The sequence below is a fragment of the Strongylocentrotus purpuratus genome, unplaced genomic scaffold (assembly GCF_000002235.5).
Source record: "Strongylocentrotus purpuratus isolate Spur 01 unplaced genomic scaffold, Spur_5.0 spur5_scaffold_3, whole genome shotgun sequence".
NCBI classification, from domain to species: domain Eukaryota; kingdom Metazoa; phylum Echinodermata; class Echinoidea; order Camarodonta; family Strongylocentrotidae; genus Strongylocentrotus; species Strongylocentrotus purpuratus.
Window position 1 is genome coordinate 14,088,451 of NW_022145609.1, and position 144,179 is coordinate 14,232,629.

General features: G+C 37.3%; 3 protein-coding genes across 3 annotated transcripts; all 3 read right to left on the reverse strand.

Moving 5' to 3' along the window:
- Positions 1-39,301: 39,301 nt before the first annotated feature.
- Positions 39,302-102,664, reverse strand: LOC578144 (deleted in malignant brain tumors 1 protein-like). Its single transcript, XM_030995759.1, has 22 exons — positions 102,298-102,664; positions 88,636-88,836; positions 87,328-87,546; positions 86,549-86,857; positions 85,965-86,114; positions 67,157-67,459; positions 66,467-66,766; positions 65,426-65,734; positions 63,992-64,321; positions 63,088-63,417; positions 59,076-59,294; positions 58,320-58,628; positions 47,736-48,026; positions 46,876-47,205; positions 46,099-46,431; positions 45,091-45,423; positions 44,502-44,831; positions 42,832-43,161; positions 41,361-41,678; positions 40,785-40,883; positions 39,916-40,014; positions 39,302-39,594 (listed from the first exon to the last, which is right to left on the reverse strand). Exons 1-22 carry the CDS (start codon positions 102,662-102,664, stop codon positions 39,302-39,304), a joined length of 6,102 nt encoding a protein of 2,033 aa, XP_030851619.1.
- A 32,593-nt stretch (positions 102,665-135,257) lies between these two features.
- On the reverse strand, positions 135,258-141,869 carry LOC115928453 (deleted in malignant brain tumors 1 protein-like). The gene is made up of 5 exons (XM_030995633.1): positions 140,381-141,869; positions 139,739-140,068; positions 138,280-138,609; positions 136,835-137,152; positions 135,258-136,345 (listed from the first exon to the last, which is right to left on the reverse strand). Exons 1-5 carry the CDS (start codon positions 140,568-140,570, stop codon positions 135,960-135,962), a joined length of 1,554 nt encoding a protein of 517 aa, XP_030851493.1. The 5' UTR covers positions 140,571-141,869; the 3' UTR covers positions 135,258-135,959.
- Positions 141,870-142,099: 230 nt separating this feature from the next.
- On the reverse strand, positions 142,100-143,357 carry LOC115928907 (deleted in malignant brain tumors 1 protein-like). The gene is made up of 2 exons (XM_030996979.1): positions 142,992-143,357; positions 142,100-142,728 (listed from the first exon to the last, which is right to left on the reverse strand). Exons 1-2 carry the CDS (start codon positions 143,299-143,301, stop codon positions 142,352-142,354), a joined length of 687 nt encoding a protein of 228 aa, XP_030852839.1. The 5' UTR covers positions 143,302-143,357; the 3' UTR covers positions 142,100-142,351.
- Positions 143,358-144,179: the final 822 nt, after the last annotated feature.

Here is a 144,179-nt window from a genome sequence, read left to right on the forward strand (position 1 = left end):
GTAGGTATTTTTGTATCCCCACTTTTCCGGGGTATATGAACATGTCCGTGCAGAAATGCCATATCCCTTGATTTCACCCCTACTTTACCTAATGTCGGACTACACCCATATGCATTGTCCTCAAAATTAATAAAAGGAATAACAGAAAAGACCCTTATGGCAAATCATGCATTTAATTGCTTTTTGTTAAAATGTAAACGTGTGTTGCACTTCTTCCCCCTAACATTCCTAACTTGAATAAACATAATTCGAATACGAATGACACGTGTTTATTTGAATGATAAAAATGACGCCTAGTGACGATTAATTAATTTTGAATGCCAGTTGAGCAGTTTCTAAATTAAATGACAGATCTATGAAACCCTTCGACCAAAATTCTAAATTGAATAGCATGTATGGTCACCTTTTTTAAGGTCACCCATTAGCATTATTTTGTTTTTTTAAATAAAAGAAAAAAAGAAAACAAACAAAATAACCAAGGGGGGGGGGGGTCCTCCAAAATACACACGTTAAAAACAAAAGGAGGGGGGGGGGTTAACCCCCCCTCCCCTGCGTACGCCTGTAAGTGTGGGTGTGTGAGGGTGTGTGTTTAAATATGATGATGATAATCAGGTCTTATTTACCCCGGGTAGCAACATCAGTATCAATACTGCTCTTGCTGCGGGCCCTGCAATTGTTTTTACCCTTCCATTGTCACGTATCCATTTGAACCTGGGTGGAGAGTGGCAAATGTGGATTAATTTCTTACCAAATGAGGTTAGTGCCGGGCTGGGTTTCGAACCCTTAACCCTTATGGCTTGAGAGTTGAGAGAATTAACCGCCATACCAAAGTACCTCCACAAAGCGGGGGGGGGGGGGGGGGGGGGGGGGTTAATGCCATCTCCGGCCTCCTTATTTATTGTCATCGTACGCTGCTGGCGTGTAAGTCCTGTCTTAAGTACTACTGCATTTTCAAAGTTTTCATATCTGCATGCATAACGACTATGTTTCTAACAGAAACATGGCTCCTTATAAATGCGTGAATCATTATCATTGTCTCATCATTTCATCCCATCCAAAAAGTTATTTTCACCTCACCCCTCCACTTCACTATCATGAGCTCTGCCATTCGAATCATAACCTGAACCTAAACACGTACTGGAGGACAGAAAGTGCATTATAGGAAAGCAAATAATAAGCGAATATCTTTCTTGACTTCCAACTGTGTTATGTCACGATCCGTATGTCTCGCAATTCGAGATCATTACCCCCTTCGGCACCTGTTAGCTGCAGGTTGTTGGTACGCGCACTGAACCCACACACATCCACAACACTCAAAACGCCGCTATCTATTTCCACAGAACGTGCTGGTGATTGGCTGTCAAATTACTGTCTGGATCTTTCGCGCCTCAGCTTACGCAGACGGTCGACGCTGTGGTACTGTTTTATTAACCTTGCGGCGTAAGAATATTTGAGCATATTGACGAACTGGCTTATGTGATCAATTCCATAAATCAGGACGAGAGGGCGAACCATCATCATCATACATTCATTCTCTACGTGGCTAACTATACTATCCGTGATTTTGCCGAGCAAATTTTGATTGATCGGTTATTCACCGGAGAGAGAGCGATCAATGCCCTTGTTTGGATTAATTCACGCTTCATCTTTTTAGCCTCTTGGATTTGGGATTTGGATTCTAGGACACAGTCACTTTTGGGAATACATCCAGCCTTTCCTTGGATCTATATAACTTGGAATTTTACACTCACAGTTTGTTCTTTACCTTGGATTTTTAAATTCTTGTTGGAATGTCGGTTGTACCGCAGCGACGCGAGAGGCGCCATGGCACTGCCCAGACCCCGATCCCCCCGGGGAAGGAGGAAGGCGGATTTGGCCTGGACGTTTGGCAGCCCCGTGAGAAGGTAGGACATTAATTACGCTTCTATTTCAATCTCATGCTGCGCACTTGTCTGTAACACTGATTGATTTTACATCTCCTAATGTACCCGTTTACTCAACAGATGTTACAATATTGATATTCATGTATTCATGTTAATGATTCATGGTCAAACGTGTCGTGGTCCCGGGGTCGTGGTACCACCTGAAGCGGAAACAATTATTTAGACCCTAATTAGAATTATCACGACATATTTAGGCAGGTGCATTTTTCGAATATTTTTGCAACGATGAATCAAGAAGTTGTGATCCACAGATGGACGTCATTTGTATCGATTTACCAAGCTTCTGTGCAAGTGAATACGGACTGAATTTCTTTAAATCTATTTTAGTAAGTCATGTTCAATATGCATTCGAGTCGACGTGGTTAGCGCGTCACCTGTAGACCTAAATAGTGGCGAAACATTTCATTCAGCTGGCCCTAAACTTGAAATACTGATCTTCCCTCATCATCGCAATATTGCGTTCCCGATGTTGCTGGTGCAAGGTCAGACACACATATGTCAATTTTTTAATTTGTAAAGAACAACTTATATTTAGAGAGGATGCATATACTTTTAAACACAATATTTGAATCTGGCCTATAGACTAGCTGGGCCCACATTCACCTTACTAATACTAGGTTAGTTGTCAACTTATCCCTAGAAGACGACTTATATCCCTATAGATAGCTACTATGGAGTGGCAAACTACCTGAGCTGTTTGGGAACTAGCCATTGATTGCCTTCTGGTGGAGTAGACGTAGGTTGAATAAATGCCAGCGCTGGCAGTCTTTAATGTCCAGTTACCAACTTAGTTGTCAACTAAATTTATATTCGTCACCTTGCTAAAAAAACTTGCCAGCTAGTATTAAATCTCTTCAAGTTCTATGAAATTCAGACCACTTTTGTCCCTCTGACAATCGGTGATGAAATGACTAACTTGCTACTAAAGTGATTTGAAACAGATAAACGGCGCTTACAAGTGCTGTGGATCAATATGTAAATGTTCTCTACGTCAGCTCTATATTTTGGGAGCAATTTAGTCGCCAAGCAACTTTTAGTCGGGTTATATGAATATCATTTGATATAGTTGACAACTAACAATTTAGTTGCCAACTATTATAGGCTTTATCAAAAGGACATAGTTACAAACTAAATCTGATCAAGGTTTTCAGAGTACCTACTTGTGTCTACCTGACAACTATACAGAGTCTTTTAGTTGCCAAAATGGTCTAAAAAAAGGTTTCATGAATATAGACCCTGATTACTAATGTATTTCAACTTATGCTTGTTTGTCTCCCAACACCCCTGGTTACCGACTATTCAATTCACCTGATATACATAATGGCATATCTATGGTTGGAATTCACTTTGCCCATATTAGTTGTTGCTATGTCAGGCGAATCTCCGGAAAAAATTAGTTTTCAAGAAAATCTTTTCTCCAAGAAGTACGCACAAATTGTGCAAACAGGTCTATTCTGGAGGATTATGAGCCATTCGCACGTGATCTGACTAGTCACGTGATCTTACCTAGATGTGAAATCACTTTGCCTTAGTCTAGAATTAAAGGATTGCGCTGATATCTACCTTCTTGGACTTGTCAAACTCAACTTCTGAAATGTCTAAGGAACGTTTTTATGACGTAAATCGAAGTTTATTTATCTTACTCTGTCCCCTTTCTTGAAGGACAAACATTTCTTTATCATGTTTGCTGTCAGTTAATGAGCAGTATAGGCCTTATCAGCAAAGAAGAAGAGGGCCAGGGTATTTTTGGAGAAATGGAATTGGTATTTTCGTTCTAACGTGGACGATTTACATGTATCTATCCAATTTGAAACGAAATGGTAGAAGTGAATATAATGTTTTATTCAGAATGCTCAATAGAGGCCTGTTTTCCTATTTATTCATCAATAAATCGTGATGTTGTCCTCATGTCCACCCTTACACCCTCAGTGACGATTTTTCTGATTTTATGAGATCTTTAAATAGTCCTGAACACTTTTTGTGCTAATGTTAATTGATCGATCTCATGTGAAAATCACTGCCTTCATAAACCACCTATTTTCATATTTGGGTCTATTGAGGCGCTAACGGGCCGATGAGTCATGATGCGAATGAGAGAGCGACTCTGCTGCATGTAAAGAGACCATTAACATGATTGAAGGTAACTACTAACATTTAATGGGACCACATCAAACAAACGCATGCATAATGTCGTTATTTCCTCTCGATAAGAAATCGAATGTGTACCGCACATGATTGTAGGTCAATTTTCTATTTTAGATAGCGTGGATGCAGTGACGTAGATTGCTCTTGAAAAAAAAAAATCATGGTTTTATATCATATATGAGTGTTCATAGTTTCTTTTGGTAATAAACATATAAGATATACCTTATATCTATTGGTGTAATTTTATTTTCTCTACACCCTGCATTTTACAACCCCCAAGTTAAAGCAACATCGCAAGAATTAGAAGAAAAAACTACAATTAAGAGGCTGGTGTAAGAAACACTTAAGCATGACTGTTCCTAATTTCTCGGTGTGCTTAAGATGATTTGCAAATACAAAATAGGTATATCATCTAGTCGCTGAATGTATTTAATGTAGGCACAAAAACCAAAAGAAACATGGATTGATCACAGTTCATTCTTTTATCTATATCACTGTCTATCTCCATGCATAATAATTATGTAATAGTCATTACAACTTTGTTTTAGATACAGTAAATGATACGATTAACTGACACGCTAACGCACTTTGAAAACGTCTAACCCAGACATGTAAGCCTAATTACTTACATCTTTTCTCACGTGGAATGAAAACTTATCGTAGGGCCACTCATCGCTCTGTGAAACAGTACTCTTGGCTGAGACAGGTTGGTGTATACCTTATGAAAACGAGCCCCTCTGCGCCTCGCACCTTAGTCTCTGAGATTTACAAAGTGCAATAGGGTAGTATGTGACGTAGACAGAACAAACCCGTCTGTTTAGAGGAGTATTTGAAAACAAATTTTGTATTTTGACGAAGAGGGATTTGGTGAAGCCAGACGTCGTCTCAGCAGAACAAATCCCCAAACGAATTAGATTGCCTTTTCGGTCGATATATGAGCACAAGTGTGTGTAAGTTTCATTATTTTACGCGACACCTGTGATAACTTACGAGATTTGAGAAAATTTAATTTAGGCCTACTGAAGTCAAGTATGAATTCAGTAGTAATGATATCTCATTATTTCTTATCTAATATCTTCATCTCACCCCTTCATCTCGACATATCCTATACATCAGTGAATTAACCCCCCCCCCAAAAAAAAAAAAAGTGCCGTTGAATCGTTAATCTGGCTACATCTTGCGATGATTCTCATTTGTATCTGATTTCAGATCATCCGAGCTTGTTATGATTTCCCAAAACAATCTCAATCATTGGAAAATATGTCATAGCACGCTGAGAAATTTAACTCCGAATTGATGGCTTCTCGGTTTAAACAGAATGATGATTATGTCCTTGGTGGGAACGGTACTCATAATAGCCAGACACAATAACTATGATTGTGTGCAATCACGTGCAGTTTCAAAAAGAGCAAGGAATAAGACTGCGAGAATAACGGAGAAGATTAGGAAGAAGAGAGTTACTGAAAGATGGCGAAGCAGGGAGAGAGAGAGAGAGGGGGGGGGGGGGAGGGGGGGGGGGGGGGGGGGGGGGAGGGTAGAACAAGAGGGATTTTTTTTGAGAGTCTGGGGAGCAAGATAGAGTGGGGAAAATAAAGTTAACGTAATGTTGATCCCTTCAATACAGATTAATTGTTATTTTAATGAAGAGGACTCCTTATTCTATTCACAGCCTGTTGCTTCAATGGACGATTGGGATCGTGAAAGACGTTCCCCGCAATTCTTATACTTTATTACTTGCCCTAAGTTTGTCCCCAACACATGTATTGTGACGTCATATAGATCGACATCACATCGGCTATACCAGGCAGGTACATGAACGGATACAGGCATATATGAAAATGTTGCAAACTATGTGTCAATATCACATACAATTTCCAGTAGGTCTTGGATAGTATAGTGCTAGGTCAATGCGGATAACACTCAATCACGAATGGAAAATGTGATGTTATGTACCACTCTGAATACAAGGGGACATCACCCAGTATACTGCGATTGTAAAATCAAGCCTTATGATACTTTGTCCCTCTTTATGATTAATAGTAATTATATTAGCAATGTAAGAGAATGTACCTTTCTTCAAGATACAGACAGGCAGTTTTTAGAAAAATACTTGGTTGTGAATAATCCAGCAAATATGCTATAAGGATGCCTTCCACCCTATACTGATTGCTCATCAAAAGTATCAAATAGCACATCGTCCCATATTCTCCGAAAAAGAGTAACTTCTCTGATTGAAAGCAATCGGTTATTATGATGACGCACCAAGGGATAGCACGTCACGACATGCAACTCTTTCAACACTATTGCTCAATAAGCATCCGCGGACTCGACTGCAATGTAGTCCTTTAACCTTGTTAAAAGAGGTTGTGTATGGCCGTTGCACACTGGGCGACACTAGGAACTTTTAGATTTTAGTCCACTATGTCGACGTGCAAATCCAAAAGTCCCTATTGCCTTAAAAGGACGCCACACGTAGCAGTCCACTATGTCGACGTGCAAATCTAAAAGTCCCTACTCACTAACGTAGGACTGCGTCAACGATTTGTGCGGTCTTTGACGCTTCATATAAGATAGTGATATCGTACAGAAAGTAAACACAGAATGCAAACATTACGTTGCATTACCGAACCTCATACCCCAATGTGGGTGACATGAGAATGAATTGTCATTGTCATTGTGATCGTGATTTTTGTCGTATTCAGCCAATTTTCCTCACAGGTTTGATCAGCGCATGTAATAAAAATGACGTAGCATGCACGAGAGTGGTTATCTAATGTACACGAGGCGTTATTTAGATTGCATTATGACTGGACTACTTTCACCAATTAAAATTGGTGAAGGCAGTTAGCCCACACGGCAGTAATTGAACGCAATGTTCACTCTGTTCAATTTGCAATCACTGTCTTGTTTTGTTAACAATCGTGTGACGATTTTACTCTCGCATGGCGCATGAAAAACCGGCGCCAATCGCTGACACCGTCCTATACGTCACGCAAACGAAGACTCGTGTGGAACGGCATAACTCTACATGTTCAATTACACTTGACTGTGATGTGCTCCTTTAAGAGCGGCTTATCCAAGATATAACCTTTATTGTGCTTAATATGGAGAACACTATCGCAACAACTGACAAAACAGACAAAAAGTATATACCAGGCAAAAATCGAAACGCAGACAAACGTAAATAAAGAAGACCGACAGTTGAAAAATAGCTAACAGGTGTTTGTTCATACTACAGATAATACGTCTACATCTTACTCTGATCTGAATTGCTCCTTTTCCAGCTGCTGCACCCCCTGTTCCTCATTAGCCCTCCCGGGAAACCCTCCCGAGACTTACCCCTACACGGCTCCTCGCGCGCTCTTGTCAGGTTTCATAACAGCGAGGCCGCATTTTTCAATATCCACTCCGGAGTTGATACAGCATATACATTTACGCGGATGAGAGCGAAAAGGAGGAAAGCTTAGCGAGTAAAGAGACTCGTAAATGCCTCGCTGCCTCTCGCTGATTTTTTTTTTCGAGTAAAAATATACAGTGACATGACTTGATCCCATTCGTACGTCACATTAAATCAAGTCGGTGTTTACGAAATCGAATGTTAAGTTAGATGTTCAGAGATCATTTGGATGTGGTTTTTTAAAGAAAGGAAGTCATCCCCTAATTTCATGAATGATTTATGTAGTGTATACAACTAGGAGCAGACATAATAATAAGAGAGAAAAAGGAGCGTGATTGGCATATTTTAAAGGTCTGCTGCATAATTTTTGCAACTCTGAATTGTTGTAGATATACGTGTATTATAGCCTTTACCAAAACACATAATTCTAATTCATTGAGTTATAACGCGGCATTAATAAATCGGAGAGCAATTATAATGACTATTCGCCATTTACCCATCGGGGTAATAGGGATAGTTCAATTAAAATCAATCAAAATTAAGGTCGTCATTTTAATAGATAAAGTAAGATTTAAATTCTTACAATATGGGGAGTTCCTCAAGATCATGACAGCTGGACTTAATTGTTTGGCTGCACGACAGTGAGCACGATTTATCTTATTTGTTATCTGTAATTATCTAGAAAAAGGTTTCTTGCATGATCATTTTGCAACTCTGAATTGTTGTAGATATACGTGTATTATAACCTTTACCAAAACACATAATTCTAATTCATTGAGTTATAACGCGGCATTAATAAATCGGAGAGCAATTATAATGACTATTCGCCATTTACCCATCGGGGTAATAGGGATAGTTCAATTAAAATCAATCAAAATTAAGGTCGTCATTTTAATAGATAAAGTAAGATTTAAATTCTTACAATATGGGGAGTTCCTCAAGATCATGACAGCTGGACTTAATTGTTTGGCTGCACGACAGTGAGCACGATTTATCTTATTTGTTATCTGTAATTATCTAGAAAAAGGTTTCTTGCATGATCAAAATAATGGCTGGATGTTTTTATTAGTATCGATAGTCTTATCGTGATTTAAACGCAATTCACATTGTTGATTTAGGATGCAAAGCCCTTAGGTTCATAGAGAGTCTATGTTCCATTCAGGTACCCCAGTGTTAGAATCCCCATACCGTCAACTTAAATAAATTAATCCTTAATTTCAGGGTTATTCAAGTTTTTCAATAATCATATATCACAATATCTAGGTACATCGTTTTTTAAAGTATTTTGTTAAGTTGCAAGACATAAAAAATAAAAATATAGGTTGACACACTCTTCCAGCATGTCAAGAGCAAGTAACCTGATTGGAGAGTTTCAAGAAATCAACTCAAAGGTTTTTTCAGCACCCTGTTGTACAAACTTTAGACAAAGCCTGTTCAGATTACGTAACATGCCATCGCAATATATCCGTTCATTGTAAAGGGGGGAGTTTTTGTCTTTTTCGAGGTAGTAATGTATTTTTAATTTAATTTTTTTATTTGACAGACTATGATATTTCATTTACAAGCATTTATCTATTTTGGTTACTTCAACAGAGCGTTTTTGAAGAAAAAAATGAACATGAAATAAGTATTTTATCATTATTATTATTACTATTATTATTTTTAAACGAAAAAGGACATTTTTGAAAGAGTTGTTTTGTTTAGCAATAGTATTTGATGTTAATTAAGAATCACACTTTTGAATTGTATTTTGATTATTCTGAATGTGATGTCAAGTCAGTATGACGTGAATTGCATGATTTTGATTATATGTTATGCCTCTGGTATTAAACATCCTATAAATATTAATAAAAATATTAAAAAATGCGACGCCCGGGAGTATTGAAATTGCTTTATGTCGATTTCGAAGGTCTCTGCGGTCGTGTTAAGTATGTGACATCGTCTCTGCCGTAAATCCTCGGAAGAGTCGCCTCTCTTTAAATTTGCTCTTCCTGTAATCCTGCCGATGTATTACACTTTAAAGAAAGGAGAGGCGAGGTAAATTGAATCTATGAAATCGAACGCACCAGACTTCACTCTCTCGTTACAGTCTCATTTTCTCCAACGTGTCAGGCGTTTGTCTTAATTAGTTGGAACCATGTACTGACACGTCATCCCTCTATCAGTGTCTGTTTACCTCCTCCACCCCGCCCCCATCCATTCTTATCTCAGTATATCATCTTCCTCTACCTTCTCGTCGGTCTCCCCGACTATGTAACTTTATAGTAACTGTTCGTTTTCTTACCCCATCTCAAATTGCAGGTTTGTAGGAAGAGGAGAAAATATCCTCGAGGACTTTCCACTCATTAAGGTAGTCGAGAGAGTAGGAGGGGTGAGGGATAAGTGGGGGGGGGGGGGTGGAGGTGATTATCTCTCTCACAATGATATTATAGCCCGCCATTGAGGGATTGGGATCATTTTGTTCTAAAAATAGTTAAGTTTTGCTTCTTCGATCGTCTCATTCGATTTTCGTTTCATTCGTTCGATGTATACCTATATCTTAATTATTGATGCTACATGTGTGATCCTTAGTATTTGTTTTATCACTTCGCAGATCATGTATTGCTATGATGTGTTGATTTTGTTTTAAATCACACTTCATTCTAACATTATTCTCCCTGCATATTGACTTTTTTTTGTCTAACTTAACACGAGCGATCCGAGTCCTCCAATCGAACGTAAATTTACTGACAAGCTCCCACCTCTTAAGTACACAGATGCGATCAATTCGAATCCATTTAACTCTGAAGATGGAACGCTGGGAGTGATTTAAAATGGAGTGAATCTATAGTACTTCTCATGATTTATAAATGAAGTCGCATTTCCTCCAAATGATGGTCTCATGCGCTGTTGGTATTAAGGGCAATTCCACGGTAACGGAAGGACACTCAGACAAGATTTTTGAACTTCAGGTTCATACTAAAAGAAATGTTTTATTAGTATGTATTAAACTATGGGGAACAAAATGTGTTTCAGTCAAGTGGAAAGCTTCATCAACTTCACAAAGTTTGGATAAACACTAATTAACTGGAAAAACCATGTCCATTTTTATGTCCTTCCGTTACCGAGATAATTAATATGCACATTCTTAAACTACTTAACTATAATGACAATTTTTTGGGGGAGAATTAAAGGCACTTATATAGGTATTATATCTGTACTATTTCACATCTTATACTAATAAAACAGTTCTTTTAGTATGAACCTGAAGTTCAAAAATCTTGTCTGAGTGTCCTTCCGTTACCGTGGAATTGCCCTTAATCACTGCATCACTACTTGGTCTATGAATTCGTTTAACACATGTTGTCAGAGCCCACCCCCATCTCCTTTCCGTATACTTCAAACACCAAAGATGATCATTAGCACTGTTGTTTGCTTTACATTGAGATGTTTAATTGTCGGTCCTATACTGCACGCAACATGGTAATCATTATTTCAGTCCACACACTACCACGTGAATGTCTTCAAATTCAGTGGCTCTTCTTTCCTAGGAAGGAGTGTTAAAGCTTAATTCACAATTCCCGTGATAGGTTACTGTATTCAAATGTGATATACATTAACTTCTATGTAGGACAAGCCTCATACGAGCTTTATGATTACCTGAACTTAGGGTGTTGTCTGTCCCATGCACGGAGAATGTGGTACATTAAAACAACTTTTAATGTTTCTATATTAAGTATAATATGAATTAAACCAACAACAACATTCATTTTTGGATAGTGATGCGTTTCCCCAACTGACTACCGGAATGTCTAGTTGGCTCTGTACAAAAGGGGTTATTCAAATAACCCATGTATGTTGCTAATTTCTTTTATCAGGCTTTTTCTTTCAGCTTCGAATGGGGTTGAGTGATGTGTACATAATATTTCTATGAATAACCGGCATAATGGATTCAGAATAGTTTAACGCCCGCATGAGAAGAGTTGCGATGCATGGATTTATTCTAAACAATAATTGTTGCAAGAGATAATAATTCTTGGGTTTCCATGGTCTCTACGCAGTCATTAGCAATTTTGGAGGACCCTGCCTACGTTGTAATTATTACGGTGCATAATCTATTGTAAATAGAGTCGTACTGAAATTTCACTTCAGCATCGAAATTGGGTGAATGACAAGAAAACGGTTCTATGAATAACGAGTATCGTCTGCTGAAAGTCAAAATGACGTCATCTTAAATCCTACCTTAATTGACAACCACTCTAAAAAAAAAAAGCAGAAAATCAGAGAAGCAAATTGGTGAAAGCTTGAACAAAATAAAATCCCTTAAATTATTGATCAACTAGCGTGCGTTCAGTAATGGAATGGAAATAGGATAACATATCATGGCTTCGAGTCGAGACAATTTAAGATGGAGTAGGTGGCAGAGTTAATGAGGTATTTAATTGCAATCCAAGCTAATGGTTGCATGACAGCAACACGTAGGAATAAGCCTGTTCCAAAAAATACCGTATGCCCTTTCTCGTCCTACATTGGAAATGATATTTGTATTTATTTGCAAAAGTCGCTGACATCATCGACATCGAAATATTGAGGGCGCTTATGAATGGGTGTGCCTGCCTTTGGATGGGGGGGGGGGGGGGGTAGGGGTTCTGGAATAGTAGGCCTTCACGCATAATCAGGAAATTAAAATTAGGCCACTTGATCATTAGTTTTCATCACTTTTTCCTTCATGTACACAGGACTTCTCTCATTTCAAATCACAAGCTGTTTATGACTCGCAAGCCTACAACCATAGTCATTGAGTTCCCCTACTCGACGCCACTTCAGTCACCCACATATGAAAACAACTAGATTTTTAATAAAGCATTGCATGCGATCGGATGAAACTAGGCACCATTTCCTTGAGTGTCATTTTTTAGCAAACAAGATTAAGTTCAAAAGGCACCCTAATTACATCTGGGGTAAAAGTTTGTCGATAACTTCAGCTAATTATCTTTCGCGGATCCATCACCCTGCACTAAAAACATGCTCTGTCTCGGTAGGTAAGTCGACATTTGGCCTAAAGCTAGTCGATAATTTGAGTAGGGGAGAAACCCTAGAACCTTAAAAGGCGCCCATGGCTTGGCGGGGAAATTTCTCTGTAGAAATCCGATAATAATGTTTCCCCATACAGAACATTATTGAAGAGACAAACATATTTTACTCGCGGACATGTGTCACCTAAAGCATGCTTTCTACATGAATATTATTAAAGGGAACATGTTATGTCAAGTTATGTTTCATATGGTAGTTAATCTCTGTTGACTTTGGAATGTGCAGTTTTAGTTCTGATAACATCAACACAATTTAGGTTAATGGATTTGTATAGGTATATAAATGGACATGATATCGTCAAACTAATGTTGCGTTATAACCAAGATGACGCTACGGATGAGCATGAAATATGTTTTGAGGGTGATGAAGGATTGCCACATGTTTACAACATGAGGGCAGAATATTGCCATCTGTCTTAGTAAACTCTTTTTATGTCAAGCAAAATAGAGCAAACGGTTATTATATTTAGATTGTGAAGAATTCGCGACGATTATTATACATGTACTTCCAATATAATGAAATAAATTAGTAAATGTCCAAAGTAACAATAATAGTAGTAATAGTAATAATATAGTTCTAATACAATTGTATATAATATGATATAGCATTACTATTGTTATTATTATCGTCATTAATATATAGTCAATGTTATATGGGAATCGATTTCAACGATAGGTGTGAAAAAAGACAACAGGTGTCTTTGGCACAAATGAACGCACTCAAACAAATCGGTAACATGGTTATAGGTTTAAAGACCTTTAATCTTATTAATGGCTATATTCCCGAAAGAAGAAGGGCCGCTCCCAACCCAGGTTAATTCTCTTCGGAGCGTCTTTAACTGTCTTAATCTGACGTTTCTTGATTAAATCGTGGGAGGATAAACCATTGCCCTTCAGGCCACACACATGCAGTCATCATATTTCAGGTAACTATTCCCAACTCCGAATCCGGGCAACGACTTTGTATGGACTTCGCTGCAATACATGATGCAAATTAACGGGAAACCTCCATCATGTATTTGCTGTTAAAAAAAAAAGAACAAGCAAGAAGAGTCACTCGGGTTGTTTGTTGGTTGTTTACGACACGAGTAACGCGAGCCGAGGTCAGCAGAGTTTATGCAAGATAGGGAGACGAGGAGTGATTCTAGAGTAGGCTGAAGCCGTTTGCACGACACCAAGCGATGTCCCACGTGGCGCCAAAATTACGTGACATAAATTCGTGCTCTTCGTCTGCTTCTGACCCCACGCACACCTCCAGTTGAAGGGCAATACAACCTGTGTACTTACTTCATTTGTATGAAAGCAGAAAAACAATCCAACATACCATAGACAAAGACCATTATTATGTCTTTTTACACACTCCTACAAAATATGTGAATAGTGAAGTTAAGCTAATAGTTTAGAAATACACTTTTTATGAAGAACAGGAATATATCAGAGAAACAGGCTAGCGAAAGTTTAAAATTAATCGAAGCAATATATATGAAATATAACTACAACTGTGCAAATATCAAATTAGCAATTTGTTAATTGGATTGTGACGTAGTTACGGACAATTGTCCCGTTTGTCGTGTACAAAAGTATTTTGTTTTCCTGTTTTGCTCTCTGGTGCCTTTTCCCTTGGGGCACTTCTCAAAACATACTAAGGACATACAACATTATAGGTCCACTAAGAGACTCTATGAATCATACTTTGTTGTTGTCGTTGTTGTCATTGTGTGTGTTGAAACAGTGGGAAAGTTGGCCGGCACTACGACACAGTGAAATCATTAATTCAGCAATTTTGAAGTGCTCATACGTACATATACAGTGATGACAAATTATACAAAATCATGCATTTCCTTTTCTTTGTCATTTGAACTGTCACCAGTCTTCTGTGCTTTTTGACCTTCCTTGGTGGTCTGTTAAGGTTGGATTGTCCTTTAAACACAGAAAGCAATTGAAGATTTCACGTACCCCCGAGAACTTACACGAAGAAGTTCTTTCAATAGAGGTCAACTATCTGGTCCTCCTTCCCAGAGTTTCCTCATGACCCCTTTCTAAAAAGATACGAAAAGAACGATGGGAAACTGAACAACACATTATCCAATCTAAATCAATATCCAATCAAAAAGCCTTGTTCGTCTAACGTTATCTGATCGGGACCTTCAATATTTTCGTAGCTCAGGGGAGGCAGAGAAAAATATAACAGTTTACAGACTCTCAAGCCAGACGGAAACCGTGAATACGCCTGTTGAATAATTATTGACTCAAGTCTAGAGTTCGGTTCTCGAATGTTTTTGCTAATTACTCCAATCCAAGGGAATTTTTTTCGGTAGTTGGAGAGGGTGGAAAAACTGCGCTAATAGTGCTTGGTAAAATTAAGAAAACTTGTATTGCTTAAAATTGCCTACATACATGTAACATATGTTTATGAATATTACTTCGCTAAAACTATATTTATGTTTCACCTAAAAATTTAAATGTACTACAAGAGAGAGTCAGAGAGAGAGGAGTTTTGATCATTCAATATAATTGTGTTCCACACTCTTTTGTCATTTGTTCATTTTCCGGTATATTATAAAATTAGACCTCTCCGATACAAGGTCCCAATGTGACCGAGAATTTTTTTTACATGAGCAAATGTTAATCAACTTCCTTGGGCTTGAACGATATTTTGATGAAAATGTCGTTCCTGTAATCATTTCTCATAGTTATCACTGAAAAGACTGTTATGTGCTTTTTTGGGAGTAAGAACTTTGTTGGGGAACGGGAGGGGGAGGGTAAACCGCCCCTCTTGCGCCCCTAAAAATATGCTCGTGCACTTATCTACAGTAGATATAAAGTAATTCCGTGCATATCTATGTCACCAAGTCACGTGTATTTCCAACCCTTAATCACCTCTATCCGCGGGCCTCCGGAGCTTATGTCTGAATCGGTCTATTGACCTTCAGAAATCGACTTCTTATTTAAAACCCATCTCTGTATATTAACCATGTATGCCTACCTATCTGTCTACGGTATACAGTGTACCTCGCAGAATTGAGTATTCTTTCTCATACCTCGGTCACACCAGAGAGACCGACACCTTGCAGATCAACAGAAAACCGAACGAAATATTACATTACCCCGAATGGCCAAGAATCGGTCTGTTTAAAATTGGTTTGGCGGTGTGACTGGGGTATCATCTGCAGTCACACTCAAAGACTGACACTAGACCGACAGCAGACCGACACCACAGTGACACTAGACTGACACCAGACCGACACTAGACCGACACCAGATCGACACCAGATCGACACCAAAATGACACCAGACTGACACCATACCGACAACAGACTGACACAAGACGGAACAACGCCTGAACACCTCTCCATAGGCTAATGCTAAATACAGTTCATGTCGAATCAGGCATTATTATGAGAAGTTATCGGCGTCTTTTGAGACACATTATCTCCCGTTTGTTCTTTTCCTTGTCATAATCGTCATCGTTATCGTGATGATGATTTGCTTCGTTTCTTTCTCTTTTCTGCCCCCTCTTCGCCCTGGTGTCAACCACAATGACCCGCATTCACCGTATACACCTACCTAGGCTTGATCTTACCCCCCTCTCTCTCTGTCTGTCTCTGTCTTTCTCTGTCTGTCTTTTTCTTTCTCTGTCTTTCTCATACTCTCCCTCATACTCCCTCTCTCTGTATGTCTTTGTTTCTCTCTCTTTCTTTCACAGCATGATTTTTATCTCTGTCACCCTTTTTCTATTTCTAAGTTCTTCTTAATGTGCTGACTCGGTCTTTAAGAGCCTCTCTTCTGTCTCTGCTTCTCTCCTTCTGTTGCTATCTCACCCCCTCTCCGCTCTCCATTCCTCTCCAAACCTGAGTTTCTGGGCAATCATTTAAGGTCCTTCTTTTCAATTTCGATCTGCATGTTTGATTAATGTGCCTCTCTGTCTGTAATGCGCCACTGATGTCCGCCGTCGACCAACTGAAACGCCACAATCCTAAGGATCCTACCCCCAGACGTGGGCGCATCATATCTGATGAATGATACTGAGGCCGAAGGCACATTAAAGATAAAGCCGATTTCTGATCATGTGAGTGCACTGCGAAATATAATGTCTAGAAGCAATGGAAAAAGGTTGATAAAAATATAGTATATACTATATATATACCCAAACGTCGTGTTTTCGGACAGGTGATTTTAAACAATGATTTAAAGAAGTTACCAAGCGATATTTCATAAACCTATCTAGACTTTTGTTGGTTAATATTATCAAGAGCCCATACGATGGTTACTGCTATTTTGATTTGATGCATACTTTTTGTTTAATCGAAAGGCAAAGAAGCAGGCATAGTTTTTTAAGCGTCAGGACACACAACACCCATCATAAAGTGATGTTTTGGGATCATTAAAATGATAAGAAATTTACACATTTGCTAAGAAGCTAGTAAAATGTAGGCCCCTGACCTAACAAAAAACACTTGTCGTAAACATTTGATTTAACCAAGCAAATATAGAAAAATAGTAGAATGAAACAACCAACAACGTGATATATGTACACTTTGGTTTAGCCTTGGTATAATACCTTAGTTACACCTCTAAACCGGCTACAAACCGGCTCCAAACTCCCGGGCACTAACTATTCGGATAATGCCTTTTCGAGCGGTCAAATATTGGTCTGCGGTCGATTATTTTGGTGTGACTTGCGTATTTTACACCGCCAAACCAACTGCTAATATTGACCGAGTCTCAACCGTTCGTGGTATTATATATTTCGTTCGGTATTGATGCTCATCTGGTGTCGATTTTGTTTGACGGTGTGACTGGTATGATACATCAGTCACACCGCAGAACCTACTCCACACCTACTGATTTTATAGTTCGATGGTAAAACATTTTATTTGGTTCGGACTGTTGTCGGTCTCGTTGGTGTGACCGGAGTATGGTGATGATGTGAAGAAATAGGAAGACGGATAGTGAGATGCCTAGAAGCGGCAGGGTCACGAGCAGTCATAATGTTAATGTGTAAAGTGAGAAATGGATGGCGTATTAATAGCATTGATTAATACACTGTTTATTATTTGAAGTCAGTATAGAATCAATACCGGCGTCCAAGACTAAACACTGAATTAATCAATGATTTGAAAAATGAATATAAATAATACTATTATCGAGGAAGCAAGACTGGTCAAGTCACAACAAAAACCTAATATTGAATAAGTAAATATCACGAGATGTAAAACACTATACTACAAATCGATTAGAATTACGTTTTTTAAAGGTAAAGACCAGTATTGGAAATGGCCCAATTTCAAAAAATGAAATGGAAGCTCTCATTACCAATCATGTGAAAGAATATGTTTTGACTAATACATGATGATAAAAAATTTGCCGGGAAACCGCCTACTAATTCATATATTTGGTAAATTTGTTTCTCTCATGGTCTGTGAGAGATATAGGGTAGTCTCATATACATCTTTCTGTGTATAGTGCTTGTAACTTTACGAAGAATGGGCCAAATTTCTTATCATTTTGATGATTTCAGAACCTTGCAGATGCTAGATGCTAGATGATCAACCTTTTCTGATCAATTCCACAACGTTTCTTTCACAATGCAATCGCATGACCATAACTGGTCTTTACCTTTAAGCATGCACTTGATACACTATAGTGATCCTTTCATTACGCGAATAGCTGTTTTCTAAAATTTCATGCAGTACAAACCCAAACCTCTTTTATGTTTTTCTACATAATATTCTAGTCTTGCCTATGAAAATTGCCTATCTAAAATGTAAGAAAATTAGAAAAACAAAGTTGTTATGGGTGTACGCCCCTAACTGCCTGATCATTTGTTTTGACTTTTCTGTGCTTTGTGTAATTTCTCCTTATGTCTTGTGGTCGATTAAAAAAAAAAAAAAAAAATAGGCAGTGATCGATATTTTAAAATTTTCGAAAAGTCATCATCATTTAGAACCTGACTAAACTCAGGAAGTTAGCATACAGTAGAATGATTTATGGTCGTCCAGTACGATGAGACGAGCTGTCAGACAACCATTAAATCATCAATTAGAGGAAGAGGATATCATCTTATGCGGAAGAAAATCTCCATCTTAATCACGATACGAATACAGGAAAGAAGAGCGCTAGTCAGTTTTTCTAATAATTTGATATGCACGAAATTGCATGGAGGCATTAAAAACACGCCACCACCACATCCACCACCACCAACAACAACAACAACAATGATGATGATGATATTAATAAATGGGTTCTTATATATACAGCGCTTATGTCTGTCAGACTTGTCAGTCCTAGCGCTCTACCCTACTTTAGCGTCGCTGCCAATATGGTGCTCTAGCATTTTTAGGAATTATTTACTGCCAGGTACCCATTTACCTCATTTTGGTCTAGTCGTGATGATGATAGGGATGATAATATTAACATTAATAACGATTATATTAGTAATTATGATAATAACAACGATTGTGATACTGATAATAATACATAATTATAATTTTATTTTTAGTAATATAATGAAAATTATTTTTGCTGTCATTTATTATTGTTATAATTGCTTCATATCGCTGTAAAGTTATCGGGTATCGAAATTTTACAATATCATGCAGAAAAAGATTAATAAAAATAAACCATCACATTAGAAATAAACCATAAAGTGTGTTCATATCTACTGAAGACAAATTCAGGTTTTTCTGTAATAATACATTAAAAATAACTTACATTAGGTTAAGTTTAATATCCAGTGTTCCCCATGACAAAAACCTCTTAATTTCTCCCGATCAACAACATTGCTTGGTCATGTAATCGTAATTGATACCCAATGACATCAGAAGGCGAAAATGAGGTGTATTTTTATGAGAGCGGAAATACTTAAATCAAGTCACTTCTATCAAGTTTATAGTCCCTTATTTGACCCAGGATTAGATTCTCTTCAGCGAAGTTTGATTACAAAAAACACCCCAAAGCATTTTCATTATTATCAACACACACACACACACACACACACGCACGCACACAAACGCGCGTGCGCACGCATCGGTATTATGCTATAAGTAATTGCAAATAGATTGACGGACAGCTTCAAAGCAACACTTTGTGAGAGCCTCAACAGTTTATGTGAAATATCGAGGGGAAAAATGCCATTACATTCAGAACTATTTATAAACCAATAAATTGTGAAAAGCCGCCAAGCGAGAAATAATTGGGTTCTTTGATTTTAAAGAAGGGGAACACAGCTGCCACTATTACACCGCAACTTCCAAATGCTTACATCAATTAGTGGTACAGCGCGCGATTCCGCTCATGGGAGTGAGACTGGGGAGAGGGCGAGGGGGGGGGGAGGGGTGGGGTGGAGAAGGCACTGAAACGATGGAGGGGGTGGGAGTTTCTTTATTACTAGAAAAATAAGTGCAACTTTACAAGGCCATTGATAAGGGGCACCGGATGCGGGAGGTGGTCTCTGTCGTCTATGTTTCTCGTCCTTTTTCCCCTCCCCCCACCCCTTCCCATTTCCTTCCTCTCTTTCCCGCTCCCCTTCTTTTAAAAATTCGCTAGAGGTGGGCATACCCCCGTGACCCCGTGTCACTACACCACCGCTTCTATCAGCCGCCTCCTTTAGTGTTAATGCGTGTGTTTGTGGTTTTCAATCAGTAAGTGCATTTCCTTGAAAGTGCACTGGTTTACAGTCTACAGTACAAGGCTTTGAGAGTGAAAATACTTTGTAGACGAGAATTTTCCATCGGTACTGAGACTTGTAGAAGAGAGATCTTAAGAAATCCATATATTTATATTTAAAAAAAAATCGGGGAAAATCATTGAGACATTTTATCCAAATAATCACTTTTCTATAAATCATATCTTGTAATCACACCAGCATTGTGGTTTAACGGCAAGAACATAAACAACGACATCAACAAATGTCAAAACTGAATCATAGGGTGGGTGGAAGGAACAAAAGCAAATTTTTCCAGAAAATAATACAAAGGATAATTAATTTGATCCCGGGTGTTCTATCCGTTCATGTGGATGCCTTAGTTAATTAAAGAAGTAAATAAACAAGTAAATACATGCACTAGTCAGTGTGGAAGTGTAGAAATATAGTGGTTAATTCAATTGACCCTCAATCCTAGGGTTGAGGGTTAAAGGTTTGAATCTCAGCCCGACACCAATGTCGTTTGACAAGACGATAATCTACTTGCGATTTTCCACCCAGGGGTTAATGGGTACCAGGCAATTGCTGGGAGTATCAATAATTGCAGGGCCCTAAAAAACAGCTTTGATACTAATAGGCTTTCCTTTGTAGACCAAATTATTATTATCATTATTATTATCATTATATTTGTAATTATTATCATCATCTATTATTATTAATATTGCTGTGATTGTTATTATTAGTGTTATCATTATTTTAAAGAGTGAATTACGAACGCGTAATACATCTGACATGCCACCTAATGGCCCCTCGCCACATCACCAAATTTTACCGGGGACCGATTTACTGGTTTATGCATCTCTGTGGAATACCCAACTCAACTTTCTGCTCATCAAGTGTCTCTCTACGATAACAAGAAGGATGTCCAGTTCCATCCTTGAGGCCATCAAAAAGCAAATGGGCATATGGAAGAAGCGCTCCAGGTTTTCTAAAAAAAATGATGGTAGCGACCGCTATTAACCGTACGTCAATGTTATCTTTTCAACATGATAATAGTCCTCGCTTTATTTTCGAGAAAGTATTCTAGCTTATTCATGATATTGACTTGAAATGTCATTTGAACCGAAATAAATGAAAGTGACTGGAGTATTATAAAATAGGTTTAGATTTTAAATATGGTATATCAGGAAAGATGACGTTAAAATATAAAACATTACAAACTTGAAGAGAATTAAGTAGGAAGTATTATGAAATAAGTTTTGTTTTTAAATATGGTATATTAGGAAAGATGACGTTAGATATATAAAACATTACCAAATTGAAGAGAATAAAAGCTTCAATTTTTAAATGTCTGTATCCCTATTACGCCAGGGAACAATTTGCTGATTGACCTACTTGTATCTACTTGGAATGTACACTATTCACCTGCTTGCTCATTAGTATCTCCTCATGATAATAAGAAGACTGTCTAGACGCATCCTTGAGGCAATCTTTAAACAGATGGCTTAAAACCACAATTTCAAGCTCTTAAAGACCAAAAACATGGCCAAATCGTCCTACGTGAATACATTAAATTCCCTGAGCAAGATAACCTTCATAATGGGATAACCTGCGTCTGTATGATCTATTTTGCTTCTTTCTTTGCCGATGTACACAATGATCTAACACTTTGTCTTGTTGCATAAAATGATACATATTTTGTCTGGAAAGACATTTAGCTTTTTGTGTGTGGGTGAATTTCCATGTAGTGGTCTTCGGACAGGACAAAGTGGTTCTATTCTCTTAAAAACTCTTTGAACACAGTAAAACGTAATCTTGAATTAATTTTTTTTTGCTCAACCTCCACAAACCAAGTTTTCCAAAAAAAGGTTTGTCTCGGTCATGCCCTCAGATGATGTTAAGGTGAATAATTAAGCAATAATGTACTGATGTTTTGGTGAAATTGAATATGCAATGTAGTTAAAGCAAGGGGGAGAGAGAGAGAGAGAGAAAGATAGGGGTGGTAAGAGAGAAAGGGAGGTAGATTTAGAGAGCAAGAAGGAGACGAAGGGGAAGAGAAACAGAGAGCGAGAAATCTAGAGGGGGGATAGAGAGAGAAACAGAGATAAAATAGAGCGCCGTGGGGGGGGGGGGGGGGGGGAGCTTGAGCTTGGTTGTATCATCACACGTCCTATACTGTGAGGGAACTTATTCATTTTGCACCCTGCATGTGAAGAAAGGTGTTTGATTTATAGAATGGCATAAATACAGCAGGTGAACATCATCATCAGATGTTGGAAGTGATAATTTATAGAATCATCGTCGGGTGTCTTGTGTGACTGGAAGAAGTGTGTGTCTTGCATAATATATAGATTTGCTTGAGATAACAGTTGATGAACACCCAAAGAAGGTCGTTCCTGCCATTGGCAATACAAGCTCTTCCGACATTCTTCCTGGCAATGCTCTCTATTTGCAGTTGCCTTCTGATTTTAGTCGCTGGTTATATTTTACAATATCATTCTGTAGGATAAAGCTGGCATTATGGACGCGTAGTGTTTGGCATCGATGCATTCATTGCTTAAATGTTAACATTCATTAATTAAGATAGTCGTCTGTCTAGATTTTTAGTGCATTATTTCGCATGATGTAGTCCATTGAATATATTTAGAAAATTTCAACGACATTCTAGAATTAGTTTGTAAAAGATAGGAAATATCCACGAGAAACTAAACATAGTCCATTTAAGATATAAAATGTCAAAGACGCACTGTATATTCGGATGGCACAAATTTCGAGCCTATTATGCCTGTATTTTTCTTTTTTCGGTGCATTTGATCGGGCTGCCAAACTCCCCTGATAAAGCTTAATATTTGTCTTAATGGAAAGGAATGGATCCCTAAAAGCTATAATGGTTATGGACCTGGAGGCATGAAACTTTGATTTATACCTTGGCTAGGGACAGTGAATACAGTCAAGCATTTTTGTTAAGGCCATCCAATGGAATTTATATCACTGTAGACAGGCGGCCTTTCTAGACAGGTTCCTCAACACACATTGCCTTCTAGAGGGGCAGGGAGACAATATGGATGACCACTACAGACAGATGACCTCTAAACAGAAGTAGGTGGAAGGTCACTGTTTGCCCGGATGTAATTACTGTATACTCTGAAATATGACCAGAGGAGGGGGGGGGGGGGGGATTTTTTCCCTTCAGAAAATGTGTATGAGTTAAGTAGATAGCACCTTCAGTGGTGGGTTGGGGGGGGGGGTGGTCATTATAAAGAGGAATCACGATATTGCTTGTTTTTAATCAATTCCTCGTCTAGAATTATTCATAAGCCGGATGCTTAACACTACCACTGACCCATCGTCACGCTCGCTCTGTGGTATCGGTGTACCCGTATACTCAGCTCCTAGTGCTCGAGACTTCACCGACGTGTTCGTCGCCTTTAGACCTTTCAGATTACATCACCAGCGTTGCTGGAAACCAGTCGTTGACTACCCGCAAGAAGGCCTTCACTGTCACTCACAATAAAAAGCACGAACGGTCTCCTAGCGACCTTCTTGCACCATTCTTGCGGAAAGCTGACGCATTCCTATTGGGGGAATGACTCCATTGTTTCTGCCTTTTGGCTAGTGTTATAAACCCTACATTCATCTCGTTTTGTGAAGCATCTGTATAAAAGCATGTTAAAGAACCTATATTCCTAATATTTTGACTTTGGAATGTTCATCATTTTTGCTGCGGGTTAGAAGACTGGCAGGTTTGCTCTGGGCTTTGTACATGTACATAATAGTATTAGTTTTGTTTCGTAAATCAAGTTTTCGCTGTCCGTACGAATACTACACCGCTTTACTTGACAGTAGAAATATTTTGGATCGAATATGGACAGCAACATTTCTGAATTTTGGTTAGTTAGTGTTCTAATGTGTGACATCACACCATAACACCATACAGTAATAAAGTATTGACACAGAATTGAAAACAATAACAACAACATTAACAAAAAAGAAATACCACCACCACAACCAACAACAGCAACTGCTATTACTTGTAGAAGTTGTAGTAGTATAGTAGAACTTTTACTACTCCTATTGCTGCAGCCAGCTGCTACTAATGCTACTACCACCACCATCATCTTTAATACTATTACTACTGCTACTAATCCAAGACTCTTTTGTATATGATTTGGAAAGAAGAAGAGTGTCGAACGCAACTTTATGCTCATAAAACAAGCTGATAAATGAACGGAATCTAATTGTAGAACCTTAGTCAAACACAATTGACTCCGGCAACTGACAACATATCGACCGTTAAAGAGAAGAGACAGTTTATTGACTCGACAGAACACCACTTTTTTCAATCAGTTGTCAGGAACGTGTTGACAATTAGTCAAAGTCGTGTTGACTCAGCCACTCCTACAAGAGGCGATTCTGGGATGTAACGTTTCAATTTACCAATCTAAGTGGATCATAGAAAATGTGGGCCATTGATAATTATCTCTGCCGTAGGTTCATGGTACAACCTTTAATGGCTTGTTCAGATACGGTGCGGTAAACCGCCGCCAAAAATAGCTACCGCGTTTTCATTACGTGTAAATAAAAAGGAATTGCGCGCAATAGAGGTACTGCGCGTATTCACTGAACTTTGTGTTATTAGCTAGACACAGAAATTAAATGTATTACACTTGCGTCGTCATAAAAACAAGACATGGACATGCCGCAGCATTATTATCTGAACGGACCTTAAAGCAGGCACATCTGTTTTCCTATTGTTCCTAGGTTGTAGGGGACGTGCCCTCTAGAAGCCGCTTTAATGTTTTCATCATTGGCAGGCACTAGCCAAAGTTCAGCTTGAGGTAGATAAACTTCTAAACAGTGAAATAGAACATCATGAAAATATAACGAAGCAAACAATGACCTGTTGAGAAGGAGGATGGAACACAATTGCCAAGACTTTCGATAAATCACGGCAATGTCACTCACTACTCTTGTTCATCATCCTTTGAAATGTGCGAACATTAAATTTTAGTTCGTTATGATTTTTGGGGGATATAATAGGTATAGAATTTGCCCTAGATTCGATTTTTCAAAAGTACTTGGCATGTTATCGTGTTTGGAATCAGGGAGACTGCCTGAGAGAAAGTTAGAAAAGGATGAGGAGGAGGAGAGAGAGAGAGAGAGCGTGGCCATATGGTTTCATGCCCTGTCAATAGTGTGCACAATTTACAGTCATCCACGGAATAATGTCACATCAGTGAGAAATCGTTCATGATTATTCATGGTGTGGTAATCAAATCAATCGGGTTGTATACGTCACGAGTCGGTAACCAAGCTTGAAGATGACTTTTGGTGAAATTGGACTACAATTTTTTCTTATTTTGACTACGTTTAGGTCGCTCCCTTTCCACCAAATTGCAAATAACATTTCAAATTAATTGGATTCTATGTTGTGCAGAATGTTTACATACAATTCCAATGATGAGGAGACTGTTGAAAGATGTCGAGCGGGCACACTCGTAGACGCTCTAAGGATGCGTTCAGATAGGACGCGGCAGAACCGCGGTGGTTCTTTCTGGTTAAACACGACATTATAGTATACAGTAGGTTTGCGGGTGCACCATGTGAGAGATAGAGAGGGTTGAGGAGTCCTGAAAAGGACTCTGACTCGGTAATCTTTCTTGTACATAAAGTGTTATATGCGTTAATCTTCCTTTTCATATTTAACACACAGCTCAGTGAATAAACGCGTCTGACTTTTGTTGAGCGCAGTTTCCATTCGTATGCCCCTGAGTTGATATCTGTGTCGCTACGCTCCATGACTTGTGTTGAAGCCTTTGAGAGAGCGCTGAAAACTCACCTTTTTGATGAATGCTACGAGTAATTATAGCGCATCTCAGGACCGAAGGCCTTCTTAAAGCGCTTTACAATGCACAATGTACGTACATTGTGCATTGTAAAGCGCTTTGAGAGGGCCTTCGGTCCTAAGATGCGCTATAAAAGAACGAACTATTAACATATGTGATCATATTGAAGATTAATCTTCTTTTTATGAATTGCATTATAATCCCACAGCAGTCTTTTGTAAGCCAAAAACTGTGGTTTAAAAAAAAAGTGAAACAAGATATTGAAAATTGCTTCTGAGGTGATTTTTTTTTCGGTAGTATTTATGATTACATGACAATGCGTATTTTTCTCTTTGATTTTCTGATTTTTGTTATTTAAATTGATTTTTGCCGGCTGTGGTTTTCATGTTTCTGTGATCGTGTTGTTTTGTCTTTTGTTCAATGTGAGTGAACCCCTTTGCAAAACAGGGTGTTCCATCCAACACGGGCTAAACTAAAATAAATAAATGAATAAATCGCATTAAAAATCGTCCCATTTTCAAAATTCGCAATATAATCTCCAAATAGACGAACAAAATGTCACTCATTTCACAACGTGTCTACTCATGATCTCAATCATGAAGAAAATAAAGTCGAGCGCGCATGTAATCAGTCCATGCATACGTCTTCAGAAGATAATCCCTTGCGGTACCCCTTTGCTTCGGCGCCGCGATGCTAAAGCTATTCCAGCAATAAAAGCAAATATCGCTAGTTTGTAAATAACGAAAATAGATGGACCGTGACTCGTTGTTCTTACCGCATGATCGAGTAGAGGACTTGCTTATTATTTTGATGGCGTAAAATATCTTCGATTTATGATATCCTGTTTGATTTCAAGCAAACGGGATATGTTATACAAATAATGATCTATACGATGAAAAAGAATCGCCGAAAATGTTCAGAAAATTGAGTTCGCTTTAATAAGTTGATGCATGATTATGTTCGATAACTGTACTGACTGCTGAGGAAGCAAAGTAAATAAACAGGGGGCGATGATTTCAGGTCCTCTCCGAGGGACTTAGTAATGAGGATTATTGCCTTACCAAAACGTATGAGCACATTGAATTGGTTTCAAATTATTAAACCTCATGGTCAGACGGTGAGATGAAACGCATTTTTCTAGAATCAAGTGATATATTTCTGTTTTCGGAATTACCGAAGCAATAGTAATGTGATCAGTATATACCATTTTCCATCTCGGACTGTAGGACAAACTCAAAGAGGATTAACACTGGAAACTGACCGGCGAAAAAATCTCTCATCTTAACTCGTTCCCAACCTTTCAGTTTGGTTGAAGAGAAAATGCGACGTGATTTATATTTATCCTCGGAGGATACACGCAATAACGAGAGTAGTATCATAATACATAGCTTGGAGACAGAAAGTAATCGCCCGAGTGACTTTTATGATAGCTGTGATAGTCGCCATTATTTCACCGGACAGGTCTGCAAAGTAGTCAACTTTTTAAATGCCTCTCTTGGGAGTACTTAACGTATAATCTACACAAAATGGTATAGTCCGTGATTTGAAGTGCATATTATATACCCTTTATAAAGGATATACTTCTCTCATGTCGTAATGCGATGTTGGCCCTTGTTCTCGAAAGCCTTGCCTGTTTACGTATTTCGTATGTCAGGTGACATGTTGAATTCTTAAAATCACTCTTCCAAAATAAATAGATGTCAATAAACAGGAAGAGGAAGGAGAAGGAGATGGAGAGGAAGAAAAAGAAGTAGGAGAAGAAGAAAATAATTTTGTCACAATTCCAAGTAAATTCCTCTCTAGAAAAATTCATTTCCGATTATGCTCCGAACCACATGAGCCATCTCACTGCTTTGACTGCTGTCAAACGGAATGAAATAAAGGCTCTACAATAAGTCCTTTTAAGGGCAACACCATTTGCATTGAAAGTTTGATGCATTTATATGAAACGTGATTTAATATGATTTTGTGAACTACAATGATAATTATATCTGACTCATCGCCTTTATATCAATTTGTGTGTGTGCCAATTTTGGATGAAATAACTCGTTGGATGCAGGAAGAATACGAATATTAACCAAACGAGTTTAAGGTAATTTCGAAGCCACCATACAACATTCACCCGGTCATCAACATTCGCGGATAGCCTTGAGTCGGATTTTAAAGAATTGATGAATTTGTCGCGACGTTGATTGGATACGACAAGTAGCTTTAGTCATGCTCCTCCCGGTTTCATTTAATGCTTAGATCATCCTTTATCCATCATGAGATCCGGTAGAATGAAGGCAGATGATCTACTTTGACTCCTGCCAGAGCTGTGGATACTAACTTCATTACTCAAATGCGATGTTATCAGCATGTTGGATACCTAATGTCTGCTGTATCAAATTTATGTGGAAGGATTTAGTAACGCTTGCGAAGAAGATAGGTTAAGAGTAATATGCGCGTCCCAGAAAAAACGAAACCGAGAATTATCGATGCTTTATCATAACTTAATCACAATCATAATTAATAAATGACACATAGTTTGTAAAGCTTAGATCCTCCTCTTTCATTTGATGCAACTCAAATGATGCATATTTGTGATTAAAAACAATTTGAAGAAAGGATACTTTAATAAAAGTCATTTGGCGAACGGTTTCTGAGTTTCAAAGAGAAACACATTTCTAGAAAGTTCAGTTTTTACCCTTTCATATGACACCTTAATCAGAAAAAATGAGCCAGGAATAAGAAAGTTCTGTTTGTTGAAAGTAATGCTTGCATTTCCATAATTGTATCAGACGAATTCGTTTTCACTGGCTGCCTGCCGTAGCAACAAACAGGGTTGACAAAAGACTTAACTCCGTTTCATTGACGATTAGCTATGCATTAAGTATTTCGTCTTCATTCTCGGTTTAGTGTTTTTCTGGGACGCACTGTATATACAGGTTGTGTACAAATACATATGTAACAAGTTTCCCGCCATCATCACCTGTCAATCTAAAAGTAGCATGATTCGTAATTAAACGTAACCAGATGAAGCGTTTCCAGATTATGTCACCATAATCCGGCAGAATAGCAACGAATTTGAACCAACGTTCCTACCAGTACATAATGGTCTCCGATGAAACTAAAATTGTTTGAATAAGGATAAACACCGCAACTACATGCTAGGAATATGTACATGTATGCATTGAGAACCAAATGTACTTGTTACCCATACCCAAATACGTTTTTTTCCTAGTGTTGAAAAGAGGCGTCCCAGAAAATGTCAAAAATTCGGGGGACGAAAGTTCTCCGAGTATACTCCTCGCGGCTATCAATCAACAATTCTCTCAGCTTTCCTTTCCTATTTTTAATTTTTCCTTATCTCTAAAATTCATCTCAGTGTAACACGAGTGCACGAGCAGTTTTTACCAGCGTCGTGGCCGAGCACTATCTAGACAACATAGGTCTACCCTTTCTTCCTTTCCAGGGTAAAGCAGGGAATCGATTTCACCATGCTCACCCAAAGTCTGCGAGCTACTTCTTTCTAACGTATACCTTTCAAACAGGGAAACACGAACCTTTCTTGTTGCGGTGTGTTCGTGAATTATCATGTTTCGAAATGGAGAAATTCGATATCTCTGAGGAAACCATTATACTTGGACGAAATTTCATAAAAACCTAAATTCATTTTAGATATCTTTCAAATGAACAGGATGGAAGTGTTTCTTTCTATCTGGTTGTGTCTACATCTGAATTGGATATTTGAAACTCAATTCAGATGTTGATTTGCTACCAGGAATCACAGTGTGCACTTTGAGTCGCCAAGTAATAATTTGTACACGAGATGATTTTGAACTTATATAGCATATGTGAAAAATGTTTTCTATTTGTTTTGTTGATAATTTCTAGCTATAGGCGGACGTTAGTGTTATTTTGTGCTCGAAAAAAATTCTATTGTGGTTAGCGTTAACCATCCCTTCAACCAAGTCAACGTTTTTTTCTGCTTCTGAGCCTGGTATCATACTACTACTACTACTACTACTACTATTTTCTACTTCTAATTATACTGCTACTACTCCTGCTCCTCCTGTTTCTTCTACTATTAACAGTTGTGATAGTAGTGATGATGATAAAAAATAACAACACAAATTATGATAATGATGAAATAATAGCGCTAATAATATTGGTAATAGTAATTAATTATAATATAAAGTAAAACACTTTTGCTTGTAAAGTTTCTTTGCGCTTAAAGAAAAAGGTCCCACATAAGATGACTTTCATACAATAATGCCTTTGTCCTTTGACGAAAAATCAGAAAATTAAATCAATGAATAAAGAAGTAAACAAATAAAGATCAATGCCATCTTAAGCTGCTTGAAATGAAATAAAATAGTCTCCACAAACAAAAATGGCCCAAACGTGATCATTCTGAAAGACAGGTGAAATACAATGCCAGTAACTCGGTATCCCCATTTCCCACAGATTTAGTTGCGGGGCCTCCGAAAGGGATGATGAGTTTGTCTACAAGCGTATCCTCATTTGGCACATGATCCGTAGAGCTGTATGGGATCTGTCCCAAAGGACCTCGTTCAGATATAACGCGGTTAACCGCTGCGGTTTTTTCTTTATGTAATGACGTAAGAGTAATACGCTTCAAGTTTCTGTGCATTATACCACAAAGCTCTGTGAAGACGAGTAGTTTTGTTGTATGCAGTTGCCATTCATTTACATAATAAAAAGAAACACCGCGGTTTACCGATGCAGTTGTTGTTTTTGTTATCGTTTCTGTTTTCACAGCACGTATATATATATATATATATATTCAGTTATAAATATTTATACCATATCTGAATGAGCCTTAACTAAAGCAGTGTTGGTGATTTGGGGGGTATTAAAGGTGAGTGGTATGTTTACGATGACAAGTAACACCCGTGATGAATTGGAGATTGACTAGTGCGTCGTAAGTCGGTCGGATAGGGACCCAGCACCAACGGCCAAATTAAAGGTCTACTGCATGGTCGAGTTCTATTTTTCATAAACGACATAGAATAATTATCAGTAATATTGTCCTATAAAATATCCAAAAAAAGTGATTACACCCTTAAGAAAAATTGCATTAAAAACACAAGCCTTAGATTTGCATTCTGTGATTCATTTATAGGAACAACATAATATGTATTTCCTGAAAACTGTGTAGCGCAATAAAGTGTTACATAAAATCCTGTCTGTGGGTAATATTTTTTCACTTTTTATATATTCAGTGGCTTTTCAAAATTCTTAATTTACTCCTTGAGATAAGTCATGTCCGATGAAAAAACACCCTCTATGAATTTATTTCCTTTTAATCAGACACAAATCACGCCGCATAACGGCTGGCAATATTATACTTCGATTTATTGAAAATGGATGATTATAAATTTACCTGTCAACCGATTGACGGTGTATACAAAAAAGGCTTGTATAACGTTGTATAATACCCCCACTCGATATAAAGGTCTCCATTAAGCTGTTGCGTGGCGGCTCGTCAATAATTTATTCTTTTCTAATTACTGAAAGGCATTGGGAGTAGTTCTAATTCACGGGCGGATAGTAAAAGAATCATTCCCTTCATAAAATAATGGCCAATGCATGATTGCGTCTGTGACGAAAAGAGACGGAGAGTTTCAGCTTTGATCGAGGTTGCAATTATCCTGAAAGCTTATTAACTTTGGCTGTATGGGGGCACGCTAATCGTCAGAGGGTTACTGGATTTCTTAATTTCTGCGCAAATATTCATGATATTTGGTTCATTGTAAGGATATGGAATCATCATACAAAACCGACCATCGTGCTAAACGCAATACCTTGAAATCACTTTTCTTTGGCACAGATAGACTTCAGCGTCATTTGACAATAAATCTTAATGTATATTGCAAGACATGTGGGTGAGTGTAATTCAAGCCCAATCCCTTACCTAAAGAACTATGATTTCATTCGCATAATATAAATTTGTTAGGAGTCTATGTATACATGATTGGGTTACCCTTGGCGGTGGTTATTAGTGCATCCAAATCATGCAATAATTTCATCGTTAGAGTTTGACAATAAGCATGTTAAACTTGATTTCAACAGGTTATTTTGGAGTAGATCAAACTAAAGAATAACGGGAACACTAGTGGGAGAAGAGTAATTAGTAGGAGCGATGCAGCTGTATGTAAAAATATAAAGAAACAAAGCAGGAATGATGCATTATATGGCATAAATGTTCATTTCTCTTATGCCCTCTATTTCCCTCTTTCCTAAGCTCATAGGAACTTTCTTTGTGTTAGTGATATGCGCTTTACAAGTAACGTTCATTATTATTATTACTATTATTATATTGCATTGTGTGATTTTGAATTACTTACGCGAAGTTTAAAGACAACCAAATAAAGCCCAACCGTCGCTCGAGGCCATCATACACTTTAACTTTAATCCACATATTCAATCAGGCACACGTGATACACTTTCTCTTTTCTAATTTGATTTGTACTTAACATCGAAGTTCCGCCAAACTCGTCAGGGCTTCCTTTGCCGTCGGATATAGAATGAAGCAACTGGATGAGGGGAATGTGAACCCTCTTTATCTTGTTAGCGTTGGATTACACGAATAGTAACAACACTGAAATCCGCATTACGAGAAATAACCAAGTCAAGGATTCTACTTAGCTTAATCATGATGCCTATATATTAATTATTTTTATTGACGTTCCTCATTACGCATGGAGTTATATTCATCATCGCAAGTAATTCGTTGCACTTGTTTGGGGATATAAGTATAGAGTTATATAGTTATACAGTCATTAGTTGGGAGTGATTCTAACGTGTAATTAAGGCTTCTACCAACCTTAAAATTAGTGTAGAGTTTACATTCGAAATCGAATTCGATTTGTTGTTAGAAATGGAAGCATATAGGCGTTTTCTAAACATTCGTCTAACACAAATTGGAAATATACTTGTGCCTTCAGCAGTATTGCAAGCACAGCAATATGAAAAGGTGTATACAAACGATTTTTCCGATAACCAGTGGGGTGAAAATGTTATAGCCAGAGAGGTAGAGAGAGAGGTATATGATGAAGAAGATGATGTTTTATGGTGAGCTTGAGAAAGATATGCGTTGATAAACGTTTAATTAAATGTGATTAATATTCATTAAATATACTTCTCGAATTCTTCATGTTTGATTAATATACATGTAAACGTTTACTACATGATTATATATTATATGCTAATTATTGAAACAGAGCTTTTATGAATCAAATCAAACCAGAGAATAGATGGGTAGGTGGAGAAACGGAAAGATGAAGCTAGGAAACAATGTTTTGATAAAGCTCATTGTCCCTCAAAAAAATATAACAAAATAAATTTTAAAAAAGGTGTAACGTACGGACAGGATACTAACTAGTGTCCTTTTAATTTGATTGGAAAATGATGACGACCTTGGGAAAATGCGTATCATATTGATATAGTGATTACAAATCATGGTATTATCATCCAATCTAATATACATTGTCCTTGTTGAGCTTGACAGCGCCTATTGAGGAGATGAAAATGATTAGCAAATCAAGTTAATGAATTCATAAGAGTATGATATGCCCAGCACTTCCTGAGGAAAGCAGTAATGGGATCTTGATTCGTTTGATCTGAACATAAGAAATCATGATAATAAGCTGGATTTATAGAGCAGTTAATACGAAATACCGTCTCTAAGCGCTTTACAGATACGACCCCGGTCATTGGATTCAACGTAAATGTGATACCCTACTATTTATAAATTGTCTATGCCAGTCAAATTAGTGATGGTGTACTGTTCGGTTGATCAATAATTGTTTTTTATGTGGTCTTTGGCTCCGGGGCAGCCTCTAATTGTACGGCATGATTTGATGTGTATTCATGTTACATCTTTGAACCTTCCACCGGGTGTCACTTCATATGAACTTTTGTGCGCTTGATATCAAAAGGGGTAATTATCAGGAATGTTACGGATTCGAAAAAGGGCGCTTTTTTGTTAAAGAGCAAGAACAAAAAAAAGAAAAAAGGATCGTATACATAACTTTTCACAAAGAAACATGCGACTCTTATAACATAATGCAGATTTCGATCAAATATGGTACATTTAGTGAATTTGTACCCGATAAGCCGAAAAAGTATTATTTTAGAGCACATTTTGTATTTGATTTTGGGCAAAATGGATTTTCCTTCGTTTAAACTATTTTTCAAACATCTGCCAATAAGGGGTCGTTTACTAACGTTTAAGCGTTTCCCCTTTGAATAAGTGACAACTCGCCCAGTAAATATAGAAACAAATGTGTACTTCTGTGGTTAATTGTGACGCCTGTCCTATATACATTTCTTTGTGTGTAAACAGTGAATGTGTTTCTCGGGCAGTGAATGACCGTAACCTATTTATTTCGACGAGACGGTGAGGAAACACTACTCAGTCCCATAAGGTCATATTCACGTCAGTGTGACATCCATCGCCCTTTGGTTAATGATGAGGCTCTGTGATAGTGAATGTGCATGAGTGTTTGGGCACCTCTCCCGTGACTCGTTAGGTGTGAGCTGGGCCGTGACTCGAGTCGTGCATAATGAATAGCAGTCCGTACGGGTCTTTGATAGACAGTCTGGCGATGTCTCCTTTCATTACAGCATCTGACCTAAAGTTCATAGGCGTTGTTGATCAAGAATTCGGTAAGAATTTACTTTCAGGTTCATGTAGATAGATGATCGAAGACCAAATTGATAATCATGTTTTTCTTCTTGGATAAGCGTTGATTATAAAATTAGCCAGAATTGTATTTATAATTAAATGAGACACAGGCGGTAATTACAATCACTTTTCACTTTCATATTAGTATGTTATTTCATATAATCATACCCTGGTGTTCTTTTGTTTGTTATTTAGATGATGTTCATGTGTTTTTATTTTTGTTTGCTCAAGTGCTCCCTGTTCTATTGATTTCAAACGGATTGGGTGCGTTACAAATCTCATACGTCATAATTATAATAATAATTATTACTATTATTATTACTATTAAATAAGATATACTGAAACGAAAAACATGAATTTTCAGCTACCGAGGAGAGGGTAACAGTCGTAAAGAGAGAGAGAGAGAGAGAGAGGGGGGGGGGGGGGATAAAATGAAAAATGGGACCGGGAACGTCGTTGGACCGATTTAAATGTTGGATGCTGGCAAAGTATGCAGATTCTTCAACAACTTATATCATAACTTTTCCAACACACTAGCCAGCAAAAAAAAAAGAGGAAGTTAAAAAAAATAAACAAATCGAATTAAAGGTGATGATAAAAATTAAAGTAAAAAGAAAATACCAGCAAGGAGAGTTGTAATTCTCAGATTTTGAAAATACGCCTGGAAATTTAAAAAAAAACGAAACAAAAAACGGTTGTTAATTTGCAGACAAGCTTTAACAAAATAATTTATATCCCATTCCCTTGTAGTGTGACGGAGAATTTTCTTTTGAGAAAGTGAAGAAGAGAGAGGAAGGGAGAGAGAGGGAGAGGTGGAAGAGGGGGGGGGGGTGTCGATTCCAGTATCACTGCATGGATTTTCCTTGTGGCAAGGACATGGAGGTGAGAGATAAATACTGAAGCACATCGCATTGATTTATCATATCCACGTAGGTTTGTGACTGTTAGCGCCAAAGCTGGCGTCCTTTATTTGTAGTTGAGAATCAGTATCAATCTTTTTTTAAAATTAGTTACCTGACCATGAATATACTGGATTGTCTTGTATTTCTGTGAACATTTTTAAAATTTACTTGGACAGCTTTAGACATCGTTTAATGGATTATAATATATACGCACCAAAACATATAAACACACACACACACACACCCACACACTCACGCACGCTTGTACACGCACATACACAATTCTTTTCAATTTAAAAACTACATCATTACATTGTACATGCTCAGCCCCACACATCCCGCTGTCAAAAATGCTTCATCTCCTCAATCAGTTCTATTCCAAACGTTATTGAATTTCCTCTCATTCAATCATTTTAGTAGTAATTTGTTATTGTAAATATACATGTACAAGCAACACTAACGCATTTTCTCATTAATACTATAGGGGACACTTTAAACTTCAAGGCATGAGCCCCTTACACACAAATATGCATGCACACTCATACATGTCATTCGTCAATACAAAAATGCTAGCACATGTTTACTCATCCATATTCATGTACTTGCATACATTGTAAATCTCAAAAGCAACAAAATCAAACAAACAAACAGCAAACATAAGGGGAAAAAGAAATATGCAAAGAAGAGAGAAGTTGGAGAACTTTATTACATACTGTTGCATGCAATTCTAAAAAAATAATTTGATAGACACGGCGTTATCATTATCCGTTAAGTCTTAAGTCCAATGTTTATTTTTTTCAAAAAACAACTCAAGTTAACAATATCAACAACAAAAACTTACAATGTAAATATGGTCAAGCCTAAAAAATTGACAAGTAATTGACTAGTCCAATTATTCAGTGCACACTACAGCCAGGAGTCATAAATTATTATCAATTGTTACATAAGGCCCCATAACCCGACACATTGCTCACACTTACTGCAATCTCGTTACCCACTTACAAACACATTGTAACATAAATCTGTTCGAACAAAATTTCCAGCCAGGGTTAAAAGTCCAGTTTATTTGTATTATGTGATTTTGAAATACTGATCCACAAAGAGTTTCTTGATAAAACCGAGCAAATTCTTTCTTGCCTTATTGATATTAATTTGTGTATAAAAAGATGAATAAGATGACGGGTTCGTTTTATTAAAAGTTAATAACTCCTTTATCATTTAAATTACTATTGTTCCTCATCATCCATGAAATATTTGATAATGATTGTAAATGTATCCCTGTGTGAGAACAAAAAATCATTAGCAACAATCACGATATTCTTCTGTTTTATGATCATCGTAGATCTAAATTTCTGCAACCATCCCATGATGAATTTCCACAGGTAACTTTGGCATAAAATTGGAAATTGCCACCACAGAGGCAAGTAAGTCATATTACCACATAATCTCAAAATATATCAAAGGAGTCTACATGTGCAATATAATATGCCACCAATTAGATATCTATATTCATAGATTTCCTTTACAATTAAACCTAAAATAAATGAAGTTTATGGATTATGTGCAATTTTAAATCAATGTTGAGGCGCATAATTCCAGATTTCTTTCTTGGCTTGAAACTTTCATACCTACAACATCTAAGAAAGTTTCAAGCCAAGTTATTCAATGTATTAAAAGAAAGTTATTTACTTGTGCTTTATCTCTATCTAGTGTAAATAATTTGATATTATTCCTAACCGGCTCAATGCTAGGTTGAACGACGATACGACATACACAAAGTACTATGATTAATAGATTTTATTTGTTTCACTATTTGTACAGTGCTTGTAATGCCAATCATTGTGCTCTTATTAGGTCTGGCAATTAATTTCGTTACCATCTTACGGAAACTATTATTTCATGTATCACAAAGAGGTAATATTACCTATTATATATGAGACATTGATTTACAGAAACAAAAAAAATATGCCAGATTGTTTTATTCATTTAATAGTTTAACACTGATAACGTATTTTTTGTTGTTTAACCTGACATGAAAGTCAGTGCCAATGCCATACATTTTGTCTTGAATGAAGTTACACAAAGGAGAAAAACCTAAAATGATTAAATTGTCTGACCTATAACTTAGTTTCGATCATCGGGTGGAAGACGAATTTAATCATTGTTCCTGTCCATTGATCAAACAAATTATTTAGAAAAATGGCATTAATTGTCATTAGACTGAGACCATTTTGAACTAAGGAGGCATTATAATTTAATTGCAGAACTTATGACCTCCATTTATAATTAAATTTGACATATCTTTCAGTTTTCATCGTATCACTGTAAAAAAGAATTTGTTCATAGGTAATTTTTACGTATTTTTTCCATGTAGAATTTACTTGAAAACATCAGTTTTGCCACTTACGCACTAAATTTAAGTCTTGCTAACTCAAACTTTCAATTTAGTAGAACATACGTGGAATATTTAAGTAAAATCAAATACATAAGAACTTTAAATAATTTCAGCTTGTATTAATTTAGTAATTTTAACTCAAAATCAGAAATTATACGTATTACTCAAACAATTTATGTTGATTATTCTTATCTTTTTAAAGTAAGGACCGATGCAGTGCGTAATAGAAATATTTACATAATTTATGGATATTCATTAAGACCAAATTAAACTCTTTTTTAAATAAAACAATTCTTTTTTGTGGTTGAATGAAAATTTAAGGACTTTAAAAAATTTACTAATTCATTTAACATGGCTAAGCAAATACAAGACAATTTTTAATTGTTACCCAGTTCAAAACAAATCAAAACTTGATATTTCAGGAAATTGTCAAACAATTTTCCTTTTAAGATGCTACGATCAAGTATATATAAAATTTGGAGCCTTTCAATATGTGTCGAATTGAAGCGTATGTAATAGTTTGTGATGGCCGGTGGTAGATATTTATATATACGGTTAAATCTTAAATAGAAGTAGTGAACGATTAGTGGATGTTACTTGTTATATTAGATGGGTACCAAATCGTGCAATATGTAATCCTACCATAGCTTTTTTTTAATTATCTAAAATGATTACAATACTTAAATTATTTACGTTAATGTAACTCGATTTAACTGAGTAAAAATTTATTCAGCAAAATAAGTAAATTCTACTTAAGATGCCGTAGGTAATATTTACTTAATAAAAATAAGGCAATTCTTTTCCTCAATTTTATTGAGTTATTTCGACTATTATTTTTTTACAGTATACTGGAGCGTGAAAAATCCTTTTCGATCGTGGTGATTTGATACCATTACAATATAGCTCTAATTCGCATTTTGTTGTTCCTCATACTTATGTACATCATTACAAATGAAGGATAAGTGCAGTACAGATAGGTCCATTAGTAACAACTTAACTCGTACCACTAAGTGTCTAATTCTTTAGTTTATTTATGCATATTTTACCTAAAGTGTTAATATCCATATATTCATGGTATTAAACCTGTGCCATATTGTGTTTCACCGCAGCCTCCAGTCTTTCATTTCAAACCCTGGAAACTTCAGCAGTTGTTTAAGATGCATTTTTAGTTAATTTGCACCATGGTTATTTTTTCCCACAGTTTTCACTCTCGTCGGTTTCGGATATGTCCTGTCACGGGAGAAAATATCCATCAATGTCTTCATCTTTCCCCGCTAAAGGGCGTTTGGTAAACAGTTGTCATGTCGATGTACTCATCCGATGATGATTCCCTGGTCGGAAGGATATAATCATCAAGATCTAAGTCCTTGTCTTTGTCGGGTGTTTCATAAACGTTATCGATGTCCATGTTTATATTCCTTTCTCGTTTCTTTTTGAATTGCGAGAGATTCAGATCACCTTTATCGTCACCATCAGCTGCTATATTTGATTCATAATCGTGATGAAGCACACCGGTCACTTGTCTATCCGGTAACCGAGGTGGGGTGTTCAAGTCTTGGTAAGTTGAATCAGCCGACAGAGAGTGCTTTGGTACGATATTTGTTACGTCCATATAGATATCGTCGTTTACATCTTCCGCAGCCCTTCTTTTTCGAATTATACAAAGACAGCACGCGCAGGACGATACTAGAATGATGCTGAAGAGCAAAACGCAAGGTACAAGTATCAACGGAAGATTTGACATTAGACTTGATGTTGTATTATAGTTCAAAATATCAATTTCAGTCGGGATTATCTGATCAAGGGAAATGTTCTGCGTACTTGACGATACCAGTGTGTTTAACGAAAAAACTGTACTTAACGCAACTACTGTACTTAACGCAACTACTGTAGTGTCGTTAGCTGCTGACGCCAGATCGTCTGTAGTTCGTGTTGTTACACGAGATGCGTCAACATTGGAATAGGAAGTCAAATCTATGACAAAAGAAAAAACAAATCGTTTCAAAACCAAAAATTAGTTTAAGACATTTTACATTTTCAAAATATTTGTGGAAAAAAAGAGATCAAAACATGCGCTCGGATGATTATGTTATTAAGACATTAGAGTGAATGTGATGTAGACAATTTAGAATGTAGCATGAATTCATAACAAAGTTTTGATTTTAAACGTGATTCAGTTCTATCGTTAACCTGTTATTCTTTATTTACCTAGGATCCAAATCTTGATTCATTCATGTGGTAAAGGCCTTTAGGTCCAGGGAAATGTTTATCTTGTTACCAAATTGGATGAATGGTTCACTTCATGCTCCGGATTGTCTGAGTGCAGGGACGAATCATGTAGGTCATCTGTCTTTTTCATGATTATATTATAGTAAAATTAAGAGCACCCAGTAGATACACCAGCCTTTGTCAACATATTAATATTAGTGCTATGTACAGTAGCGATTTTACCTAGATGAGCTGCATGCATACAAGAGACGCTGGCATCTTCTTTGTGTATGCAATCATGGACTCCAATCCCTTTATGTTTGCAGTCTCTGAGGTTTGTTTCTGTCCCATTGCACTGAACACCATCCAGAAAGATATCACCAGAACCTTTACCAAATCTTGCTTGGGGTAGAGAGTTGTATTATAGTTCAAAATATCAATTTCAGTCGGGATTATCTGATCAAGGGAAATGTTCTGCGTACTTGACGATACCAGTGTGTTTAACGAAAAAACTGTACTTAACGCAACTACTGTACTTAACGCAACTACTGTAGTGTCGTTAGCTGCTGACGCCAGATCGTCTGTAGTTCGTGTTGTTACACGAGATGCGTCAACATTGGAATAGGAAGTCAAATCTATGACAAAAGAAAAAACAAATCGTTTCAAAACCAAAAATTAGTTTAAGACATTTTACATTTTCAAAATATTTGTGGAAAAAAAGAGATCAAAACATGCGCTCGGATGATTATGTTATTAAGACATTAGAGTGAATGTGATGTAGACAATTTAGAATGTAGCATGAATTCATAACAAAGTTTTGATTTTAAACGTGATTCAGTTCTATCGTTAACCTGTTATTCTTTATTTACCTAGGATCCAAATCTTGATTCATTCATGTGGTAAAGGCCTTTAGGTCCAGGGAAATGTTTATCTTGTTACCAAATTGGATGAATGGTTCACTTCATGCTCCGGATTGTCTGAGTGCAGGGACGAATCATGTAGGTCATCTGTCTTTTTCATGATTATATTATAGTAAAATTAAGAGCACCCAGTAGATACACCAGCCTTTGTCAACATATTAATATTAGTGCTATGTACAGTAGCGATTTTACCTAGATGAGCTGCATGCATACAAGAGACGCTGGCATCTTCTTTGTGTATGCAATCATGGACTCCAATCCCTTTATGTTTGCAGTCTCTGAGGTTTGTTTCTGTCCCATTGCACTGAACACCATCCAGAAAGATATCACCAGAACCTTTACCAAATCTTGCTTGGGGTAGAGCAGCTAAAGCACCATCGAATCCTAATTGTCGACACACAACCTTTGCGTCGTCCAGGTCCCATAAATCGTCGCATACAGTCCCCCAAGACCCTTCGTGTAGGATCTCAACTCTTCCTTCATATTCATCGGCTCCACTAACAAGTCGAACTAGATTGAATAAAAAATTAAAAAAAATTAAAGTTAATATTCCTTTTTCAACCAAAATCGACGTGAAATTGCTTTATAGTCTGTCAATTATTTGCTTACACTTCGAAAATATAACAAATTTATTAAAAAAAAATCAACTCTTCACCAAAAGATCACGCGCATTTGCAGTCTTAAAGAAGATTAATATATGTTTCCTATTACCAATTCTATATTTTAAAGTCCATACAGTTTGTAGGGATGGTTGTGCGTAAAGGTTTGGGTCTGTGTTCTGTCATATTATGTCAATCACGAATTTAATCTTCAGTATGGCATTAAAGGTACAGTTTACTCGTTGTTTAAGACTGCAAATTCCGTCAAAGTGCTCTTATTTTGTTTAGGAAATTTCTAGTGCCCTTTTAGGACCTACATTGCTTTGAAGGTAATTTTAGACTCCGAAATGTTAAATTCATGATTACATCTGATCATACCAATTCAACTCCATTTTCAAAAAAAAAATGCGGTGACCATCAATTTATTAATTAATTACTAATAACAATACACGGGCCGGCTGGTTGTGCGTATTATAACCAACACGAACAAAGCCAACAAAATGGCAACATCGGCATTGGCCGAAATAAAACGTTTAAGGCGCTATCTCGTTTCTTTCAACGGCTGGTTCAAAATTATCGAATATTTGTGGGACCCCACAATATTAGCATTGGTTATATTTATGCATAGTTCAGCTTTCTCCAAACCGATTTTGATCAAACAAGGACCATTTTGTAATTCAAATTATATGCTTTTTTCAAATTTCACACTCAGTTTTTCATTATCTCACAATCATTTTTTTTGGTAGCGACCTCTATACCAAAACTCAAATATCCCTTTAAAGCGAGTACATTAAGTAAATTTTTAAAGCCATATCATTATCCCTCAGTTGTCGCCTTTGCACTGGTTTCAACTTGATTCGTTAATGCCTAATGTGTATACAAGTATTCATCTTTAAAATGAATTTCGGTGAAAATGTTATTGCCTTTTCGGAAAATAAAGCTATCCACACACAGCGTCAGTGTAAGCAATTCATTCATAATTGTGTCAATTTTCAGGTAAATTCAAATGATTTAGATAAAAAATGATGGCTGGATGCAATATGGAGAATAGTTAAGTATTGTACCTCCTATGAGACACGTGACCCCAGCGTCTTCGTTATGTTGGCAGTTGTGCACTCCAAACCCTAGATGTGCGCAGTCCGCAAGATTGTCTTCCGTTCCATCGCACCCGACATGAGACAGGAGAATTTCTTCGGACCCCTCACCAAACCAGGCTGAAACTGGTGCAGTTGAGGCGTCGCCGAATCCCAACATTCTGCATACGACTTTTGCATCTTGCAGATTCCAGCCATTGTCGCAAACTGTTCCCCAGGTTCCTTTGTACCTGATCTCCACTCTGCCTTCAGAACTGTTGGATCCACCCACGAGCCGTACTCCAACAGAGTTTGGATGGGCTAGAACAAAAAAGAATGTACTTTGTTTAAGTGTAGCCGTAATTGTCATTCCCTATCGTTTTCCAGCTAAGTTTTTCATAAAGTCGTATAGGACAGGGGTTCTGAAAATTTTACCTGGACGATCCAGATCATTTTCATGAAAGCTAAACAACAATGGGGGAATTATGCTGACTTAATCGATTATTCTATACATATAAGTTTGTAATATTATACAGTTGATACAATCAAAATTTGAATTCATGGCATGCATCTAGGGAATATCAGTGGGAAAAGTGGCATTGTTCCCGGCAACACGCTGCTTAAAACAGTAAACTTTGGCACAAAAAGAGTGATTGGAAGACGAAGGTATTGATCCAAAGATTCAGACAATCTACTCCTTAAAATATCAATAATGACACTTGTATACGAAAGAAAAATAGGATTATTTTAAACTTTTCAGTTTTATATCTGATCTAAGGGAAATTGTTTGTTGACGCTACGCAGTACCCATGGTACCGTTTGGTCGAAATTATATAGAATTGGGATCAAAAGGAAGGGGAGGGTGGATTCTACCCCCTCCCCTACTCTCTTAAAAAAATAGTGAATTTTCACTCTTTTTTCACTTTGTTGGGAGTGACGTCCGTGATCACTTGTTTAGGAGTGAAAATCGATTGATTTTAGAGTGCTCTCTAAGAAGAAAAGAGTGAATTTTCACTCTATTTTCACTACATTTTCACTCTCCAGAGGAGTGACGTCCGTGATCACTCGATTTCTTTAGAGAGTACGCTTTAAGGTTAAATGAAATCCCAGAGCCTCCAGGGCGGTCCGAATCGACATGCCCGCGGGTCGGTTGCGGGCCGTGTCTGGACTTTGAGAAGCCCTGGTATAGGATGTGGATTCAAAATAAGTCTGTCTTATTGAAGTTGGAAAATTATGTGAGAATCGTTTCATATACTATATTCTTTTATTTACGCTTCTACCGAAGACATTCCTATTACCCACTGCATACCGGGGGAGATGTGTCGACCTTTAGTGAAAGCGCCCACCATGCCTATCAGACTGTGAAACTCTTATTTTAACATAAAGGGCCATTACACAAATGGGACCCATTTCTATTGTGTCCACGCTTACATTGCACCTTCTAGACATTGTGCAAATTGGCATGTGACGACTGTAATGATATTCAACCATACACAGTATGCCCTGATGTTACTCAAACGTTCTCAATTGGCATGTTAGGGGTCGCCGTAAGATAATCGAACAGCAATCTTTCAAGAAAGATTAGGGGTCCAAACTTGCGCCATATATATCATAAGAAGGTGTGCAAATATCATTATGTTATTGAAAGTATAGACATATACCTCCCGAGTAACAGATAGCACCAACAGCCTGTCCATGTCCGTAGTAATGGACGCCTATCAAAAGATATGCACAGTCCGCTAGATTTTCTTCCGTTCCATCACAGCCGACAAAATCCAGAAGTATATCCTCAGATCCCTGACCGAACCTTGCAGAAGTCGGTGCGTCCAAGGCTCCATCGAACCCAAGCATTCTGCACACCACCCTCGCGTCTCTCAGATCCCAGCCATTATCACAGATGGTTCCCCAGGATCCATCGTACAGTACCTCTACTCTGCCTTCAGCACTGCTGGATCCACCGACGAGCCTTATTCTGAAAGGATTCGGATGTGCTGAGGCAATGGAAGTCAATAATTGATAATTGAATCATGAAAACAAATGAAATGTGAATTGTAACAAAAAATGAAATAACACTAGACAGTTATTTATGTGTTTTCTTTAGGGTTTTTGCAGTAATAAAGTTTGGTCGTTGCAATATGATATCTTAACTTGTCATCATAACTTGTCATCATCTCCGGACCACTTACAGCCGGTTTAAGTGGATACATAATATGATAAAATATCATGAATATATGTTACGGTATTTCTTACCTCCATTGTAACAAATAGCGCCCGCATCTTCATCATGTCCACAGTATTGTACTTCAACCCTTCGTTGAATGCATCCCGCTACATTATCTTCTGTTCCCTCACACCCGACATCATCTAGAAGAATATCCCCTGAACCTTCACCAAACCTAGCAGATCCCGGTGCGTCCAAGGCTCCATCAAACCCCAACATTCTACAAACCACCCTCGCGTCTCTTAGATCCCAGCTGTCATCACAGATAGCTCCCCAGGATCCATCGTGATGCAGTACCTCTACTCTGCCTTCAGCATCGTTAGACCCACCGACAAGACGAACTTGTAAAGGATTTGGATGGACTACAAGAAAATAAGAGCGTAATATTTTTTGTTGTTGAAAAGATGATGTCATCACAAATTTCTACATACGTTGGATGAGAAAGAATTTGGGCAGTTTGAATTAATCGGGTCAGCTTTCGGTTGCTTTTTATTGCATTTCGGTATCTTGTCAGTACTACCTACTAAAAGACTCAATATGGAGTGTAGACGAAAAGGAAAAACGGAATTTCGCCTTAATACAACTTATGTATAGAATGTGGTAAACATATACGACAACGTGTATTTCATACAATGAGAACATTATTCTGATTTGGTCGTTATTGCTTATACCATGCGAAACCGTTGATAAGCAGGGGCGTACGCAGGGGGGGGGGGGTGGGGGTGGGGTTTGGGGTTCAAACCCCCCCCCCCCCCCCTTTGGTATTTTTATGTGTGTAAACCCCCCTAAAAAACCTAAAACCCCCCCTTTTTTTTTTTTTTTTTTTTAATTATTAAAAAAAAAAAAAAAATATATATATATATACATATGCCCACGGCTAACCTAAAAAAGGTGACCTCCCCCCCCCCCCAACGAAGAAAAATGTCAAATTTTCAAATTTCGAGACCAAAAAAAAAAAAAAAAAAAGTGTCCGGTTCTCAATGAAAAACAATGTCGGGTAGGTGTTTACTTGCTAATAAATAAATAATGAATCATACTTCCTGAGTAACAAATGGCACCTGCAGCAGCACTTGTATGACTGCATGAGTAACGTGCATTCCCTGAATAACCGCATCCTGCAAGGTTGTCTTCTGTTCCATCACAGCTGACCCTATCAAAAATAATATGACCAGATCCCTGACCAAACCTAGCAAATCCTGGTGCGTCCAAGGCTTTATCGAACCCCAGCATTCTACAAACCACATTTGCGTCTCTCAGATCCCACCAGTCATCACAGATAGTTCCCCAGGATCCTTCATGCATGACCTCAACTCTGCCTTCAGCATCGTTAGATCCATTAACAAGCCGAACTTGCAATGGGTTTGGATGGACTACAAGGGAATGAAAACGTAATAACATCTTTCGGTTGCTTTTGATTGCATAAAGGTATCCTATCAGTATCATCTAATTATAGACTCAATATGAGAAAATTATTCAAATTTGGTTGTTTTTGCTTTTACCATGCAATACCGTCGATAAGGTGGAATGATGTCTTTCGTTTTTTGAAGGGGGGGGGGGGGTCACCTTATTTAAATGTTATTGTTACGTACAATCCATTAAAATACCCTCTTAGAAAAAGACCAAATAAAAGCATATATACAATACAATAACTTTCTACTTTGCGAAACATTCGGCTCATTTTAAAATAAAATAAATTGGGAGGAAAAATTCAGAATTTTAAAGTCACTTTTTATAAAGCTATTCTGATGTTCGTGCCCAATGAATATTTTAGTCGGGTAGGTGTATTACTAGGTTAAACTGCCTTCAAAACAAACCTCCTGAGTAACACATGACACCTGCATCACTTGTATGACTGCATGAGTAACGTGCATTCCCTGAATAACCGCATCCTGCAAGGTTGTCTTCTGTTCCATCACAGTTGACCCTATCTAGAAGAATAGGACCAGATCCTTGACCAAACCTAGCAGATCCCGGTGCGTCCACGGCTCCATCAAACCCCAGCATTCTACAAACTACCCTCGCGTCTCTCAGATCCCACCAGTAATGACAGATAGTTCCCCAGGAGCCTCCGTACAGTACTTCTACTCTGCCTTCAGCATCGTTAGATCCATTAACAAGCCGAACTTGCAATGGGTTAGGATGGTCTAAATTATGAAAATATTATAGAATGAAATATGTCATGTTTATTGTATGTAATTAGAACACACATATTACCATGAATTAGGAATGGCATGGACAAATATGGATTCTTTTCAATCTTAATTGGGTATTTCTACATTTCATTCCATTTATGTATTTAATTTTTGAGGCAATGATTATCCGATTCGGATAGATTGTGAATCATTCATGGAAATGATTCAAAGATAAGAGTGATACGATTCTGAGGAAATTATGCGTGTAGCAAATTCTGCAATCTTTTACTTATGTCTTTAGTTCATAATAATAATAATAATAATAATAATAATAATAATAATAATAATAATAATAATGTAACTTATATCGCGCCAAATCCACTCTGTGGAGTGCTCAAGGCGCGTGTAAACAGGAAAAACGATCAAGACTTGTAAAGGAATGTTTTTAGATGAGTTTTGAAAGAATCAGAAGATAAACATTTTTTGATGTCTTCAGGAAGGCCATTCCATAATTTAGGACTAGAGTGTGCAAATGATCATACCTCCTAAATAACATACGGCCCCTGCGTCCATATGATGTCCACAGGGAGTGCTGGTCCCAACGTTTGAACAGTCTGTTCCCGAGCAATCGACACGCAGAACATCACCAGAACCCTGACCAAAGCTGGCTGATCGTGGCGCATCTAGAGCACCGTCGTACCCCAGCATCCTGCAAAGAACCCTTGCATCGTTCAGATCCCACCAGGTATCACAGACAGTTCCCCACGATCCATCGTACAAGACCTCCACTCTTCCTTCAGCATGGTTGGAGCCTTTCACGAGACTTACTTCTACTAGGTGTAAAAGTGTCAATGTAGCAAATATTTTTCCGCTTACCCTCCTATCAAGAATAATTAACTTGGTTAAAAGCGTTATAATAAGTCTCTGAAACCAGAAACAGCTCTGTTTCTGCTTCTTTTCAAAGGAAGATTGGATTGATTTTTCTCAAGTGATATTGTTCAGCCGTCACTACGGTGATGGTATGGAAGCGTCTTCGAAAGTATATGCATGAAAATGTCAATCGATTTGCCGGAATGTGAGCCAAAATTTCTACACAAATCAAAAAGGGAAGAATGTGGAAAGCAGATTTCTGACTTTGCCTACACAGGTGGTAAACATAGTCCTCAAAGTTTTGATAATGTGGGTAGGAATATTTATTGTTGTTTATATAGCTATAACCAGGATAACGCATTTTTTGCAGTTACAAAGCGTTTTATAACTTGTTCCACAAGTATATGGCCGAATGAGAAAAAATGTTTTATTAGAGACTCCATTATCACATAATGTAAAGGGCCAGGAATGTCAAGTCTGACAAACACGAGAACTATATAAGAACCAACTATTATTATCATTATTATCTTGAAAAAGGCCACCCTTTTGTCCTTTGGTGAATATTAGTTGTAAGCAGATATTCACTTAGTTGTGACAAAGGCATGAAAAAGTCTAAGACCACATTGACTGTAGACTGGGTCCTTTAGTGCAAAAAATGATATAAAAGTTAATAAAATGTTCATTGTGGCATAAGGTTTGATCAAAGGCAGAAAATAATAGAAATGTAGATCCGTGAATTTTTAAAGAAAATTTGACAAACGATAACGATGTTTTAAAGCTGCGAGATCGAACACAAATTAGCAATTCGTCTTCTTGTATCGTTTTTTGTTTTTTTGTTTTTTTGTTTTTTTTGTTTTTGTTTTTGTTTTCTTTTTTGTTTTGTTTTTGTTTTGTTTTGTGTTTGTTGTTGTTGGTTTTGTTTTTAACGGGGGTAGGGGATTTAACAAACTTTATTCATTCGATATAACTAAGTTGATTGTAGTCTGTACTTTGTTCCAATATGTTATAAATTATAATATGTAATAGGGATACTAGTAAGACAGAACAAAATATAGAGGGGGGGGGGGGGGGGGGGTTATAACAATATTAATTCATTCAATATAATTGAGATTACTGTATTTTGTACTCTGTAATTGGTTTCAATATGTTATATATTACAATTTGTATGAATTAATATTATTTATTGAGTGAATACAATAAAGAATATTACAAAACAAAAAAAGACAGACCTTGCGAGTCCCTTTGTTTTTTTTAATTAAAAATAAATTCTTTAAAACAAAATATCATTATAACTTTCAACATAATTCTAACATTCAGCTCGATTATCTGTCCTTTCACACTGAATCCACGTCTTTTCTCAGTTTTTTTTTCTCTCTCGTTCATTAGATCATATATCTCTCGTTCAAATTAAATAGTTTTGAAGAATAAACCAAAGTCCGAAGTCGGAGTGTAATAAAGCCTTTGTATTGAATTTATACTACTAAAAAGTAATCGTGACCATATTAAAAGTAAAACAAAACTGAACTGGGCTGCGCGTCCCGCGACCTAACCTTTACAGCGAAACTTAACAAAAGGCCATGCATCCATGTACATCTTAATATCCAATTAAGTGGAATCTTTAATGATGAACACTATATTCTCAAACTAAAGCGTAGTCTATCTCCCCCTCTGAGGAAGTCAATGAACATAAATAGAAACACGTGCTTTTTACCGTTCCTAAAATAGTCAGTAATATGTCTCTATTCCTGGGTTAGTCAACTTTCTACCCTTGTTTTTATCTGAGTCCATATCAATAATCTTGTTATCTTACTTGCCTTTCGCCCCTCATTTTAATAATTAAAGAAATCCAAGTCATTATTATAGAGAGTTATCAAATAGTGGTCTATATGTTTTGGCCCCCAAATATGCGTGCCGCTCGAAACCTGTCGCTCAGAAACTACAAATCTGTCCTCTTTCACTTTAGAATACTGATGCAGAGAAGATTTTCACTCTGTTCTTTTTCATTCAGTGTAAGTACGACCTTTAAAGGCAGGGTATTCTACTGGCACTACTTCAGATTAACGTATACTGTCATATGAAGCTCACAATGTCTCTATTTTTTTTTCGGGGGGGGGGGGGGGGGGTATGGATTCTCTGAGTGAACTCAATCTGCAACTTGTTCCTGGTATTCTTCCAGATACAGTAACCTTTGAACACGCTTTGGTATCCAACACTACAAGAGACATTCACTTTGTCGTTATCTACAGGCCACCTCCTTTAGCTAAAAATGGCTTGCGTACTTCCTCATTCTTATCATAGTTTGACAACTTTATCGATGCTGCAAGTCTGCTGCCAGGTATGCTTGTTCTGCTAGGGAATATGAATATTCATTTTGATATTCCAGGGAAATCAGACGTGGCTAAAGGTCTATCCTCACTCTCTGCAAATGGTCTTGTACAGGACATTTCAGAGCGAACGCACAGGTAAGGAAATACACTTGACCCTACCATCACTCGTGCAGATGGTGATAGTTTAATGAACTACAAAGTTCACGTCAATCATATTTCTGATCACCACGTGGTATGCGCTTCTCTAAGCTTGTCTCGTCCTGAGTTGATATCAACAAAAATATCCTACAGGGACTTCAAAGACATGGATCACTCTAAATTTGCCTCTGAGCTCGCGGCTAAACTTGATGCTCCTGAAGCTGATAATGGGACTGCTGATGAATGTCTTATCAATAAGATCGTATTGGAATTTGACTCTGCCGTGCAGGTGACTCTTGACTCTACTGCTCCCATGAAGACAGTCACCATCAAGGCTCGTCGCAGGCCCCGGTGGTATAACTCGACAATAGGGGATTCATGAAGTGAACGCCGCCGATGTGAAAGGCGGTGGGGAAAAACAAGACTGATGTGAATTGGAGCGCTTTTCAAGCTGCAAAACAGCATGTCAAAAGGTGCATCACCATGACCAAGTGTTACGGAAACTATTATTTCGAGTATCACAAAGAGGTAAATTACTGAATATCATATGAGATTTAGATTTTTTTTATAAATAAAAAATATATCAGATTGTTTTAATAACTTATTAAATAAAAGTTTAACACTGATAACGTAATTGTTGTCGTTAACCTGACATAAAAGTCAGTGTTAGTGTTATACATTTTGTCCTGAATTAAGTTACACAAAGGAGAAAAACCTAAATGATTAAATTGTCTACCCTATAACTTAGTTTCGATCATCGGGTGGAAGATGAAACTAATCATTGTACCTGTCCATTGATTAAAAAAAATATTTAGAAAAACGGCATTAATTGTTATTAAGCTGCGACGATATTGAACTAAGGAGGCATTATAATTTAATTTGGAGAACTTATGACCTCCATTTATAATCAAATTTGACTTCACTTTCAGTTTTCATCGTACTGAGGCGGGAAAAACTCCTTTTCGATTGTGGTGATTTGATACCATTAAAATATAGCTCTAATCCGCAAGTTTTTATTCCTCACACTAATGTACATCATTATAAATGAAGGATAAGTGCATTGCAGATAAGTACATTACAGATAGGTGCATTAGTAACAATTTAACTCATACTCCTTAGTGTATAATTCTTTAGTTTAGTTTATGTATATTTTACCTACAGTGTTAATATCCATATATCCATGGTATTCACCATGTGCCATATTATGTTTCACCGCAGCTTCCAGTCTTTCATTTCAACTCTTGGAAAGTTCAGCAGTTGTTTGAGGTACATTTTTAGTTAATTTGCACCATGGTTATTTTTTTCTCCACAGTTTTCACTCTCGTCGGTTTCGGATATGTCCTGACAAGGGAGAAAATATCCATCAATATCTACATCTCTCTCCGCGGGAACAATAGCGTGCTCAACCAATCAACAGACCGCAGGCGAGTCAAGCCAGCGGTCCGCTGATTAGTTGAGCAACCGTGAGCTTCGGCCAATAGGCCTTGTCCGTTATTGTTCTAATTATTGATCGAATTATTTGACCGACACACAGTGGGCCAGGGAGAAACCAAAGTGCGCCCAAACTCATTTTTGATGATTTATTTGTATAATTAAAAAAAAATATTTTACTGAGGTATTATTCAATGTATTACATTATATCTATCAACAGGGCAAGAAAAAACAACACAACAAATTAGTTTTGGTGCACTTTGGTTCCTCCCTGGCCCACTGTGCGACGGTCCACCCGTAGAGTATAAAACACACTTGCTTACTTTATATTTATCACCTGACAAAGTGTTGCAGCGGCGCACGACTAACGTGATCTTTTAGATCCCTTGTTGACCATACATTGCGAGACAAATGAATATTACTACTGATGTTAATTTCGATACTATATCCGCAATGAGTAATATATTTACCATAGATGTCATTGTTTCATTAAGTTTTATTTATTAAGTTGAAACTTACGAAAGAAAGTCTAACCGGAACAATATTTCACTGATGGATATGGCTTGTCAAACTAAGTTCTAGCTTGTTCTGCCTTTAAAAATGTGAATGCATCATCTCTTGGAATAGGTTAGTGGTGGGATGTCCAATAAATGAACCCTAAAAAACATTTTTCTTTTTAAACCAAGCTATCTGCTGTTAGACGGTAGTAATTTTTATCCGACATAAACAGAATCAGTGCAATTGATGGGTCAATTGCGTATGAAATACATTCAGTTTTATTTTTCACTTCCAACAGAACAGTTATTTTGACAAGAAATCAGATATACAATTGAATCAATAATACAATACACTTTAAATGGTTTAAAGGTATAAAATGGAAAGTATACATAAATATCCCGTATAATAGTTTTGTTTAAGTTTTTTAAGTTAAACCAGAAGAAATGGAGGGAGCCACTGAAAACCCAAGCATGTAAAATGTGGATCCCTCAAAATAATTACAAACATGGTTTTGGTAACATGTAAATGTATTGACTTGAACAAAAAAATAAATATATGCATAGATTACCAAAAAGTGGCAGAATAATACAATTATAAATCCGTAATTTGAAAACTTGTTACGACATATATATAGTAAAGTAAACACTGGAAAAATCAAAAAGAGAAAATGACGACTGACAGATAAGACATAATGTATAATAATAAGAAGACAAAATATTAAAAATATGTATATTAAAAGATGGGCCTCGTGCAAATGTGCAAATTGCCATCAAGGGCAACATCTGACGTCACGACTCGTGTACAGTAGTTTATAGTGACGCTGTACACTGCATATGACATGGCGTATTTGAGAGTATATTACTTCTTTATAAAAAACGGGAAGCCCATAGTTCATAAGTGTTTATGTTTTCAGGCCTTTATTTTTCTGTGTCGCACTCAACAAGTCTGCAAGGCAAGAGCGTAGGCGTAGGTATACTATCTATTCACATTGCGGGTAGGATTGATGAATATACTATAGATGAACGGATGGCCCATGATTAGTGTTCTACACACTGCTGTTCCAAACTATGTTATGCTATATTCATTGACTGTGAACATGATAACGTACAATTCAATAATACTTTGAATGCAAGATGAGTCGACATTGGTGAGCTCGCGAGCGTCATTACGCTGGGTATTAACATTGAAAAGCCTCTACAGTACAGTCGCTTTAGCCCCTTTAGCAGGCACACATGCCAGAAAACTAGTGAAGTTAAATTGTTTTAAATCATTCAGTGTATTATGCTTCCGCTTTATTCAATTTTTTCAAGTGAATCACGAGACAGGCCCAGTATCGATTCGGTTTTTTTCTTAGAGGGAAATTCAATCTTTTATACCGGCAAGGGTTGCTTTGAAGGAAAAACGGAATATTAGAGAAACAGATGGTTTAAGTTTGAACCAATTAAATTTAAAAGGTACAAAGTCCTAACCTTTTAAACGAGTAATCTTTTTAAACTTTGTAGAAAATTGATAATTAATTCGCTATCATGTACTGTTAGACAACTTTCGCAAATTTGAGAGAATATTTTATCAGAGTAGGCCTACACAGAGATTGGGAGTTGTTCCTATCTACATCACAGTCTAATTGCTATTTCGCCAATAATTATGCAATTCCAAAAATCTCAACTTTCTTACGTTTCTACTCATGTAAGATGTACGATGTTTAATTTACTTTTCACCAACCGATTTTCTTCTTATTTTTTTAAAATTATGTTGATACACAATTTGACGAAGTTGATATGGTGAAAAAAGGTATCTTCATAGCGATGATTATTTAACATATTTAAAAAAAATAATGACGTATCTTAAACAAAGGAGGGATTTCCCATTAAAAATAGGCAATTTGAAATTCCTTCACTTTTCGTAGAGATACTTATTTACAATGCATTTGATCATGTTCAAGTTCAACTCTGTTGAATTCAAATAAAAGCATATACATATACAAAGCAGAACATTAATTTTACAGCACAGATGCAAATCATCACACATGGCATCAAGGGTACCATAAAATACCAAGGCGGTCTTGCAAGATAGTCCTCTCATGAACAAAAATTGAAAGTGCTCGAAAGCAAGATGAGAGTTTGGTTACATGAATATGCAATACAAGACAATAACACATAACAGATTTAAAGATTTAAAAGCATATAGAACGAATATAAACAAAAAGAAGAAAGACCAGACAACCCTAAGCAAAGGCTGGAAACAAACATAACTTTAGACTACAAATTCAGAACTTGAACTTCATAATATATCTCTATCAAACACAATATTGTATGTAGATTAATCACCACTGAGTAATTACATATAGGGTCCACTTTCCGCCTGTTTTGATAATACTACTTCTACTAATACTGATAATAATATATACATAATTTTTATACAATTTATAAAGCGCTCAATCCCATTGTTTTTGGGCGCATACAAATCGAAAAACAATAAATGTTTGTACCAAGATAACATAATTACAATCAGATCATTTCATGCAAATTACACAACTGTAGATGACAATAAAAATATAAAGTACTCGGATTTAGACTTCTTTTAAAAACCTGAAATGAATTTAACTAGCACTTTTACGATAAATGAGAACTTTCAACAGTTTCTTTGTCATTTAATTCGCTTGTTATTTTGCAGACATTTTCTTTCATAAAATACTGTGGGCTTCAGTAATGATAAGTTTTAGTGATATGAACAACAAACATAACAGCACCATCAAATTTATTCGACAAACGTAATAAGTGTCGTTTTTGACAGAATGACTCTGGGAGCCAATAAAAAACACTTGGCTATTTCTTTGTTGCATAATTCTGAACTCGGTCTAGTTCAGTTGTAAGTTGCTTCATCTGATGATCGTTATATACAAATTGGTTCTGTTAGTAAATTACAAACATCAAAGTAAGTTTAAATGTCGTGAGAACATGTTTGTGTCGAAAGACGAGGAATACCACCATTTTAACAAAGTGTTAACGGAACAGGTTCTGGAATATTTCTGGTTTGGTGCATGACAAATTGTCCTGTTCTAAATTAAGAATAAATGGTTCATACATAACATACTAATCAATATTTATCTCCTTCAGAGTGTGTCTTTTAGTCAATATGGCTTATGTATATTAATCTCAGATGCCACCTTGTTTTATAGGTTAGTTTACTGGAATCCTCCATGTTTCATCCCGTTCTTTAAAATGCATACTACTATATGTACTATATGTGTTATGCCACAGCCCCTATGGGACGACGGCTCCTCTCGCGCGCATTCAATATCGCTACTCTCATTCCACCCTCCCAATTCTTGAAGATGTCTGTCCATCCTGCAGGACACCTACCACCTCGACACTTCCCTTCAACTTTGCTTCCGATAGTTGCTAGTACAATACTCTTCTTTTCCAGTGCTCATACTTTGTGATCTTTCTTTCATTGACTCGCCGCCATTCATTCCTCATCTGGCACCGTGTCCTCATCAGATTGTCCATCTGATTCTGCTCTGATATTGTTTCGGATAGATCTAGTCTCTAGCATCGCACTTGGAAGAAGATACCCATCGAGATCTGAGTGGGTTCCTGTTGCAGGACTTGGGCAAACAGTTTTCATATCCATGTACTTGTGTATCTCTTTCTGTGACGTGTCTTGCGGTAATGGGACCTTCCCTTCACCTCCGGTACAATCGATTTCCATGTTCGATTCCTTGTCGTTATTTTCAGGAGTCAGTTTATAGGTTCCTATATCACCTTCATCCAGCGAAGGTCTTGCGTTTGGAAGGATATATTCATCAAGATCTATTTCCTTCCCCGTTTTTGGCTTTTGGTAAACCGTTTTCATTTCCATATAATCGTTTTTCATGTTTTCCTTATTGCCTTGAGATAAAGGCCCCGTTCCTGCTTTTTCATCTGAAGGTTTTGGCATGTCCTTTATGCAACCACAGTTCCTATTATCTGATACCGACTTTCCATCGTTTAAAGGTATTTCCGTGTTCGGAAGGAGATATCCGTCTATGTCCAATTCTTTATCGGTTTGAGGTGCTCGGGAAACAGTTTTCATATCGGCATAATCATGGACCTCTTCTAAATCGTCATCATGATTATCTTTTATATCTTTTATTTTTGATTCATAATGGTGATCCAAAACATCACTTTTCCGTCTTTCAGGTAATTTAGGTGGTGCATTCAAGTCTTGGTAAGCGGAACCAGGTGACCGAGCATGCATTGATGACATAGTCGTCAAGTCCACATATATTTCAGTGACTAAATTCCTAGCAGCTATTCTCTTTTTAAACCTATAGATACAGTACCCGAATGATGCGATCAGAATGCTGCTAAAGAATATAATACACAGTCCAATTAGAATTATCATTCGGACGGCAATTTTACTAGTGTTAAGCGGATGTTGAGGTGTGCTGGAGTTTTGTCCTTGCTTTCTTGGTGGAACTATCGTGGTTTCGTGTCCAATTTGCAAAAGCTTAGTTGAGTTTTTCGTCAAACCTATAAAGATATTTAAAAAAAAAAAAAAATTGGCTTCATGTACCGATAAATCTTAATGAAAATGACAAGAATGTAGAGAGCACAAATAATAAATAAACTCATGCCTTACTTTCCATTTATAAAAATGTGCATGAGATTAATTCATCTCAAAACGTCTCCCCCACCCCAACAAATGAAGAAGAAAAAACATATTACTGTTCAAAGGGAATCGAAATCTTTTAATAAAGCCTGTGGCAGTATTTTTGTTTTTTCATTTGAACTTCTTCGGTTCCAATATTCAATGTCTTAGATGTCTTTTTTACTCAGTAAAACAACCAGGCGCGTAGCCAGGGGGGGGGGGGGGGGGGGAGGTGGGGCGGTGTGGGCGGTCGCCCCCCAAAAAAAAGAGGACGTAGGAAGAAAAAGGGAAAAGGAGTCGAGAACGGTCAAACGAATCATCAAAGCTTCCGCGCTTTGCGCGGGAAGGGGGAACTGAGTTCAAATTTAGGATTAATGGTCGGGAAAGTTACAACGAATCGTCTTCATTCTCTTATAATTTAATGAAACGTCAAAGCTTCGCGTGAGGGGAACTGAATTCAGACAAGGATTATGAGTCAAGAAGGTACAACGAATAGTCTTCTTTCAAAGCTTCCGCGCTTCGCGCGGGAGGGAGACTGAATACAGATAAGGATTAAGAGTCGAGAAATTAGGTACAACGAGTCGTCACTTTTCTCTAATATTTTGATTAAACATCAAAGCTTCGCGCGAGAGGGGGGAGGGACTGAATTCAGACAAGGATTATGAGTCGAGAAAGGTACAACGAATCGTCTTCTTTCAAAGCTTCCGTGCTTCGCGCGGGAGGGAGACTGAATACAGATATGGATTAAGAGTCGGGAAATTAGGTACAACGAATCGTCACTTTTCTCTAATATTTTGATGAAACGTCAAAGCTTCGCGCGAGAGGGGGGACGGACTGAATTCAGACAAGGATTATGAGTCGAGAAAAGTACAACGAATCGTCTTCTTTCAAAGCTTCCGCGCTTCGCGCGGGAGGGGGGGGGGGGGGGTGAAACTCCCCCCTCCCTGCACCCACCCCCCTAGGGAGCGCGCTCTGTAAGTGATTCGCACGCTTTGCGTGCTCATTACCGCCCCCTAAAATGAAATCCTGGCTACGCGCTTGAAAACAACAGGAGCTTTCATAAACCGCCATGTTTAGGATTTATTCCAATTACAGAGTGACGGTCTATATATGTAATCTTTATTTCCGGAAAATTGTGTATATGCATAATGACGTTTCCCAGGTGTTACATCACCGTGTTTACAAATGTATAATTTAGTCATTTTTTTAATGACGGATTTATGGTATTACCTCCTTGTTCACATATGACACTGGCATCCTCCTTGTGTACACAACTATGAACACCTATCCCATCATGCTTGCAGTCTTTGAGGTTGGTTTCTGTTCCATTGCACTGAACACCATCTAGAAAGATTTCACCATGACCTTGATCAAATCTGGCTAGGGGTAGAGCAGCCACAGCACCATCAAATCCTAACTGTCGACATACAACCTTAGCATCGTCCAAGTCCCATAAATCGTCGCATACAGTCCCCCAAGACCCTTCATGTAGTATCTCAACTCTTCCTTCATATCCATCGGCTCCATTGACAAGTCGAACTGAAATGTAAAGCAAATAAATACAGATTCATGTTAATCTAATCAGAAAATTATTAACAATGTTTAGCGATTATCAACGCAATTCTGAACAAATTATTTCATAGAACGGTATGTTGGAAATACTTGGTAACAATTGACAAACACATGTAAGGATAATGCGTTAAAAATTACTTTAGCCACAGCTTTAAAAAAAAGAGTTTAATATACAGGAACACATGTAGAAATTTGTAAAACATATATCAATCTGACAGTTTTATAAAAAAATGAAATTCTCATCTCCATTAACACAAGAAAATCAAGCTGGGATATAAAATGATGATAAGATTTTCCATATTAAAATCTTACCTCCCAAGGAGCAAGAAGCGCCGGCATCACTAATATGACTACAATGAGAACGTCTTACACCTGCATGAAAACAATCTGCCAAGCTATCTTCATTCCCCCCACAGCCGAGAGATGTCAGAAAACTATGGCCAGGTCCTTGACCAAATTTTGCAGAAGTAGGCGCAGCTGTTGCGTCGTTGAACCCCATCATTCTACAAACAACCCTCGCATCTTTTAAATCCCACGAGTCATCACAGATAGTTCCCCAGGATCCTTCGTAAAGTACTTCTACTCTTCCCTCAGCATCGTTTGATCCATTGACGAGACGAACTTGAAATGGATCTAGACGGTCAAGATGAAAAGAATTTTATACTTGACAGAATGTGTGCAAAATATTTATTCAGTTGCCATCAACTTTACTTTAACAACTTACTGGCACTCTCTACACAAAATAACTATGAGATATATGATGAAGATTGATTTTCGTTACAAAACCCATACATGAAACATTGGTCAACACAGACAGTGGTAAGTAGGGTTGGTATATTTATTAACACAAGTCACTGAAGTGTTACCAATTGGCAAGTACTAAGTATACCAAAGAAACCAAATCTTGCGATGTTATATGTTTAAATTATTTTCAATTATAATAAAGAAGCTAAACCGGTGTAATGGTAACCTGAGCCTAACCGTAGGTAACCCGACACATGCTCCGCCGACGATTGCTCCGCCGACATTTACTCCGCAAAACGCGACAATTGCTCCGCGACATTTGCTCTGCGACATTTGCTCCGACGTCAAATGCTCCGCCGATAGTTGCTCCGCCGACAGTTGCTCCGCCGACAGTTGCTCCGCCGACAATTGCTCCGCCGACAGATGCTCCGCCGACAATTGCTCCGCCGACAATTGCTCCGCCGACAATTGCTCCGCCGTCAATTGCTCCGCAAAACGCGACAATTGCTCCGCCGACATTTGCTCCGCCGACATTTGCTCCGCCTGAAGCGACACTTGCTCCGCCGACATTTGCTCCGCCGACAATTGCTCCGCCGACAATTGCTCCGCCTGAAGCGACAATTGCTCCGCCTGAAGCGACAATTGCTCCGCCGACATTTGCTCCGCCGACATTTGCTCCACCGACATTTGCTCCACCGACATTTGCTCCGCCGACAATTGCTCCGCCGACAATTGCTCCGCCGACAATTGCTCCGCCTGAAGTGACAATTGCTCCGCCGACATTTGCTCCGACGACATTTGCTCCGCCCAAAAAGTGTTCCATAAACTACAAATGCTACTAGTACTACGACAAATGCTTCGCCGACAATATTTTCTTTACACCTATTTTTTTCGTTTCTTTTTTCTTCTTCATTTTCTGAATGCATTTCTTGAAATAATGTAGATGAAATGAAATGAATGAATGTTGATGAAGTGGGAGGAAAAAAGGAGTTACCTAAAAGTCATTTCGAATATACTGAAATAACTTTCCATCTATCACTGTACGTCCCATATAATGTATACTAAACACTCATTACATGTCGTGGGAAGTTTTTAAAAAAAAGTAGAGCAGCAAGCCACATTCCCCAATACGCGCATACCTCCTAGTTAATTTCAAGTAGCTCATCAATATGTAATACCTGAAATTACCTCGATCAATACATCTTACTAGGTAAAGCATTATACAGTGTACTAGGTCATCACGGAAGTTTAGAAAATAAGGGCACTTATACACGTAAGGAAGAGAACCCATTCAGACGGGAAAATGAGATGGCAGCCTTTCTGCTTATTCACATTTATACAAATCATTTTGTTGCAGTTTGATGTTAGTTCTTCATGATAAGCCAATTGCTCTTCTTCCGGTGGCTTCGTGAGTCCCTTAAATTATTCAGTGAAAACAAAGTACTCGAATGAAACGGAGTGTTTTACACACTAACATATATATATATATATATATATATTAAAGCTACATACACTTAACTAAAGGAAAGAAACCTTTAGAAAATGGACTGGATATTATTGAAAATATTATTCTAAACAAGAATGTACTACATGATTGTATTACTTTACGTGTCAATTTCACGAGAGAAATAGAACTCGAGAGGGGGAGCAGAGAAGAAGTGATGGAAATGAAAGAAGACTAATAGCATGAGAGGAAAGAAAAGAGCAAAGAAGACAAGAAAACGGTGTAAACAGGAAAAGGAGGAGCATGGGAGAGAGAGAAAGAGAGAGAGAGAGAGAGAGATAGCCTTGAGCTTTGGATCAGCTAATGAGTAATACATGAAACAGATTTTGAGCAGAGTAATTATCTTTCGCCGGAGAACTTGCGTAAGGAGCTATAACTTTATTTTTTATTTTTTTAAATAAAACATTATGGGGAATAGCAAAAAACGGTTGTCTTCTTTGCTCTTTTCTTTCCTCTCATGTTATTAGTCTTCTTTCATTGAGGTAATTTCAGGTCTTACATATTGATGAGCTGTTTGAAATTAACTAGGAGGTATGCGCGTATTGGGGAATGTGGCTTGCTGCTCTACTTTAAAAAAAAAAAAAACTTCCCATGACATGTAATGAGTGTTTAGTGTACATTATGTGGGACGTACAGTGATAGATGGAAAGTTATTTCAGTATATTCGAAATGACTTTTAGGCAACTGCTTTTTCCTCCCACATCATCAACATTCATTCATTTCATTTCATTTACATAATTTCATGAAATGCATTCAGAAAATGAAGAAAAAAAAAAGAAACAAAAACAACCCGTGAAAAAAAAATATTGTCGGCGAAGCATTTGTCGTAGTACTAGTAGCATTTGTATTTAATGGGACACTTTTTGGGCGGAGCAATTGTCGTCGGAGCAATTGTCGGCGGAGCAATTGTCGGCGGAGCAAATGTCGTCGGAGCAATTGTCGGCGGAGCAAATGTCACCGGAGCAATTGTCGCTTCAGGCGGAGCAATTGTCGGCGGAGCAATTGTCGGCGGAGCAAATGTCGGCGGAGCAAGTGTCGCTTCAGGCGGAGCAAATGTCGGCGGAGCAAGTGTCGCTTCAGGCGGAGCAAATGTCGGCGGAGCAAATGTCGGCGGAGCAATTGTCGCGTTTTGCGGAGCAATTGACGGCGGAGCAATTGTCGGCGGAGCAATTGTCGGCGGAGCATCTGTCGGCGGAGCAATTGTCGGCGGAGCAACTGTCGGCGGAGCAACTGTCGGCGGAGCACCTGTCGGCGGAGCATTTGACGTCGGAGCAAATGTCGCGGAGCAAATGTCGCGGAGCAATTGTCGCGTTTTGCGGAGTAAATGTCAGCGGAGCAATCGTCGGCGGAGCATGTGTCATGGAACCTAACCGTAATGTGCATGCCTAGGTATAGGACCAATTGCAGGTATCTTTATCGCGAAACCTCCCGGTAACATCTATATGACTCAATTTGGCTGACAACTAGTATTTGCACTCTAATATTTTGAAATACACAACGTTCCTTTTATACAACAAATGGCACCAGCATCACTATCATGTTCACACTTTTTAACTCCTCGATGATAGCACTCGACAAGAGTGTCTCCTTTGCTATTGCACCCAGCGTAATCAAACACGATTTTACCACGTCCGTGACCGGGCGTAGCACAACCAAGCTCCGTCCAATCCAAGCATTTTACAAATTACTTTTGCATCTCTTTAATTTTATTTTTCATCACAAATAGTACCCCAGCTTTCCTTATACGAAACCTTAACCCTGCCTTCTAAATCGGTGGTTCCATTGGTAAGACGAACAAGGAATGGCCCTGTTGTGTTTAATGAATGGTTAGGATGAAAAGCAGAATAGGTTTATCAAATAAAATGTACATACTCTTACAAGGAAATGTAATCATGCACTCCTCTTTAAAAAATACATGGATTGGTTTAGAGCACTACACGTGATCAGAAATATTTGGAGAAGAGCAATCCCTTTATTATTAAACAAAAAATTAAGGTGGAATATCGAAGTAAGGAAACCCTCCAATAATTCTCATTTGTTTGCGGAAGTCAGTTTCTTGCGGCCGACCTCAATGGCTGACTACAGGACATGCAAAATATATCTCCAGGGGTATATGCAGGCTATTTTAATATTTAGACATATTTACTCAAGCGACTAGCCTTTAAAAAAAAAACCTACCTCCCGAATAACAAACAGCGCCTGCATCCCTTGTATGGCCACAGGAGTAACCTTTAACCCATGCAAGAGCACATTCTGCTAAGTTTACTTCTGTTCCGTCACATCCGAGGACATCTAGAATTATATGTCCAGAGCCCTGACCAAACCTAGCAGATCTTGGCGCGTTCAAGGCTCCATCAAACCCCAGCATTCTACAAACCACCCTCGCGTCTCTCAGATCCCAGCTGTCATCACAGATGGTTCCCCAGGATCCATCGTGCATGATCTCTACTCTGCCTTCAGCTTCGTTAGACCCACCGACAAGACGAACTTCAAATGGTTTTGGATGGACTAGTAGAGAAGAGAGTGGCACAAAGGTCGTTTTAGATGATATTACCACACTTTTCACTTTCAATAAAATATTATGAGGGCACTTATAATTCATTTGCAATTGATTCCATTTAGATGTCCTATAAGAACTACGTAACAATTTACTTAAAACGTAATGCCGGCCGTAGAGGATGAAAGAGATATATTGCATATTGGGCTTAATATATACATGCGTAGACAAAGGGAAGTTTTTATGCTTTGGTTGTAATTGCTTCCCATACAAAACCGTCATGTCGGAATTAAAATACCTTTTTTTCGAGAAACTTATTTGAACATTATCATGTAAAATCCGCTAAAACCATTTTTGCACCCGTACAAAAAACGACCGATTACTAGCAAATTGTCAAGTATGTTAATTTTCAATTTTGAAATTGGTTATACATCGAAATTCCAATTGTTAAAGAGAGGAATGTAAATCCTTAAAGTCACTAATACATAACTATTCCGATGTTCGTGCCCATCCAATAAGCACCCAATGAAAATCATTGTCTGGTAGCTAGACTACTAGCAATGATAAAGTACAAAGAAAACATACGTCCTGCGTAGCAGATGGCTCCAGCATCCCTTGTATGACTGCATGAGTAACGTCCAATCCCTGAATGAGTGCAGTCAGCCAGGTTGTCTTCAGTTCCGTCACAATTGACATACTTTAGCAGGATACGACCAGAGCCCTGACCAAACCTAGCAGATCCCGGTGCGTCCAGGGCTCCATCAAAACCCAGTATTCTACAAACCACCCTCGCATCTCTCAGATCCCAGCTGTCATCACATATAGTTCCCCAGGATCCATCGTACAGTACCTCTACTCTGCCTTCGGCATCTTTTAATCCATTGACAAGACGAACTTGGAATGGGGTTGGATGAGCTACACGTGAAAAGGAAAGATATATATACCGCATTAGGATAGCATTTTGTCTAATATAATAGCTTTGAATAGAATTGTAAAATAGTTTTGAAGAAAGATTATTTGTAGTATTTCCTACAATCAACACATGTATATTAATGATACCGAGGTATGCGAAAATGTTTTATAAGTTCCAATTATCTACCAAACACGCATTTTCGGCTTAAAATAATTTGTACCGAAACCAAAAAGACAAATGGCTATAGAATTACGAAATATGGTGTGGTTGCATTTGACTTACGTTATAGCGTGGTGAAGTTTGACGTCATCAAAAGTATAGAAATGGAATTTCTCAATATAACACTAAGTTCCTATAAGAAATTTATGTATTCAGATGGTCATATATCAGCCAATACTTAACATATTAAATTGGTCTTCGACATTTTTACATTATTTTCGAAGCTCTTTCGGAAAATGAAGAAAACATTTAAAAAATCCCAAAACAGATTTGTATGATGTCACAGCTTCGGTACTCTATAGACACATAAAACTAGAAAGTCTCTTTTTTGGGGGGGGGGGGGGATTCAAAGTTTTTGAGTTTTTGTTTAGACCATTTGCACATCGAGTGAGAAAGAATATTGAGTTGTAAGACACTTAGCTCTGGAGTATTTTTTTATTGATCTATTAAAGGTATAGACCACTTCCGGTCATGCCATTGCATTGTGAAAGGAACGTTGTGGAATCGATCAGAAAAGGTTGATCATCTAGCATATAAGTATTGGTGTGCACTGCAAGGTTCTGGAATCATTAAAAGGATAAGAAATTTGGCCCAGTCTTGGTAAAGTTACAAGCACTGCACACAAAAAGATGTATATGGGACTACGAGATATCTAACCAGTCCGGATAGATATAATAATTTACCAAATATATCCATTATAGTAGACGGTTTCCCGGCAAAATTTGTATCATCACGTATTAGTAAAAACACATTCTTTCACATGATTGGTAATACAAGCTTCCATTTTATTTTTTGAGTGGGGTGCGTTTCCAAAACTGGTCAAGGCCTATATCTTTAAGCATGCAAACAATTAACACAACTCGGTTATGTGGGAAAAGGAAATATACTTCCGAAGTAGCACATGGCTCCTGCATCACTTGTATGACTGCATAAGTAACGTTCGACCCCTGCATGAGCACAATCAGCTAGGTTGTCTTCTGTTCCGTCGCAGTTGACATACTGTAATAGAATACGACCAGAGCCCTGACCAAAATTAGCAGATCTCGGTGCGTCCAGGGCGCCGTCTAACCCCAGCATTCTGCACACCACCCTCGCGTCTCTCAGATCCCAGCCAACACCACAGACAGTTCCCCAGGATCCGTCCTGCAACACTTCTACCCTGCCTTCAGCTTCGTTAGACCCACCGACAAGATGAACTTTAAATGGATTTGGATGGACTATATTAGAGAATAAGAACGTAATAGATCCTTTGAGATGATATCACACGTTTCAACATAAGTTCGCTGAACATTTATGAGGGTAATCACAAATGAATTGACATCGATCACATTTCGATATCATGTCAGTATTACCTGACAATTAACTTTTCAGGGTGAGCTGTAGACGATTAGAAGGGAAAACGCATTTTCGGCACTATTAAAAACATAATACTAATGAGAAAATTATTCTGATTTGGTTATAATTGTTAACCAAGCAAGTCATCGATAAGACGAAATGAAAACGTCTATTTAGGAGAAGGGGGGGGGGGGGGACAAATTTTGAGCAGTATCATGTATAGTCCGTTATAACAATACCTGTCTCCCTTAAAAAAAAAAAAAAACGACCAGGCGTAAAACCTTAATGTCGGTGAAAGATTTTGATTGTGTGTTCAACAATTTTATTCGTTTATAAATCGAAATTTATTGTTTCAAATTAGGGTGAAAATAGATTGTTAAAGTCACTCATATATATCTATTTCGATGTTCGTGCTTATCCAATAATAATAATAATAATAAATAATTCATTGTTTCAAACTACGGTGAAAATAGATTGTTAAAGTCATTTATATATATCTCTTCCGATGTTCGTGCTCATCCAATAAGCAATCAATAAAAGTCATTGTGGGGTAGATGGATTACTAACAAAGTTAAAAGGCTGAAAAAACATACGTCCTGAGTAGCAGATGGCTCCTGCATCCCTTGTATGACTGCATGAGTAACGTCCAATTCCTGCATGAGCACAGTCTGCTACGTTGTCTTCATTTCCATCACAATTTACATATCCTAGAAGACTACGACCAGATCCCTGACCAAATCGTGCAGATCCCGGTGCGTCCAAGGCTCCATCAAACCCCAGCATTCTGCACACCACCCTTGCGTCTGTCAGATCCCACCATGAATCACAGATAGTTCCCCAGGATCCATCGTAAAGTACTTCTACTCTGCCTTCAGCATCGCTGGCGCCACCGACTAGAAGAACCGCGAATGGGTTCGGGTGGGCTAAATTATTTAAAAAAAAAAAAAAAAAAAAAAAAAAAAAAAAAATCGAGTATGAATTAAAATGAACCTAATGTTAATGTATTGGGTCCGCAAGAGCAATAAGACTACATGTTACTTCAGTTTCAAGGAATGCCTGGACAAGTTTTCAAAGTCAAACGCAATAATAAAAAAAGACTTAACTTCATCTTCTTAAACATAATGCTTTTTCTCATTCAATGAATTTTCAATTAAAAGGAAGAGATGTATCAATGAGTAAATATCCTGAAAAGAATTTCACATTTTCACTTTAATGCAATATGAACAGTATGCCATTTACAAATATCCGACTGATCGTTTCCTAAGATCCAAAAGAGTTTGTACCTCCTGAGTAACACACGGCACCTGCATCTAATTTATGTTTGCAGGATGAGACGACCGATACACGATAACAGTCTGCCAGGCTGTCTTCTGTCCCAAAACACTTTACATAGAGAATACCACCAGATCCCTGCCCAAAGCTTGCGGATCGTGTCGCATCCAAGGCTCCGTCGAACCCCAGCATTCTGCAGACTACCCTTGCTGCTAACAGATCCCAGTTTTTATCACAAACGGTCATCCACGATCCACCGTAGAAGATCTCCACTCTTCCTTCAGCATTGTTGGAGCCGTTGACGAGACGTATGTCTATGTGGAAGATTGTATTTCACGAAAAGTTGTATTAAATCATATTTCCAAATGATGTAATAGTATAGATATATTGACTGCTATGAGAGGCATCGCTGTTTCTATAGGCTCAATGGTCCGTTATATCAAGAAACAAATATGCTTCGAATATTAGAGCAGTCGATATATCTTTTATATACCGAATTCACAAACAAATCTACAGAGAATTTTAACCTTATCATTTTCTTGAGTGAAGCCTGGTTAAAACATCATATAAAATCTGAGACACTGCCTGTATACCTTTGCTGGAAAGTTTCCTGAATGTTAAGATCATTCGGGAACCGCACACACACTGCACTGTATTTTGTATCAGCTTTCACACAAAGTAACCTTTTTACACTTAAACTAATGGGGATCTCAGGGATGATTATAAAACCTAAACTGTAACGACCAAATCGCACAAAAAATGTATGGTATCCGCGCTCGCTCAAAGAATTTTTTTACACGTAAACCAATGGGGATCTCAGCAAAATTCATTTATGCGGCTTGTTTTAGTACACGGGGCAACTGGCATCTTTAAAAAAAAAAAAATACTGACCGGTAGGCGGGCATGCGGGCATCTTTTTAAATACTATTGACCGCTAGGCGGGCATGGCTAAAATCACGATTCCAATTTCGACCAATAAGATGGTTAGATTTCTAAAGAGAGGTATATAATTTGTTTAAATGGAAAGATTTGTTCCTAGATAATTATTTTATAGTTTGGTTAAATTCCTTTAAATAATAGATAGACATAAATGAAGTCTTTCGTCTATGTCTAATCGTCAACGAAACGGAGTTAAAGGGACTTTGTAACATTGTTCAGATGAGAGATAGTGGTGCTAAGGTAGTGACTATAATGCTAGATGTACAATTAAAGATAATCTGGAAATTTGAGTGAAAACGGATCATTATTCATGGTACAAATTTTGAAAAACTGATCTGATCGATTCCTTAATTCTCCCAACTATATAATTCTATTTCTATTCTCCTACTTGTCAAAGCCTGTTCAGCATCAAGACAAGGACAATTTAATTACATTTTAGGTGTATGTAAACAAAGCAATAAAATGGCTCTACATTCCATTCCAGTTAGTTAAGTGTTGACAGATTTTGTATAGCCTGTTTTATGTATTTTTCTCATGGAAAAACGGTTGGGAAAATTAAAAAATGGTTTGGAGAATTTACCGTCAATCACTCACATCGACGCCTTCAAAGAAAACCATAGATATCTTTGTGGTTTGAGAATTTGTACAGGATTGTTTGCATTTCAGAGGGTGAGTATAGTAGAAGGAATATAGTAAGTAACATTTTATACAAAAATTAAGCAATTTTTTTCAACAACCTTCAACAATGTTACCGAGTCACTTTAAGTCTTTTGTTAATTCCGTTTGTTGCTACGGCCAGTGAAAAGGGATTCGTTTAATCAAATTATGGAAATGCAAGCATCACTTTAAACAAATAGAACTTTATTATTCCTGGCTCATTTTTCCCGATTGAGGTGTCATATGAAAGAGCACAAAATGAACTTTCTTTGAAATTTAGATACCGCCCGCCAAATGACTTTTTGGTTACCTTCCTTCAAATTGCTTTTAATCACTCAAGCGTAAAGTATGCATCATATAAGTTGCATCAAATGTAAGAAGAGGATCTAAGCTTTACTAATATGTGTCATTTATTAATTATAATTTTTATTAAGTTATGATAAAACATCGATAATTCTCGGTTTCGTTTGATCTTGGTCGCACTGTATTTGACACCCGCAGGTGAGGATGTAGATAAAAAGGGGATAAAGTCATTCTTTTATTATTTTTTGTTCATCCGATGATAATGATATTCACTTTTCATTTGAATTTGCACATTATGTTGGTAGCTCTTCGGGTTTTTAAATGAATATTAAAACGAAACTTACCAGTGATTCTCGAATCATCCACCGTGTATACGAATAAGACCGCTATAAGTATAATAACTAGGTGCACATACTTAAAATTAATCACCCCCATCTTGTTCAGAACGAAGATACAACTTGATTGCAGTGAGATTCTCAGCGCAGTCTCCTGTATATACCAAAAACACACACACAAACTTATTTTTGATTAACTTAAAGATCTCGTATTAAGAGGTTAGAGGACGCATGCGCAAATGGCTAACGCCCAGTTTGTTTGATTATCCTATAGAAATGTTAATTCCTATTTATAAACATGACGGAAGCAAACCCACGTATTTTGAGATACAATCAGCAGTTGCAATGAAATTATCCTCGTGACTCTTTCATCATACAAATTTTCAAGGAGTTGTTACTACTTAAATCCCATGTGAAGGCCTGTTGAAACAAATAAATCAAAAGCAGTGACATGTCAAATTTTGGTTTCTATTTGGTTTCTATTTGACGTTTTTTGTCACGACAACAATGCGTTGGATATATTTCATATGACAGATGTCAGTCACTCTTTGTGCATGTCTGCATATCTATTATGTTTGGTTTCACAGTTGAAGTCTTTTGCAAAGTATTCCATTCGTATTAGTTTTCTTTCATTATTTATAAAAAGTTTATTTTATAGCGTAATGTCATTTTTTATTAAAGATGAGGATGTTATGAGTTATTATACTGCATGTTTGGATGAAGCTCTTCGTCCCTCAAAATTATAACAAATGATTACAAAAAAGTCTAACGTGCGAAAGGGATGCCAACTACGCAGCTTATGCCGAAAGGGTAGGTAGCGTCGCGTCGCGACGCGTTGACTTGAACCATTCGTCCAAAGCCCCCCCGGTTTGGCCGAAAGGGTGCGCTGGGAGTGTCGCGTCGCGTTAACTTGAACGCTACCAATCGTCCAAAGCCCCCCTCCCGGTATGGCCGAAAGGGTGTGTTAAAAGTATGAAAAAAGATGGAGAACCAGAACTATCCGTTTGTCGTACTTTTAGGCTACTATTCTTTCTTTATTAATTTGCCAACTTTCCAACAAGCGCTTAATTAATTAATTAAACATTGAGGAAAAATCTCGGAAAATTATGTCATTTCATCAACATTTGTAAATCACCGGTATCGAATAAAAAATAAACCACGTTTGAATTATATTTGAGGGGCATCTGTCACCCCAGCCCCCCCCCCCATCAGTACGCCAGTGCCCCCCCCGGATCTACACCTTTTTGGCGGGAAAAATCTTAAGTGATCTTTATGTTTTTTATTTTTCCATTTCTCTCTTTTCCTTTCCTTTAATCCCTTCCTTCTCTCTGTTTGAGGTTTGCTGGGGGGGGGGGGGGGGGGGGGGAGGCAAGGGCCTTTGCCCCCCGATCCACACGTTGGTGGCCGGATTAATCGCAACTTTTCTCCCATTCTTTTCTTCTTCCTCTTTCCCTTTCCCTCCCCCTTTTTTTTGGGGGGGGGGGGACAGGTGCCATTTTGCCCCCTCCCCCACTATAACTTGGCGGGAAAATTGCAACTGATATCCCCCTTCTTTTCTTTTCTTCTTCCTATTTTTTTCCTTCCCTTTCTCTCCTCTTTCCTTTTTTTCTTTCCCTTCCCTTCCTTATCTCTTATTTTTTGATTGGGGGGAGGGGGAGGGGGTAACAGCTAGGAGGCAAGGCCCTCCCCCTTTTGTTTTCTTCTTCCTCTTCTTTCTTTCCCTTTCTCTCCTCTTTTCCTTCTTTTCCTTCTCTCTTTCTCTCTTTGTTTCAGGGGGGGGGGGGCAAGTCCGCTCGCCCCCTGGCTGGATCCGCGCCTGTGTACACAAACTAACACTGGTTTGTTGAAACATCCAAAACAAACACATACACACACAAATGTACATTGAAATAAACTTTTTTTTTTTTAAAGGAAATTTTGACCGTAAGTGGCTCTTTTTATTGTATTCATGACCAGACTGCATGAGGCTGTGCTAGACGCGTATATCTTTTCATGACAAAGTAATGTTCATTTTCGTATTATTGAGGTGTTACCGAGTCTAAAATAAACTTTGTTTTTAGTAACAAATCAAAAACACATTACATTTTTGAAAATTACGTTGCCATGAAATCGCTCCTGTCAGAATTTTAAAAATGCATGCTTTTTTTTCTTATAGGTGAATGGCAAGGCAAGATATGAGCGTTGTGACTTATTCCATCGCCAACCTCTAGTGTATATTTATACACACTTTGTCACAATCAACGTTAAATTCTACCAGTCAACAAATAAACATCAACGTATAAAAACTTCTCATTAAAAGATTATATTATCTTCTCAGATTTAAAAAAACATTTGCAGAATGTGGAGACCAAGAACTGAAATTAATAAGGCTATGTTCCAATTTTAAGGCTCATAAGCGACATACTGTTGCCTTCGAAATGATGAACATTTGTGACATTTTCATTTTATGTCAGCATTTTTCTTACAATATGTGATAGAATAGAAACTAAATAATATAAATGATAAAAGGCTTTCATGGTGAAATCCGGAAGATTAGCAAAACATTGGCAAAAAACGAGAATATTATTATTTTGAGTCATTAATCAGCGTAACAAAAACTTACAACATTGGAGGCAAAGGTAAAACAATCTAGTTATGAATCTTTCTCGAAGTAAATCCCCATTTAGCAAGTGGTTACATGATTAAATCAGCAAAACATATCGGGGAATGCTGCAGTCCTCGGCTGGATTTTTGTGGGCCACCCTGTACAACAATTCCACCAATATATCATGTCAATCACGATTTTCCTGATCTAGTATGATAACTGTCCTGATGATCTCATGAAATATGTAAATCCCAATATAAAAAAATAAACAAAATCGTCTTGTTTGGAGACCGGAAATATTTTTCAGGCGTTTTATGACTTTTGACCACAACTGTAAGGCATTTCCATCAGTCACAATGATTTTCTCTTAAAAATGCATACTGGTAAGAACTTTGATGGCAATCAAATAAATAAAGTAAACAAGTAAACAGCAACAAAAAGAACACCAATACATGAACACAACTCAACTCAATATAATGTAGACAAGATATTTAGGCAGGGAGTTCGAACAGCTAATGTTCATCTTATAAAAACAGCAGAACTCAACAAATTAAAATTATGGCCCTCTTATCTGATGTTTTAATTCAAATACATAAATTAGCATGTAACGTATGTTACCTCTCGCTATAACGAGATATCGTCAGGGGTTTTCCACTCAGTAAGTTTAGGGAGATTTAAACTGGTGTAATCTATAACAATCATGACCATTTATTTATTTATTTTGTTACATTTATTTTGTTTTATTTACCCAGGGTAACCCTATCAGTGTGTAAAACACTGTTATACTCGGGGGCCCTGCGTTCAGATTGGTACCTGGCATTTCACTATATTTTGTTACTACATTGAGTCTTCCACAAGTGAAAAAAAAAAGTTAAAGAAACAAGAAAACAAACAAAATAAAAACTGCCATAATCTCGAGATTATATATCTCCCTTTTGTCAGTTCATAAATGCCACATGTATGTATAGGTACTAACTTGTAACAATTACTGATGGCAAAGAAACTTACATTTCCTTTCATTCTGTGAAGTGATTACTTCCATTAATGTATGAATGATTGTAATTTTGTTAAAGATCAACTACCCTTAATATCTCAGAAAAGATACAGTTGGTTTGATGGCAATTCCCAGCGGTTCATAGCATCATAGACATATTGACAAAGAGACATACAGATGAAGTGTGGAACATCCTCCTCCCTTTGTGGTAGATCACATTACAATTATCTAAAATACAAAGCCTTAACATTGTCAACCTGATGAAATTCATGTTGTCAACAATGAACCATCATGACAATATAAGAATACATCTCATAATCATCAATATGACATAAAAAAGGTTATTGCTTCCACTGAACAGCATAGTCATACAAGTAAGTGCTGTATGTGGGGTGCACACATTCCTACTACTACCAGTATCGTATGTGGCAGTATATGACTATTACAATACCAACTGATGAACAGTGTCGAAAGTATTCTATTTATGCATGTCTCCATATTGTTCCGTCCCTAAATTATAATATAAATACACTACCACATAAATTGAGCTTGTGCATCTGCCATTATCCTTGTTCAAATCATATTGTTATCAGATTTAAACACATCATTGTTGTAATTAATTCATTTACTTTCAGATACAAAAATCTGAAAAATATAATTATATGGAACACCCCTTTGACATTTTTGACGTATGATTGAATTTTCAGTCCAAGTGCCGGTAGTGTTTTTTGTTTGTTTTACCCCAACCAAGAGAACACTAGCTTAAGTAGTAGTGCCTGCATATTGCAGTGTTCTTCGCTGCAGCCTCTTTTCAATAAAGCAAACATCTGTTTGGTTATATTGTGACTGTATGACTGTAATACAACAGCAACAATAACACTCAGTTGCCATAAAGTACTTGAAGTCTGTATGCTCTCAGGAACTCGGATCATGCACATGCTCGGGTAGGTCCCCTATAGTAGGCTGTAGCACATCTAAGAGGAAGACTAAGTGGAAATCAAACTCGGTCGGGCTGTTTTCACCGCTCTAGTTAAATGAAGAATCTAATAGGAAATACAATTGAATAAGAGAATGCATGAATTTTAAGACTGTGATAATTTCATCTGCTTTCATGACATTATGTATAGCCACATGAAACAAGACATGATAGTAGGAGACCAGCCTGTAGGTCCCGTGACCAATCTCTGGGAACAAAGGTTTGAAAGTGTTTTTGTGTTCCCTGATGAATACCGAACAATTTTGACTTGGGTTGCCCCCTTTAATATCCCGGGCATTTTTGTCAGGGGTCAACAAAGGTCATATAGGGTAGAAATTCAAATATATTCAAATCGTGTCGATATGCATATCAAATTACTCGTCTGGTCATGAGGGTTCCAAAAATGTGTTTGCTGTACCTCCAACCTTAAACGAGGGCGCTATGGTCAAAAACGTTGAAAGGTCAACACACTTTTGACTGGTGGTCAAATTCACCAACACAGGTAACCTTATCAAATTGCATATCAAATTACTCGTCTGTAATGAGGATTCCAAAAATGTATAGTTTTTTTATACCTCAGACCTTTAATAAGGGCTCTATGGTCAAAAAGGTACTGAGCACTAATCAATGGATCCGCCACTAATGGATCCGCCACTTATGGATCCGCCACTGATAGAATCTGTCTTAAGCAAGCCCCCCCCCCCCCCACCCCCTGGCTACGCCAATCATAAAATAATTATAGATCTAGTTCGCTTTTCTCCTTATAATAATATTCAAAAATATAGAACCGGTATTAGGCAAGCACCGTACCCCCCCCCCCATTTGCTACACCATTCACTAATGAGAGTTTGTTTTTCTTTTCACGTTATTAAGCAAGCACCCCTCGGACCCCCTTCCCCTTGGCTACGCCAATCAGAAAGTGTATTTTGTTTTTATTTTATTTTTATTTATAGCAATTATATTTTTTCTCTTTATTTGATAGAGCTTCATTGAGTTAGCCTCTTAGTTCTGAAAGATTACGCCAAATTAAGCACATAGGACTGAGCTCAGCCGATCCAATCAACCTTGCGATCCGATTGTCAAGGTCAGTTTAATACAGCATTACGGATTACCACTTGGCAAACAAAACTAAACTAAAACTAATTCTATATTCTAACATTTTACTGGTAAACTTAAACACGTACTGCACAGAAAATACGATAATATGCAGGAGTACTCAAATAAACTCACTACAAAAGTGATCAGGAAGCTCGAAGATGTCCAGCCTCTCTCCATCTCTCTCAGCTAGTCAGCTTGCGATCGATATCCAAAATCGATATCCACGACGCACGCGACGGGCGTACGTAACAGGAGCGCGCGCTATTGGCATGGGTACGCGTACATTTGGAATAAGCCCCCCCCCCCCCCCGTATGTGCCATTTTGTCACGTTATCTGACCCAACGCGCCCTTAACAATCCAACGCACCCTTTCGGCCAAACCAGGGGGGGGGGGGGGGGGCTTTGCATGGACGAATGGTCGCGTTCAAGTCAACGCACCGCGACGCGACGCTACCCACCCTTTCGGCATATAAAGCCCAACTACGCTTTAACATTTCAAACTGGTTTTAGCGTTTGTTACTAACATGTTTTTGTCCCGAAAATCCAAAGACATGCACTAACGCGTACATGTCTAGGCAGGCGCGAACGCAGGGGGCGTGGGGGGGGGGGGGGTCGAATCCCTCCCTCAATTTTTTGTGTGGTGTTTTTGGAGACCCCCCCTCATTTTGTTTTAATTTAAAAAAATAAAATAATTGTGCTAATGGGTGACCAAGAACAGGTGACCTTACCCCTCCCCCCCCCCCAACGGGATGAAATATGGATCGGCCGATATTTTCAAATTTTTGGGACAAAACAAAAAAAGTGCTCTTACCCCCCCCCCCCCGCCCCCCACAAACGGTCATCCACAATCCACTGTAGAAGATCTCCACTCTTCCTTCAGCATTGTTGGAGCCGTTGACGAGACGTATGTCTATGTGGAAGAATGTTTTTCACGAAAAGTTGTATTTAATCATATTTCCAAATGATGTAACAGGTTAGAGATATTGACTGCTATAAGATGCATCGCTGTTTCTATAGGCTCAATGGCCCGTTATATCAAGAAACAGCTATGCTTCGAATATTAGAGCAGTCGATATATCTTTTATATACCGAATCCACAAACAAATGTACAGAGAATTCTAACATCATTTTCTTGAGTAAAGCCTGGTTAAAACATCACATAACATCTGAGATACTGTCTGTATACCTTTGCTGGAAAGTTTCCTGAATGTAAAGATCATTCGGGAACTGCACACACTCTGCACTGTATTTTGTATCAGCGTTCGCACAAAGAAACCTTTTTACACTTAAACTAATGGGGATCTCAGCAAAATTCGTTTATGCGGCTCGTTACACGGGGCAACGGGCTTCTTTAAAAAAAAAACTACAGACCGGTAGGCGGGCATGCGGGCATCTTTTAAAATACTATTGACCGGAAGGCGGGCATGGCTCGTGCCAATTCAACTCTCGTTTAAAAAAAAAATACGGTGACCGTTAATTAATTAATTAATAACAATACATGGGCCGGCTGGTTGTGCGTATTATAACCAACACGAAAAAGCCAACATCGGTATTGGCTGGAATAAAACGTATAAGGCGCTATTTTGTTTTTACAACGACTGGTTCAAATTATCTAATATCCGTGGTAGTACACAAATATTAGAAAATGGTTATATTTATGGATATTTCAGCAGTCTCTGAACCGATTTTGATCAAACAAAGGTGATTTTGTCATTTCAATCGTAGGTTCTTTAAAATTTGACACTTGGGTTTTTAATTATCTCACAAAAGCAATGTTTTGTGTAGCGCCCTCTGCAACAGAACTCAACTATCCCTTTAACCTTGGCTTGTTGAAAATCTCTGTCTTTGTGGAAACGTCAAAACCTCCTGAATTTCTGTCGTAACTCTGTTTGGAATATCTCTTCATAAATGTGTTTGGTCACAATTGTTTTTTAATTTGCACTTCAAAGTCTTGCGAAATTTCCCCCTTTGCGTATGTTAGTGTGTTGGCCGATATGTTTGTAGTCTGCAGGCACATAGTAGGGACTTTTAGATTTACACGACGAGAACGCGAACCGCCACGTGTGACATCCTTTTAAAGTGCGGGTTCATAGAAAATCACAAATATGGCAAATGACGTATTACTAGAAACTGGTAAGCTAACCGATGGCCATCATGCAAGCTTTAGGTCAACTACATATCGGATGATTTATAAAAATACAAATAAAAGAAACCTCCATAGCATCTGAGATATGCGAGAGATTCGCCGGAAAAATAACGATGTTTTAATGCCGTCACAATATGAACCAACCCTGCCCAAGCAGACGACATCCCATAAAGAATGAACATAATTGCAATGCTTTTATTTCTCAAATTATAATAAGTTTAGTGTATATAAACTGATGGAATTTTACACCATTCAAAAAGGGATATGACCCTCATTCTGATAAATAAATTCTTTTGTTTGTAAATACACAGGATAGGGGTTAATGAACAATCAAGGAAACCACACTTACAAATTAAAAAAACCCCGGAATGATAGCGTGGACGTCATTTTGTTCCCTCTTGAAACGCCGAACATGCCGCGGTGTATGCAGCTGAAAATACAATGGCGTCGGATTCCTTTTTTTTAATCCTTGCATTTTTCATCAAAATAATACCATGCACTGGGTTTAGAGTGAGGCAATAGATTAAACATTTCGTCTGAGGGTAGTGAAGTAAGACAAATAATTGAAGAAAAGATGACAAAACAGGCACTGAAATTGTGTGATATTCTTAAACTCACTTCAAGTAATCTATGTGATGAAGTTAATGCAGTTGAGATTAGAATATACTTTTTTGGGTGGACAGTTGCTAAAATCAATTTTGATTTATCATTATTGATTTACCAGTAGAAGCCATTGTCATGGGACATAGTCTGCTTGTGCACATCATGTTCAACATGTGACGTCATATCTCAGCAGCGACCGGAGAGCTTTGCAGGTGCTATGTCGGGGCTGTATCTAAGCGTTTTTGTAATTGTTGATAATCATTACTTCGAATGTTTCCAAGCATTGGCTTTTGATAACCTTGGCCAATCAAAGTGTCACCTTTGCATAATAATGACATTAAAATTAGTTTTTTTTAAATCAATGAACCTTCTCTTCAAGGCACTGCCGGGCACGGCCCAGTGCCTTAACACAATGTCACACGCGGCAGTCCACGCTCTCGTCGTGTAAATCTAAAAGTCCCTGCTATAATTTGACACTGAACCACATTTCCCAAACCTTGAGCCGATCCTAGATCTCTCAGTCTCTGGCTGTGTAAGGAGTATCTTAAAGATAAGCTTGAGTTCTGATAATGCATGATAGAAAATAAATTCTCACAGAATCCAACAAAACTTACACTGAATTTTCGAGGTTACTAATTAATAACATGTGTTTAACAATATTTTGTGTAGAAAATATATATGGGCTGAGTAATGGGCATAGAAAGATTAGGAAATCAAGGTAAGTAGACCCGACACCGTGTGCTTAACACAGGTCACTATGTGGAAATGAGAGGTTTAAAAAAAAATATTGAAGATTATTTCTAGTAAGTTTTTGTGAGTTTGTTTTTATTTTACTGGTTCAAACAATTAATCTACTGCAGGATAAACAATCCGCAAAATAATTGTTCTCTGGACATACGATTCCCAAACCAGAGCTCAAGATCAGCTGTAAGTACGGTATGCAGTAGACCGTGTAATCAACATAGTCTCACTGAGAAGACAATGATACGCACAACGAATGGAAGGGTTTGTGCGTGTGTGCGTGTGTGTTTGTGATGGTATATGCGTGGTTAAAGGTATTACAAAGCTTTGGGAAATTTTGAAAATCGGCTGGGTAGTGATTCTCTACAATTTTGATATATTTGGATGACCCCGTGGATGTATTATAAGCACTAGAAAATGTTGCCCCTAAAACACTTCTGCTTTCGAGTAAAATTGAATATTTCAAATAGCGCTTACGGCCGTTCAATACAATACATGAAAATCTCAGAATATGTAGATGTGATATATAATTTCCAAACGGAAATAGCCAATTGGTCGATTTTAGTCAAGAAATATTGTTGTATGGCTTAATTAATATCTTGACCTTGAGAGGGAGCTATATAACATAAAGAATTTATCATTTATAATTTCATAACTTTAGACTCAATTTCAACCGCGACAACGATCACTGAATATTATAGGATCGCATATGCTTCCAATATGTTCAAAAAACGATTTAAAAATATTTAAAACATTGATTTTTAGGAAGTAAAGGATCAATTTACACGATATATCCAATCATGCTTGTGGCACAGACTTTAATATCTCGAAGATGACTGTGATATGATGCTCACAATAACAAACAAATCAATCCTTATATCTATGAAATGTAACCATTGCTTAACTTGCTAACTTCAATTGCTGGTGGTCATGTTCAGTAGAACCGCAATATCCACGTAAATGTGATACTTTATGGTGGACTTTTAGAACAATAATTGGATTTTAGGTCCATGATCTAATTGTACACCATGATTTAATATATATGTTTTTTTTTAAATTAATATATTATCTTTGAACCTCTCCCCCGGTGTTGTCACTTGATATGACCTTGTGTGCTCTTGATATAAATGTCTGGGAAAGGGGGCAATTTTAGGGAGTTTTGCGGATTCGAAAAAGGGCAATTTTGTTTAAAGAGCAAGAACTCACAAAAAAAAGGATTGTATACATGTGTCTCAAAAATCAACCTAGGACTCTTTTATCTTAACAAATATTTCGCGAAAATATAGTACTTTTTGTGAATTTGTACTCGATAAGCCCCAAAAATGTTATTTTAGAGCACATTTTGTTTAAAAAAAATAACGTTTGAAAGTCTGCAAATAAGGGGTCAGTTACGACTACACTTACATCCATGTCATAAGTTGTACCTAGACTCCAGTGAGTATAGAAACACGTCTGTACTTATGTGCTTAATTGTGAAGCCTATCCTAAATACATGTCTTTATGTGTAAACATTGACTGTGTTTCTCGGGCAGTGAATGACCGTAACCTATTTATTTTGACGAGACGGTGAGGAAACACTACTCAGTCCCATAAGTTCATATTCACATCAGTGTGACATCTATCGTCCTTCGGTTAACGATGAGGCTCTGTGATAGTGAATGTGCTTTAGACATCGATTACTGGGTTAGAATATATACGTACCAATACTTACAAACACACACACACAAACTCACGCAAGCTCTCCTGGCTGAACCCCTAAAAACGCTTTGTATGTATTTTCATGACTTTTAATGCAGAAATATAAAATTGGTTTTGGAAGATAGATTGAAAAGCATAGAAAGCTATTGTTGCAAGTCGAATTGTAAAAAAAAACATATATATTGCGTGTCGAAGTGGACCACTCCATTTACATAACCTTACATTTACATAAAGCATCAATAAACTGATAATATTTTTATATTTAATTATTTTCTAACAAGTATATCACGAACAAGCCATGTATCGATTCGGTTTTTCTTAAAGGACAATTCAACCTTCATACCTGCAATTGTTGCTTAAAAGAAAAACAGAAACAGAGCAACAGATGGTTATTTATTTATTTATTTTATTTTGTTAACACAAATTAACCCCATTAGTGAGGAAAACAGTGTTGAACTTGGAGGCTCTGCAAATAGTACCAAAACATTGCAAACATATACATGAATATAAAACAACAAATATAACGAAGATATCAGACCTGCTAGAAATATGCTAAACAAAAATAGGGCTCCTATAATGCCTCCGTTTCCCGGAAACAACTGGACAGCAAGGCCCGAGGCACCACCCACAAACACTTCCTCGCCACCCTGTGTTGGATTATATAGGGAAGGTGTAGGGAATTGGAGACCCTTAAAGAGATGGTTTATTGATTTCAAACTTGACTGAATTTGGTATCATTGCAATCGAAAAATTACACTGAGTAAAATCATTACATTTGTGTAACTTGTACAGTCAAGCAAAATATATAAAAGTTGATTGAACTTGACGAAAAATCAACCCACTCAACGCCCCGAAAACATCGTAAGTCAGCTGATTTTTTAAGTGACGTCACAATATGAACAGCGGGCCGGTCAGCTTAAAAGATTGAGGACGGTGCGAGATGCAGTTTGTGTGTGATTCACATGTATTGCATTGACTCTCGAGTACCGTACCCATTTATACCTAACCCTGTTTACCTTCATCAAAATCCCCTGGAAATATGGATATGGACGAAAACATACTTGAGTATACTCCAGAAGGCTCCTCCATGGCATGGTTTTGGTTCTTAATCTGACGTTAGTCTAGATAAATGGTATATAACTTCCAAAAAGCGAGTGAATATCCTGAATATATCGTCGATGTAGCGTTCAAGTTTCCCGTAGCTAGTAGCTGTGCGTGCGTACTCTGTGCATGTACTATGTGTGCAATACACTGACCTCTATGCGTGCATCACATCTAGCGCAGCTTGCTAGCCAGCCTAGCCCGTAGCCCGGCGCTCGAGCTAGCCGTAAATCACGAACCAAACTGATCTGTTTCTCTCGGTTTATCAGGTCCTATACGACTTGAATTATCAAAAATGTAAATTAATCAGCCTATTCACATATTTTTGTAATGAATATCTGGACAATTCTATGTAAATTTGTAGCCTATTCTACTCCAAAAGAGTCGTTAGGTCAGCATGCAAAATGTCCTTAGCCTTCCAAGATCAGACACATACACGCTGAAGTGCGCTCAGAATATGTGATTATTTTTCTGATTTTTATGCTCAAATGTGACGGGAAAAAATATAAAAATCAAACAAACACTTGTAGAAAGTATCATTTATTCAGTGTGTCTCATCAAAAATGCCAAAAATAGAGGAAATATCACCCCTGGCGATAAATATACAAACAACGTTAACCCATATCTGAAAATCGCAATGGGTGTCAAACATTGTCCTGAATGTGTGATGTAGGTTGTTCATATTGTGACGTCATCGTTTCGCATGTAAAATAACGCCGTCAATTCACTTAGTGAGTGGGTTCAGGAAAGGGTAACAAAATTGCATTTAATTTATTCCTCACAACAGTGAGGGCTTCAAAAGTACTTTGCTCATTTTGTTAATGTTCTCAGCAATCTGTTGAGGTGTAATTTGCCCATTTTCCACATTTCAATGAACCATCTCTTAAGCACATTTGCATGATTTACATAAACATTATTTGGTAACAAAATTGTGGTCATGATGTAACTGATTAATAAGATAACAGGGATTAATGACCCATCACCAAATGTCTTTCATTACCTACATGTGTAGGTAATTATGGACAGTTACAAATCAAGATATTTAAAATACAATTTGAATAAAAATTGTATTGTTATAGTTAGTTCAAACACTCTTTGAAAAAGAAACATGCATCCAATGAACTTACTGTTATTTTGAAACGATTGTGCATGGCCAGAAATATTTCCGTAGTTTTTTGTTAACAGTAATAAAGGTGCTTTAAATTATGTTTAAATACTTTCAGAATAATGTTCTGGCAAAGTGACTTTTACATTGATCAAACTCACAGCATAGAAACAACTTCTTAAAGATAAAGGTGAGTTCTGGTCATCCGATTGCATTGTGAAAAAAAAATGTGTGGAATGGATCAGAAAAAAATGATTATGTAGCATGTAAGTATTGGTGTGTACTGCAAAGTTCTGGAGTCATCAAAATCATAATAAATTTGACCCAGTCTTGGTAAAGTTACAAGCACTGTACACAGAAAGATGTATTTGGGACTACACAAATGGTATCGGGGCTAGTATTGATTTCCTAATATTTCTATACTCATTACTCAGCCAGTATACATTTTCTTCCGAAATTGTTTGGCAAATGACATTTAATTGTAATCTTGAAAATTCAGTGTAAGTTTAGTTTGATTCTGAGAGAATTCATTTTTTTTTAAAAACCAGAACTCACTTTTATCTTTGAAATAAAATGCATTCAAATTAAAATGGTGAAACAACCAAATATGTTCGTGATAGTGCCTTTCAACATGAAATGAACAACTGGTCCCCATCTTGGACCTGGTGTCCCCCATTGCCTACATTGCCCCATTCACAACACACAATGGCCATAAGTTTTCTGTCATGGTTGGCAAACTTCATAAACTTCCTTTTAAAACTACTTTTTAAGAGCCACCCCTAAGTACCTGCATACACCGCAACATTCAGTGGAAATTGTGTTTTTATATCAGAGCAAGAATTTACAATAAAAATTGCTTATCTTGGTCAATTCTACCAATTTTCTCGGTAAAAGAACGCATTGTAGTCTTCGAAATGAATTGGATATATGCAGTAGTGTTGTGAAAGGCCACATATCGCGCTATAGCAATATTGGAGCCAACACGGATAGACAGTGATGGGTTCAAGCTTGGTGGTTTCCAATTCCCTACGGTCTCAAATTCCCTACACCTACCCTATTTTAAAAAAAAATGGTTTGTTTTTATACCAAATCATATACTGATTTTTGATTCTCCAATATGAAGTAACAAAGGACGGCCTACAAACAGCGCCCCGAATCCCACATTCCAGCCAATTCTAGAGAACGGATGCACTATGGGAAAAGGCATTTTTTACCAGCCTGTGTGCGGACATGTGGCACCACAACACCATTGTGCACTGTATTTCTTGTTCGGCGTGAGTGTACATTTCCTGATCGTACAAAAGTTCAGTGAGGTAAATTGGTGCTCCCCCTTGGAGTACACTGTGCACTGTTTCGCATATGTGAAATTGCCACCTTTCTTAAATCGAAATCCATTTGTTTATCATATGCCTGTTCAATGAGAGTAGAGTAATTGACTTTAAAGAACAACTGGGCCATTTTCTTGTGTTGTCTTATTAGACCGTCTTTCAAGTATTGTCCACATGTGGACTATGAATTATTAGAATAGTCAAAGTAAGGTAAATGTAAGCGAGTTAGCTAAGACCTTAAAGTTGTCAACCGTGAGGTATTTTCTGAGTCTATCGAAAAGTGCAAGTCGGGAACCAATCTTCATTGTTTCTTCAACATGTTTTTGCCAAGTTAATGGCTCATCCATCCAAACGCCAAGATATTTATAAGTGGTTACTCTTCCCAGCTCATGATTGTCAACAGCGAGAATTATATCACCACCATTTGTAAGTTTTCTATGGGAGCCCAAAACCATGTATTGAGTTTTTGATTAATTTAACCTGAGAGGATTTTGTGTCAGCCATTTATTGGCTCAAGCTCCTTAATCAATACAGATTCAATGTCTTTTATATCTTCCCCATTGTAGTACAATATTGTATAGTTGGCGTACATCATAATGTGGCACTTTTCAACAATCCCGAAAACAGAAGAGGCCCGATAATCAAGCCTTGCGGAAGGCCAGATCTGACATTAGTAATGTCAGACAAGGTCCCTTTGACAGATGTACGTTAGGTTATTTTGGATAAATATGATTGAATCCAAATAAGCTTAATGTCTTTAACTCCATACAAAGGAAGTTTCTTTAACAAAAAACTAAATTAAAAAGAATACATTGAAATAAAATGTAGTAATAACTTGGTTGTTGAAAAAATAGTCAGACATACATTGTAACAGGATGGTCACTTGACAAGTTCGGATATATTTAGATTTTGTGCATGACAGATTATCCTCTTCTAAATTTAAAACAAATGGTTTATATATACGATATTAATAAGTTTTTTAACCTCTTTTAGTGTATTTCTTTAAATGGTGGTTTATGTACATGAATAGCTGTCATATTGTTTCATGTGTTAGCAAACTGGAATCCTCGAGTTTGCTTCAGGTTCTCTTAACATACACATCCAAAGTTAATTGTCCCTGTTTTCATCGGACTGTCCATCTTCTTCTGCTCTGCTTTTATTTATGAGAGTACCAGTCTGTAGCATAGCACTTGGTAGTCCAGTTCTGGACCCTTTTTATTGATTTATTTATTCGCCGACTATACGCGTTAGTGGTGGCGCGATCCCGAAAACCGGGATCGCGCCACCACTCGGATCATAGCGTATAGTCGGCGAAGAAAACAATGAAAAGGGTCCAAAACTAGACTAAGCACTTGGAAGAAGATACCCATCGAGATCTATGTCGTTTTTTGTTGCGGATTTTTGGTTAACAATTTTCATATCCATGTACTTGTGTATCTCTCTCTATACATGTGTCGTATCTTGCAGTAAGGGGATATTCCCTTCACCTGCAGTACAACAAATTTCCGCGTTCGATTCCTTGTCGTTATTTTCGTTACTGAATCACCATCATTTAACATGTTTTTGTGTTTGGAAGGAGGTATCCATCAAGATCTACGTCCGTCCCCGTTTTCGGCTTTTGGTATACTATTTTCATTTCCATATAATCATGTTTCGTGTTTACCTTTGTGCATTGAGGCAAAGACACCGTTTCTGCATTTTCATCAGGAGGTTTTGGCATATCCGTTTTGCCAACATGATTTCTCTTATCCGATACCGACTTTCCATTTTTCAAAGGTCTTTCTGTGTTCGGAAGAAGATTTCCGTCTACGTCACAGTCCTCATCACTTTGAGGTGTTTGGTAAACCGTTTTCATGCCCGCATTTTCATGGAAATCTTCTAAATTGTCTTTTATATCTTTTATATTTGATTCATAATGGTGACCACAAACATCGTTTTCAAGTCTTTCATGTAATTTAGGTGGAGCATTCAAGTCTTGGTAACCAGAACCAACTGACAGAGCGTGCATTGATGATATAGTCGTCGCGTCCATATATATTTCTGTATTTAAATTCCTAGCAGTCATTCTCTTTGTATACCTATAAATACAGTACCCAAACAAAGCGATTAGAATGATGCTAAATGATAAAATAAACAGCCAAAATAAAATTATCATCCGGAGATCGTCTTGTAGAATTGGGTTTACAGTTGATTTTAAATTTCCAATTTTACTTGTGTTAAGCGGATATGTCGTGGTAATGACCTCGTGTCCTTGTTGTCTTGGTGGAACTATTGTAGTTTCGTGTCCATTGGGCACTAGCTTGGTTGTGTACGTTGGCGGTATTTCATCAGAGGTGATCATGTCCGAGTAAGTCCTCAAACCTAGAAAGATGTTTCGAAACAATAAATTCGGCTTTCTGTACCGATAAATATTCATGGAAAAGAAAATTAATAAACACAGCTATAACAAATGTAAAAATACTGAATAAAAACAAGTCTATTCTTTTTACTTAAAATGATCCATATAATGTTCACTTTTGTGACATGAGTTTTTACAAAATCAAGCGACGTGAGCTTTCATAAACCGCAAGATTTCTTAATTTTCGATTAACGGATTAAAATACAAACTTTATTTCAGAGGGGGGGGGGGGGGGCTGTGTTGTGAATGTAATCTTGTTTCTTTTTATAACGACGTTACCCGGTTGTTTTATTATCGTGCTTACATACGTATAATATAATTGTCCTCCTTTTCGGACGATCTGTATTCTGCTGATTACATTGTTTTGTGTGTGTAAATGACGGTTCTATGATATTACCTCCACGTTTACATATAACGCTGGCATCCCCCTCGTGTGTACAATGATGAACACCTATCCCCTTATGCTGGCAGTATCTGAGGCTGGTTTCTGTCCCGTTGCACTTAACACCATCCAGAAAGATATCACCAGAGCCTTGACCAAATCTGGCACGGGGCAGAGCAGCCACAGCACCATCAAATCCTAACTGTCGACATACAACCTTAGCGTCGTCCAGGTCCCAGAAATCGTCGCATACAGTCCCCCAAGACCCTTCGTGTAGTATCTCAACTCTTCCTTCATATCCACCGGCTCCATTGACAAGTTGAACTGAAATGTAAAGCATATGAATACAGATTCATATTGGTCAAATTAGAAAATTATTAGAAATGTTTAGCGATTATCAACGCAACTCTGAACAAATTATTTCATAGAACGGTATGTTGGAAATACTTGGTGACAATTGACAAACACATGTTAGGAGTACGCGCTATAGAGCACTTTAGCCACAGCTTAAAAGAAAATGCCTAATCAGGGACACATGTAGAAATTTGTAAAACATATCTCAATCTGACAGTGTTATAAATATAAAAATCTCATCTATATTAACACCAGAAAAGTATCAATTCAAGAAGCATAGGCCTATCCAGACGGGATAGAAACGGATGACGATCAGAATTTCCATATTAAAATCTTACCTCCCAAGGAGCAAGAAGCGCCGGCATCACTACTATGACTACAGTGAGAACGTCCTACACCTGCATGAAAACAATCTGCCAAGTTATCTTCATTTCCCCTACAGCCGAGAGATGTCAGAAGACTATGGTCAGGTCCTTGACCAAACCTTGCAGAAATAGACGCAGCTATTGCGTCGTTGAACCCCATCATTCTACAAACAACCCTCGCATCTTTTATATCCCACCAGTCATCACAGATAGTTCCCCAGAATCCATCGTAAAGTATTTCTACTCTTCCTTCAGCATCGTTTGATCCATTGACGAGACGAACTTGAAATGGATCTAGACGGTCAGGATGAAAAGGATTTTTATAATTGACAAACGTGTGTCCAAAGATTTATTCATGAAGATTGATATTCGTATAAAAAAGAACCCATACATGAACCATTGGTCAACACAAACAGTGGTGAATTGGGTTTTGTATGTTTATTAACACAGGTAACTGACGTGTTACCGATCGACAAAAACTAAGTATACCAAAGAAACTAAATCGTTTGATGTTATATATTTAAACTATTTTCAATTATAATAAAAAAGCTAAACCGGTGTAATGGTAACCTGAGCGTAACCGTAATGAGCATCCCTATGTATAGGACCAATTGAAGGTATTTTTATCGCAATACCTCCCCGTAACATCTCTATGACTCAATTTGGCTGAAAACTAGTATTTGCACTCCAATATTTAAAAATACGATTTTACCGCTTTCGGGACCGGGCGTAGCACTACCAAGCCCCGTCCAATCCAAGCGTTTTACAAACTACTCTTGCGTCTCTTAGAACCCAGTTATCATCACAAATAGTTCCCCAGCTTCCCTTATACAAAACCTCCACTCTGCCTTCTGAATCGGTGGTCCCATTGGTAAGACGAACTTGAAATTGCTCTGATGTGTTTAATGAACGGTTAGGATGAAAAGCAGAATATGTTTATCAAATAAAATGTATATACTCTTACAAGGAAATGTAATCATGCACTCCTAAAAAATGCCAGTACATGGATTGGTTTAGAGCACTACACGTGATCAGAAATATTTGGAGAAGAGCAATCTCTTTATTATTAAACAAAAAATAAAGGTGAAATGTCGAAGTAAGGAAACTCCCCAATAATTTGTTTGCGGAAGTCAGTTTTTTGCGGCCGACCTCATTGACTGACTACAGGGCATGCAAAGTATACCTCTCGGGGGAATATGCAGGTGATTTAATTAGACATATTTACTCTAGCGACTAGCCTTAAAAAAAACCTACCTCCCGAATGACAAAGAGCGCCTGCATCCCTTGTATGGCCGCAAGAGTAACTTTCAACCCCTGCAAGAGCACAATCAGCTATGCTGTCTTCAGTTCCGTCACAATTGACATACTTTAGTAGAATACTACCAGAGCCCTGACCAAACCGTGCAGATCCCGGTGCGTCCAAGGCTCCATCAAACCCAAGCATTCTGCAAATCACCCTCGCGTCCCTCAGATCCCAGCCAACATCACAGATTGTCTCCCAGGATCCATCGTGCATGATCTCTACTGTGCCTTCAGCATTGTTTGACCCACCGACGAGACGAACTTCAAATGGCTTTGGATGGACTATTAGGGAAGAGCGTGGTAAAAAGGTCGTTTTAGATGATATTACCACACCTTTCACTTTCAATAGCATATTATTAGGGCACTTATTAGGTGATACGTAACGAAGTCAACGTATCACCTTTTGATTTCGTCAAGATTTTTCTTTATTATTAGGTGGTCTGTCGATGACAGATCACCTATTGATTTCGTTAGAATTTTCTTTCTTTATTCTTTATTCTTTCTTTATTAGGTGGTCTGTCGATGACAGATCACCTATTGATTTCGTTAGAATTTTCTTTCTTTATTCTTTATTCTTTATTCTTTATTCTTTATTTATTTTTATTTATTCCGTACACTTTTTTTGTGTATACGTTTACTCGAACTCGACCTGGTCAATTTCCTTCAAATTTCTGCTAGTCATCAGGCCCTATGATATGAAGTTCCCGAAACCTTTTTCAAGTTCATGGGGTCATCGTGACGTCATCCAGGCGCCATTTTGTAAAAATCAGGTCATTATCATATCTCAATAACGAGTAATCAAAAATAAACCATATTTAGTATACATCAACTTCCGGTCAAAGGTCAACTAAAAATGTCAACAAAATCCGTGCGCGCACCTCGACGCGCACGTACGCCCGCTTAAAATTTTTAAAATGCTCCAATTCGTCCCAAATTTTGTTTGCACACGTTTCAGGTCATTTTAAGCATTTCAAAATTTTCCGTCCGTAAGTGTCCCCGCGCGCGTTGCGCGCGCTCACAGCGCGCGTAAAAAGTCAAATTTAATTTTTTTTACATGATTTAGATTCCTCTTACCGTAAATGACAATTTACATTAATTTCAGTCACTCTTGACCTTTCATAAGGCCGTGAGCGCGCGTCAAAGTTCAAAATCCGCGCGTGCTGCTATGGGCAATATAATGCAAATTTGATCAAAAACATGCCATTTTAAAAATCAAAATAGCTCTTCAGATAGTCCATTGACCCCCAATTTTTATATCATGGTTGGAAAAAGCATGAGTTGGAGATATGAATTCATGTCTCATTTGATCCTCAATTAACTCATGACGTCATCATAATGGCCTCCGAACTCAAAATTTCAATTTGCATATTATGACGTCAGCAGATTTTTGAAAAATTGATTGTATCTCTGTAAATATTGATCAATTTTCTTTCAAATTTTGATATGATCTAGCTGAGACAATTCTCTACAAATACAGTCAACACGATATTTCATTTTGACAAAGGCATCATGGCGTATTTTTGCGATTAAAGGAGGCATGTCAATTTTTCACATTTTGCGTGTATTCTCTATGGGACATGACTTTTTCTCAAAACTGGATTCTACATCCTGTCTTTTGCGAGCAATATCTCCGTCGTTTTAGCTTTGTTTACGCTGAACTTTGAGTATGTTGTAGCTGAGACAATAAGCTATCACAAGTGTGCCCTTTATTTTTCGATCAGATGCCGGGATCATGCTCATATTTCAATTACAAAGTGGGATTTGTGCATTCCATTTTCCGTTTACGTGTAATCTCTATGGGAAATGTTTTGGTATATCGGTAACGCACTTGACTTCCGACCTCGAGGTCCCTGGTTCGAGTCCGGGCGTCTCCAACAATTTTTTTTCTTCACTTTTTTTTCTTTTTGACCTTTCACTCTACCATCTCCTTTGAATATTAAAACACGTACAATCGAAAATAATGTAATAAACAACCATATTTACTTTATTATTACCCTATTATCACTAGATCCATTACTTTTTGCGTGTAATCCTTATTGGAGATGACTTTTTCTCAAATCTGGATTCTACATTCTTGTCTTTTGCGAGCAATATCGCCGTTATTTCGGCTTGATTTTTGTTGATTTTTGAGTATGTTGTAGCTGAGACTATATACTATCTAAATGTTCTCTCATTTTTTAAGTCTGTCATCGTAGTCTGTTGATGATAATCATCAACATCATCATGATCATCATGATCATCATCATCGTCATCACCATTACTATCAAGATCATCATCATCATGATCATCATGATGATCATCATTGTTTACATGTCTATATAACTTCTTCCTTTCTCAATATAGTAAATATTATAATCTATCATAAGACTTGAAGACAGACCACCTAATTCGTCCCCATGACGAATTAAATTTCTAGTTTATTTTTATTTCTTCCGTACACTTTTTTTGTGTATACGTTTACTCGAAATCGACTTGGTCAAATTCCTTCAAATTTCTGATAGTCATTAGGCCCTATAATATCAAGTTCCCGAAACCTTTTTCAAGTTCATGGGGTCATCGTGACGTCATCCAGGCGCCATTTTGTAAAAATCAAGTCATTATCATATCTCGATAACGAGTCTTCAAAAATAAACCATATTTGGTATACATCAACTTCAGGTCAAAGTTCAACTAAAAATGTCAACAAAATTTGCGCGCGCACCTCGACGCGCACGTACGCGCGCATTAAAATTTTAAAATGCTCAAATTCGTTCCAAATTTTTTTTGCACACGTTTCAGGCAATTGTAAGCATTTTCAAGATTTTGCGCGAGAGCACTTTTTTGCGCGCGTTTCCGCGCGTAAGTGCGCGTACTGACATTTTACAACATGGAAACGCCAAATTTTCTCTATCATATCAACCACATTTTTCCAAGCATTTTGATACCTTGTTCACCTTTTTCTGACCAGTGATAACGCAATGAGCGTCCGTCAAAGTTTACAGCACACGCGGATCTGCATTATCCCTATCCACATTACATGTGCAAAAACAAGCCTATACAAAATTCATTTTAACTCTTCAGAATGGATAGATACCCCCAATTTTTTTCATATTTAGATAGATCATGAGTCGGAGATATGATTTCATGTCTCATTTGACCCTCAATTAACTCATGACGTCATCATAATGGCCTCCGAACTTAAAATTTCAATTTGCATATTATGACGTTAGCAGATTTTTGGAAAATTGATTGTATCTCTGTAAATGTTGATCAATTTTCTTTCAAATTTTGATATGTTTTAGCTGAGAATATTTTCTACGAATGTATTTCACACGATATTTCATTTGAACAATGGCATCATGGCGTATTTTTGCGATTAAAGGAGGCATGTCAATTTTTCACATTTTGCGTGTATTCTCTATGGGACATGACTTTTTCTCAAAACTGGTTTCTACATTCTTGTCTTTCGCGAGCAATATCTCCGTCGTTTTATCTTCGTTTACGCTGAGCTTTGAGTATGTTGTAGCTGAGTCAATATGCTATCGTAAGTGTGCCCTTTAATTTTCGATCAGATGCCGGGATCATGCTCATATTTCACTTACAAAGTGGGATTTGATAATTCCATTTTCCGTTTACGTGTAATCTCTATGGGAAATATTTTGGTACATCGGTAACGCACTTGACTTCCGACCTCGAAGTCCCTGGTTCGAGTCCGGGCGTCTCCAACAATTTTTTTCTTCACTTTTTTTTCTTTTTGACCTTTCACTGTACCTTTTCCTTTGCTTATTAAAACACGTAGAATCACAAATAATGTTATAAACAACCATGTTTACTTTATTATTCCCCTATTATCACTTGATCCATTACTTTTTGAGTGTAGTCCCTATGGGAGATGACTTTTTCTCAAATCTGGATTCTACATTCCTGTCTTTTGCGAGCAATATCGCCGTTATTTCCGTTTGGTTTTTGTTGATTTTGGAGTATGTTGTAGCTGAGACTATATGCTATCTAAATGTTCCCTCATTTTTTTCAATCAGATGTCATCATGGTCTGTTGATGATCATCATCAACATCATCATGATGATCATCATCATCATCAACATCGTCATCACCATTACTATCAGGATCATCATCATCATGATCATCATGATGATCATCATTGTTTACATGTCTATATAACTTCTCCCTTTCTCAATATAGTAAGTATTATAATCTATCATAAGACTTGAAGACAGACCACCTTAATCGTCCTCGTGACGATTTAAATTCTAGTAATTTAATTGGAATTGTACAAACACTCACATTTTTTTTATTTCTTCCGTACACTTTTTTGTGTATACGTTTACTCGAAATCGACAAGGTCAATTTCCTTCGAATTTCTGTTAGTCATTAGGCCCTATAATATCAAGTTCCCGAAACCTTTTTCAAGTTCATGGGGTCATCGTGACGTCATCCAGGCGCCATTTTGTAAAAATCTGGTCATTATCATATCTCGATCACGAGTCATAAAAAAAAAACCATATTTGGTATACATCAACTTCAGGTCAAAGGTCAATTAAAAATGTCAACATATTCCACGCGCGCACCTCGACGCGCGCGTACGCGCGCATCAAAATTTCAAAATGCTCCATTTCGTCCCAAATTTTGTTTGCACACGTTTCAGGGCATTTTAAGCATTTCATAAAAATCGCGCAAAACACGCATTTTTTGCACGTTTTCGTTCGTAGCGGCCAAACGAAAAATAATTCCCCAACCCGAATTTTTGACAGGATATTTCTTAACTTTTTCCGAACAATTTGATACCATGTTTATCTTTTCATGACCATTATTGACGGAATTAGCGTCATTTTAAAATACACGTCCGTACGCGCGAGATCTTGTAATACATAGCATATATGGGCAAAAACATGCCTATACAAAATCCATTATAGCTCTTTAGGAAGTCCACAGAACCCCCAAATTATTCTCATATTTGGATAGAATATGAGTTGGAGATATGATTTCATGTCTCATTTGACCCTCAATTAACTCATGACGTCATCATAATGGCCTCCGAACTCAAAATTTCAATTTGCATATTATGACGTCAGCAGATTTATAGAAAATTGATTTTATCTCTGTAAATATTGATCAATTTTCTTTCAAATTTTAATATGTTCTACCTGAATATATTTTCTACAAATTTAGTTGCCACGATATTTCATTTTGACAATGGTATCATGACGTATTTTTGCGATTAAAGGAGGCATGTCAATTTTTCACATTTTGCGTGTATTCTCTAAGGGACATGACTTTTTCTCAAAACTGGATTCTACATTCTCGTCTTTCGCGAGCAATATCTCCCTCGTTTTATCTTTGTTTACGCTGAGCTTTTAGTATGTTGTAGCTGAGACAATAAGCTATCATGAGTGTGTCATTTATTTTTCGATCAGATGCCGGTATCATGCTCATATTTTACTTACAAAGTGGGATTTGAGAATTCTATTTTCCGTTTACGTGTAATCTCTATGGGAAATGTTTTGGTATATCGGTAACGCACTTGACTTCCGACCTCGAGGTCCCTGGTTCGAGTCCGGGCGTCTCCAACAATTTTTTTTCTTCACTTTTTTTTCTTTTTGACCTTTCACTGTACCATCTCCTTTGAATATTAAAACACATACAATCGCAAATAATGTAATAAACAACCATATTTACTTTATTATTACCCTATTATCACTTGATCCATTCCTTTTTGCGTGTAATCCTAATGGGAGATGACTTTTTCTCAAATCTGGATTCTACATTCTTGTCTTTTGCGAGCAATATTGCCGTTATTTCAGCTTGATTTTTGTTGATTTTTGAGTATGTTGTAGCTGAGACTATATACTATCTCAAGGTTCTCTCATTTTTTTTCAGTCTGATGTCATCATGGTCTGTTGATGATAATCATCAACATCATCATGATCATGATCATCATCATCATCATCGTCATCACCATTACTATCAAGATCATCATCATCATGATCATCATGATCATCATTGTTTACATGTCTATATAACTTCACCCTTTCTCAATATAGTAAATATTATAATCTATCATAAGACTTGAAGGCAGACCACCTTATTCGTCCTCGTGACGAATTAAATTCTAGTAATTTAATTGGAATTGTACAAAAACTCGAATTTTTTAAATTTCTTCCGTACACTTTTTTGTGTATACGTTTACTCGAAATCGACTTGGTCAATTTCCTTCAAATTTCTGTTAGTCATTAGGCCCTATAATATCAAGTTCCCGAAACCTTTTTCAAGTTCATGGGGTCATCGTGACGTCATACAGGCGCCATTTTGTAAAAATCAGGTCATTATCATATCTCGATAACGAGTCGTCAAAAATCAACTATATTTAGTATACATCAACTTCAGGTCAAAGGTCAACGAAAAATGTCAACAAATTCCGCGCGCGCACCTCGACACGCGCGTACGCGCGCATTAAAATTTTAAATTGCTCCAATTCGTCCCAAATTTTGTTTGCACGCGTTTTAGGGCATTTTAAGCAATTCATAAAAATCGCGCAAAACACGCATTTTTGCGTGTTTTTGTTCGTAGCGGCCAAACGAAAAATATTTCCCTAACCCGAATTTTTGACAGGATATTCCTTTCCTTTTTCCGAACAATTTGATACCATGTTTATCTTTTCATGACCATTATTGACGGAATTAGCGTCCGTTTAAAATACACGTCTGTACGCGCGAGATCTTGTAATACATAGCATATATGGGCAAAAACATGCCTATACAAAATCCATTATAGTTCTTTAGGAAGTCCACAGAACCCCCAAATTGTTCTCATATTTGGATAGAATATGGGTTGGAGATATGATTTTAGGTCACATTTGGCCATTATATATATCGTGACATCATCATAATGGCCTTGGAACTAAAAAAACGAATTTGCATATTATGACGTCATCATATATATAGAAAATTGATTATATCTCTGTAAATATTGATCAATTTTCTTTCAAATTTTGATATGTTCTACCTGAGAATATTCTCTACAAATGTATTAATCACGATATTTCATTTTGACAATGGTATCATGGCGTACTTTTGCGATTAAAGGAGGCATGTCAATTTTTTACATTTTGCGTGTATTCTCTATGGGACATGACTTTTTCTCAAAACTGGATTCTACATTCTCGTCTTTCGCGAGCAAAATCTCCGTCGTTTTATCTTTGTTTACGCTGAGTTTTGAGTATGTTGTAGCTGAGACAATAAGCGATCACAAGTGTGCCCTTTATTTTTCGATCAGATGCCGGGATCATGCTCATATTTCAATTACAAAGTGGGATTTGAGAATTCCATTTTCCGTTTGCGCGCACGTTTGTGTTCGTAATGGTCGTTCGCAACCTAGAATCTCCCTTTTTTGTCTATCATAGTATTGCCCATTTTATTCCGAACAATTTGATACCATGTTTATCTCTTTATGACCATTAATAGCGAAATGAGCGTCCGTTCAAGGTAAATTCCGTTCGAACACTCAATTAACTCATGACGTATTTATGATGGCCTCCGTTCAAGGTAAATGTCCGTGCGTGCGAACTCTTGTAATACATAGCATATATGGGCAAAAAACATGCCTATACAAAATCCATTGTAGCTCTTTAGGATGCAAGATGACCCCAATTTTTTCTTCATATCTTGATAAAGTATGAGTCGAAAATATGATTTCATGTCTCATTTGACCCTCAATTAACTCATGACGTCATCATAATGGCCTCCGAATTCAAAATTTCAATTTGCATATTATGACGTTATCATATTTTTGGAAAATTGATTGTATCTCTGTAAATATTGATCGATTTTCATCCAAATTTTGATATGTTTTAGCTGAGACAATTTTCTACGGATGCAGTATCCACGCATTTTCATTTTGATGAAAACATCATGGCTTTTTTTTTGCGATTAAAGGAGGCATGTCAATTTTTTACATTTTGCGTGTATTCTCTATGGGACATGACTTTTTCTGAAAACTGGATTCTACATTTCCGTCTTTCACGAGCAATATCTCCGTCGTCTTAGCTTCGTTTTCGCTGAGCATCGAGTATGTTGTAGCTGAGACAATAAGCTATCACAAATGTGACATTTATTTCTCGATCAGATGCCGGGATCATGCTCATATTTCAGACCACCTTAATCGTCCTCGTGACGATTTAAATTCTAGTTTATTTTTATTATTCTTCCTCGAATTTGTTCGCAGGATATCTCAAGACTGAATAAAGCCATTGTCATGAAACTTTCAATGATGATAGATCTTAGTCTAACTTAGAACTGCGTGACTTTTCAAAGACTCAAAGTCATCGTGACGTCATCCAGGCGCCATTTTGTGAAAATCAACTAATGATCATATCTTCATAACGGATAGTAATTTTTCATTCATATTTATCATGATTAAGATCAATATCCGACCGGTCAATTTCAGGTCAATAAATGCACGCAAAAATGCGCGTACGCGTTTGTGCGCGCGTTAACGCGCGCGTAAAATTTTAAATTGCTCAAAATCGTCTTAAATTTTTTTTGCATACGTTTCAGGTCATATGGAGCATTTTAAAAAAAATTACGCACACGCGCATGCGCGCGCGTTTTCGCGCGTACTGGCATTTTGCAACATAGAATCGCCGATTTTTTTCTGTCATCATATTCGGTACATTTTTCCAAGCATTTTGATAATTTGTTCACCTTTTATTAACGCAATGAGCGTCCGTCAAAGTTGACAGCACGCGCGGATTTGCGTTATCTTTATCCACAATACATGGGCAAAAACATGCCTATATAAAATTCATTGTAACTCTTTAGGATAGATAGAAACTCCTAATATTTTTTCATATTTGGATAGATTATGAGTTGCAGATATGATTTCATGTCTCATTTTATCCTCAATTAACTCATGACGTCATCATAATGGCCTTCAAACTCAAAATTTCAATTTGCATATTATGACGTCAGCATATTTTTGGAAAATTGATTGTATCTCTGTAAATATGGATCAATTTTCTTTTTAATTTTGATATGTTCTAGCTGAGACAATTTTCTACAAATGTAGTACTCACAATTTTTATTTTTGACAAAAGTATCATGGTGTATTTTTGCGATTAAAGGAGGCATGTCAATTTTTCGCATTTTGCGTGTATTCTCTATGGGACATGACTTTTTCTCAAAACTGGATTCTACACTCCTGTCTTTCGCGAGCAAAATCTCCGTTGTTTTAGCTTCATTTTCGCTGAGCTTCGGATATGTTGTAGCTGAGACAATAAGCTATCACAAGTGTGCCATTTATTTTTTCGATTAGATGCCGGGATCATGCTGATATTTCACTTGCAAAGTAGGATTTCTGAATTCCATTTCCCGTTTACGTGTAATCGCTATGGGAGATGTTTTGGTATATCGGTAACGCACTTGACTTCCAACCTCGAGATCCCTGGTTCGAGTCCGGGTGTCTCAAACAATTTTTTGCTCCACTTTTTTTTCCTTTTGACCTTCACTGTACCATCTCCTTTGATTGTTTAAACACGTAGATTCGCAAATAATGTCATAAATAACCCTTTTTACTTTATTATTACCCTATTTTCACTTAATCCATTAATTTCTGGGTGTAATCCCTATGGGAAATGACTTTTTCTCAAATCTGGAGTCTACATTCCTGTCTTTTGCGAGCAATATCGCCGTTATTTCTGCTTGGATTTTGTTGATTTTTGAATATGTTGTAGCTGAGACTATATGCTATCTAAATCAACCCTCATTTTTTTCAATAAGATGTCATGATCGCGCTCATGATCATGATCATGATCATCATTATCATAATGATGATAATCATTTATCAATTACATTTTCATTTCTTTGAATAAGATAAAATCGTCAAAAGGTGTTCTTCATGATGTATTTTAGAGTCAAATGTGTAACTGGTTACTGCACAGGGTCAAAGGTCATATATTGTTTCAATCTATCTTTCCTAGATCCATGATGATCAAGGAGACACAATCTAATCTTGACATTTGAATAGATCATAATGGGAGAAGCATATAAATGGGAGAAGCATTTTACAAAATAATATATCGTGTAATGCATTATTCGTTATGTAAACCATTATCATACGTATCACCTAATTCGTCTAAGTGACGAATTAAAGTCTAGTATTTATTTTGTGTCTGTATAGAAGAAATTACTATTATTCTTCCCCAATTTTGTTCGCAGGATATCTCAAGAATGGCTAAAGCCATTATCATGAAACTTGCCATGATGATAGATCCTAGTCTAACTTAGAACTGCGTGACTTTTCATAGACTCGACATCATCGTGACGTCATCTACGCGCCATTTTGTGAAAATCAACTTATGATCATATCTTCATAACGGAAAGTTATTTCTCATTTATAATTATCATGATTAAAATCAATATCTGTCCGGTCAATTTTGGGTCAATAAATGTGCGCAAATGCGCGCCTGCGCGTTCGTCCGCGCGTTTACGTGCGCGCAAAAATTTAAAATGCTCCAAATCATCCCAAATATTTTTTGCATATATTTCAGGCCATTCGGAGCATTTGACAAAATATCATGCATACGCGCATGCGCGCGCGTTTTTTGCACGTACTAGCATTTTGCGACGTAGAATCGCCGAATTTTCTCTGTTTTCATCTTTGGCACATTTTTCAAAGCATTTTGATAACTTGTTCACCTTTTTAAAACGCACTGAGCGTCCGTCAAAGTTGACAGCGCGCGGGCCTGCGTTATCTTTATCCATGGGCAAAAACATGCTTATACAAAATTCATTGTAACTCTTCAGAATAGATAGAAACTCCCAATAATTGTTAATATTTGGATAGATTATGAAATGGAGATATGATTTCATGTCTCATTTGACCCTCACCTAACTCATGACGTCATCATAATGGCCTCCAAACTCAAAAATGTAATTTGCATATTATGACATAAGCATATTTTTGGAAAATTGATAGTATCTCTGTAAAAATTGATTGTTTTTCTTCCAAATTTTAGTATGTTCTATCTGAGACAATTCTCTACGAATATAATGTCCACAATTTTTCATTTTTACAAAGGCATCATGGCGTATTTTGGGGATTAAAAGAGGCATGTCAATTTTTCACATTTTGCGTCTATTCTCTATGGGACATTACTTTTTCTCAAAACTCGATCCTACACTCCTGTCTTTCGCGAGCAAAATATCCGTTGTTTTAGCTTTGTTTTCGCTGAGCTTTGAGTATGTTGTAGCTGAGACAATAAGCTATCACACGTGTGCCTTTTATTTTTCGATCAGATGCCGGGATTATGCTCACATTTCACTTGCAAAGTAGGATTTGAGAATTCCATTTCCCGTTTACGTGTAATCGCTATGGGAAATGTTTTGCTATATCGGTAACGCACTTGACTTCCAACCTCGAGATCCCACAATATATGTCTTTCCTTTTTTTTTTCCTTTTTGACCTTTCACTGTACCATCTCCTTTGATTATTAAAACACGTAGAATCGCAAATAATGTAATGAACAACCCTATTTACTTTATTATTACCCTATTTTCACTAAATCCATTACTTTTTGCATGTAATCCCTACGGGAAATGACTTTTTCTCAAATCTGGCTTATACATTCCTGTCTTTTGAGCAATATCGCCGTTATTTCTGCTTGGATTTTGTTGATTTTTGAGTATGTTGTAGCTGAGACTATATGCTATCTAAATCAACCCTCATTTTTTCAATAAGATATCAGGATCACGCTCATGATCATGATCATCTTCATCATCATCATGATCATCATTATCATAATGATGATAATCATTTATCAATTACATTTTCGTTTCTTTGAATAAGATAAAATCGTCAAAAGGTGTTCTTCATGATGTAAATTAGAGTCAAAGGTGTAACGGGTTACTGCATAGAGTCAATGGTCATATGTTGTTACAATCTATCTTCCCTAGATCCATAATGATCAAGGGATCGTCACAATTTAAACTTGACATATGGATAGATCATAATGGGAAAAGTATTTTATAAAATAATATGATATCGTGTATTAAATGCATTCTTCGTTATGTAAACCAATATCATACGTATCACCTAATTCGTCTAAGTGACGAATTAAAGTCTAGTAATTTATTTGTAATTGATTCCATTTAGATATCCTATAAGAACTACGTAACAATTAACTTCAAACGTAATGCCGGCCGTAGAGGATGAAAGGGATAAGATAGATAGATAGATAAGATAGATAGATAATTTATTGGTCCATATTCAAAAACATAGAAAATTGGCCTCCACTGGCAGCACATAAACATAATACAAAGTAGTTACAAAATAATTGATATGTCACATAATGTACATAAATTCACACGAGATCATGACATTAACAAAAAGCATAAGTATAAATTACATAGTAATAGGGAAAACTTAAGAAAGAAGTCGACATTCAAAGATTGAGAAGTGAGAAAAAAGTCGTAAGGAGACTGAGGAGCAAAAATAGTAATAAGAGAGAGAGGGAAGAGGGGGAAAGAGACAGAGAGGGAGGGGAGAGATAGAGAGATAGAGAGATAGAGGGAGAGAGAGAGAAAGATAGGAACGAAAGGTGGACGTAAGGAGAGAAGAGGTTATAAATAGAGGGAGGGGAAAGAAAAGGAAAGGAAGGGGGACGAGTTATACACGACACATGTAACTGTCTATCTGAGAGGTAATAGACCAGTTTCGCAGTGTATCCACGTTGAATGCGCAGGTCCCCGCGAAGTGCGCGGACACGAATGACTCCTCCCACCCGCCAGGAACAATCGTACTCCAACAGGCAGAATGCGAGCTGCACACGAAAGACGCTACCAGGCTGGCAATACATTAGAGCTCGCCCAACCTAGCAACAACCAACGTACGCAACTCACACCCCGCCCACCAAAGCACAACCACTCCCAACGGTGAATGGAGCCACCCGCATCCAGGCACCCCGACAAAGACCCACGCACCCAACCCGAACTCACTGCGAAACTGGTCCATTATGTTGCACATTTTAAAAAACCGGCTTTATGGTACTAATTATGCGTAAAACAGAGCAGAGGCAAGATTGAACGGTGGGTCAATTGGCAGGTGTTAGAGTTACAAGGAAAATATAAATATATAACTGGCTAACTGGCTGGCAAGAGACTTTCAAAAGGGTCATCGCTTGACATTAGCATTGAACATATGAATGACATTCGGTACAAAGGATTGTCTGTAACGACAGCGGTTGCTCCTCGGTACGCGTAGGCGAATACCTGAGCGATTGAATCCAAAGAAATGATGTAATGGATGTGATGGGTCATTCATTATTGTGTGAACTTTAAGTAAGCCGACTATAAGTTGCATAGTCGGCTTAATATATATACATGCGTAGAATAAGGGAAGTTGTTATTGTAATACTATTATAAGTTGTAATTGCTTCCCCATACAAAACCGTCATGTCGGAATTAAAACAAACTTTCTTTCGAGAAACTCATTTGAATATTATCATGTAAAATCCGCTGGAACCATTTTTGCCCCCGTACAAAAAACGACCGATTACTAGTAAATCGTCAAGTATGTAATTTTCAATTTAAATTGGTTATACATCGAAATTCATTGTTAATGAGAGCAATGTAAATCCTCAAAGTCACTAATAAATTACTATTCCGATATTCATGCCCATCCAATAAGCACCTAATGAAAATCATTGTCCGGTAGCTGGACTACTTGCAATGATAGAGTACAGAGAAAACATACGTCCTGAGTAGCAGATGGCTCCTGCATCCCTTGTATGACTGCATGAGTAACGTCCAATCCCTGAATGAGTACACTCTGCTAGGTTGTCTTCAGTTCCGTCACAAGTGACATACTTTAGCAGGATACGACCAGAGCCCTGACCAAACCTTGCAGATCTCGGTGCATTTAAGGCTCCATCAAACCCCAGCATTCTACAAACCACCCTCGCGTCTCTCAGGTCCCACCACGAATCACAGATGGTTCCCCAGGATCCATCGTACAGTACCTCTACTCTGCCTTCAGCATCGTTTAGTCCACCGACAAGACGAACTTCAAATGGATCTGTGGGGGAGAACCAGGGGTGAAAGGATTTTTCTCTTGATACCATGTCATATTAAGACCAAAAGAGTACAAAAGTTATGGTTAAAACGCATATAAGTTTTTTTTTTTTTAGCCCAAAATCCTCGAGAGCAAACGCCTTAGAGTCCTGAGATAAGTATGGGTAGTGATAAAGAAGATAGTTAATACAGCCTATATTTCGTTCTTAAGATGAGAAAAGCGCTACAGATATATATATATATTAACCGGAAATGTCTTCCATTTCGGATGGATTTGTTTAGGTTTGAACGGTTTCTATGTAGAATACGGACCAAAAACTCAAAACTACCTCCGAAATAACAAATGACGCCTACATCCCTTGCATGACCGCATGAAGTATAATTTCCAACTCCTCCATGAGCGCAGTCTGCTAGGATGTCTTCTGTTCCCTCACACTCGACATAAGCTAGAAGAATACGCCCAGAGCCCTGACCAAACTTAGCCGACCGTGGCAATTGAGGGCACCGTCGAAGCCCAGCATCCTACAAACCACCCATGCTTAGAAAAAAAATCCCACCTGTCATCACAGAGAGTTCCAATCCAAAATCCAATCCAGGAATTTTTAAAGCGCCAATATCTAGTTGCCTAATCAAAGGCGCGGATGAGCCTGAAAAACTACCAAAAATGTATATTCATGATTCTAACTAGGAATGACAGAAAAAGCAGTGACTAATGGTAAGCACTCTGAAATAGGTATGTCTTTAGTTGAGTTCTGAAAGTGGATAACTGGTGACAAGAGCGAAGGATTTGGGGTAGACCATTCCACAATCTCGATGCACAGACAGTAAATGATCGATTACCTAGAAGAGAGCGTGTTCGAGGACTCTCAAGCAGGTATTTACCTGCAGATCGCAAATTATATAGTTCCCCAGGATACATCGTACATGGCCTTTACTCTTCCTTCAGCGTCGTTAGACCCACTGATCAGACGAACTACAAATGGACCTGTGGGGTAGAACTTTGGGGTGAAAGGATTTTTCTTTTGAATAATGAAAAGTCGTACCATGTCAGATTTAGACCAAAATAGTGCAAACTTTATGTTTAAAACGCATATAATTGTTTTTTTTTAGCCCACAATCATCGGGAGCAAATGCCTGAGAGTCCCGTAGTGAGCGAAATACTGACAAAGATGTTTGTAAATATAGCCCATATTTCGTTTTTAAGAAGAGAAAAGCTCTACCGATCCGCTGTTCAAGACCTGTAACTCTTCCCTGAGCACTGTGTGAGCCATTGACGAGACGTATCAAGTAGACGAATGTTGATAACTTTGACTAACGATTGTTTTCTATTATTTGTAGATACAGTGTAGCGCAACCAAAATAGGTTCCTTGCTTAGAAAGAGCGTATTAATCACCTCTACTTTAAAAAAAAAAAAAAATCATAGACACAGACACGTTAGCCAATAATTCCCAAACGAGGAAAAAATAAAAATGAATAAATCATGATTTTTTCAAAGGTTAGATAGATGAATCAAGTTTTAAAATTAAACATGTTTTAGTAATTGTGCTGTATTTGTATATTAAATGTGGTAATATCTAGCAAGGTTCCTTTTCTAGGCTTTTGTTTCATCATCACAAACTTCAGTGTTAAAGCAATGGATCGAATACGTATAACGTAATAATGTAGACATGTTGTGGACTAGTAGATAAGCTATGGTCACAACTCAAAGCGGCGACCGACCGATATGCAGCCTGCTCGGTTGCTGCTGGAATTTAGGCATAGCCCAACAATTTTTGGAGAAGTCGAGCAGGCTGTAGTTCCCTGTCGATTTCCCGTCAATCTATGGTGGCCCTGAAGGGACATCGCGAATAGACTAAATCGTAAAAAATATGCGATAAAATTCACGATATCGTCAATTTTATCGCATATTTTTCACGAAGAAATTCACGAAATTGACGATATCGTGAACTTTATCGTGAACTTTTCACGATGAAATTGACGATATCGTGAATTTTATCGTGAAAAGTTCACGATATAAAGTTCACGATATCGTCAATTTTATCGTGTACTCTATCGTGTACTCTATCATGTACTCTCCTGACGGGCGCTTCGTAAACAAAACCAGCCCTAGCTGGGGGAGACAGAGAGAAGGAAAAAAGGGAAAGGGAAAGAGAAGATAAAAAGAAAGAAAGAATAATAAGAAGAAAAGAGGGAAACGGGGGGGGGGGGGGGCGAAGGGCTCTTGCCTCCTCCTCACTCCCCCCCCCCCTCCCCGCCAAAAAATAAATCAGAGAGAGAGAGAGAAGGGAAAGGGAAAGGGAAAGAGAAGATAAAAGGAAAGAAAGAAGAGGAAGAAGAAGAAAAGAGGAAAACGGGGGAAGGGCGAAGGACTCTTGCCCCCCTCCCCCCCCCCCGCCAAAAAAATAAATCAGAGAGAGAGAGAGAAGGGAAAGGGAAAGGGAAAGAGAAGATAAAAGGAAAGAAAGAAGAGGAAGAAGAAGAAAAGAGGGAAACGGGGGCAAAGGGCTTTTGCCTCGTCCCCCGCCCCCCGCCAAAAAATAAATAAGAGAGAGAGAGAGAAGGAAAGGGAAAGAGAAGAAAGAAAGAGAAAAACGAAAAAGAGGGAGAATAGGAAAGAAAGGAAAAGAAAGAAAAGAAAGGAGGCAAGAGCCCTTCGCCCCTGTTTCCCTCTTTTCTTATTCTTTTTCCTCTTCTTTCTTTCCTTTTATATTTTCTTTCCCTCTCCCTTCTCTTTCCCTTTATGGCGGGAGGGGGGAGGGGGAGGTAAGAGCCTTTCGCCCTTCCCCCGTTTCTCTCTTTCCGTCTTCTTCTTCTTTCTTTCCTTTTATATTTTCTTTCCCTTTCCCTTCTCTCTATCTCTCTCTCTCTCTCCTATTTATTTGTTGGCGCGGGAGGGGGGGGGGAGGAGGCAAGAGCCCCTCTTTTCTTCTTATTCTTCTTCCTTTCCTTTTTTATTCTCTTACCCTTTCCCTTCTCTCTCTCTCTCTCTCTCTTATTTATTTTTTGGGCGGGGGGATGCAAGAGCCCTTCGCCCCCGTTTCCCTCTTTTCTTCTTCTTCTTCCTCTTCTTTCTTTCCTTTTATCTTCACTTTCCCTTTCCCTTTCCCTTCTCTCTCTATCTCTTATTTATTTTTTTGGCGAGGGGTGGGGAGGGAGGAGGCAAGAGCCCTTCGCCCTTCCCCCGGTTCCCTCTTTCCTTCTTATTCCTCTTCTTTCTTTCCTTTTATATTTTCTTTCCCTTTCCCTTCTCTCTCTTATTTATTTTTGGCGGGGGGGGGGGGGGGGGGGAGGAGGCAAGAGCCCTTCGCCCTTCCCCTGTTTCCCTCTTATTCCTCTTCTTTCTTTCCCTTTCCCTTCTCTCTCTCTCTCTCTCTTATTTATTTTTTTGGCGGGGGGGGGGGGGAGGTAAGAGCCTTTCGCCCTTCCCCCTTTTCCCTCTTTCCTTCTTCCTCTTCTTTCTTTCCTTTTATATTTTCTTTCCCTTTCCCTTTCCCTTCTCTCTCTCCTTATTTATTTTTTGGCGGGGGGGGGGGGGGGGAGTGAGGAGGAGGCAAGAGCCCTTCGCCCCCCCCCCCCGTTTCCCTCTTTTCTTCTTATTATTCTTTCTTTCCTTTTATCTTCTCTTTCCCTTTCCCTTTTTTCCTTCTCTCTGTCTCCCCCAGCTAGGGCTGGTTTTGTTTACGAAGCGCCCGTCAGGAGAGTACACGATAGAGTACACGATAGAGTACACGATAAAATTGACGATATCGTGAACTTTATATCGTGAACTTCACGATAAAATTCACGATATCGTCAATTTCATCGTGAAAAGTTCACGATAAAGTTCACGATATCGTCAATTTCATCGTGAAAAGTTCACGATAAAGTTCACGATATCGTCAATTTCGTGAATTTCTTCGTGAAAAATATGCGATAAAATTGACGATATCGTGAATTTTATCGCATATTTTTCACGATTTAGTCTATTCGCGATGTCCCTTCAGGGCCACCATATCAATCGCCGGTCGATTTTAGGTAATAAATTAGGAAGCTTCTCCGGGCGGCGTCCCGGCAGTGACTGACTGATGACCCACCGATTCCTGAGCGGTCTCCCATCGGCCACCGGCTGATTTTAAAGAAATTGCCCGGCGGCCGGCCGGTGATCGGCGGGGCACCAAAATACGCTCGTTGCCCGGGCGGTCGCCGCCCTGGCAACGACCTAATCGAGCGTTCGCCGTCGAGCGATATAGGTCAAAAATCGAAGATGCGAGGTCAAATGCTGCCGACCGATTTTGAACTCGCCGCCCAGTGACCGACTAATCTCCCTGCGACGACCGGGCAGCGACTGGGCGGAGACCGCTCGGAAGCCTTTGACTTAGCGGCTTCAAAATTAGACCATAAACGCTCAATTAAGTCGGTGCCCGGGCACCGCGCGTATTTTAGGCGGCGAGTGAAAAGTGAGCAGGCGCCGCCGAATTTTAACTCCGCGCTAAAACTTAAGCGGCGACCGAGCGATGCCCTAAAAACAAGCGGTGCCCGGGCGTTCGCAGCCCGGGCACCGACTTAATTGAGCGTTCGCCGTCGAGCGATTTAGGTCTAATTTTGAAGCCGCCAGGGCGAAATTGGCTAAAAACTCGCCGCCCGGCCGCCGAGCCACTCTCCACCCAGGTGTAAATGGGTACCTGATATGCTTGAGCGCTATTTACATTGGCAGCTCGGCTACGACTAGGGTAATATGTGTAAAGCACCATGAGCGTCAGAGCTAGGATACTGGCGTTATATAAATAACCATATTATTGATTTATTATTATTTATTATTAGGTGGTCTGTCGTTTTCGACAGATCACCTGTTGTTTTCGTCAGAATTTTCTTTCTTTCTTTATTATTATTTATTTTTATTTCTTCCAGTTTTTTGTTTACCGGTTAACTCAAGATCGGTTGTGTTAATTTCTTTCAATTTTGACACAGTCATAGGTCATTGTCATGAGACATGACAGGAACATTTTCAAGGTCATCAGGTTATCGTGACGTCATCCAGGCGCCATTTTGTGATTATCCATCATATTTTCATGATGCATCAGCAAAGGTCATTCATATTCATATCACATATACTTCAGGTCAAGGGTCAACAAGTCATGTTATCAAAGGTCACATAGAGGTCATGACGCGCGCGTCAAAATTTACAAATGCTCAAAATCACTTAACTATTTTAAAGGAGAGTACGAATCAGGCCATTTTAAGCATTTCAACATTTTCCGTCCGTACGTGTCCCCGCGCGCGTTGTGCGCGCTCACAACGCGCGCAAAAGGTCAAATTCCAAATGTCTACATGATTTAGATTCCTCTTACCGTAATTGACAATTTACATTAATTTCAGTCACTCTTGACCTTTCATAAGGCCGTGAGCGCGCGTCAAAATTCAAAATCCGCGTGTGCTGCTATGGGCAATATAATGCAAATTTGATCAAAAACATGCCATTTAAAAATGAAAATAGCTCTTCAGATAGTCCATTGATCCCAAACTTTTATATCATGGTTGGAAAAAGCATGAGTTGGAGATATGATTTCAGGTCTTATTTGACCCTCAATTAACTCATGACGTCATCATAATGAACTCAAAATTTTAATTTGCATATTATGACGTCAGCAGATTTTTCGAAAATCGATTGTATCTCTGTAAATATTAATCAATTTTCTTTCAAATTTTGATATGTTCTAGCTGAGATGATTCTCTACAAATGTAGTTGCCACGATATTCATTTTGACAAAGGCATCATGGCGTATTTTTGAAATTAAAGGAGGCATGTCAATTTTCCACATTTTGCGTGTATTCTCTATGGGACATTACTTTTTCTCAAAACTGGATTCTACGTTCTCGTCTTTCGCGAGCAATATCTCCGTCGTTTTATCTTTGTTTACGCTGAGCTTTGAGTATGTTGTAGCTGAGACACTAAGCTATCACAATTGTGACCTTTATTTTTCGATCAGATGCCGGGATCATGCTCATATTTCACTTGCAAAGTGGGATTTGAGAATTTTATTTTCCGTTTACGTGTAATCGCTATTAGAAATGTTTTGGTATATCGGTAACGCACTTGACTTCCAACCTCGAGGTCCCTGGTTCGAGTCCGGGCGTCTCCAACAATTTTTTTTCTTCACTTTTTTTTCTTTTTGACCTTTCAATGATCATAAGAATTGAAGACAGACCACCTAATTCGTCCCCATGACGATTAAATTTCTAGTTATTATTATTATTATTATAATTATAACTACTAGCACTAGCTTAGCCTCAAACGGAAACTAAAATGTACCAAGTACCCCCATTTAAAACTGCCAGTTTTAAATGAGGTACCTGGTACCTTTCACTTTCAGAATCTTTACGGATATCACTCGACCTAAGCTTTTGCTACTCTGTGGATCCATCGGTCGGTAATAAACTTGTTGATCTTTTCCTTCACTTCCTTCCTTGCTTACTGTTACCTAATATTTGTTTCAATCCTAGAAAAGGCAATTAGGTCTTTGAAATCGTATTATCATTGCTGGAAGAATTTCACTGTCATGCGAATTTTACCAAACGTATCGATTGCAAAAAATGTGTCTATTATTTTCATCGCCATTCAAAGCATCGGATCTAATACTTGACTTATTTCTCTTGGTAACTTAGCTCCGACTTTATATATTAGTATGGAAATAATTTTTCACTTTCGAAATACATTTTAGCAAAACTTTATTCAATACTTTTTAAAGTGTACCCGTCCTCTTTCCTGACCCAAAAAACAATATCCGAACTGAAAATGAAATGGATAAATCATATAGTTTTTCATATATATCTTTGGTATTTTTACAATGTGTGACCAAACCAAATTTCCATGTATTCCTGTGAATTTGGATGAATAAAAAGAATTGAATTAAATTGAATTGAATATCAAACTGAAGTTTATTAGCCATAGAATACAGTAATTGCTACTATTTGCTCACAAAGGGTCATGCAAAGGAGAAATACTTGTTTGAAAGTTTGAATTCATGAGCATCAAAACCCGGAAATAGTCTCACGAAAAACAGAAAATGACTTGATGACGTCATCGTGTGTAGAGGCTATAGCCACCTGTCTCTTCTTTGCTGTGTTTACGTGCTGTCAACATAGTATGTATATCATTCTGTTTTTTTTTTATAGATTCTTAATTACATTCGAATATTTCAACGAATTACAAATAATTAGGGAACAGCTCTATTGTTTCATTGAATCCTTATTATTTAATAAATTAGGTAAAACAATGTGAAATAAACATCAGATTCTTTGAGAAGTTTATCCGAGTCACAGGATATCATGAGTCGATCTACGGTAAATATACTGCAATTGCTGTAGGATTGGGGTCGTGTGTCTGGACACTCTTTTGCCTTTGAATTTAACAAAAGATATTTATTAAAGGTAATACATGTACACAGTTTTGGTAGGGGGTCATGAATTTGGTTCAATTAAACATATTGGAAGCATATGCGATCCTACAATATTCAGTGATCGTTGTCGCGGTTGAAACAAGTCAAAAGGTTATACATTTGTAAATAATGAACTCTTTATGTTGTAATGCTCCCTCTCAAGGTCAATATATTAATTAAGCTAGGAAACAAAGTTTCTTGACTAAAATCAACCGATTAGCTATTCCCGTTTATAAATTATATATCACAACTACACATTCTGATATTTTCATGGTCGCAGCTACAATTGTACAGCCGTAGGTGCTATTTGAAAATTATCAAATTTTATGTTCAATCTTTCTCGAAAGCAGAAGTGTTTTAGGGGCTTAATTTTCTAGTGCCTATAACACATCCACAAGCACATCCAAATATATCAAAATGGCAAAGAATCAATATCCACCCAATTTTCAAAATTCCCCAAACTTTGCATTATCTTTAAATGGCACCGACCATCATAAACATTTTTTCTTCTTTTTATAATATTGTCAAAAATAATTCTCAAACGATTTGCGAAATGTAACTTGTAAACTTCTTCAAAATTAAATTGCCGTTTTGTCCGGTTACACAACCTGTCGGGACGCACAAAGAGTGGCACCAGGGTACTGATCAGTACTAGCGCGGCCAGCAAGCGCCTCATAGCGGGCCAGGGAGGAACCAAAGTGCGCCAAAAGTCATTTTTTGTTTGTTTTCTTCTTGCCCAGTTGAAAGATAATTCATTGAAGAATACCTCAGTAAAGTATTAAATTCTGGTATGCACAACAGGGATATAAATTTACTCCTTCAACCAGCAAAATCTTACATATTCACAGTTTTAGTAAAAAAAAGACTTATTTTATCAATCTTCCAATTCACGAAATTGCTCTCACATTTTCCTGAAAGTTCATTTCGCTGCATGAATGGGTTAAGAATGGATAGAAACACAATGTTCATAATATATTATAGGGTAATTCACTGAAAAATTGACTAATTATTCATGTACTGATCAGTACTAGCGCGGCCAGCAAGCGCCGCATAGCGGGCCAGGGAGGAACCAAAGTGCGCCAAAAGTCATTTTTTTTGTGATGTTTGTTTTCTTCTTGCCCAGTTTAAAGATAATTCATTGAAGAATACCTCGGTAAAATATTAAATTCTGGTATGCACAACATGGATATAAATTTACTCCTTCAACCAGCAAAATCTTACATATTTACAGTTTTAGTACAAAAGTGACTTATTTTATCAATCTTTCAATTCATGAAATTGCTCTCACATTTTCCTGATAGTTCATTTCGCTGCATGAATGGGTTAAGAATGGATAGAAACACAATGTTCATAATATATTATAGGGTAATTCACTGAAAAATTGACTAATTATTCATGTTTTTAAATAAATCCAGAGGAAATGTTTAGATTTCAAGGGATTTTGACTTTATTACCACCATTTGTTCTGATGTCTAAGCTTTTAGTAATTGATACCAGATTTGGCTGCCATCTTTTGCCTGTTTTTATCTTATAGTCTAACAAATAGAAATTCACAAAAAATTGCAAGGATATTAATAAGTATGAGCACAACATAATTTCATTATAATCTTTATTTATCCCATCATAATAATATTCGGTGAATAGTACTTTTCCGTAGAATTTGCACATTTTTTTGATGGTAGCTCTGGGGGTTTTAAAATTCATATTTAAACGGAACTTACCCGTTATTATCGATGCAACCACCGTGCATACGCTCAAGAGTGATATAAGTACAAATAATAGGTGCACACACTTTATAGTAACCATCCTCATCTTGTTCAGAAAGAAGAAACAACTTGATTCAAATAAGATTCTCAGCGCAGTCTCCTGTATAAAACACAATAAACTTGTGTTAGATTCATTTGAAGTTCTCGTATTTAGAGTTAACAGGACGCATGCGCATCTGGCTACTGGCTAGTTCGTTTGATTATTCTATATAAATGTAAATGCCTTTTGGTCATGAAGGAAGCAAACCACGTACCTTGATATTTCATCCGCAGTTACAATGAAATTATTCACCTGACCTTTCGATCATACAAATTGTCAACTAGTTATTGCTACTTAAAACCCATGTCTAGTCGGACCATTATAAACAAACAGCTCAAAAGCAGTGACTTGTTAAATTTCGGTTTCTGTTTGACGTTTGTTATCACGACAATGATACGTTGGAGACTCTTCAAATGATAATAATAATAATAAATGACTTGTGACAGGCACTCTTGATCTTACATTGCATGACTGCATATCTTTTATGTTTGGTTTCACAGTTGAAACGTGCGAACAGGATACTTACTAGTGTCCTTTGAGTTCGATTGGAAAATGATGATAACCTAGGGAATTACGTTTCATATTGATATAATGATTACAAATCATCATGATATTATCATCCTTTCTACTATACACTGTCCTTGTTCAGCTTGACAGCGCCTTTTGAGGAGATGAAGATGATTAGCAAATCAAGTAAATGAATTTATAACAGTATGATATGCCCACCGCTTCCTGATGAAAATGAAAATGGTAATGGGATCTCAATTCGTTTGATCTGAACATTAGTAGTGATAATAATAAGCTGGATCTATAGAGCGGTTAATACGAAATACCGTCTCTAAGCGATTTTCAGATATTACCCCGGTCATATGATTCATTCACGCACAATGTGCACCATCTCCGTTCCATGGGGAATATTTATAACATGTACCATATTATGATCCGTTGTAGGCATACATTTGCAAATCTCCTCTCAACTGAACCTGGAAGTGACTGTTGTACGCCATGATTTTATCTTCGAACCTCTCCCTCGGTGGTGTCACTTCATATGACCTTTTGTGCTCTTGATAGAAATGTTTGGAAAAAAGGGAAATTCTCGGGAGTTTTGCTTTTGAGAAAAGGGCAATTTTGTTTAAAGAGCAAGAACTCGGAAAAAGGATTGTTTACATCTGTGTCAAAGAAACAAATGGGATTTTACAACATAATGCAGATTTCGACGAAATATGGTACTTTATGTGAATTTGCACCCGATGAGCCGAAACGCGGTTATTTTAGAGCACATTTTGTTTTTATTATATCTAAAAATAAGGAGTCATTTACAACTACACTAACAATCAGGCGCGGATCCAGGATATGTTAGGGGGGGGGGGGCAAATTTGAAAACAATTGGAATTTAGTGTCCTGAAATTTGAAAATCCTGCCGGCCGATATTTTGCTCAGTGGGGGCGGGGGGGGGGGGGGGAGGGGGGCATAGAGCGCTTTTGTTTAACTCAACACCACCCCCCCCCCCCTTGAGCAAAAAAAGTGAGGTAAATTTATGGTCACAAATTTTTTCTTTCTTTTGTTACCAGGAAGGGGGGGGGCGTCTTTTTTGGCGGGGGGGGGGGGGGGTCAAGGGACACTCAGCCACCCCCCCCCCTGGATCCGCGCCTGCTAACAATCATGCGTTTCCTTCTGAATTAATGGCAACTAAAGTAAATAAAGAAACATATGTGTAATTCTGTGAATTATTATGCCGCCTTTCCTAAAAAAATGTCTTTGTGTGTAAACAGTGACTGTGATTCTCGGGCAGTGAATGACCCTAACCTATTTATTTTGACGAGACGGTGACGAAACACTATTCAGTCCCATAAGGTCATATTCACGTCAGTGTGACATCCATCGCCCTTTGGTTAATGATTGGGCTCTGTGATAGTGAATGTGCATGAGTGTTTGGGCACCTCTCCCTTGACTCGTTAGGTGTGAGCTGGGTCGTGACTCGAGTCGTGCATAATGAATAGCAGTCCCCACAGGTCTTTGATAGACAGCCTGGCGATGTCTCCTTTCTGACCTTAAGTTCATACGCATTGTTGAGCAAGAATTCGGTGAAATTTTTCCATGTAGATTGATGTCAAAGACGAAATCGATAATCATATTTTTATTCTTAGATAAGCGTTGATTATTATTTAATTAGCCAGTTAACAATTTTATTTTGAATCAAATGAGAGACAGGCGGTATACATATAATCAATTTTTCTCTTTAATATTTGTATGGTCTTTCATGTACTCCTGTTTTTTAAATGTTGTTTGTTTTCTGATGATGTTTATGTGTTTTCATTTTTGTTTGCACAAGTGCGCCCTGAGCTATTCATTTTAAGTGGATTTGGCGCCTTACAAATTTCATATGTCATTATCATTATTATTATTGCTAGTATTACTTATATTATTAATGTTATTATTGAATAAGATAACCTGAAATAAAAAAAACATGAATTTGAAACAGTCGAGGAGAGGGAAACAAATGTAGGGAGAGAGAGAGAAAGAGAGACGGAATAGAAAGAAAAATAGGACTGGGAGCGTCATGAGACCGATTTAAATGTGGGATGTTGGTAAAGCATGCAGATTTATCAACAAGTTATTTCAGAACTTTTCCACCACACTATAGCAAGCAAAACAAAATATGAATTATAAATAAACTTAAACATATTGGATAAAAATGCTAATAAAATATGTAAAGTAAAAGGAAAATAGCGGCAAGGATAGTCGTTATCAAAAGGCCTGGAAAGGTCAATGCGTTGTGATTTTATATCATTTTTTGATATCGCAAAATTACCGAAAAACCTGCCAAAAATGGTCAAATTGGCAAAAATGGCAAAATTCGACAAGGTTGACAACTTGATTCATCACTTTCTTGGACACAAATAATAAATTAAATTATTAGACACTACAATATCATCTTTGTGGTAAAATAATACGAAAAAGAAAATTCGTATATCTATTACCGTTTTGAAAACAGAAGCAAACAAAATAAGTCATTTTTGCCATTTTTGCAAATCTGCAGATTTGAAAAAGTTGTGAAAATAACTAAGTCCGCCTAATTAATATGCGCATATGTAATCAAATCAAAACCGAACATGATACATCAATTATAGAAAACCTCCATTAATAAATATAGGTGGCATGCGCAATGTTTAGCAAATTTAAATCCTGTTAACTTTCTTTTTCTTTGAACGGAATTTTATATGTAATTTAATTCAGGTTTTAATTTTTGTTTTGTTTTTTTGGGTTAAAAATACAAACCATCTTTAACCCTTTACTGTTTATTTTTTTAAGGGGGGGGGGGCGAAAATGCGTTCCCCCCACATTTTTGGTTGGGGGCAACTGCCCCCCCCCCCTGCCCCCCCCCCCCACTTCCGGCGCCTATGCCCCTCTCTCTCGCATGGTGCAACATCAAGCCTACTGTATATCTACATCACCATGCAAGCCGATACTTATAAGCAGCATCTATTCTGATGAATTTTTTCATTTGTTTTCATTTTTGTTTACACAAATGCGCCCTGAGCCTTTCATATTAAATGGATTATGTGCCTTACAAATCTCATATATCATTTTAAAAATTATTGAAATTATTATTAATTAGGTGATACGTAACGAAGTCTACGTATCACCTATTGATTTCGTCAAGATTTTTATTATTAGGTGATACGTAACGAAGTCAACGTATCACCTTTTGATTTCGTCAAGATTTTTCTTTATTATTATTATTTATTTTTATTATTCTTCCTCGAATTTGTTCGCAGGATATCTCAAGACTGAATAAAGCCATTATCATGAAACTTTCAATGATGATAGATCTTAGTCTAACTTAGAACTGTGTGACTTTTCAGACAGTCAAGGTCATCGTGACGTCATCCAGGCGCCATTTTGTGAAAATCAACTTATGATCATATCTTCATAAAGGAAAGCCATTTTTCATTCATATTTATCATGATTAAACTCAATATCCGTCCGGTCAATTTCAAGTCAATAAATGCGCGCAAAAATGCGCGTACGCTTATGTCCGCGCGTTTACGCGCGCGAAAAAAATTAAAATGCTCCAAATCATCCCAATTTTTTTTTACATCCGTTTCAGGCCATATGGAGCATTTGATAAAAAAATTACGCACACGCGCATGCGCGCGCATTTTCGCGCGTACTGGCATTTTGCAATATAGAATCGCCGAATTTTTCTGTCATTATATTTGATACATTTTTCCAAGCATTTTGATAACTTGTTCACCTTTTAATAACGCAATGAGCGTCCGTCAAAGTTGACAGCACGCGCAGATCTGCGTTATCTTTATCCACCATACATTGGCAAAAACATGCCTATACAAAATTCATTGTAACTGTTCAGAATGGATGGGAACTCCCAATATGTTTTCATATTTAGATAGATTATGAGTTGGAGATATGATTTCATGTCTCATTTGACCCTCAATTAACTCATGATGTCATCATAATGGCCTCCAAACTCAAAATTTCAATTTGCATATTATGACGTCAGCATATTTTTGGAAAATTAATTGTATCTCTGTAAATATTGATCAATTTTCTTTTAAATTTTGATATGTTCTAGCTGAGACAATTTGCTACAAGTATAGTTGCCTCAATTTTTCATTTTGACTAAGGCATCAAGGCGTACTTTTGCGATTAAAGGAGGCATGTCAATTTTTCACATTTTGCGTGTATTCTCTATGGGACATGACTTTTTCTCAAAACTGGATTCTACACTCCTGTCTTTTGCGAGCGAAATCTCCCATATTTTAGCTTTGTTTTCGCTGAGCTTCGAATATGTTGTAGCTGAGACAATAAGCTATCACACGTGTGCCTTTTATATTTCGATCAGATGCCGGGATTATGCTCATATTTCACTTGCAAAGTAGGATTTCTGAATTCCATTTCCCGTTTACGTGTAATTAATCGCTATGGGAGATGTTTTGGTATATCGGTAACGCACTTGACTTCCAACCTCGAGATCCCTGGTTCGATTCCGGGTGTCTCCAACACTTTTTTTTCCACTTTTTTTTTCCTTTTGACCTTCACTGTACCATCTCCTTTGATTATTTAAACACGTAGATTCGCAAATAATGTCATAAATAACCCTTTTTACTTTATTATTACCCTATTTTCACTTAATCCATTACTTTTTGCGTGTAATCCCTATGGGAGATGACTTTTTTTTTCAAATCTGGATTCTACATTCCTGTCTTTTGCGAGCAATATCGCCGTTATTTCGGCTTGGATTTTGTTGATTTTTGAGTATGTTGTAGCTGAGACTATATGCTATCTAAATCAACCCTCTTTTTTTTCAATAAGATGTCATGATCGCGCTTATGATCATGATCATGATCATCATGATCATCATTATCATAATGATGATAATCATTTATCAATTACATTTTCATTTCTTTGAATAAGATAAAAATCGTCAAAAGGTGTTCTTCATGATGTAAATTAGAGTCAAATGTGTAACTGGTTACTGCACAGGGTCAAAGGTCATATATTGTTTCAATCTATCTTCCCTAGATCCATGATAATCAAGGAGACACAATTTAATCTTGACATATGAATAGATCATAATGGGAGAAGCATATAAATGGGAGAAGCATTTTACAAAATAATATATCGTGTAATGCATTATTCGCTATGTAAACCACTATCATACGTATCACCTAATTCGTCTAAGTGACGAATTAAAGTCTAGTTAGGTGATACGTACGTAGACGTATCACCTTTTGATTTCGTCAAGATTTTTATTATTTATTTATTTATTATTATTCTTCCTCGAATTTGTTCGCAGGATATCTCAAGACTGAACGAAGCCATTGTTATGAATCTTTCAATGATGATAGATCTTACTCTAACTTAGAACTGCGTGACTTTTCAAAGACTCAAAGTCATCGTGACGTCATCCAGGCGCCATTTTGTGAAAATCAACTAATGATCATATCTTTATAACGAATAATAATTTTTCATTCATATTTATCATGATTAAGATCAATATCCGTCCGGTCAAGTTGAGGTCAATAAACGTGCGTAAATGCGCGCGTGCGCGCTCGTCCGCGCGTTTACGCGCGCGCAAAAATTAAAAATGCTCTAAATCATCCCAAATTTTTTTTGCATACGTTTCAGGCCATATGAAGCATTTGATAAAAAAATTACGCACACGCGCATGCGCGCGCGTTTTCGCGCGTACTGGCATTTTGCAACATAGAATCGCCGATTTTTTTCTGTCTTCATATTTGGTACATTTTTCCAAGCATTTTGATAATTTGTTCACCTTTTATTAACGCAATGAGCGTCCGTCAAAGTTGACAGCACGCGCGGATTTGCGTTATCTTTATCCACAATACATGGGCAAAAACATGCCTATACAAAATTCATTGTAACTCTTCAGAAAAGATTGAAACTCCCAATATTCTTTTATATGTGGATAGATTATGAAATGGAAATATGATTTCATGTCTCATTTGACTCCCAATTAACTCATAATGTCATCATAATGGCCTCCGGACTCAAAATTTCAATTTGCATATTATGACGTCAGCATATTTTTGGAAAATTGATTGTATCTCTGTTAATATGGATCAATTTTCTTTTTAATTTTGATATGTTCTAGCTGAGACAATCTTCTACAAATGTAGTATTCACAATTTTTATTTTTGACAAAAGTATCATGGTGTATTTTTGCGATTAAAGGAGGCATGTCAATTTTTCGCATTTTGCGTGTATTCTCTATGGGACATGACTTTTTCTCAAAACTGGATTCTACACTCCTGTCTTTCGCGAGCAAAATCTCCGTTGTTTTAGCTTTGTTTTCGCTGAGCTTTGGATATGTTGTAGCTGAGACAATGAGCTATCAATAGTGTGCCTTTTATTTTTCGATTAGATGCCGGGATCATGCTCATATTTCACTTGCAAAGTAGGATTTCTGAATTCCATTTCCCGTTTACGTGTAATCGCTATGGGAGATGTTTTGGTATATCGGTAACGCACTTGACTTCCAACCTCGAGATCCCTGGTTTGAGTCCGGGTGTCTCCAACAGTTTTTTTTTCACTTTTTTTCCTTTTGACCTTCACTGTACCATCTCCTTTGAATATTTAAACACGTAGATTCGCAAATAATGTCATAAATAACCCTTTTTACTTTATTATTACCCTATTTTCACTTAATCCATTACTTTTTGCGTGTAATCTCTAGGGAAATGACTTTTTCTAAAATCTGGAGTCTACATTCCTGTCTTTTGCGAGCAATATCGCCGTTATTTCTGCTTGGATTTTGTTGATTTTTGAGTATGTTGTAGCTGAGACTATATGCTATCTAAATCAACCCTCATTTTTTCAATAAGATATCATGATCGCGCTCATGATCATGATCATGATCATCATGATCATCATTATCTTAATGATGATAATCATTTATCAATTACATTTTCATTTCTTTGAATAAGATAAAAATCGTCAAAAGGTGTTCTTCATGATGTAAATTAGAGTCAAATGTGTAACTGGTTACTGCACAGGGTCAACATTTTGTTAAAATCAACTTATGATCATATCTTCATAACGGAAAGCCATTTCTCATTCATATTTGTCATGATCAAGGTCAATATCCGCCTGGTCAATTTGAGGTCAATATATGCGCGTAAAAAATGCGCGTACGCGTAGGTAAATTTTTGAGCGCGCGTTAACGCGCTCAAAAATTTAAAATGCTCTAAATCATCCCAAATTTTTTTGGAATACGTTTCAGGCCATTTAGAGCATTTGACAAAAAATCGCTCTCACGCGCATGCGCGCGCGTTTTTTTCGCGTACTAGCATTTTGCAACATAGAATCGCAATATTTTCTCCGTCATCGTATTTTGTACATTTTTCCAAGCATTTTGATAATTTGTTCACCTTTTAATAACGCAATGAGCGTCCGTCAAAGTTGACAGCACGCGCGGATTTGCGTGATCTTTATCCACAATACATGGGCAAAAAAATGCCTATACAAAATTCATTGTAACTCTTCAGAAAAGATTGAAACTCCCAATATTCTTTTATATGTGGATAGATTATGAAATGGAAATATGATTTCATGTCTCATTTGACTCTCAATTAACTCATAATGTCATCATAATGGCCTCCGGACTCGAAATTTAAATTTGCATATTATGACGGATGCATATTTTTGGAAAATTGATTGTATCTCTGTAAATATCGATCAATTTTCTTTTTAATTTTGTCTCGAACAATTTTTTGCTCCACTTTTTTTCCTTTTGACCTTCACTGTACCATCTCCTTTGATTATTTAAACACGTAGATTCGCAAATAATGTCATAAATAACCTTTTTTACTTTATTATTACCCTATTTTCACTTAATCCATTAATTTTTGGGTGTAATCCCTATGGGAAATGACTTTTTCTCAAATCTGGAGTCTACATTCCTGTCTTTTGCGAGCAATATCGCCGTTATTTCTGCTTGGATTTTGTTGATTTTTGAGTATGTTATAGCTGAGACTATATGCTATTTAAATCAACCCTCATTTTTTTCAATAAGATGTCATGATCGCGCTCATGATCATGATCATGATCATCATTATCATAATGATGATAATCATTTATCAATTACATTTTCATTTCTTTGAATAAGATAAAATCGTCAAAAGGTGTTCTTCATGATGTAAATTAGAGTCAAATGTGTAACTGGTTACTGCACAGGGTCAAAGGTCATATATTGTTTCAATCTATCTTTCCTAGATCCATGATGATCAAGGAGACACAATCTAATCTTGACATATGAATAGATCATAATGGGAGAAGCATATAAATGGGAGAAGCATTTTACAAAATAATATATCGTGTAATGCATTATTCGTTATGTAAACCATTATCATACGTATCACCTAATTCGTCTAAGTGACGAATTAAAGTCTAGTTAGGTGATACGTAACGAAGTCTACGTATCACCTATTGATTTCGTCAAGATTTTTATTTATTTTTTTTTTTATTTATTATTCTTCCTCGAATTTGTTCGCAGGATATCTCAAGACTGAATGAAGCCATTGTTATGAATCTTTCAATGATGATAGATCTTAGTCTAACTTAGAACTGCGTGACTTTTCAAAGACTCAAAGTCATCGTGACGTCATCCAGGCGCCATTTTGTGAAAATCAACTAATGATCATATCTTTATAACGAATAATAATTTTTCATTCATATTTATCATGATTAAGATCAATATCCGTCCGGTCAAGTTGAGGTCAATAAACGTGCGTAAATGCGCGCGTGCGCGCTCGTCCGCGCGTTTACGCGCGCGCAAAAATTAAAAATGCTCTAAATCATCCCAAATTTTTTTTGCATACGTTTCAGGCCATATGAAGCATTTGATAAAAAAATTACGCACACGCGCATGCGCGCGCGTTTTCGCGCGTACTGGCATTTTGCAACATAGAATCGCCGATTTTTTTCTGTCTTCATATTTGGTACATTTTTCCAAGCATTTTGATAATTTGTTCACCTTTTATTAACACAATGAGCGTCCGTCAAAGTTGACAGCACGCGCGGATTTGCGTTATCTTTATCCACAATACATGGGCAAAAACATGCCTATATAAAATTCATTGTAACTCTTTAGAATAGATAGAAACTCCTAATATTTTGTCATATTTGGATAGATTATGAAATGGAGATATGATTTCATGTCTCATTTGATCCTCAATTAACTCATGACGTCATCATAATGGCCTCCAAACTCAAAATTTTAATTTGCATATTATGACGTCAGCATATTTTTGGAAAATTGATTGTATTTCTCGTTATATTTATAGATTTTCTTCCAAATTTGGCTATGTTCTAGCTGAGACAATTTTCTACAAATGCAGTAATCACAATTTATATTTTTGACAAAAGTATCATGGTGTATTTTTGCAATTAAGGGAGGCATGTCAATTTTTCACAGTTTGCGTGTATTCTCTATGGGACATGACTTTTTCTCAAAACTGGATTCTACACTCCTGTCTTTCGCGAGCAAAATCTCCGTTGTTTTAGGTTTGTTTTCGCTGAGCTTCGGATATGTTGTAGCTGAGACAATGAGCTATCAGAAGTCTGCCCTTTATTTTTCGATTAGATGCCGGGATCATGCTCATATTTCACTTGCAAAGTAGGATTTCTCAATTCCATTTCCCATTTACGTGTAATCGCTATGGGAGAGGTTTTGGTATATCGGTAACGCACTTGACTTCCAACCTCGAGATCCCTGGTTCGAGTCCGGGTGTCTCCAACAATTTTTTGCTTCACTTTTTTTTTCCTTTTGACCTTCACTGTACCATCTCCTTTGATTATTTAAACACGTAGAATCGCAAATAATATCATAAATAACCCTTTTTACTTTATTATTACCCTTTTTTCACTTAATCCATTACTTTTTGCGTGTAATCCCTATGGGAGATGACTTTTTCTCAAATCTGGAGTCTACATTCCTGTCTTTTGCGAGCAATATCACCGTTATTTCTGCTTGGATTTTGTTGATTTTTGAATATGTTGTAGCTGAGACTATATGCTATCTAAATCAACCCTCATTTTTTCAATAAGATGTCATGATCGCGCTCATGACCATGATCATGATGATCATGATCATCATTATCATAATGATGATAATCATTTATCAATTACATTTTCATTTCTTTGAATAAGATAAAATCGTCAAAAGGTGTTCTTCATGATGTAAATTAGAGTCAAATGTGTAACTGGTTACTGCACCGGGTCAAAGGTCATATATTGTTTCAATCTATCTTCCCTAGATCCATGATGATCAAGGAGACACAATCTAATCTTGACATATGAATAGATCATAATGGGAGAAGCATATGAATGGGAGAAGCATTTTACAAAATAATATATCGTGTAATGCATTATTCGTTATGTAGACCATTATCATACGTATCACCTAATTCGTCAAAGTGACGAATTCAAGTCTAGTATTTATTTTGTGTCTGTATAGAGGAAATTATTATTATTCTTCCTCAATTTTGTTCGCAGGATATCTCAAGAATGGCTAAAGCCATTACCATGAAACCTGCCATGATGATAGATCTTAATCTAACTTAGAACTGCGTGACTTTTCATAGACTCAACGTCATCGTGACGTCATCCAGGCGCCATTTTGTGAAAATCAACTTATGATCATATCTTCATAACGAAAAGTTATTTCTCATTCATAATTATCATGATTAAGATCAATATCCGTCCGGTCAATTTTGGGTCAATAAACGTGCGCAAATGCGCGCGTACGCGTCCGTCCGCGCGTTTACGTGCGCGCAAAAATTTAAAATGCTCCAAATCATTCCAAATATTTTGTGCATACTTTTCAGGCCATTTGGAGCATTTGACAAAGAATCATGCATACGCGCATGCGCGCGCGTTTTTTTGCGCGTACTAGCATTTTGCAACGTAGAATCGCCGAATTTTCTCTGTTTTCATATTTGGCACATTTTTCAAAGCATTTTGACAACTTGTTCACCTTTTAATAACGCAATGAGCGTCCGTCAAAGTTGACAGCGCGCGGGGGCCTGCGTTATCTTTACCCACAATACATGGGCAAAAACATGCCTATACAAAGTTCATTGTAACTCTTCAGAAAAGATAGAAACTCCCTATATTCTTTCATAATTGGATTGATTATGAGTTGGAAATATGATTTCATGTCTCATTTGACCCTCAATTAACTCATGACGTCATCATAATGGCCTCCAAACTCAAAATTTAAATTTGCATATTATGACGTCAGCATATTTTTGGAAAATTGAATATATCTTTGTAGATATTAATCGTTTTTCTTCCACATTTTAATATGTTCTAGCTGAGGCAATTTTCTACAAACGCAATTTTCACAATTGTTCATTTAGACAAAGGCATCATGGCGTATTTTTTCGATTAAAGGAGGCATGTAAATTTTTCACATTTTGCGTGTATTCTCTATAGGACATTACTTTTTCTCAAAACTGGATTCTACCCATTCCTGTCTTTCGTGAGCATTATCTCCGTTGTTTTAGCTTTTTTTTCGCTGAGACAATTAGCTATTACTAATGTGTCTTTTATTTTTCAATCAGATGCCGGGATCATGCTCATATTTCACTTGCAAAGTAGGATTTGAGAATTCTATTTCCCGTTTACGTGTAATCGCCATGGGAAATGTTTTGGTATATCGGTAACGCACTTGACTTCCAAGCTCGAGAACCCTGGTTCGAATCCGGGTGTCTCTAACAATTTTTTTTCTTTTTGACCTTTCACTGTACCATCTCTTTTGATTATTAAAACAAGTAGATTCGCAAATAATGTAATAAACAACCGTTTTTACCTTATTATTACTCTTTTTTTTACTTAATCCATTACTTTTTGCGTGTATTCCTTAGGCCAAAAAAAAAAATTATTTGGTTGTCCTCGACCGCCCGCTCGTCATTTTCGGGCCACTCGCATTTTTTTTTTTTTTTTTAATTCAATTTTTTTTTTAAATTCATTTATTTATTATTATTATTATTTTTTTTTTTTTGGGGGGGGGGGGGGGAGGGGGGGGGGAGCAATCTTAAATGCCAAACATACCATTTCATGCATTTGCAAGGGTCAAAATGCGTCCTGTTGCCAGTTTTGTCTTTTCAGTACGCAATTAGGTATTTATTAAACTTGCCATTTTTATTTTTCTATGTCAAAATGCCGTTCATTCAAATCAGGTTCTGAGCATTCATCTGTACTAGTTTACAGGAGGGATTAGACCACCCTGCAAGGTCACTGGACAGGTGGTTATCTCATCAAATCAGCTCTCAGTTAATATAAGATAAAAAGGATCATGGGGGACCAATGGTCACCGATTAGACATTGTTTGCTACATAGAGGGCGCAAGTAGCTATAAATAGTACAATGGAGATTTAAAAGGTGCTGCATTTCAAAGCCCCAAATACTTTCTGTGTTGGTCTTGATATTCATTGTACATTAAACTAGTCTTTTACCATATTAAAGTGTTTTATAGACTTTGTTTGTTTAAATGCTTGACAATCCCAATGATTTTTTTTTTTATGGAAAAAAAAAAAATGGAAACAAAAATGGGGGAAAAAAAAGAAAAAAAAAGACACACAAAAAAAGAAGTAAAAAAAAAAAAAAAAAAAAATCCGCCCGCCCGCCCCTACTCCAGAAAATCAATCGAGGACAACCAAATTTTTTTTTTTTTTGGCCTTATGGGAGATGACTTTTTTTCAAATCTGGATTCTACATTCCTGTCTTTTGCGAGCAATATCGCCATTATTTCTGCTTGGATTTAGTTGATTTTTGAGTATGTTGTAGCTGAGGCTATATGCTATCTAAATCATTCCTCATTTTTTCAATTACATATTAGAATCATGCTCATGATCATGATCATTATCATTATGATCATCATTATCATAATGATGATAATCATTTATCAATTACATTTTCATTTCTTTGAATAAGATAAAATCGTAAAAATGTGTTCTTCATGATGTAAATTAGAGTCAATGGTGTAACTGGTTACTGTACAGGGTCAACGGTCATATATTGTTTCAATCTATCTTCCCGAGATCCATGATGATCAAGTGGACAAAATTCAAACTTGACATATAGATAGATCATAATGGGAGAAGCATTTATGAAATAATATATCTTGTTATACATTATTCGTTATGTAAACCATTATCATACGTATCACCTAATTCGTCAAAGTGACGAATTAAAGTCTAGTATTTATTTTGTGTCTGTATAGAAGAAATTATTATTATTCTTCCTCAATTTTGTTCGCAGGATATCTCAAGAATGGCTAAAGCCATTATCATGAAACTTGCCATGATGATAGATCTTAGCGTAACTTAGAACTGCGTGACTTTTCATAAACTCAAAATCATCGTGACGTCATCCAGGCGCCATTTTGTGAAAATCAACTTATGATCATATCTTCATAACGGAAAAGTATTTCTCATTCATAATTATCACGATTAAGATCAATATCCTTCCGGTCAGTTTCAGGTCAATAAACGTGTGCTAATGCGCGCGCGCGCGCTCGTCCGCGCGTTTACGCGCGCGCAAAAAATTAAAATGCTCTCAATCATCCCAATTTTTTTTTGCATACGTTTCAGGCCATATGGAGCATTTGATAAAAAAAATTACGCACACGCGCATGCGCGCGCGTTTTCGCGCGTACTGGCATTTTGCAACATAGAATCGCCGATTTTTTTCTGTCATCATATTTGGTACATTTTTCTAAGCATTTTGAAAATTTGTTCACCTTTTATTAACGCAATGAGCGTCCGTCAAAGTTGACAGCACGCGCGGATTTGCGTTATCTTTATCCACAATACATGGGCAAAAACATGCCTATATAAAATTCATTGTAACTCTTTAGAATAGATAGAAATTCCTAATATTTTTTCATATTTGGATAGATTATGAGTCGGAAATATGATTTCATGTCTCATTTTATCCTCAATTAACTCATGACGTCATCATAATGGCCTCCAAACTCAAAATTTCAATTTGCATATTATGACGTCAGCATATTTTTGGAAAATTGATTGTATCTCTGTAAATATTGATCAATTTTCTTTCCAATTTGGATTTGTTCTAGCTGAGACAATTTTCTACAAATGTAGTATTCACAATTTTTATTTTTGACAAAAGTATCATGGGGTATTTTTGTGATTAAAGGAGGCATGTCAATTTTTCGCATTTTGCGTGTATTCTCTAAGGGACATGACTTTTTCTCAAAACTGGATTCTACACTCCTGTCTTTCGCGAACAAAATCTCCGTTGTTTTATCTTTGTTTTCGCTGACCTTCGGATATGTTGTAGCTGAGACAATGAGCTATCAAAAGTGTGCCTTGTATTTTTCGATTAGATGCCGGGATCATGCTCATATTTCACTTGCAAAGTAGGATTTCTGAATTCCATTTCCCGTTTACGTGTAATCGCTATGGGAGATGTTTTGGTATATCGGTAACGCACTTGACTTCCAACCTCGAGATCCCTGGTTCGAGTCCGGGTGCCTCCAACACTTTTTTCCCCCTTTTTTTTCCTTTTGACCTTCACTGTACCATCTCCTTTGATTATTTAAACACGTAGATTCGCAAATAATGTCATAAATAACCCTTTTTACTTTATTATTACCCTATTTTCACTTAATCCATTACTTTTTGCGTGTTATCCCTATAGGTGATGACTTTTTCTCAAATCTGGAGTCTACATTCCTGTCTTTTGCGAGCAATATCGCCGTTATTTTGGCTAGGATTTTGTTGATTTTTGAGAATGTTGTAGCTGAGACTATATGCTATCTAAATCAACCCTCATTTTTTCAATAAGATGTCATGATCGCGCTCATGATCATGATCATCATGATCATGATCATTATCATCATGATCATCATTATCATAATGATGATAATCATTTATCAATTACATTTTCATTTCTTTGAATAAGATAAAATCGTCAAAAGGTGTTCTTCATGATGTTAGAGTCAAATGTGTAACTGGTTACTGCACACGGTCAAAGGTCATATATTGTTTCAATCTATCTTCCCTAGATCCATGATGATCAAGGAGACACAATTTAATCTTGACATATGAATAGATAATGGGAGAAGCATATAAGTGGGAGAAGCATTTTACAAAATAATATATCTCCTTTGATTATTTAAACACGTAGAATCGCAAATAATGTAATAAACAACCCTATTTACTTTATTATTACCCTATTTACACTTAATCTATTACTTTTGGGGTGTAATCCCTATGGGGGATGACTTTTTCTCCAATCTGGATTCTACATTTCTGTCTTTTTGAGCGATATCGCCGTTATTTCCCTTTGGATTTTGTTGATCTTTGAGTATGTTGTAGCTTAGTAGTCTAGACTTGTTCATCATGTTGTGTATGTTGTGCGTAGAAATATCAGTTTAATGATTGGTAGGCTCTGCAATCAGGCGAAAATTTGAGCTTGTTTAGTAAATTAATAGGTTAACCATATAACAATTCTCTATCGAATACCTGAAGGGGGCGCTATACCACTTTTAATCATGTTCATCGTCATTTAAAACCAAAAAATCATCAGCATCAATATCGTCATTATCGTATTGATGAATACTATCTTTAGATCATCATCGGCACACTTTCATGATACAAAAATAGCACGTATCACCTAATTCGTCAAAGTGACGAATTAAAGTCTAGTTATTCCTATTATTCTTCCTCGATTTTGTTCGCAGGATATATCAAGACTGAATAAAGCCATTGTCATGAAACTTTCAATGATGATAGATCTTAGTCTAACTTAGAACTGCGTGACTTTTCAAAGACTCAAAATTATCGTGACGTCATCCAGGCGCCATTTTGTGAAAATCAACTTATGATCATATCTTCATAACGGAAAAGTATTTCTCATTCATAATTATCACGATTAAGATCAATATCCGTCGGGTCAATTTGAGTTCAATAAATGCGCGCAAAAATGCGCGTACGCGTAGGCGCGCGCGTTAATGCGCGCGTAAAATTTTAAATTGCTCAAAATCGTCTTAAATTTTTTTTGCATACGTTTCAGGCCATATGGAGCATTTGATAAAAAAATTACGCACACGCGCATGCGCGCGCGTTTTCGCGCGTACTGGTATTTTGCAACATAGAATCGCAGATTTTTTTCTGACATCATATTTGGTACATTTTTCCAAGCATTTTGATAATTTGTTCACCTTTTATTAACGCAATGAGCGTCCGTCAAAGTTGACAGCACGCGCGGATTTGCGTTATCTTTATCTACAATACATGGGCAAAAACATGCCTATATAAAATTCATTGTAACTCTTTAGAATAGATAGAAACTCCTAATATTTTTTCATATTTGGATAGATGATGAGTCGGAAATATGATTTCATGTCTCATTTTATCCTCAATTAACTCATGACGTCATCATAATGGCCTCCAAACTCAAAATTTCAATTTGCGTATTATGACGTCAGCATATTTTTGGTAAATTGATTGTATCTCTTTAAATATTGATCAATTTTCTTTTTAATTTTGATATGTTCTAGCTGAGACAATTTTCTACAAATGTAGTATTCACAATTTTTATTTTTGACAAAAGTATCATGGTGTATTTTTGCGATTAAAGGAGGCATGTCAATTTTTCGCATTTTGCGTGTATTCTCTACGGGACATGACTTTTTCTCAAAACTGGATTCTACACTCCTGTCTTTCGCGAGCAAAATCTCCGTTGTTTTAGCTTTGTTTTCGCTGAGCTTTGGATATGTTGTAGCTGAGACAATGAGCTATCAAAAGTGTGTCCCTTACTGTTCAATTAGATGTCGGAATCATGCTCATATTTCACTTGCAAAGTAGGATTTCTGAATTCCATTTCCCGTTTACGTGTAATCGCTATGGGAGATGTTTTGGTATATAGGTAACGCACTTGACTTCCAACCTCGAGATCCCTGGTTCGAGTCCGGGTGTCTCCAACACTTTTTTTTCCACTTTTTTTTCCTTTTGACCTTCACTGTACCATCTCCTTTGATTATTTAAACACGTAGATTCGCAAATAATGTCATAAATAACCCTTTTTACTTTATTATTACCCTATTTTCACTTAATCCATTACTTTTTGCGTGTAATCCCTATGGGAGATGACTTTTTCTAAAATCTGGAGTCTACATTCCTGTCTTTTGCGAGCAATATCGCCGTTATTTCGGCTTGGATTTTGTTGATTTTTTAGTGTGTTGTAGCTGAGACTATATGCTATCTAAATCAACCCTCATTTTTTCAATAAGATGTCATGATCGCGCTCATGATCATGATCATCATGATCATCATTATCATAATGATGATAATCATTTATCAATTACATTTTCATTTCTTTGAATAAGCGTCAAAAGGTGTTCTTCATGATGTAAATTAGAGTCAAATGTGTAACTGGTTACTGCACAGGTTCAAAGGTCATATATTGTTTCAATCTATCTTCCCTAGATCCATGATGATCAAGGAGACACAATTTAATCTTGACATATGAATAGATCATAATGGGAGAAGCATATGAATGGGAGAAGCATTTTACAAAATAATATATCGTGTAATGCATTATTCGTTATGTAGACCATTATCATACGTATCACCTAATTCGTCTAAGTGACGAATTAAAGTCTAGTATTATTATTGTTATTATCAAATAAGATATACTGTAACGAAAAACATGAATTTGCAGCAATAGAGGAGAGGGTAACAGTCGTATTATGAGAGAGAGAAAGAGGATACAACCGGAAATGGGACAGAGAACGTCGTTGGACCAATTTAAATGTTGGATGCTTGAAAAGCATGTAGATAATTCATCTACAACTTTTCCATCACACTACCCAGCGAGAGATGATTAAAGAAAAACATATTGGATTCCAAATGTAGATAAAAATTCAAGTTTATCCGATTCTAAAAAAACGCATGGGATTGTATTTGAAGAAAAAAAGGTTGTACATTTGCAGAAGAGCTTTAACTAAACATTTTTATGCCCTCCCTGGTAGTGTGACCCCGCCCCCCCCCCACTCAGTGTTATTTAGGGTACGCATATGCGTGTTCCAACCGACCCCCCCCCCTTTTCAGCAAAAGTTCGGTGTGTAAAGTCAATACGGCTCGACCTTTTTCTTTTGTATACGAGCCTTTTTCAGCACCCCCTCCCCTTTTCAGCAAAAGTCCGGTGTGTAAAGTCAATACGGGTCGATCTTTTGTTACGAAAAGGACATTTTGGCAACACGCATGGGGTCCGTCCGTTCTCGGAGTGGGGGGGGGGGCGGGAGTGTGACGGAGAACGAAATTAAGAGAGAGAAGAAAACATAGGGAGAGAGAGTGAGAGAGAGAGAGAGAGAGAGAGGGGGGGGGGGGTTCGATTCCAGTATCACTGCATAGATTTTCCTTGTGGCAAGGGCATGGAGGTGAGAGATGAATACTAAAGCACATCCCAATAAACAAAATCACGTGAAAATCACGTCAATATCAAGGTATCGACTTGAGGAAAGTTACGTTCTTCAAACACCGGACATTTACGTAAATGTGTTAATACGTTTGTTGCACTAGGTCACTTAAAACACACGTACACTAAATCACGCAATTGTCACTGCAATATCACCATTATAATAACGTGATTATCCCTACCTTGGAGACCATGGTTTGGAAACCTAATACTCCCGTGTTTTTTTGGTTATGAAATTACATCTTCATAAACGAAATTATCGCGTCACAAAAACACGTGAAGCGTTAGTGATTGTTTTAGTCAAAATATCTGCGTGAAATTCACGTGAATATTACGTTGAAGAGGAAATATATTACTGTAACCCGCGTTCAACCCGATAATTACGCAAATGTTACACTATAAATAAACCAAAATAATGACGTTCTCATCCCGTTTCTGAACATCGTGTTTTGGATCTTCCATAATTACGTCCAGGTGCGCCGGAAGCAGTTTGGGATTAGAGGGGTGGGGGGGGGGGTGGTTGCAAACATCCCAGAGGAGAAAGCTAGTTGCAACTGGTCCAGTTGATGAACCAGTTAATGCCAACTGGTAACCCCAGAAATTGAAATGGGCTAAATGATCCAGTTGATCCACACCAGTTATAATTCAACTGGTCTAGCTGAGCCATTAGAACCATTTGGTAAAACTTCCAACCAGTTGAACGGCAACAACACTTCAATACTGGTACGTCTGTATTTCCAATGTAAATGCATTGGTAATAAGTAGACTTACATAATTAATTAATTGAATTTTTTTCATATACTTGTATTTTATTGAAATTATTTTAGTTCTAGTTAATGTTTTCCTTATTCATGTTTAATTAAATGTAATTTATACGAAGTAGCGAAATGTCCTAATAACTGGTAATTTATATTTGTAGTATTTTAGAAATGAATTGCATATAACTAAATCATCAGTAATTAAGAAATATGCTCTAAATTCAGATAAACTGATTAAAAAACATAGATCTGCACGCACCCCATATTCAATATGCAAATTAATTTGTGTCAGCTGGTTCAACTGGAAACATGCCAACAGTCAGCCAGCAGTCATCACCTGGTGCAACTGGAAATATGCACACAGACCGGTTATCAACTGGTGTAATGTAAAGATGCCAACAATCAGTTATCAACTGGTGAAAATAGAAATATGCCAACAGACACGGGATTATCACCACGGAACTTAAATGGTAACTGTGAAACCATCAAGACACCCAAGAATAACTCATTTTTCACACCTGGAAATCACGGAATACCCAGCTTAGATTAATAATCCGTTTGAGTCACGAGATCATCACCGCGGAACTGCTGGCAACTTTGACTACCATTTACATAGGTGTTTTAAGACACCTAATAATTTCTAATTTTTTACACCTAAATATCACGGATTCACAGCTTAGATTAGTAATCAGTTTTAGCTACGTGATCATCACCAATAAAGTTATGGTAACTTTGAAACCATTTAAAAAGGTGTTATAAGACACCTAATAATTACTAATTTTTCACACCTAAAAGTCACTTATGCCCAACTTAGATTAATAATCCGTTTGAGTGACGAGATCGTCACCGCGGAACTGCTGGCAACTTTGACTACCATTTAAATAGGTGTTTTAAGACACCTAATAATTACAAATTTTTCACACCTAAATATCACGGATTCACAGCTTAGATTAGTAATCAGTTTTAGCTACGTGATCATAACCAAGAAAGTTATGGTAACTTTGAAACCATTTAAAGAGGTGTGTAAGACACCTCAGAATTACTAATTTAATATAACCAGAGATTCACGGACAGAACAATAAGACGATTAGCCGGTGTAAGTAACGTGATTATTACCATCAACCTTGGATAACCTGTAAAACCAATCGATTAAGGTGCTTACAAGACCAAATAATTACTTATTTATCACCACCATCGGTTAACGGACAAAAAACTCGTTGCTTAGTCAAGTGGTTATTTGGTCATAAACACGTGATTTACAGAGGTAAGTGGAATCACGTTACTCCAGTCGCGTGATAAATTGGTGGTTTTTAGGTTAGATGAAAACGTGAACAGGAGTACCTTTTTTGTTTAAATGAAAGCACGTGTCGATAACGTTTAAATTTAGTTCAAAAGGCACCATACTTTAAAATCACTTAAAATACACTCCCAAAAGAGGTTACTTTTTAGTGTTTTGTTTATTGGGATTGCATTGATTTATTAACACGAAAGTTCACATAAGTCTGTGACTGTTAGCGCCAAAGGTGGCGTCCTTTATTAGTACTTGAGCATCAGTATCAATCTTGTTTTCAATTAGTTACCTGACCATGAATATACTGGATTGTCTTGTATTTCTGTGAACATTTTTTAAATTTACTTGGACAGCTTTAGACATCGTTTAATGGATTATAATATGTTATAATATATACGCACCAATACATATAAACATACACACACACACACACGCCCGCCCATGCACGCGCGCACACACACACGATTCCTTTCAATTTAAAAACTACATCATTACATTGAACATGTTCAGCCCCACCCATCCCGCTGTCAAAAAATGCTTCATATCCTTCATATCCTCAATCAGTTCTATTCCAAACGTTATTGAATTTCCTCTCATTTATTCATTTGTTATTGTAAATATACATGTACAAGCAACACTAACGCATGTTCTCATTAATACGGTAGGGGACACTCTAAACATCAAGGCACGAGCCCCTTACACACAAATATGCACGCACACTCATACATGCCATTCGTCAATACAAAAACGCTAGCACATGTTTCATGTATTTGCATATTCATGTACTTGCATACATTGTAAATCTCAGAAAAAAAGAAAACAAACAAACATAAGGGGGAAAAGAAATATGCAAAGAAAAGAGAAGTTGAAGTACTTTATTACATACTGTTGCATGCAAAATTAAAAAAAATAATTTGATAGACACGGCGTTATCGTTATCCGTTAAGTTCCATGTTTATTTTTTTTCTCAAAAAAACAACTCAAGTTAACAAAAAAAAATGACAAGTAATTGACTAGTCCAATTATTCAGTGCATACTACATTCAGGAGTCATACATTATTATTAATTGTTACATAAGGCCCCATAACCCGACACATTGCTCACACTAACTGCAATCTCGTTACCCACTTACAAACACATGGTAACATAAATCTGTTTGAACAAAATTCCCAGCCAGGGTTAAAACTCCAGTTTATTTGTATTCTGTGAGTTTGAAATACTGATCCACAAAGAGTTTCTTGATAAAACCGAGCAAATTCTTTCTTGCCTTATTGATATTAATTTGTGTATAAAAAGATGAATAAGATGACGGGTTCGTTTTATTAAAAGTTAATAACTCCTTTATCATTTAAATTACTATTGTTCCTCATCATCCATGAAATATTTGACAATGATTGTAAATGTATCCCTGTGTGAGAACAAAAAATCATTAGCAACAATCACGATATTCTTCTGTTTTATGATCATCGTAGATCTAAATTTCTGCAACCATCCCATGATGAATTTCCACAGGTAACTTTGGCATAAAATTGGAAATTGCCACCACAGAGGCAAGTAAGTCATATTACCACATAATCTCAAAATATATCAAAGGAGTCTACATGTGCAATATAATATGCCACCAATTAGATATCTATATTCATAGATTTCCTTTACAATTGAACCTAAAATAAATGAAGTTTATGGATTATGTGCAATTTTAAATCAATGTTGAGGCGCATAATTCCAGATTTCTATCTTGGCTTGAAACTTTCATACCTACAACATCTAAGAAAGTTTCAAGCCAAGTTATTCAATGTATTAAAAGAAAGTTATTTACTTGTGCTTTATCTCTATCTAGTGTAAATAATTTGATATTATACTTAACCGGCTCAATGCTAGGTTGAACGACGATACGACATACACAAAGTACTATGATTAATAAATTTTATTTGTTTCACTATTTGTACAGTGCTTGTAATGTCAATCATTGTGCTCTTATTAGGTCTGGCAATTAATTTCGTTAGTTACCATCTTACGGAAACTATTATTTCGTGTATCACAAAGAGGTAAAATTACTGAATATATATATATATATATGAGACATTGATTTACAGAAACAAAAAAAATATGCCAGATTGTTTTATTCATTTAATAGTTTAACACTGATAACGTATTTTTTGTTGTTTAACCTGATATGAAAGTCAGTGCCAATGCCATACATTTTGTCTTGAATGAAGTTACACAAAGGAGAAAAACCTAAATGATTAAATTGTCTAACCTACAACTAAGTTTCGATCATCGGGTGGAAGACGAATTTAATCATTGTTCCTGTCCATTGATCAAACAAATTATTTAGAAAAAATGGCATTAATTGTCATTAGACTGAGACCATTTTGAACTAAGGAGGCATTATAATTTAATTGCAGAACCTATGACCTCCATTTATAATTAAATTTGACATATCTTTCAGTTTTCAGCGTACTGGAGCGGGAAAAATCCTTTTCGATCGTGGTGATTTGATACCATTAAAATATAGCTCTAATTCGCATTTTTATGTTCCTCTTACTTTTGTACATCATTACAAATGAAGGATAAGTGCAGTACAGATAGGTGCATTAGTAACAACTTAACTCGTACTACTAAGTGTCTAATTCTTTAGTTTATTTTATGTATATTTTACCTCAACCTGTGCCATATTGTGTTTCACCGCAGCCTCCATGCAGTCTTTCATTTCAAACCCTGGAAACTTCAGCAGTTGTTAGAGGTGCATTTTTAGTTAATTTGCACCATGGTTTTTTTTCCCACAGTTTTCACTCTCGTCGGTTTCGGATATGTCCTGTCACGGGAGAAAATATCCATCAATGTCTTCATCTTTCTCCGCTAAAGGGCGTTTGGTAAACAGTTGTCATGTCGATGTACTCATCCGATAATGATTTCCTGGTCGGAAGGATATATACATCGGGATCTAAGTCCTTTTCATTGTCGGGTGTTTCATAAACGTTATCGATGTCATTGTTTATATTCCTTTTTTTTTTTTTTTTGAATTGCGAGAGATTCAGATCACCTCCATCGTCACCATCAGCTGCTATATTTGATTCATAATCGTGATGAAGCACACACGGTCTTTTGTCTATCCGGTAAACGAGGTGGAGTGTTCAAATCTTGGTAAGCTGAATCAGCCGACAGAGAGTGCTTTGATACGATATTCGTTACGTCCATATAGATATGGTCGTTTACATCTTTCGCAACCCTTCTTTTTCGAATTATACAAAGACAGCACGCGCAGGACGATACCAGAATGATGCTGAAGAGCAAAACGCAAGGTACAAGTATCAACGTAAGATTTGACATTAGAATTGGTGTTGAATTATAGTTACTTAACGCAACTACTGTAGTGTCGTTAGCTGCTGAGGCCAGATCGTCTGTAGTAGGCCTACGTGTTGTTACACCAGATGCTTCAAAATTGGAATAGGAAGTCAAATCTATGACAAAAGAAGAAACAAATCGTTTTGAAACCAAAAGTCAGTTTAAGACATTTTACATTTTCAAAATATTTGTGTAAAAAAAAGAGATCAGAACATGCGCTCGGATGATTATGTTATTAAGACATTAGAGTGAAGGTGATGTAGACAATTTAGATTGTAACATGAATTTATAACAAAGTTTTGATTTTAAACGTGATTCAGTTCTATCGTTAACCTGTTATTATTCTTTATTTACAGAGGATCCAAATCTTGATTCATTCATGTGGTTAAGGCCTTTAGGTCCAGGGAAATGTTTATCTTGTTACCAAATTGGATGAATGGTTCACTTCATGCTCCGGATTGTCTGACTGCAGGGACGAATCATGTAGGTTATTTGTCTTTTTCATGATTATAATTATTATAGTAAAATTAAGAGCACCAAGTAAATACACCAGCCTTTGCCAACATATTTTTTTTTATTAGTGCTATGTACAGTAGCGATTTTACCTAGATGAGCTGCATGCATGCATGAGACGCTGGCATCTTCTTTGTGTACGCAATCATGGACTCCAATCCCTTTATGCTTGCAGTCTCTGATGCTGGTTTCTGTCCCATTGCACTGAACACTATCCAGAAAGATATCCCCAGAACCTTGGCCAAATCGTGCTTGGGGTAAAGCAGCCACAGCACCATCAAATCCTAACTGTCTACACACAACCTTAGCGTCATCCAGGTCCCATAAATCGTCGCATATAGTCCCCCAAGATCCTTCGTGTAGTATCTCAACTCTTCCTTCATATTCATAGGCTCCACCGACAAGTCGAACTAGATTGAATAAAAACCACAAAAGAAAAATTAATCTTCATTTTTCAACCAAAATCGACGTGAAATTGCTTCATAGTCTGTCAATCATTTGCTTACACTTCGAAAATATGAAAATTTAATTTTAAAAAATCAATCCTTCACCAAAAGATCACGCGCATTTGCAGTTTTAAAGGAGATTAATATATATTTCCTATTACCAATTCTGTATTTTAATGTCCATACAGTTTGATTGGATGGTTGTGCGTAAAGGTTTGGGTCTGTGTTCTGTTTTATCATGTCAATCACGAATCTTACCTTGAATATGGCATTAAAGGGACAGTTTACTCGTTGTTTAAGACTGCAAATTCCATCAAAGTGCGTGGTTATTGCTCTTTTTTTATTTATGACATTTCTAGCGCCCTTTTAGGACCTAAATTGCTTTGAAGGTAATTCTAGACTCTGTAATGTTAAATTTATGATTACATCTGATCATACCAATTCAGCTCTATTTAAAAAAAATGCGGAGACCTTCAAGTAATTAATTGATTAATAATAACAATACATGGTCCGGCTGGTTGTGCGTATTATAACCAACACGAAAAAAGCCAACAAAATGGCAACGTTGAAATTGGCCGAAATAAAGCGTATAAAGCGCTATATCGTTTTTTCAACGGCTGGTTCAAAATTATCGAATATTTGTGGAGCCCCACCAATTTAGAAATGGTTATAATTCTGGATAGTTCAGCTTTCTCCGAACCGATTTTGATCAAACAAGGATCATTTTATAATTTAAATTATAGGGTTTTCAAATTTCAAACTCAGTTTTTCATTATCTCACAAGAAAATTATTTTTGGGAGCGCCCTCTATACCAAAACTCAACTACCCCTTTAGAGTCATATCAGTATCCTTTAGTTCTCGCCTTTGCACTGGTTCCAACTTGATTCGTTAATGCTTAATATGTATACGAGTATTCATCTTTAAAATGAATTTCGGTGGAAATGTTATTGCCTTTTTGGAATAAAGCTATCCATACACAGCGTCATTGTAAGCATTTCATTCATAATTGTGTACATTTTAAAGCTCAATTTAAATGATTAAGATACAAATAATGACTAGATGCAATATGCAGAATAGTTAAGGAATGTACCTCCTAAGAGGCACGTGACCCCAGCGTCTTCGATATGTCGGCAGTTGTGCACTCCAAACCCTAGATTTACGCAGTCCGCAAGATTGTCTTCCGTTCCATCACACCCGACATGAGACAGGAGAATGTCATCGGACCCCTCACCAAACTGGGATGAAACTGGTGCAGTTGAGGCATCACCAAATCCTAGCATTCTGCATACGACCTTTGCATCTTGCAAATCCCAGCCATTGTTGCAAACTGTTCCCCATGTGCCGTTGTATCTGATCTCCACTCTGCCTTCAGAACTATCGGATCCACCCACGAGCCGTACTCCAACAGAGTTTGGATGGGCTAGAACGAAAAAGAATTTACTCTGTTTATGTGTAGCCGCAATTGTCATTCCCTATCGTTTCCAGCTAAGCTTTTAAATCAAGTCGTATAGGACAGGGGTTCTGAAACTTTTACCTGGACGATCCAGATCATTTTCATGAAAGCTACAAGGTAAAAAACAATGGGGGAATTTCAATTATTCTATACATATAAGTTTGTAACATAATACAATTGATACAGTCAAAATGTGAATTTATGGCATGCATGTAAGAATTATCAGTGGGAAAAGTGGCATAGTTCCCCGGCAATAACCTGCTTAAACCAGTAAACTTTGGCACAAAAAAAGAGTGATTGGAAGACGAAGGCATTGATGCAAATATTCAGACAATCTACTCCTTAAAATATCAGTATTGAAACTTGTATACGAAAGAAAAATAGGATTGTTTTACATTTTTTAGGGTATATCTGATCTAAGGGAAATTGTTTATTGACGCCACACAGTACCCATGTCACCATCTGGTCGAAGTTGTATAAATTTGGAATCAAAAGAAAGGGGACCGGATTGATTCTAACCCCCCCTCCCCAATTCTTTTAAGGTAAAGAAAAACACCAGGTCCTCTCTGGCGGTCCGGATCGACATGCCCCAGGGTCAGGTTGCGGAACGCTGTCCGGACTTTGAGAAGCCCTGGTATAGGATGTGGATCCAAAATAAGTCTATATCTTATTGAAGTTGGAAAATTATGTGAGAATCGTATCATATACTATACTCTTTTTTTACGCTTCTACCGAAGACATCCCTATTAGCCACTGCATACCGGGAGAGATGTGTCGACCTTTAGTGAAAGTGTCCATCATCCCTATCAGGCTGTAAAACACTTATTTTGAAATGCAGGTCCATCACAAATATAGGACTCATTTCTATTGTGTCCACGCTTACGTTGCACCTTCTAGACATTGTGCAAATTGGCACGTGACGACTGCAATGATATTCGACTATACACAGTATGACCTCATGTTTTATGCTCAAACGTTCTCAATTGGCATGTTAGGGGTCGTCGTAAGATAGCCGAACGGGGTCCAAACTTGCGCCAGACTATATCATAAGAAGGTGTGAAAATATCATTATGTTATTGAAAGTATAGACATATACCTCCTGAGGAACAGATAGCACCAACAGCCTGTCCATGTCCGTAGTAATGGACGCCTATCAAAAGATATGCACAGTCCGCTAGATTTTCTTCCGTTCCATCACAACCGACAAAATCTAGAAGTATATCCTCAGATCCCTGACCGAACCTCGCAGAATTCGGTGCGTCCAAGGCTCCATCGAACCCCAGCATTTTGCAGACGACCCTCGCATCTCTGAGATCCCAGCCATTATCACAGATGGTTCCCCAGGATCCATCGTACAAAACCTCAACTCTGCCTTCAGCACTGCTGGATCCATCGACGAGCCTTATTTCGAAAGGATTCGGATGTGCTGAGGCAATGGAAGTCAATAATTGATAATTGAATCATGAAAACAAATGAAATGTGAATTAGAACACAAAATGAAATACTACTACGCAGTTATGTATGTGTTCTTTTTAGGGTTTTTGCAGTAAAAAAAGTTTGGTCGTTTCAATACGATATCTTAAACTACAGTATTGTTCCCATAACTGATAAGGGCGGGATCAAAGTAGGTGATGCACTAGACGAGTGAAGTACATATTATTTCTATCATCTACAGACCATTTACAGCCGGTAGTAGTGGATAATAAGTGGATAAATAATATAATACGGTATAACAAACCTCCATTGTAACAAATAGCGCCCGCATCTTCATCATGTCCACAGTAATGTACTCCAACCCCTCGTTGAATACATTCTGCTACGTTTAGTTCTGTACCGTCGCACCCGACGACATCAATAATAATACGACCAGAGCCCTGACCAAACCTAGCAGATCTTGGTGCGTCCGAGGCTCCGTCAAACCCCAGCATCCTACAAACTACCCTCGCGTCTCTCAGATCCCAGCTGTCGTCACAGATAGTTCTCCAGGATGTATCGTACAGTACCTCTACTCTGCCTTCAGCATCGTTAGACCCACCGACAAGACGAACTTGTAATGGATTTGGATGGACTACAAGAAAATAAGAGCGTGATCATTTTTGTAAAAGATGAGTCATCACAAAATTTCAACATACGTTGGATGAGAATGAATGAGGGCAATTTGAATTAATCGGGTCATCTTTTTAAATTTTTTGTTATTGCTTTAGGTATCATATCAGTACTACCTACGAATAAACCCAATATTGAGTGTAGACGAGAAGGAAAAACGGAATTTAACCTTAATACAACTACGTGTAGAAATAGGTAAACATACGACAACGTGTATTTTATACAATGAGAACATTATTCTGATTTTTGGTCGTTATTGCTCATACCATGCGAAACCGTTGATAAGACGTAGTTTTATATTTTTTTATGGGCACCTTAGACATATTATGTACAATCCATTGCAATACCTGCCTCCTTACAAAATGACCAATTCAAGCAAATTGTATTAAACATAATAATTTTCGATTTTGTGGAAGATTCGGTTTCTTAAAAAATAGTAGTTTGTTAGTTATAAATAAATTCATTAGGAGATAAACGGGCGATTTCTTAAATTCATAACCAAAAACTATTCTGATGTTGGTTCTCAATGAAAAAAATTGTAAATAAATAATCAATCATACTTCCTGAGTAACAAATGACACCTGCATCACTCGCATGACTGCATGAGTAACGTGCATTCCCGGAATAACCACATTCTGCGAGGTTGTCTTCTGTTCCATCACAGTTTACCCTATCTAGAAGAATACGACCAGATCCTTGACCAAACCTAGCAAATCCTGGTGCGTCCAAGGCTCCATCAAAACCCAGCATTCTACAAACCACCATCGCGTCTCTCAGATCCCACCAGTCATGACAGATAGTTCCCCAGGATCCTTCATGCAGTACCTCTACTCTGCCTTCAGCATCGTTAGACCCACCGACAAGACGAACTTGAAATGGGTTTGGATGGACTACAAGGGAATGGGAACGTAATAACATCTTTCGGTTGCTTTTGATTGCATAAAGGTCCCCTATCAGTATTACCTAATTATAGACTCAATATGAGAAAATTATTCAAGTTTGGTTGTTTTTACTTTTACAATGCAAAACCGTCGATAAGATGGAACGTCTTTGTTTGTTATTATTACGTACAATCCATACAATACCTTCTTAGAAAACGACCAATTAAAATTAAAAACAATATTATAATAATAATATTTAGCTTTTATATAGCGCTTATCACAAATGTCTCGAAGCGCTTTACAAATATATCATTACCCCTGTCATTGGATTCAGTGCTTGCCCGTAAACACTGTGTGCACAATCTCCACTCCCTGGGGAGCATTCCAGCCAGGCGTTGACGCTCAAAAACTGTTTGACCAACAATGACGGTCGCATCATACCGGGTACCCATTTAACACCTGGGTGGAGAGTAGCAAGTGCAGGTTACTATCTTGCCAAAGGATATTTGTGCCGTGTCGGGATTCGAACCCTCGACCTTCGCATCTCCAGTCAACGCCTTAAACCACTCAACCACGACACTCCTTACAATTGTACAATACAATAACTTTCTACTTTGTGAAACATTCGGCTTATTTTAAAATGAAATAAATTAGGAGGAAAAATTTAGACTTTTAAAGTCACCTTTTTAAAGCTATTCTGATGTTCGTGCCCAATGAAAATTTTAGTCGGGTAGGTGTACTACTAGGTTAAAATCCCTAGAAAACAAACCTCCTGAGTAACAAATGACACCTGCATCACTTGTATGACTGCATGAGTAACGTGCATTCCCTGAATAATCACATTCTGCAAGGTTGTCTTCTGTTCCATCACAGTTGACCCTATCGAGAAGAATACGACCAGAGCCCTGACCAAACCTAGCAGATCTCGGTGCGTCCAAGGCTCCACCAAAACCCAGCATTCTACAAACCACCCTCGCGTCTCTCAGATCCCACCAGTAATGACAGATAGTCCCCCAGGATCCATCGTACAGTACTTCTACTCTGCCCTCAGCATCGATAGATCCATTAGCAAGCCGAACTTGCAATGGGTTAGGATGAGCTAAATTATGAAAATATTATAGAACGAAATATGTCATGTTTATTAAATAGAATACATATTTACATGAATTAGGAATGGCATGGACAAATATAGAATCTTTTCAATCTTAATTTCATTTAATTTAGTTTTTTGAGGCAATGATTATCGGATAGATTGTGAATCATTCATGGAAATGATTCCAAGACAAGAGTTATGCGATTCTAAAGACAGTGTGCGTGTTGCAAATTCTGCAATCTTTTACTTATTATTTCTTCAGTTCTTACCTCCTAAATAACATACGGCACCTGCGTCCATGTGATGTCCACAAGGAGTGCTGGTCTCGACTTTTGAACAGTCTGTTCCCGAGCAATCGACACGCAGAACATCACCAGAACCCTGACCAAACCTGGCTGATCGTGGCGCGTCTAGAGCACCGTCGAACCCCAGCATTCTGCAAACCATCTTTGCATCTTTTAGATCCCACCAGGTATCACAGACAGTTCCCCACGATCCACCGTACAAGACCTCCACTCTTCCTTCAGCATGGTTGGAGCCATTCACGAGACGTACTACAGCATGGTTGGAGCCATTCATGAAACGTACTTCTACTAGGTGTAAAAGTGTCAATGTAGCAAATATTTCTCCGCTTACCCACCTATTAAGAATAGTTAACTTGGTTAAAAGCATTATAATAAGTCTCTGAAACCAGAAACAGCTCTGTTTCTGCTTCTTTTCAAAGGAAGATTGGATTGATTTTTCTTAAGTGAAATTGTTCAGCCGTCACTACGGTGAGGGTATGGAAGCGTTTTCCAAAGTATATGCATGAAAATGTCAATCGATTTGCTGGAATGTGATAAAAAATGTCTACACAAATCAGAAAGGAAAGAATATTGAAAAGCAGATTTCTGGCTTTGCCTACACATATTGTATACATAGTCAGGGTTTTGATAATGTGGGTAGGCATATTTATTGTTGTATAGCTATAACCAGGATAACGCCCTTTTTTGCAGTTACTAAGCGTTTTCTAACTTGTTCCACAAGTATATAACCAAATGACGGGAAAAAAAAAATCGTTTGATGTGAAACTCTATGATAATGACATTATGTAAAGCGCCAGGAATGTCAAGTATGGCAGACACGAGCACTATTTAAAAGATCCAACTACACTTTCGCTCACAAAGGTGGAATATTTTAGTTTTACCCCAAGTTATGGAATTATTAAAAAAATTATTTAAAAAATAATAGATATAAAAAATAGTATACATTCCCAGATTTTATTGAAATTTGACTTGCCAATGTGTGTTTTGCGGAACTGCTAAAGCATGTGTATGCTACTATGTTTATTGACTAGGGGACCTACCCTCTCAAGTCATAAATGACAGTAATGAGGATTAATGCTCCACAAAAGGGCACTAATATAGCACATCGACACGGTTTTGATCATGGGGCCTCACAGTTACGAGGCCATTGTT

Coding starts and splice junctions, on each gene's coding strand:
- LOC578144 (XM_030995759.1), bottom strand. CDS start 102,664: ATGGTATCAAGAGAAAAATCCTTTCACCCCTGGTTCTCCCCCACAGAT. Junction 88,837..102,297: donor AGCCATCTGCTACTCAGGAC/GTATGTTTTCTC, acceptor CTTCCCTAATAG/TCCATCCAAAGCCATTTGAA. Junction 63,418..63,991: donor AGCCATCTGCTACGCAGGAC/GTATGTTTTCTT, acceptor CTTCTCTACTAG/TCCATCCAAAACCATTTGAA.
- LOC115928453 (XM_030995633.1), bottom strand. CDS start 140,570: ATGCTGGGGTTTGACGGAGCCTCGGACGCACCAAGATCTGCTAGGTTT. Junction 138,610..139,738: donor TGCTATCTGTTCCTCAGGAG/GTATATGTCTAT, acceptor TTTTCGTTCTAG/CCCATCCAAACTCTGTTGGA. Junction 136,346..136,834: donor CATGCATGCAGCTCATCTAG/GTAAAATCGCTA, acceptor CTTTTGTCATAG/ATTTGACTTCCTATTCCAAT.
- LOC115928907 (XM_030996979.1), bottom strand. CDS start 143,301: ATGAATGGCTCCAACCATGCTGTAGTACGTCTCGTGAATGGCTCCAAC. Junction 142,729..142,991: donor TGCCGTATGTTATTTAGGAG/GTAAGAACTGAA, acceptor TTCATAATTTAG/CTCATCCTAACCCATTGCAA.